Source organism: Phocoena phocoena, chromosome 10 (genome assembly GCF_963924675.1).
Source record: "Phocoena phocoena chromosome 10, mPhoPho1.1, whole genome shotgun sequence".
In the NCBI taxonomy this organism is placed as follows: Eukaryota; Metazoa; Chordata; class Mammalia; order Artiodactyla; family Phocoenidae; genus Phocoena; species Phocoena phocoena.
The window spans coordinates 84119242-84233030 of NC_089228.1; the positions used below are offsets into that span (position 1 = coordinate 84119242).

The following is a 113789-nucleotide window of genomic DNA, read 5'->3' on the forward strand; positions in this document are numbered from 1 at the left end:
AATAATAACCTCTGTTGGATCTTTCCTACCAGCTTTTATTTCTTTCATCTGAAATGTTCTCTTGCTACCCTTTGAGCTACTAACATTATTATTTCCCCAAAGTGACATGTACCATATCTGGATATGCTCCCCTCACCAGCTATCAGATAATTTGTAAGCCTGCTGGTTTTCAGTAGGCCCCATTTCCTGCCACTTAGGCTTTATGATGCATAAGCGTCATTGATCTGGAGTTATGCATGGCAGACAGAAATGCTCTAAGGAGATTCTTGCAAAACTCATGAAGAGTATCACACCTGGGGATTTAGAATAAGGCCAAGTCTTACTCTGATGGCAATTATTATTTATTTGAAAAGTAGCTTCTAGCATCTACTGAGCCATTTTAATTACTGAATGCCTGACAGTGGGACATAAAGCAAATATGCACCCCAAAATATTCACCAGGAACTGGGAGTCCTATGATCTACCAAATTATAAAGATGGATATCACAGTAGCATTTCATTTTAAAATGAAATTCTATAGACAAGACCAGATCTGTGATGGCCTGAGCAAGATGTGTGATGCTTAGACTCCTGTGCTGTTTCTATTGCTTTGCTACCTCTCCTTCAACTCTTTTTTATAACCTCTTGGTAAACACCCTATGACCAGTTAACAAAGGATTAACAATCATGGCCCTGTTTAGAGCGGCTTTGCAGAGCATTTTAGCACTACTAGAATTGGATAGCTGTGCGCTACAAGTTATGCTTCCACTTAGAGATGGGAGGTCTTGAGAGAGAGTAGTGAAAAGAAATCCCCCCTGTCAGCAGAATATTGCGTGGTTCATCTGGTTGTCCACTTCTTATGGTAGGGAATCTGGCCTGATGCAGGAAAAGCGAGTCTATATGTATCTTTACTAATTTATAGACAGTGACTGGTGAGTTATCCAGCTAATCAAGGACATGGAAAACATGACTAGAAAATTATTATCATGAAGGTCTTGTGGAGTGTAATGTACAAGGACACAGTCAGTATATGAGTTACCCCAAAATGACCACCAGAGGGCTTCCACCATGAAGGAGGCTCTTAAGAATGGGGTAGAAATGATGATCTATCCTGTGGATATCAGTCAATCTCTTTCCCCAACCAATCAATGATTGCAAAATTGTCCATGTACAAATTTTTCAACATCTCTCTTTAACATTACTACTCATACCTTAGACCAAAGTGTATAAGACCAGATAGTTAAGAGAAGGCAGTTATGTGTGGGTTCTGTGTTGAGGTAGCTAATATCTTGATTTGTAGCTTTATCTCTTACAAATTGAGAATCTGATTGAATAAATTACATTGTGCTTTCTTGTCTTACTCAGTTTGGGCTGCTACGACAAATATTATAGGATGGGTGGCTTAAACAACAAACATTTATTTCTCATAGCTCTGGAATCTGGGAAGTCCAAGAGCAAGGTGCCAACAGATTCCATGTCTGGTGAAGACCTGCTTCCTGGTTTGCAGGTGCTGCCACCTCTCTGTGTGCGCATGTGATTTCTTCTTTGTGGGCTCCAGGAATGGGTGGAGAGCTCTGATCTCTTCTTCTTCTTACAAGAGTGCTAATCCCACCATGAGGATTCTACCTTCATGACCTCATCTAAAGCCATTTACCTCCCAAGTCCCCACCAACAAATACCATCACATTGCGGGGTTAGGATTTCAATATATGAAAGGGGGGCAGGGGGCTCAAACATTCAGTCCCATAGCATTTCTTTTCTAAATTGTAACTGGAACGATACTCACCTCAAGTGCATTCATGTTACATATGTAGCCCATAAATGCTCTGTACTGAATATCTCTTCCATGTTTTCTTTAAAGCCTCATTCTCTTCTCTTTTGGGGCCTCAACTATTCACTTTGAAGCCTTCACATTATGGTAGATGTGGAATCCAGGACTGGATAAGTGAAGTGATTACTGGATCTGGAGGATGGAGAAAAGGCCAGTGGAAGATTCTCTCTTATTCCTTATTGTTTTATATCACCTTCCATTTGCAATGATTGTGGCATCTAAAACTCTTACAGGAGTATATGAAATTAGTAAAGGTTTTTAGAAAGTAAGTTTTCTCATTTCTCTAAAAAGAAAACACATCCCTTTTAAATTCCCCAATGAAGGTAAAGAAACTATGTATGCTAAAGTCAGTTTTACAAATACCATCACAGACATTACTCAACACTGATATTTATATTCATGTTAATGTATGTCATAGACATGGAAATGCAGTATCCAGATCCCCCACCAAGGAAAAACTTGCTGCCCAACTGCAGAGTGCGCTTAGTAGATAGGCAGCAGCTCTTATCTCCAGGGTTCCCCAGAGTTGCAGATCTCCACCCAACTCAAGGCACGCCCTTCCTCAGGGCAGTCATCAGTCCAGAAGTAAAGCCTGATCCAGAGACATTTTCACCCAATGTGGGGCAACTCTGACAGGCAACACAGGCTCCAATGCTCCCCACATGTTTGTCTGGCCTGTATCACAGTTTGACATTCTCTGTCCAATCCTAGTTCCTTCCTCCCTTCACAGATGTTGGTCCCTAATAAACATCTTGCACCCCAAACTCCATCTCAGCATCTGCTTCCAGAGAACTCAACCTACATCACCATAATTTTTTTCCTGGGTGTCTTGCATTTTATTATCACTTCATTCGACAGGGCTTCTGCAAGCAAAGACTAGGAGTAGCAAATAAATTCTGTATTGAATTATAAACTATGTTCTCAATCTTTCAGTTTTTGAACCACATAATAAAGTCAATATTATTTTTTAATCTAATTTTTATTGGAGTGTAGTTGCTTTACAATGTTGTGTTAGTTTCTACTGTACAGCAAAGTGAATCATCTGTACGTATACGTATATCCCCTCTTTTTTGCATTTCCTTCCCATTTAGGTCACCAGAGCATTGAGTAGAGTTCCCTGAGCTATACTGTAGGTTCTCATTAGTTATCTATTTTATACATAGTATCAATAGTATATATATGTCAATCCCAATCTCCCAATTCATCACCCCCCCACCCAGTCAATACTGTTTTTATGGTGTCTTTTTTAAAAAGTGGGTTGGATTCCACAGCTTTTTCTATCTAGCTAATCTGTATTATCAAATTTATTATCTCAGAGATCAGGGTTGCTATTGCTTTTGATTACTTATACACATTAATTTACACACCCGAAGTCCTATTTTATGGTGTCCTCCCCCCAACCCACCTTTAAGTTCAACACCTAATGGGCCTTCTGGCTGTGCCCAAGAAAAACACATTTTCTGTCCTAAGGCTTTTGCATTTTCAGTTCCCTCTACTTGAAATACTCTTCCTCTAGTATCTGCCTGTCTCGTTATTTTAATTTATGTAGGTCTCTTAGCAAGTAATACTTTTAAGAGGTAATCTCCATTTACCCCCTATCTAAAATGAGTCCCCATAATGCTCTATGGCTTATCTCCTCCCTATGTTTTTCACAGAATGTGTATCATCTTACATATTATATATTCACATGTTTATTTATGGCTCCCTCACCTAGAGTAAATTCCAGGGAGGTAGATTTTCTAGGTTTGAATTGACTGTTGTATCCTGAGTTACTACAAGAGTGCGTTAAATGAACACGAGTCCCAAAGAAATAGGACCAAGGATTTACTAATATGGGATTAAATAAGTTCTGAATATTTTTAATCGACAAACTCTAGTTCCAATTAGAATTAAATCCTAAAGAAAATGTAAACGGCTGCTGAGTGGAATTTTAAGAATTTCATCATCTGATGAAACTATCCTTTAGTTAGGTCACTTAACCAGGATGCTCTTTCAAAGGACTTTTCTAAACAGTACATTCAGAATTGCTAAATTTCCTAAAAGTAATCAGTGCATCCGTATTTTGGCTGCCTAAGGACACTGCTTCTAGATAACATTAGTTTTATTAACTGGACTTTAGGTACTTGCTTATCGGATTCATCTCCCAACTTCTGAACAAGCCTCTCCTGCACATACTAGTCCATGTGAATCTGCAAGTAGTCCTTTCAGTTCAGACCACGTGCCGAATTGCTATTGGAGTTGCGCTCCACCCCCTCAAGAGAACAGAAGCACTTTATAATCTTATCACTCAAAACACAAGATTGTGTGTACCAGCTTTCTCTTTGACAGTGTAGGTGGCTCTGAAAAGAGCCTTTGTTTTTCAGCTTTTCTCACCTTGTTACTTATTATTTGGTCTTATGATGGCTCTCGGTCTTCTTGGGCAGCAGCACGGCCTGGATGTTGGGCAGGACGCCGCCCTGAGCGATGGTGACTTTGCCCAGCAGCTTGTTGAGCTCCTCGTCGTTACGGATGGCCAACTGCAAGTGGCGCGGGATGATACGCGTCTTCTTGTTGTCGCGGGCCGCGTTGCCCGCCAGCTCCAGGATCTCGGCCGTCAGGTACTCCAGCACCGCCGCCAGGTACACCGGCGCGCCGGCCCCGACTCGCTCGGCGTAGTTACCCTTGCGGAGCAGGCGATGCACTCGGCCCACGGGGAACTGAAGCCCGGCCCGCGAAGACCGGGTCTTAGCCTTAGCGCGAGCCTTACCTCCTTGTTTGCCTCGTCCGGACATTACGAGCTCAGCAACGTCACCTCAGATAGCTACTAAAGGGAAAGTGCAAGGACAGCACTTCTTATAACCCTTATTGGGCGCGAAAAAGGAGGTATGTCATTGGTTAGGATGTGGCTGCATTTTAACCAATTGAAAGGTGAAATTGTGATTCTTGCGTTCTGATTGGGCAGAACTAATTTCTGAAGGTTTCTTGAACAGCCACCAATCAGACATAGGACTTCGACTTACCTTATTTGCATAAGAGGTTCTATATAAATGAGGTACTTTGCACATTTACTATTTTTTGTCGCTGTACGTTGCTTGTTTCTGTAGATCATGCCTGAGCTGGCGAAGTCCGCTCTGGCCCCGAAGAAGGGCTCTAAGAAGGCGGTGACCAAAGCGCAGAAGAAGGATGGCAAGAAACGGAAGCGCAGCCGCAAGGAGAGCTACTCCGTGTACGTGTACAAGGTGCTGAAGCAGGTCCACCCGGACACTGGCATCTCGTCTAAGGCCATGGGCATCATGAATTCGTTTGTTAACGACATTTTCGAGCGCATCGCGGGCGAGGCGTCGCGCCTGGCGCACTACAACAAGCGCTCGACCATCACGTCCAGGGAGATTCAGACGGCCGTGCGCCTGCTGCTGCCCGGGGAGCTGGCTAAGCACGCCGTGTCCGAGGGCACCAAGGCTGTCACCAAGTACACCAGCGCCAAGTAAATTTGTCAAGTAACTTTTAGATCTAACCCCAAAGGCTCTTTTAAGAGCCACTAAGTTGTCAGTATTAGAGCTGAAAATACGAACTCTGAATTTAGGTTTAAGTTCTAGCGATAACGTGAGGTATTGAGAATTCCATTGTACTGAATCATACGTACTGTGGTCGTAAATTGCCTCAGAATAGAAGGAAACCAATTATACTGCCAAGTGCTTCAGTAACACGGCCCTTAGATCTGGTAAGTTAACACGTGAACACAAAGCGAATCATTCTTGTTTCGGGGGTCTTCTGTGTGAAGTACAGTGGCTTCCTGTTTAAGCCTTAACAGCCTCTCACGTGTCCTTTTTTTCCACCACCGGTGTTCTAATATGCATTTATGTGTTAGTAAACTTGGCCTCCAATGATCTCCTAAAATGCAGCCTTTAAGTAGTTATCTCATGTCCAGCCCATTTGGGGTCAGGACAATGGTAGAACTCTGCGCCGCCCTCCCTGACCCCCACCCTCACCCTCAGCCAGGAGGAACAAAGTCTGCAAGGAAGTGAAACAGGTCTTCAGAGTAAAGATATGTAATATGAGGGCCCACAAAAAAGATTATGTGGTCAATTTACTAGTTTATAAAAAACATACGGCTAGAGAAACAAGTAACAGATGGGTGGTAAAATGAAGAAAAACAAGGTCATATCCCTCACCCGACATTAAGAAATATAAAGGACTGGAGGGAGATTTTAGAGTTGGGCCTGAGTCCGGGCCTCTGGTCTCATAAAACTCAGGCCTCCAGACAAAACCAATCCGCAGCCGAGAAGCTAGTTGGAGGCCCCACCCGTGCCCGGGGGAATCTTGCCCCGCGATCACTAAATACTGTGCTCAGTCCATTTTCCACACCCTAGAGTTAACTATGTTAACTGCCTTGAGCGATCCATTTTAAATGGTTTAAAACACCAGCGTACAGACGGATTGTTACTTTAGCCCTTTCCTTGAAAACTTGGGGGCCCTAAAAAGGGCCTTTTTAATAAACAGGATCAAACTTTTTCCTTTTAACCGCCGAAGCCGTAGAGGGTGCGTCCTTGGCGCTTGAGCGCGTACACTACGTCCATGGCCGTGACCGTCTTGCGCTTGGCGTGCTCGGTGTAGGTGACGGCGTCCCGGATCACGTTCTCCAAGAACACCTTCAGGACCCCACGGGTCTCCTCGTAGATGAGACCAGAAATGCGCTTGACACCTCCACGCCGGGCCAGGCGGCGGATGGCAGGCTTGGTGATGCCCTGGATATTATCGCGCAGAACTTTGCGGTGGCGCTTGGCGCCCCCTTTCCCCAAACCTTTCCCCCCCTTACCACGTCCGGACATTCTCAGGAAATGAGCAGAAAACTGCATTCAACTGGTCGCAGCTCCTTTTAAAAAGTAATCTCTGCGGACCAGAGTGAAAACCAAAAGAGCTGTGGCGGGAATCCCTCTGGGTTGGGGGAGGGGACCTAAAGACCTAAAGGAACAAGCCGGCCGTACTACTCCCGTTTGTTCTCTTTCAGTTAATTCTTTTGATTCCTCAAGACCTAGGCTATTTTTCTCCCCTTTTCTCATTTAATTTGTTTCGCTCCTCATCCTCGTTAAGCAACAAAACTTTAACATTGTAGATGATACATAAAATAGCACAGAGAATAAAATATTCTGCTTTTATCTCTACCTATATACATGTGTCTTCTTTCTCTACCAGTATTTGCATACGGTTAATACCATTTTGTGAAGTTTTTCTCCTAATATATGGGGGAAATATACTACCTAGAAATAGAGCAAGATGGGCTAATAAAATAGAGAATTTCAAGATCTTCCAGGTATATTGCTAAATGCTCTTCCACCAAATGTGTGTCAATTTCCATTTTTAATATAAATTCCTATTATTATTTTACTTATAATGGGTAGAACATTAAAAAAAATTTAACTCTATAATAATCCAGACTTGGTTTCTTGTATAGAGAATTAACTTTTAAAAAGTTAACCTGCTGGCTCATCAGTATAACATAGTAAATATTTTCTCCACTTATTTGAGGAACTTAATTGATCGTTTATTGAATATTTCACTTAAAATTATTTTTTGAGTTTTTATTCTGCTGATCAGTCTATGTATAGTGCTCTAGCATTTAATTATTTGTAATGTTGAAAAATAAGTATTTGCCAGTGAATTCATACCTCATAATTATTTATTTCAAATTAATTTCTACTATTATAGAAAAATAAATCATTTTATCTAGCTGCAACAAAGTAGTTCTTTTAGTACTCTTAACTGTATTAAATCTATACAATTTATTAGGGTAAATTTGTTATTTTTGAAGTACTGTGTCCTCCTAACCTGCAAAATACTGAATCTGGGTCTTTAAATGTCTCAGTAGATTTTTTTTCTAGGTAACATATAATTAAAAATTTTTTTTAACTTTCATTAATTAGAAGAGCAGTTAATTTGTCATTAGTGAACAAGTAGAAAATTCAAATGCAGAGAAAAGAAAGTCTACCTTTGTCTTTCTAAGAAAGCCTTTATTAAAAGAATGATTATATATTTCAAACATTCTTGGTTGTATATACTTAATTTAAAAAATATATACTATTTTACTATTGTAAATTCTGAGAAATTCTGTGAAATTTTAATCCCTACTTTCAGCATTAACATATAATCCCATTGTTATTCAATGATTTTCTTTCACTTTCCTTTATTTCAATGAGAGTTACTTTTAGCAAGGTTGCAATACAGTATTTTCAAAGTACAACTATAAATTTCATAAAATAAATAAAAACCTTTGCAAAAACAAAACTGATTCAACCAACAGGAACAAAATTCAGTATATATTACAGAGATGGGTATATATCCAGCATAATTCAACAAGTTAATTTAAGGGCAAATACAAGTTGAAAATAAGAGGCTTAATTCTCCCCGAGGGTCCCTTTCCTTTCCTTTTTCTCTTTCAAAATTTCTTTCTCTGTCCTTTCCAAATGTACATAAAATGGCTAAAAAAGCTCTTTGCCAGCCTCTTAACTCAGGAAAGTTTCCTCAAGGAGCTTAGAGTCCTCTCTTTAATCATCAAGGAAAATAGTACTCTATTTCCCAGTTTCCTGACTCCAGATTGCAAAACCTACCTAATGTAATGGGTAGTATCTATTTACCTATATAAAAGAGTGAGATTTTTTTCTTTATCTTTGCAATCTCTTTAAAAGATTGCCCGTGTAGAGAATAATATTTTGGATAAGCATTAAGCTTATTCAGTAATAAACTTTCTCTTCTTTTGTTTTACATTATATTTCCCCAACATAAGTTAATTGGAATATATTTTACAGACCCTTCTCTACTTTTTTAAAAAAATATTTATTTATTTATTTATTTGGCTGAGCCAGGTCTTATGCGGACCTTCGTTGCAGCCTGCGGGGTCTTTAGCTGCGGCATGCAGGGATGGAACCCAGGCCCTTTGCATTGTGAGCGTGGAGTCTTAACCCCTGGACCAAAAGGGGAGGCCCCCTTCTCTACTTTAAAAATGGGTAAAATTCCCACCAACTACTAGCCTCCCTTCCTATCTGATTTCATGAGTTTTTGCATAACAACTAGTGATTATAAGACTAGCAATGGATGGATATCTGAAAAGTTTGTCAGATTCTTTATAATTTCTGAAATTGATAAGCAAAGTTTTATTATTCTATAAACATACAATATATTATTTTATAAAAATACAATGCTCTTCGGGCCCTTTTCTAACATAGTAACTGACTTAATATGTCGAGATGAACAGTTCAAATCAAATATTTTCTTTGTGGCTTTATGTTCTTTCACTGTTGAAGGGCAGCCGAACATGTCACCCCAAAGTATGCCTCTTTGTCATAAGGGTTATTTTGAACTAATTATTTTTGAGAAACAGCATAGACAGATGAATCTCTGAAAACAGAAGTTACCTTTTTGTAAGAGACACATATTTATAGAGGAAAGCTACATTTGTGTCTCCCTCTCTATACTATGAAGAGAAGGATGATTCGAAATCATGAAAAAGATCTTATGGGAGAAGGCACCCACTTTAACCTGCATAACAAACCCTTGTTCATTATGCGTTTTTCTGATAATGTGTCCCCCCTCTCCTACACAACTTTCTTTTGTCTTTAGCTAAAGATGGTGTGTAAGGTGGTGGCTTGGGCCATCTTGAGTTTACTCATTTTTCCTGTGTCTCTCCTGTATACATGAGGTTTACATGTTAATAAAATTTTGGTGGTTTTTCTCTTTTTAATTTGTCTTTTATTCTAGGTAGTCTCAGCCAAGAATTCAAAGGGAAATTTCTTTTTCCTCTCCTACACAGTACAAATCAAATCCAGCAGCAAACTTTATTGGTTACACTTGTGAAATATATCCTATACCTAACCATTGTCTATTACCCCAATTTAAGCCAAACCAGCATTATCTCTCAAAAAGACCACTGCAATAGCTTCCTAATTTATATCATTACTTCTAAACTTTGTATTCACCATACAGTTGCCTTGGTGAACTTTCATAGAAATGTAAATCAGGTTATGCCATTCCTCTGTTCAAAACTCTTAGAATGATTTGCAAAAACTTATAGCATGGCATATAAAACCCTACATGATCATAAAGCCCTACATGATCTGACCTCTGCCTATCTCTGTGAACTCACTTTCTACCCTTGCTTTCTCTGCTCTTGATCTTCCTTAAATATTCTTGATCTTAAACTTGATCTTTAACTTTCTATCTCAAAATGCCCAAATAGATGGGCAAATGCCCAAATAGTTTGGGCAGAATAGATGTCCAAACTGACTGTAATGATATACAAATGTCTACAAATATAAGAAAAAAATGTTCAGTTACATCATTAACCCACAACATTGGATTTAAATTTAAAAAAAAAACCTTAAAAGTATTGTAATGGGAGAGTTTTAATTTGCTTTAAAACTTTTGTTTAGAAATATTCTCTGTGTATCATTTAAAATATAATGCATGAGTTCAGATTTTTTATATTAATACAGACAACAGTATACATCAACAAAATATTAGTATTTGGTGTTGAAGGGGAGCAGAATAGGCCACCCCAAAATACACCATTTAGCATAAGGATTATTTCGCTGAACTGAGGCGTTTGAGATGAAGCAGATCCAAGAAAATCTTCTTGCTTTCCTTCTGTTTCCCTAAAAGCAGGACACAGATTTACAGAGATGTCCCTCCTCCTCTCTTTCCCAGGAAGAACAAAGGTTAATCCTAGTAAACAACTTTAGACCCTTATCAATGGAGAAGGCATCAATTTAAATATGCCTAACAAAGTTTACCCTTGTTTCCCTGGTAACCTCCCCGTACCTGACCTCCCTACATCTCCATCTTTAGCGGAAGATGGTATTTAAGATGGAGTTCTTTTTATTTGTTTTGTTTTGGTTTTTGGCCGCACCTCACAGCTTGCAGGATCTTAATTCCCTGACCAGGGATTGAACTCGAGACCTTGGCAGTGAAAGCCACCAGGGAATTCCCTGGAATTCTAAGGCACCTCTAGAGGTACTCATTTTTCCCTGGGTTTCTCCCATGTACAGATGAGGTATAGTTGTTAAGAAACTTGTTTTTCTCTTTCGAATTTGGCTTTTATTACAGGGCTTGTTACCCGAAAACTGGGTTCGCCTCTTGGTGGGTGTCGCACCAAAAGACAGAACCAAGCCAAAGATCAGGAGAAGGAAGAAAGAATTTATTACTACTTGCAGCAAGTAAGGAGAACACCGGGGATCTTCCCAAAGCAGTGTCTCCCTGAACAGCAAAACTGGGGAAGTTTTAAGCTAAGGGTACATGCATATTCATGAAGGGGCTCGAGCAGAGAATTCAGCACAGAATTGGGGCAAAGGTTGACGGAGTCCAAGCTTTAGTTGATCTGAAGTCAATAAGGGGCAAAATTATCATTCCATTCTCCACCTAGGTGGGGGCCTTAGTTCCTGCAGAACTCAAAGACTGTATCAGATTTTTATCTATATCCCTTGAGGAGGAACTAGGGCTTTTATTGTTGAACTATTGTTTCTTGACTGCTTCTCCTTTGTTCCTGCACTCCCTTACTTTCCTTAAGATCATTGATTACTGAGACACGTTCAAGGGCAAGCATTAGTTCACGCTTAGATCACAAAATGGCTTAGGCCAAAATGGCTTCTCTTATGTAAATAAAGCCATTCCTGGGAATTACCCGGTGGTCCAGTGGTTAGGATTCCACGCTTTCACTGCCAAGAGCCCGGGTTCAATCCCTGGTCAGGTGCGGGGACCCCCTAACCTATCTGCTTACAGGCTCTCAGCCAAAAACTCAGAAGGGTGGAGGAAAAATTATGTTTTTTCCCTACAATTGGAAGACATATTTAAAGACAGAACAATTGAATAATGAATGAAATCATTTGGGTTACGTAACTTCTAAAAAGCCTATGAAAAGTCAAATATTTTACTGTTTTTTGATGGGTCATTTGAGTGCCTAGCATTGTTAGATATTGTTGTTGGCATTTCTTTTTATTTCAAGAAGTCTTATTTATACTAGGATTGGAAGAAGTTCTATTTTAAGTACAAACAACAAAGACAATAAAAGGGTATGAATAATTATATGAGATATTAGAAGACTTAAGTGCTAAAGAAATTCCAGCTATGCAGAGGCAGTTTCAGTGAAAAATCATAATTAAGTTGCAAAAGAATGGGTTAGATTGACCAAAGCTTACAGCAACGGTTTTTCACCTGGGATCCATATATGCCACAATGCCTGTGAGGATAAAAATCAGCAGAATGTGGATGGGGCGGTGGCGGTAGTGATGAGGGGGGAAGTCCATGAGTTTAGATGGAGAAAAATATATATTTTAATTAACCTTTAACTGAACATTGGCATTTCACTTTATTATGAATTTAGGCCTCAAACCTCAGTACCTGTTACTTTGTTACCCAGTGGAAATCACAGATGTTTTATTTTTCATAACAATTGCTGCGTTATCTTAAACCATCTTTTATACTTATCTTATTACTGATGGCAGTTAGGCTCCTCAAAAGATTGTGTTATGTACTGTGTTAATTATATAAGTGCATATGTCACTCTATCAAATTTAGTTTTAAAAATACTTTGATAACTGTAATGTAATAAATTTTTTTGCAACTTTTGCATTTTGTACACTTAAAACATTATTCTGAGAAGTTTCCACTTAGTCACCACACAGCCAAAGGTGTTCACGATATTCAAGAAAAAAAAAAGTTAACGTCTTTTATTTTGAGATGACATCAATTAAAAGAGTTCAGTGAGTGGAGAGTAAGAGGCTAGATTCTGCGACCTAGGCGGTAAAAACCATTGGCAGGGGTATTCCTTATTTGGTTACAGCAACAGAAGTTACTTGTCATGTCACATCAAATAACTCTTTCAAAGGTAACCCTATCAGCTTTGCTGACTTGGTTTCTGTCAGGAGCCCACAACACACTACATTTCTCCACTACTTACCAACTACTTTGTCGAACCATATCATAATCCTCTATATTATTTTCCTTACCCCACACTTACTTTAAGTCTACGAGGCAGAAGTTTAAGTCTGCGTGATTGGCAACACTTTACATTTCAATAGCAATAGTTATGGAAAACATTTCCTCAAATGTCTTGATCAGTTTAAAGTTTGTTAGAAATAACTAACCTGTCAAGTTCTCCTGAGGCAACAGCACTTGAGATTTAGGCCGCAACCCAAATATGAGAAACCTTTCTCGTGCTCCAGAGTGGTGTCACATCTACAGATGTAATCCCAATATTTTAACGTAGCAACATTGCCTCGTGGCACATGTACTGTTAGGGAAAACGTATGTGGCTGACAGTATTTGGGTAAGGGAGACTATCGTGCCACGAAGCTCTCCGTTGATCTGTAGGGAAACTGGATGTCCTTGGGCATGATGGTGACGCGCTTGGCGTGATGACACACAAGTTGGTGTCCTCGAAGAGCCCCACCAGGTAGGCCTCGCACGCCTCCTGCAGCGCCATCACGGCCGAGCTCTGGAAGCGCATGTCGGTCTTGAAGTCCTGAGCGACTTCGCGCACCAGGCGCTGGAACGGCAGCTTGCGGATCAGCAGCTCCGTGGACTTCTGGTAGCAGCGGATCTCGCGCAGGGCCACCGTGCCGGGCCGGTAGCGGTGCGGCTTCTTCACGTCGCCCGTGGCCGGCGCGCTCCCGCAGGCCGCCTGGTCAGGCCCTTGCTGCACCGTCTGCTAAATTCGAGTCAGGGTAGTGCTTCTTTTGTACCAAAATATTTCAGAAACTGATGCTAATGGTTACCCGTAGACGCACACCTATTAAGGACTAGCGATAAAGTCCTAAGTCCGTAGATAATCACTGCAGCGAACTTTCTTTAAAACGTGATTAAATGTTTTTCTTACTTTGCTTTCAACAAAGCAGAGAATGGGAAAGTGACTCAGGCTTTTATTAAATCTCACTACCGCTTTTCATCGTTCAACGTAACAAATGTTAAAACTCTTTTACAGAAAATATGGGTGGCCCTGAGAAGAGCCTTTGGTTTGAATTTATCCGAGTTGCTATAATCTAGGCAATTACTTGCCCTTGGCCTTGTGGTGGCTCTCGGTCTTTTTGGGCAGCAGCACGGCCTGGATATTGGGCAGTACGCCACCCTGAGCGATGGTGACTTTGCCTAACAGCTTGTTAAGTTCCTCATCGTTACGGATGGCCAGCTGCAGATGACGCGGAATGATACGCGTCTTCTTGTTGTCGCGAGCAGCGTTGCCCGCCAGCTCCAGGATCTCCGCGGTCAGGTACTCCAGCACTGCCGCCAGGTACACCGGCGCGCCGGCCCCGACACGCTCGGCGTAGTTGCCCTTGCGGAGCAGGCGATGCACTCGGCCCACGGGAAACTGCAGCCCCGCCCGTGAAGAGCGGGTCTTGGCCTTGGCGCGAGCTTTCCCGCCTTGCTTGCCTCGTCCAGACATCGTGAAACCAACGACAACACCTCAGAAGTCTTTCAGAACGAAAGCGTAGGGGCAGCACTTCTTATAACCCTTATTGGGCGCGATAAAAGAGGTTTGTCATTGGTTAGGATTGTGGCTTCATTGTAACCAATGGAAAGGCGGCAGTAGGATTCTTGCGTTGTGATTGGGCAGAACTAATTTCCTACGGCTTCCTAAACAGCCACCAATCAGACACACGACTTTAACTTATCACCTTATTTGCATAAGAGTTTCTATATAAAAGGGACACATCGTATCTTTTACCGCGCTATTTCTCTTTCTCTTAAATTCTTTTGAGGTGCTTTTCATCATGCCGGAAGCAGCTAAATCTGCTCCTGCTCCGAAAAAGGGCTCCAAGAAGGCGGTAACTAAGGCACAGAAGAAAGATGGTAAGAAGCGCAAACGCAGCCGCAAGGAGAGTTATTCCATCTATGTGTACAAGGTGCTGAAGCAGGTTCACCCGGACACCGGTATCTCGTCTAAGGCCATGGGCATCATGAACTCGTTTGTCAACGACATCTTCGAGCGCATCGCGGGCGAGGCGTCGCGCCTGGCGCATTACAACAAGCGTTCGACCATCACGTCCAGGGAGATCCAGACGGCCGTGCGCTTGCTGCTGCCCGGGGAGCTGGCCAAGCACGCCGTGTCCGAGGGCACCAAGGCTGTCACCAAATATACCAGCGCCAAGTAAACAGTGAGTTGGCTGCAAACAATTTAACGGCTCTTTTAAGAGCCACCATATGCTCAATAGAGAGAGCTGGTGCTGGTTTTGTTTCTGCGCTGGGCCTTCGTAGCTCACTACAGTACTTAGCCTGCGAAGTAGAGCAATTACTGAACTTTAGGACTTTCCTGTCACGGTAAGCTTGAGATACGCTAACTACAAAAATGTTACCTGACCCTGGCAAAGCTCTGGAACTCCTTGTAACCCTGCCCTGGCCTTTTCATTGTCGTTTAGGTACTTCGTATATTTAAAAGGGTTCAGGCACCAATTCTGTTACCATTTAGGGTTAAGTAACGAGGGAGGAGTTAATTTTTAAATTCGTAGTAAATCCAAATACTCATGGCTCTGGGACAAAGAATTGGATTCCTGCGGGGGTGCAGAGATTGCGCGGGCAGTTTAAATTTGCCCGGGCGCCCGCTCTTTCCCTCCACGGCGTGATTGGTTGCCGGCATCCAGGAAGAGACCGGGGCTTTCGGTGCGCGGGAGGAATCCACTTCCTGCTTCTCAGTCTAGCACGCACAAGCTCTTTAATAAACATTTTTTGGTAGTTCCTGCTTTTTTCATTTTTTCTTAGTGCTTTTTCCCTTTCGAGAATGAGATTTATTTAAAAATCAAAATTTTCTTTGGAGAGAAGGGAACTTGGTGGATGTGATTTTCAGCCTGAGAAATACCAGCGCTTTATTTCTAATTAGAATATTGCTTTCGTTTTGCCCTATATCCGTATAATAGGAAACATTGCAAGACTAAACATGACTATTTGGGGTCCGGTGAAGGCGAGAAGCTTGAGGGTGTTTATCTCAAACTTTTTTCTGAAAAAAAATCCGTTTCTATTTTAAAGTTGCTTTGGTTGGTATTTTTAATGCTATTTTAACTTTGCCTGGAATCAGTGAAGAAAAACAAATTCTGCGTCGTTCAGGTTGTCATAAATGAGAACCAGGCACTCAACAAACAATGCTTCTCTATATTACGGTTGTTTAAAATTACGTGTCTCTTTTAGGTCAAAAGCCATTATCTATGAAAGTTGGAAGCTTCCACTATGGCTGATTTTTTATTTAGGTTGTGATTTTCAATGAATTTAATTTACGTAAATAAGTTACTTAATTTATCTAAAATGGATCTAAATTTAGCATAGTAGTAATGTCTAAAAGCAATTAATATTTGTTAAATCCACTGTCAAATGTACTCTTCCCCTTTGTTGACCCAAAGCCTACCCATGTTTCAACGCCCACTTCAGCCTTGCCTGCCCTCTGAAATTTCTTCCCTTTTTTGAGCTTTTTCTAACAGCTTGTCCAGAATTTGGAAACTGCCTCCATAGTGTCTCATATATCTATTTGAGTGGCTACTAACTGGTTTGTTGTGTGTTTCCATATAGAGAATGTACACTCATCATGACATGAAAAATAAAGAAAGGAAGAAAGAAAAAAAGTTCTTTTCTTTCACCATCTCCATCCCACACTAATGGTAACCGAGTACTGTAAATAAACAGAACGTAAATGATTTTTGCTTCTTGTTGTGTCATGTGTCACGTGAGTCTCCCATCTTCTCCATTAATCCAAATAATTAGATGATAATTTCCAAGCTAAATACTTTTTTGATTGTTTCTTTGTCTTTTAGTATATAGCAATCAGAATAAAATCTGTGGAAGAAGGAGAGGGATTGGAATAGAAGGTGAGTCGTCCTTTATCCCCAGATGAAAATTCATAAAGACTAAATTTTTGAAAACTATAAAGTTGAAAAGTCCCAGCCAATTCTCCTATTACGCAGAAAATTAAACTGCCTAAGAGATATATAAGCCAGGTAAATAAATCAAATCTTCATCTTTGGGCCTGTTTGCACCTTGATGGAATTCTCTTAGGAGTAAGGGGAGGATTTACTCCTTTGCTTGAAAAACCAAATGCTATCAGTCTATCTCATCGTTCAAGGCTGAACTAACACAGTATGTCATTTGAAAAAATGTACGTTGTGGTGTATCTTATCACAAAATAAATAGACATTTGTTGCTCACAATACTTAGAACTAACTGCCAGGTCTTCCCCAGAGGTCACAAATCAGGATGATGCCTTGACTATTGCCTTAGATGAACCAGCTGGTTGTAAAGGACTTTTTTTCAAGGTACATTAAATGATTATATTTCCTTTTCTACTGTACACATATTTCTTTCTCAACTAATCTACAACGCTTATTGAAATCAAGGCACCCATTCCCTCAGAAGTTAACAGAGACACACTGACAGAGTCTGTCAAAAGATTAGTGGCTCTATATGTAGATACCATGCAGATATCTGTTCTTCAATTATAACTTTATCTTTGTTATGTTAAAGTTAATTTCATTATAATACAAATTTCTGTTAATTTTATTTTCAATTGATGATATATGGAAAATACTCAATTAGTAATAACTACATTTACAAACTATCCATTGATTTCAATAAATTTTGTCCTGGATGAGGCAGGGATTTGTCTTCAATGAGGTAGACACTTATTCTAGATTTGGATGTGCTTCACTTTCTCTTATGTTGTTGCTAGCAAGACTATCTGTGGACTTAATGAATACTGTATACCTCACATCTCACAGCATTTTTTTTAACTGATCTCAATACATTATAGAGAAAAAGTAAGGCAATGTACAAATGGCAATGAGACTTACTGCAGGCTTTTTTTTTTTTAACATCTTTATTGGAGTATAATTGCTTTACAATGGTGTGTTAGTTTCTGCTTTATAACAAAGTGAATCAGTTATACATATACATATGTCCCCATATCTCTTCCCTCTTGCATCTCCCTCCCTCCCACCCTCCCTATCCCACCCCTCTAGGTGGTCACAAAGCACCATGCTGATCTCCCTGTGCTATACGGCTGCTTCCCACTAGCTATCTATTTTATGTTTGATAGTGTATATATGTCCATGCCACTCTCACTTTGTCCCAACTTCCCCCTCCCTGTATCCTCAAGTCCATTCTCTAGTAGGTCTGCATCTCTATTCCCATCTTGCCCCTAGGTTCTTCATGACCTTTTTTTTTTTAGATTTTATATATATGTGTTAGCATACGGTATTTGTTTTTCTCTTTCTGACTTACTTCACTCTGTATGACAGACTCTAAGTCCATCCACCTCACTACAAATAACTCAGTTTCGTTCTTTTTTATGGCTGAGTAATATTCTACTTTATATATGTTCCACATCACCTTTATCCATTCATCTGTTGATGGACACTTCTGTTGCTTCCATATCCTGGCTATTGTAAATAGAGCAGCAATAAACATTTTGGTACATGACTGTTTTTGAATTATGGTTTTCTCAGGGTATATGCCCAGTAGTGGGATTGCTGGGTCGTATCGTAGTTCTATTTTTAGTTTTTTAAGGAATGTCCATACTGTTTTCCATAGTGGCTGTATCAATTTACATTCTCACCAACAGTGCAAGAGGGTTCCCTTTTCTCCACACCCTCTCTAGCATTTATTGTTTGTAGATTCTTTGATGATGGCCATTCTGACCGTTATGAGATGGTATCTCATTGTACTTTTGATTTGCAAATCTCTAATGATTAATGATGTTGAGCATTCTTTTATGTGTCTGTTGGCAATCTGTATATCTTCTTTGGAGAAATGTCTATTTAGGTCTTCTGCCCATTTTGGGATTGGGTTGGGTTTTTTTGTTTGTTTGTTTGTTTTTTTAATGTTGAGCTGCTTGTAAATTTTGGAGATTAATCCTTTGTCAGTTGCTTCATTTGCAAATATTTTCTCCCATTCTGAAGGTTGTCTTTTCGTCTTGTTTATGGTTTCCTTTGCTGTGCAAAAGCTTTTAAGTTTCATTAGGTCCCATTTCTTTATTTTTGTTTTTAATTACATTTCTCTAGGAGGTGGGTCAAAAAGGATCTTGCTGTGATTTATGTCATAGAGTGTTCTGCCTATGTTTTCCTCTAAGAGTTTAATAGTTTCTGGTCTTACATTTAGGTCTTTAATCCATTTTGAGCTTATTTTTGTGTATGGTGTTAGGGAGTGTTCTAATTTCATTCTATCACATGTAGCTGTCCAGTTTTCCCAGCACCACTTATTGAAGAGGCTGTCTTTTCTCCACTGTATATTCTTGCCTCCTTTATCACAGATAAGGTGACCATATGTGCGTGGGCTTATCTCTGGGCTTTCTATCCTGTTCCATTGATCTATATTTCTGTTTCTGTGCCAGTACCATACTGTCTTGATTCTTCCAATCCAAGAACATGGTATATCTCTCCATCTATTTGTATCATCTTTAATTTCTTTCATCAGTGTCTTATAATTTTCTGCATACAGGTCTTTTGTCTCCTTAGGTAGGTTTATTCCTAGATATTTTATTCTTTTTGTTGCAATGGTAAATGGGAATGTTTTCTTAATTTCACTTTCATATTTTTCATCATTAGTGTATAGGAATGCAAGAGATTTCTGTGCATTAATTTTGTATCCTGCTACTTTACCAAGTTCATTGATTAGCTCTAGTAGTTTTCTGGTAGCATCTTTAGGATTCTCTATGTATAGTATCATGTCATCTGCAAACAGTGACAGCTCTACTTCTTCTTTTCCAATTTGGATTCCTTTTATTTCTTTTTCTTCTCTGATTGCTGTGGCTAAAACTTCCAAAACTATGTTGAATAATAGTGGTGATAGTGGGCAACCTTGTCTTCTTCCTGATCTTAGTGGAAATGGTTTCAGTTTTTCACCATTGAGGACGATGTTGGCTGTGGGTTTGTCATATATGGCCTTTATTATGTTGAGGTAATTTCCCTCTGTGCCTACTTTCTGGAGGGTTTTTATTATAAATAGGTGTTGAATTTTGTCAAAAGCTTTCCCTGCATCTACTGAGATGATCATATGGTTTTTATCCTTCAGTTTGTTAATATGGTGTATCACATTGATTGATTTGTGCATATTGAAGTATCCTTGCATTCCTGGGATAAACCCCACTTGATCATAGTGTATGATCATTTTAATGTGCTGTTGGATTCTGTTTGCTAGTATTTTGTTGAGGATTTTTGCATCTATGTTTATCAGTGATATTGGCCTGTAGTTTTCTTTCTTTGTGACATCTTTGTCTGGTTTTGATATCAGAGTGATGGTGGCCTCATAGAATGAGTTTGGGAGTGTTCCTCCCTCTGCTATATTTTGGAAGAGTTTGAGAAGGATAGGTGTTAGCTGTTCTCTAAATGTTTGATAGAATTCGCCTGTGAAGCCATCTGGTCTGGGGCTTTTGTTTGTTGGAAGATTTTAAATCACAGTTTCAATTTCAGTGCTTGTGATTGGTCTGTTCATACTTCTATTTCTTCCTGGTTCAGTCTCGGAATGTTGTGCTTTTCTAAGAATTGGTCCATTTCTTCCAGGTTGTCCAATACAGTTGCTTGTAGTAATCTCTCATGATCTTTTGTATTTCTGCAGTGTCAGTTGTTACTTCTCCTTTTTTATTTCTAATTCTATTGATTTGAGACTTCTCCCTTTTTTTCTTGATAACTCTGGCTAATGGTTTATCAATTTTGTTTATCTTCTCAAAGAACCAGCTTTTAGTTTTATTGATCTTTGCTATCGTTTCCTTCATTTCTTTTTCATTTATTTCTGATCTGATCTTTATGATTTCTTTCCTTCTGCTAACTTTGGGGTTTTTTTGTTCTTCTTTCTCTAATTGCTCTAGGTGCAAGGTTAGGTTGTTTATTTGAGGTGTTTCTTGTTTCTTGTGGTAGGGTTGTATTGCTATAAGCTTCCCTCTTCAAAATGCTTTTGCTGCATCCCATAGGTTTTGGGTCGTCGTGTTTTCATTGTCATTTGTTTCTAGGTATTTTTTGATTTCCTCTTTGATTTCTTCAGTGATCTCTTGGTTATTAAGTAGTGTGTTGTTTAGCCTCCATGTATTTGTATTTCTTACAGATTTTTTCCTGTAATTGATGTCTAGTCTCATAGCGCTGTGGTCAGAAAAGATACTTGATACGATTTCAATTTTCTTAAATTTACCAAGGCTTGATTTGTGACCCAAAGTATGGTCTATCCTGGAGAAAGTTCCATGAGCACTTGAGAAGAATGTGTATTCTGTTGCTTTTGGATGGAATGTCCTATAAATATCAATTAAGTCCATCTTGTTTAATGTATCATTTAAAGCTTGTGTTTTCTTATTTATTTTTGTTTTGGATGATCTTTCCATTGGTGAAAGTGGGGTGTTAAAGTCCCCTACTATGATTGTGTTACTGTCGATTTCCCATTTTATGGCTGTTAGTATTTGCCTATGTATTGAGGTGATCCTATGTTGGGTCCATAAATATTTACAATTGTTATATCTCCTTCTTGGATCGATCCATTGATCATTATGTAGTGGCCTTCTTTGTCTCTTGTAATAGTCTTTGTTTTAAAGTCTATTTTGTCTGATATGAGAATTGCTACTCCAGCTTTCTTTTGATTTCCATTTGCATGGAATATCTTTTTTCATCTCCTCACTTTCAATCTGTATGTGTCCCTAGGTCTGAAGTCGGTCTCTTGTAGACAGCATATATACAGCTCTTGTTTTTGTATCCATTCAGCCAATCTATGTCTTTTGGTTGGAGCATTTAATCCAGTTACATTTAAGGTAATTATCGATATGTATGTTCCTATTTTACTGCAGTCTTAATGTGTACCACATCCTTCGTTGATAAAGAAGCAGACTTATCAATTATTGGGAGACTCAAAGTGGCACCTAGCAGTTTTGGAGTCCTGTTCAACTGGATACTGTATGTGTGCTGAATAGTGACAAAGAATTGGTGTAATTTCTCCCCTTGTCAAAACACATTTGTTAAAGAACTAAGAGGTAGGGCTTCCCTGGTGGCACAGTTGTTGAGAATCTGCCTGCCAATGCAGGGAACATGGGTTCGAGCCCTGGTCTGGGAAGATCCCACATGCCGCGGAGCAACTAGGCCCGTGAGCCACAACTACTGAGCCTACATGTCTGGAGCCTGTGCTCCACAACAAAAGGCCACGATAGTGAGAGGCCCGCGCACAGCGATGAAGAGTGGCCCCCGCTTGCCACAACTAGAGGAAGCCCTCGCACAGAAATGAAGACACAATACAGCAAAATTAATTAAGTAATTAATTAACTCCTACCCCCAACATCTTCTTTAAAAGAAAAAACAACAAAACAAAACTAAGAGGTAGAAATGGAGTGATACCACTGCTATTACACTTACTTAATTACCAACTTGAAAAAGTTTCACTTTCCATCCTTGCATCTCTGCTGTGTTTATTTTACTTTTTTTTTTTTAAGAAGTTTTAGTATCCAAAGGAGGACTGACAAAATCAGGTAATTTCAGTCAAAATCCTAGTTTTGGAATTTAGAAGTTAATTCTAACATTTATTTGAGGATCAAAAGGGTAACAAATCCAAGAAACTCCTGATGAGGTAGAATATGATTTAGTGATAAAAAAAAAAGAGTCATATAGCTATAATACTGGGTGGTATTGCACAGAGATGGACACACTTACCAGCTGAATTAGATAGAAAGGCAAAGATCATATCTAATTTTTTGTTGAATCTTTAGAAAGGAAAACGGTGAGGTAAGTGAGGAAAAGATAAGCTGTTCAAAAATTTATCAGGACAATTGGTTACCCACAGAGGAAAAAAGACCCTTAAATGTAAAAGGAAAACCATTAAGCCTTTTTAGAAGGTAAGCTAAGAAAATATCTCACAGTACCAAAGGATTTCTTAAACAAGAAACAAAAGTTCTAACCATGAAGATAAGAGTGTTATGTTACACTTCATTAGAGGAGGCATTTCTTTTTAAATTATTTTGCAGCATCAAGACTTCTATGTTCTTTCTTAATTTGGGAAGGACAGAATATTAGTGAATATCAATTTTAAATGAGGAAAAAGTTGAAAAGTCTATTTCTACTAAAATCTGACCTTGACCTCACTCAAGGTCAGATTTTAGTAGGTTCAAACTTTTCTTCTCTTCATTCTACTTTCTAATTCAGAATAATTAAAGTGTTAAGATGTCTTTTCTTATTTTGTCTATAGAGAAAACAAGTCATTTTTTAAAATCATATAAGAAACTAAGTTTTTCAGAATGAAAGAATTTCAATTATAACCTTAAAGATGTTAAGTTAAAAAAAAAATGGTACTGATGAACCTAGTGGCAGGGCAGGAATAAAGACGTAGACATAGAGAATGGACTTGAGGACACAGTGAGGAGGGGGAAGTTGGGGCGAAGTGAGAGTAGCATTGACATATATACACTAAAAAATGTAAAATAGTTAGCTAGTGGAAAGCGACAGCATAGCACAGGGAGATCAGCTCGGTGCTTTGCGATGACCTAGAGGGGTGGGATAGGGAGGGTGGGTGGGAGGCTCAAGAGGGAGGGGATATGGGGATATGTGTATGCATGTGGCTGACTCACTTTGTTGTACAACAGTAACTAACACAGTATTGTGAAGCAATTATACTCCAATAAAAATCTAAAAAATGTTAAGTAAAAAACGCTTTTGACTTAAATTTGAATGGAAAATATCACTATGATCTTTTTTTTTTTTTTTCCTTTTAAGAAAACCCTTATTTCCCCCATCACTTTTCAGAGAAAAGGTCTGCAAGCAATGACCACCCATGGACAATGAGCATTCCCATCACCCAGATTATAGTTTCTCAACTCCTTTTCCAAAGAGCAAACTCAGATTTGGTTAAACGTCATGAATTAAAATAGATTTAAAAGACACAGTAACCAAATACCATTTGTATATCTAATGGAATACCATTCAGACAAAATCATTGTAAAAAAGTATTTGAGGCCATTGAGGATTTTTTTTAGTACTAGATATTGGGTGATGTTAAAAATCATTTAAAATTTTTCTTAGGTGAGAAAATCTTGTATTTTATTTAACTCTGTATCCGTTAGGATGTTTGTGAAAATATTCATGATTGAAGAAACAAAGCAGATGTTGGTAATTGTTGAAGCATGTCTGATGGACACCTGGAGGTACGTTTTCGTGTACTTTGGGGTATACTTCAAGACGTCCATAATCCTTTCCCCGCTTCCCTCCCCCTTACCCACCCCTCAAAAAAAAAAAAGGTTTCAAAAATGCTGGCCCAATTAACGAACATAATTCTCTTTCAGTCAACAAGGGGTGACAATGAGAGGAATCAAGTGCTGGCAAAGAGAAATTCCGGCAACTGAACTAAGGGAAGAAGAAGGCCATTTGCACAAGGGAGGAACTCATAGCAGCAGCGGTCCCCTCCTCCCATCTCCCAGGCTCGACAAACAAGAAACGCTATTGCCATCTTGTGGCCCTTTAAGAAAATGTAGCTAATATTGTTTTGTGGTTTCTACTAGGCAGTCCATTGCTAGGGTTTAATAATTGCATATATAAATAATACAATAAACAATCCTATTTCAAACACAGTCCTCATCTGCCCAGTTCCCCCATCAATAACAAAGAACCACGTTTATTAGTTTCCTGTGTACCCATCTGGAATTTCTTTATACAAACACAAATATGTAAACGTGGATTCTATTCTGTCCCCATTAACATAAATGGCCAATGGCTATATTCCTCTCACGGTTCTGCCCCTTGCTTTTCTCATTATCTAGCTTGGAGCTCTTTCCTATTAGTAAGTAGAGTGGCTGAAACTTCTCAGCAGGTGCACCTGAGCCAGTGACTCTAGGAGGGTAACCTGAGGCCAAACCTTTTCCTACACTGGCTGCATCTTACCTGAAAATAAGCCTGATGCTTATTTGAGAGGAAGCCTGGGACTCTTTGATGAACCTGGTCCAGAAAGCTCTGGGGTGGCTGAATTCCTGTTCCCTTCCTGAGATAGGACTTCTATGCTTTGTAATAAGGGACATTGAGGTCCTATTCGTCTTGTCAGTGAGGCCTTCTTTGACTGTCATCTTTAATAATTAAGCCGCCCCATGCAAATTTCCTATCCGTATTACTATATTTTTCTTCATAATACGTATCAAGATCTGGCATGCTATATACTCTACTTATTCTTTTGCTTATATCTTCACCATACTGCCCTCTTCACCAGAATGTAAGTCCCTTGAGAGATGTGTTTTTCTGCTTTGGTCTACTTTGATCACTACTGTATCCCCAAGCTTCTAGAATGGTGCCTGGCACAAAGTATATCTGGATAAAGTAATATTCCTTGGCTCCACTGCTGTTATGGGAGATCCTCAAAGAATTTTCTTTACTTCCTTGGGTGTAAAGAAAGTAAAGAAAAACCAGTATATATATGTATTATCATACATGTAAGAATGCAGGAACATGTATTGATGACAATAACATATACTTTGAACCAAAAGATGCAGAATGGTGGAATGGTATGTTTTAGGAATCAGTCCAGATGTGAGTTTTTTCCAAGCAACTTCACCAAAACCATATAACAGGGTGCTTTTTTTTTTTTTCTTTTTTTCCTGTACGCAGGCCTCTCACTGTTGTGGCCTCTCCTGTTGTGGAGCACAGGCTCCAGAGGCGCAGGCTCAGCGGCCATGGCTCATGAGCCTAGCCGCTCTGCGGCATGTGGGATCTTCCCGGACCGGGGCACGAACCCGCGTCCCCTGCCTCAGCAGACGGACTCTCAAACACTGCGCCAACAGGAAAGCCCTAGGGTGCATTTTCTTTAAGAGCGTCTCTATAATCATTTTCTAGAAAGTATAGTTATCTGAACTAACGTTTTTATATGAAGAACATATTGTCTTTGTGGTTCTAAAGACAACAGTGAAATAAAATTGTTTCACCTGCTGAAAAAAAAGAAATCCTTCTTTAGGATTCAGCAGGGCAAAGACAAATTGTCTTCACTTCCTGCCATTCTCTGAGGGCTCCTTCTGGTGACTCCCAGTTTTCTCTCCTCTGCAAAAACCTTTGGTTTTGTTAAAACTCAGATTGCTGCTTCTTCCTAAATATTTTTCATTAATGATTATTGGTACGTACATTATTTTATTTTATTTTTATATGCCAAATAAGGCAAGTGACACCTTGTGTCACATCAAGATAGTCTGCCCTCTCCGAATTTCAAACTTAGCGCCATTCTGTCAGGAAAGACACGCAGCCTGGTTGGTTTCAGGGGTAGCGGTTAACAGGAAATGACAAATCTCCCTCCCCTCAAAGTACTGTTTTCTGAATTAACATTTCTCCCAGTAGAGAAACACTGGTGTCTAAGGACTTCTCCACATGGGCCAAGGCTCCCATTTCACCCCTGCAGTTAGAGGGACCCAGCACTAGAGGGCCGTGCTGTCGATGCCATTCGCTGCTCATCCAGCGGTAGGACCCTGTGGACTTCTGAGTGGAGACAGTTGTGTTCGCATTTGACTAGTTTTTTTTCTTCACCTGCTCCGATTTTCTCAAACTCCCTTGCCTTCCGAAATTTCAATCACTGTTTCACTGCCCATAATCTCCTCTCTGGCCATAGTAGATGGAGTATTCTCTCTAGTCCAACCAATGAAGGGACGAATTACTGCCAAACTTACCTCCAGCCTAAACGCCTTTAAATCTGCACTTGGAACCACGTGGCCTGAGATCCTCTTCAAAATACCATCAAAAGGACCTCACAGTAATAATCGCCACTGTCTATTCAGTGCTGTGTACCACAGAAAGATAAAAATCGAATTACTCACATTGTTTTATTTAATCTAATTTAATTTATTCATGAACATATATCATTACCCCCTTTTTAGACGTGAAGCTGAGGCTCAGGGGAAAATTAATTCAAGTCACATGGCTGGTAAGTGGCAAAGCCAGTACTGGAAAGCAAATTTTTTTGACTCTAAAATGTGTGTTCTTTCTTCCATCTCAGCTCATGTTCTCTCCATGTTCCTTCTCCATGTGTCCTTGCATGTTCTCTTAACATATATTTACAGGTTTGAGAATTCCTTCACCAGTTAAAGAGATATCCCCACCTCCGAGGGCTTGCCAGATCTTGTAGATTATTCCTGCACATTCTTTTTCTTTTCACTCATTCCTTCAGCCATTCGTTGTACATAGTACTGTAGAGGAAATGCTGTGTCACATATAGGCCACCTCTTACTTCAGAGGCTAATGGAAGGAACATGGCCCAGCATCTGGGGCCCTTCCGTGTTTGAATAGCTTCTGGTTTCTTCACCTCTAGTCACATCATCTTGTAATCTTTCTGACACAGCTAAAGAAGTGTACTTCAAAACTCAGTTTGAAATGTAACTCCTCTGCTCAAAGTTCTTCAAAAGATCTTCCATCCCCTTAATCTGAATTTCAAACCATTACTCAACATTATGTACAATTTTCGAGCTTACTAAAAATTCATTTCTATCCGGAATGAATGTTTTATACCCAATTAAACAAGTTCTTCTTTCCTCAGAGAGAAGTTCCCATTTCCATGCCTGCGGCCTCTACACTCTTTTCTTGCCTCAGTTTTATTCTTTAATGCCCGTTCTTGATTCCTTTGATCTGATAGATTGTTTTTCTCTAAACTCCCACAGCTTTTTTATTTGTACTTGTTTTGTGTTTTTACTTTCCCACCATATATTTTTTAGGGGGTGCGTGTGGCTTCTTTTCTGAACATCTCCATCTCCCCAAGAGCAGTAACTATCACACTGTAACCTAGCACATTTGCAACACCTAGCTTGTAAACTTAAGTATTTGTTGATTTGTCCTGGAGAGTGGAAAGACCTGTGTTTTTCTGTTGTTGTTGTTTTTGTTGTTGTTTTAGAACAACTTTTTATAGATGTCAAGATAGGAAATGAAAAACAGACAATTTGTACCTTTCCTTTTCCACAATTGACAGCTTCCTGTGTTCAGGCCTTGACAGTGTTTTGTACCAAGGAGCTTTGTCTTGATATGTTTCCTGCTCCAAACAATATGTGACTTAATGACAAATTCTAAAATTCTACTGGCATGCTCTTAAAAGTTGTCCATATGATGCATATCAAATAAATTAATTTTAATACAATACAGGGATTGTTTGTTGTGCATTCTACTGGTAAGCAAAATGTGTTGGCTTCGAATCTGTACAGGATTTTGTTTTTGCATTGTCTAGTACTGTCTGATACTCATTTCTTTCCACAAAACTGTTGCCCTGGATTGTCTCATTTGTTTTATTTAGGGGAGAGAGACAGAGAGAGAGAGAGAGGGAGGGAAAGGGAGGAGAAGAGAGAATGGGAAAGAGAAAGAGTCATCTAAATCAGAAAGGAAGTCCACCCCCGAAACTTTCCAGTTTTTCCCCATAGAACGCTTTTCCTCTAACTGGCGACTTGGAGATGGTTTTTTTGCGAGGCAAGTCTTCCATCTCCCCAGGTTGCTGGCTTCCTAAATAAAGCATCTTTCTTTTTCCACCAATGCTTGTGTCTTGAACATTGACTTTTGAGCGATGAGCAGCCAAATATCAGTTCTGTTCCGGCTCCGGCCAGTAACATTCTGGCTGGTCTAAGGATTAAATGGACTTGAGACAGCTTAACAAGAGAAGATCAAACCAAACTTTAATAACATGTATATGTGGGAGAGACCCAGGAAAACTGAGTAACTTGACAAAATGGTCAAAATCCTCATCTTAAATACCATTCTCAGCTAAAGACAAAAGAGGATGTTGGGGTAGTGGCTTGGCACTTCAGCGGGGAGGGAGGCAGTTAACATGAAGGTGGGAAAACATATGGTTGGTAAACAAATGTTCGCTAGGCCAGGCAGAGACAATGGGAAATAGAGTGAGCTCTGATCTCTATGCCCTGCCAAGTTTCCCACTGCCACAACTAGCCCAGATTTTTTTGTAGATACCTCTGGTGATAGCTCTAGTCTGGAACAGGCCTTTTATCTAAATTCTTTTAGGCAGTTAAGGAGGAGGCAACAAGGAAAACTCCTGGAGTCTTGTTTCTTAAAAATAATCAGCCTAAATGAATCCTCATGCCAAAGGGATGCACTTGGGCTGGCAAATTTGGCTCCCCTACAACATGTTTACCTTGTATATACATGGGAGATATCCAGGAAAACTGAGTACAACTCCCTGAAATGCCCCGAGACACTACATTAAGTGCCATCTAAAGCTAAAGACAAAAGAAAGATGGTGGTGGTTGGGGACGTCAGTTACAGGAGGTTATCAGGAAAAACACAGTGAGCAAGGGTAATGTTCTTATGCACATTTAAGTCAGGTACTTTCTCCATTGATAAAAGTTTCTCTTCCTGGTAGGGATTCACCCTTACAAGTGGAGACTTCCCTTATAAATGTAAAGTTCCCTTTTAAAAGGGTAAAGTCTACTGTTTTTTAGTGCATCTCCTGTGTTTGTTTTCTTCTCAAAAATAATCAGCTCGGGCTTTTTATTTCATTGTTAAGGGAAGGGGAGGGGGACAAGTCATAAGGCTCAGGTTTTACAAAAGCGAGAACAAACAGAGCTTGCACACAGCCCCGGAGGAGGCGGGGGAGGGAGGCAGCAAAGTTTCTAGAGCTGCAGGAACAGAAGTGCCAATGAGAAATGCAGTGTGGTTCAAAGCTGTACTTTTATAGTCACTTCGGATACAGGTAAGGTGAAATAGGTAATTCCAAAAATGACCTTAGTGAATAAATATGTCGGCCCACTGAAGGCAAAAAAAATTAAAAAAATAAAAATAAAAAAAAGAATCAGCTCAAAATAATCCTTATGCCAAAGAGGCATATTTTGGGGTGGCGTATTCTGCGGCCCTTCAATTGGCTAGGGAAGAATCTGCTTCCAAGCCCCCTCAGTTTGTTGGCAGAATTTATTTCCTTGCAGCTTTAGGACTGAGGGCACAGACTTCTTGCCGGTTGTTAGCCGGAAGTATCTTTCAGTTCTCAGGGGCTACCTGCACTTCCTAGAGGTGCCTGAAGCTCCTTGCCAAGTAGGCTTTCCCTCCTTGACCATTTACATCATGAAGCCAGCAAGGATACTCTCTAGAGTGAATCAGCTAGCAAGAATGAGTCTTATACAGCTCAGTATAATCACAGGAATGATCCAATCATCTTTGCCATATTCTGTCAGTTAAAGTAAGTCCCAGATCCAACTCACACTCAAGGGGAGGACATAGACAAAAGCCCAAACACCTAGATGTGGGGCTCATGGGAGGGGTCTGTCCACCACACACATAAAATGGATAAATCTCAGAATAATTAGGCTGAATGAAAGGAGTCAATCAAAGTAAAGTACATACTGAACTATATTTATACAAAACTTTAGAAAAAGCGAGTTAATCTATAGTGACAAAATGCAGATCAGTTGTCCTGTGGGGATTGGGGACAGAGGGGGCAGGTGAAAAGAATTACAGAAGGGGACAATGGCGCAGTGGTTGAGAGTCCGCCTGCCAATGCAGGGGACACGGGTTTGTGCCCTGGTCCGGGAAGATACCACATGCCGCGGAGCGGCTGGGCCCGTGAGCCATGGCTGTTAAGCCTGCACATCCGGAGCCGCAACAGGAGAGGCCGCAACAGTGAGAGGCCCGTGTACCGCAAAAAAAAAAAGGGACAATGAGATTTTAGGGCTGATAGATAAGTTCACTATCTTGATTGGGATCATGGTTTCATGTGTATACATATGTCAAAATTCATTAAAATGTACTCTTTAAATATATGCAGTTCATCATATGCCAATTATACTTTAATAAAGCTGTTTTTTAAAATAAAAGCAAAAACTCAATTCTTTGGTCAACTTAAATAGGAAAAGGAAAATTTGCAATATACTTTCTTAAAATTAGTTATGAAAAGCCTACAAGTAAGGAACAAGAACTCTAGTTCATCAGTGGAAATGCATTAGAACCTGCGAAGTGCTCCCAGGAAAATTTGTCTGGTGTCCACTTGGTGGCTTATGAGAGTCCCACCCTTTGTATAGTCAAGGATGTCACTTCCTAGCAGGCTAAGAGCATTAAATTTGTGTACCTCAGGGAAAGAGGACACCCTTTCTTTCAGTTTGGGGTACTTTAGTGGCAATGTGGTAGAGTGAAGAGCATGTATGTAGCATCTATTATCCAAAAGAACAAATATTAATCTCAGAATGGGGTAAAATATTGCTTTATTGTTTCCTATTGATTCAACCTTCAATTCATTTAAAGTTGGGCTCAGATAGGGTCCTACAAGTCACTCTTCCCAGACTTTCCGACCATCTCCCCTACCAAATCCTGGGACACTGTGTTCCTCTGAATCTCTCTAAACCATGCTTCTCCTTTCCATGTGACCCTTACATGGGACATCTTCATTTTCAAGTCCTCAGGGGTACAGTCTGGGAATGTCCAACCCAATCAATCTTCAGCAACAGGTTCTTGGTTCCATCCTTAAGCTGCATCCTGCCTGTGGACTCTTGGAAAGAGGTTTGTGTGGTTGTCACTTGAAACTAACTTACCTCTGAATTTCTTAATGTTTAAAAAACTCATGTACTCATCTCTTCAGTGCTATACATTTCTTCAATTTTGGTCAGTAGATTTGTTCTTGAGAATCTAAGTAATTGAAATTCTACCTTGGTGTGTTTGTCCTGTTGAATATCTTTTTGATGAATTTATTTTAATGCTAATTGTAGTAATGACTTCTAAAATGAGGGACTAGAGAGATCAGACTCCAGTTTCTACCAGCTTCATCTGTCTTTCACTTTCTTCTCCTCCTCCACCTACATAAAGAAACTTTATCAAATATCAGAAGCCAATCAGCTATCACTGGGAACCATCAATGGGAAAATTCACACATATAACAGTTGGGAATAAGGAAGGAAGGACAGGTTTCTCCTAGGTGGACTCAAAGTTCAGACCTGGACAGATGGGTTTTTTTTCTCCTTAACAAAGAGTCAAGCCGACGAGGGTGGGATTCAAACCCACGCGTGCAAAGCACAATGGATTAGCAATCCATCGCCTTAACCACTCGGCCACCTCGTCCACTTACAGTGACCACTTGGCGTTCCTTATTTCAGAGTTTATACTAGGGAACTCGCTGGCTATCCCGGAGAGAAAGACGCTTAGGAGACGGCTTAGAGACGTCTGGGAGACGTGGAGGTGGCTAGCTTCCACACGAATGGACAAAGAACTGGGATGGAAAAGCTGCGACGGGGGCAAAAAACGGGCTTAGCTTTCCCAGGAGTCGTAAAATTGGTTGAGACGTGGTAGAAACACATCTGCCTGGGCTTTCACTCCCCTTTCTCAGGCTGCCTGGTCCCCGGCAGGAGGCGCCTCAGCGTCAAGTCCTGGCAGGCGGTGGGCGTGACGCGGCCAACCTGGGCTGAGCCAGTTTGCTGTCACCGTCCTTCGTCAGGGGAGCCTGGGCCCGCGGCCCGAGAGCGCGGCCGGCTGTCCGCAGGGGCAGAGGTTCCCAGAGCCGGTTCCACTGGAGTCGCTGTCAGGGGAGCTGACGAATGTGGACTCCTAATTCGTGGTTAATAAGACAGTCTGGAAAACTAGACGACGGATCTGAATAGGGCTCAATTTCTATTCCGTGTTATTGCCGCTTCTACAATACTTTCGGGTGACATTGCATAGAGAAGATTCTTTAACTTCGTGGGGCTCTCCTCCCGGGTCATCCGCATCTGAGGAACCATGAATTCTGTTTTCCTTCCAAATTCCTACGTGTTATTGAGTGGCTTTCTAGGGGAAATGTTTCCCAACTTTCATTCTATATTCCAAAGGATGAGATGCTAAAAATGTTGAGACTCACTTCTAGTGAGAAAATGATTCTGGAAAAGGGTGAAAAAAGCTATTTTAGCTGCTTTTTTTTTGGTTTTTGATTGGTTTGTTTCATGGAATGAATAAAATGCACATGAAGGAACGAGGAGTAGGGACTAATTCTGACTAATCATAATGAATCATAAATGCCTGACAAAAGAAGGTAATATCGAAGGTGAGTCTTGAAGAGCAAATTTTCTAGAGGTGCAAAAAATGAGGTTGTCCCAGACTGAGGAAAGCACGTGATCAAAGGTGAGTAGTATCTAGAAAACTGTTGGAAATCACTGTGGCTGGAGCGTTGAAGCACGTGAGTGGCTGATCAGGAAACATCACTAAATCTGAGAATGGAAGGTGGTCATGAAGATTTTTCTTTTGAAGCCCAAGCAAATCAACCACAACAGGATGAACAACAGGAAACACAGGGGAAATCCTGTAGGAACGGATCCCTGTGGCATTTTCACACTCTAAACGTGGGGACACTACCTTAGGTTGCTCTAACATCTTCTTGAGTGAAGACCACCCTTTGCTTGTCCCAAAGAATTAGTGTCTTTCTTAACCTGGAAAAGTCCTTATATTTTAGTGTTTGTTGCATTGTCCTGCCTGGATCTTCAACCTCAATTTAACCCACTTCCCTCCACCTTGTTTTCCATGCTTAGTCCAATTTATGATTTTGTATCAAGAAGAATCTATTTCCTGTCTCTTCTGACAAGCCTATTTCCTTCACGGTGTGCTCTCGACCTTTTTCATTTTAACCTGGATAAATTTTTTTATCCATAACTGGTTCTCAGTTTAAAGCTTTTTTTTTTTTTTTTTGCGATACGAGGGCCCCTCACTGCCGTGGTCTCCCCCATTGCAGAGCACAGGCTCCGGACGCGCAGGCTCAGCGGCCATGGCTCACGGGCCCAGCTGCTCCGCAGCATGTGGGATCCTCCCGGACCGGGGCACGAACCTGCGTCCCCTGCATCGGCAGGCAGACTCCTAACCACTGCGCCACCAGGGAAGACCCTAAAGCTTATTTTTTTAATTAAAAATTTAAAACCAAAGTTAACCACACATGTTTAAAAATATCAAGTAATTCAGAAATATGTGTATGTAAAAAAGTGTTCCTCTCCCTCTTTGGTAGAGGCAAAGATTTTCAGCCATTTGGCTTTTTGTTTGTGTTGTTTCTGTTTTTACCAACATGTCTCCAAATATCATGCTATGGCAGAGATGGCTAGTTGCCATCAATATTTGTGCTTTCCTTCCAAGAAATGGAAATTTAGTAGAGTTCATAGCCACTCACAGGAAGATTACAATGCACAGCTTTCCTTGATGTATGGTCATGTGGCCAATTTCTAAACTAGGACATTAGAGAGAAAGTGGATGTAAAACTTCCAGGTTATGTCCAGAAGAGGAAGGAAGTACCATTCACTTCTCTCTTCCTACTGCATCTGCTTGCTGGAAAAGGCAACAACATAGGAATGAAGGTGTCCTGAAATATAAAGAGATTGGACCCAGCAACCCATAGAAAGGAGGGATCCATGAGACAGAAGAATGGAACCAACATCCTGGAGCCAAAGTATCACCCTGCTCTTGATTATACCTTCAAACTATTACATGAGAGATCAGTAAACTTCTGCTTCCTTTAAGCTACTGTTCATTGGAGTCTTTGTTACAAAGACAAAATTGTATTCTAATTAATACTGATGCTTTTATTTCTACTTTTTGATTTTTTAAGTTTAGTATTTTCTATTGATTACCCCTTATACAAAAAGAAGATTCACTTCTCTTTTTTCACCCTAAACACCACCATATACAGATACAGATACTCTTCCTATCAAAGTTTCTTCCAAATATAATTATATCATAATGTGTATTGAATTAGTATCACTGTTCATATATTATGATTGGCAAATATCATTCACTGATCTCTCATGATATTTTGTTTCCTGAACATTAGTTTTTTTCTCAAATTACCACAAATAACCATAAATTTTTGACAAAAGAAATTGGGTGTTTTTTATACTTGCTATACGCTTTTCATCCCGAGGTCTTCCTTCACCATCATCTGCATACTTTCTTCCCTCGGAGACCCCATTTCCCAAGTAAGTAGCTTCCTGAGAAAGAGTTTATTGGAGATAAGACTTTCAAATATTTGGGTATTGGAGAATATCTTTCAAGTTTCTCTAACACTTGATTGAATACTTGGTTGGGTATGGAATGCTAGGCTGGGGAATATTTTCTTTCTTCTAGCTTCCAGTATTGCTTTTGAGAATTACAAAGTCATTCTAATTACTATGCTTCATTTGCAATTAGTTTTTCTCTTTCAGGATGATTTCTTTGTCCTCAATGCTCTGAAATGTCTGAAAGTTATGCCTTTGTATGTTTCTATTTTCATTCACTGTTCTGGGACCTCCATTACATCATTAAATTTGGAAAATCATGTATTTCAGTTTGAGAAATTAGCTTGAATTTTTTGTTTCTAATTTTCTCACTTATGTGTTCTCTATTTTCTTGCTTTACCTTTTTTCTGGAGTTTCTTATTCTTGGATTTTAAACCTTCAGGATGTCTCCTCTACTTTTTATTTTTCTAAAAAATTATTATTCTCTCCTAGTTACATTCCGTTCATACTTTTTAAATAGACTCTATTTTTTTAACATCTTTATTGGGGTACAATTGCTTTACAATGGTGTGTTAGTTTCTGCTGTATAACAAAGTGAATCAGTTATATATATACATATGTTCCCATATGTCCTCCCTCTTGCGTCTCCCTCCCTCCCACTCTCCCTATCCCACCCCTCCAGGCTGTCACAAAGCACCGAGCTAATATCCCTGTGCCACGCGGCTGCTTCCCACTAGCTATCTACCTTACTACGTTTGTTAGTGTGTGTATGACTCTATTTTTTTTTGGTAGTTTTAGGTTTACAGAAAAATTAATTCAAAAGTACAGAGTTCAAAAAAAAAAAAGTACAGAGTTCACACATACCTCCTCCCATCCCTCACAGCTTCTCCTATTATTTACATCTTATATTATTTTGGTACATTTGTTACAACTGATGAACCAATATTAATATATTATTATTAACATGATTCATGTTAGGGTTTACTCTTCCCTTTAGACAGTCTATGCATTTTGACAAATGTATAATGACACGTACCCATCATTACTGCATCGTACAGAATAGTTACGCTGCCCTGTGCTCCACGTCTTCATCCCTACAGCCCCCATAACCCTGAGAACTCCTGACATTTTGTTTCTATACTTTTACTTGTTCCAGAATGTCGTATAGTTGGAATCATACAATATGGAGCCTTTCAAATTGGCTTCTTTCACTTAGTAATATGCTTTTAAGTTTCCTTCATGTCCTTTTGTGGCTTGATAGCTAATTTCTTCTTATTACTGAATAATAGTCCATTGTACAATGTACCACGGTTTGTTTATCCATTCATTTACTGAAGGACATTTTGGTTGTTTCCAAGTATTGACAGTTATCAATAAAGCTGCTATAAATATTCATGTGCAGGTTTTTTTGTGGACATAAGTTTTCAACTCATTTGGGTATATACCAAGGAGCATGACTGCTGGAGTTGCCTTTATATTTTTACTCCACATTCTTGAGGATGTCTTTTACATTTTATTCCAATTACTCCATTACGTTTTTCATATCTACTCTCACAACTTCAATTTTAAGAGACATCTGTACTTAAGAGTTACCCAGCATTCTCTTTAAAAAACAAGAATAGTTATAATAACTTTCCTGAGATGTTTTCTCCTCTCTGCATTATATTTTCCTCTATTTTTTTAGTTCACTTTTATCTCTGTCTTTCATATTAGACATTAACTTTAGATGTCTAGTGATCTTTGGTTCCTGATCTATAGATATAATTAGGCCCTACAAATAACTGAAAATGAGATTATGAGTCCAGTTTATTGATTGTGGGCTATATGATTAAGTGATCTGCCTGTGCCATTTACTATCAGACAATACGTTTAACTCATCCTTCTTGGGATAGTAAAATCCCTTGAAGAAGGATCATTCATTCAATCTGCTTAGATGGCATAAAACTGACTTCTTGAATTCTGAGAAAATTCTTAAAGGACAGGAGTTGGAGGAAATCCTTTTTGAATCTCAAGCTTAATGAATGACACCATCTACTCCAAATTATAAAGTTAAATTACAAATAAATTATAAATTTATATTTGTATATACAAAGAGACAGTATATTACACACCACTTCTGAATAAGGACCTGTGTCTTCATACTTAATGGGTTCCCAAAGCTGATCAAGGAAAGGTAAAAAGATCCATACTATTTCAGAACACCAAGATGAGCAGGGCCAGGTAAGCCTCTGTGGTGTCATAAAGCAAGGAAGAAACTGCGGTGGTGTGTGTGTGCGTGTGTGTATGTGTGTGTGTCCACTTTCAGTTTGGGCCACATAACCACACAGTTATTCTGAGGAAATAATTTAGCTAGCATGAGCAAAGTAACTGGATTAATACCTTCCTCTCCATCTATTTTTCATCTTCCAAATTTCCATACTAATCAGTTCACCTGAGCGTTTTCAACAATTCCAAAGTGAGAGCTTTTCTTGGGGCCAAGGATAAGGCTACTGGTAAGTTTCCACGTTTGGGGTGGGGAAGACCTTGAACTTCCAGTATTAGCGATTGCTCCTCGTTGTTTTTCTCTCCGGGGGGAAAAACTCTGGCCGGCAATATTCCCCGGAATCTACAGGTAGGCTTTGGTGCTATGTGCTTCTGTGAGAGTTCTACACTTCTTCACAGGACGCATGATAATTGTAAACATTTAGTTACTTGTGATATTAAATTCCATTGAAACAAAACCTTTTATTATAATTTTTAATTCCTGGTCCTCCATCGCATTCCTGGCATCCAGCCGAGGCTGACACGCAGTATTCACTGAATATCGATTCGTTGAGTGAAAAAGTGAATGAACTTTGACCAGGGAATGCAGGTCCGTGGCGCAACGCAGGAAAAGAAAGAGGCAGATTACAGTGGGATTAAATGTAAACGGTCGATTACAGTGGGAGCCGCGGCAGCAGCAGCTGGGGTGACTTACTTTAGTCAGTGCGGTAGCAGTAAATGCTGCGATTCCGAAAATGATCACTCAAATTGGACGTAGCAGTGGAAATGAATATTCACGTCTCTACGAGACGAAGGAAGGTACAGGTTGACCATAATTCACGCTTCCCCGCCCTACTCAGTCAAGTGCGCACACGCACGTACGTATGCACGTACACACGTACGCACAGACTAGATGCCCAAGGCCTTCCTTCTTGACTTTCGGGAAGGGATCCACTGGAGAACTGGAACTGGGCCGGCGCCAGCAAACTCGCATCAACACTCCTGATACCTCCCAGTCAAGGAGATCTGGAATTAAGCACCCAGCTTCTCCGAAGGCAATCCTGCTGTCAATGTAATGAAAGCCCATGTTTTTGGCAATAGTATTAGAGAAAACACTTTTTCTGATTCCTTATTCCAACTGGTCGAAAAGGAGGTGGGCTCGTCCGGGATTTGAACCCGGGACCTCTCGCACCCGAAGCGAGAATCATACCCCTAGACCAACGAGCCACCTCTGCAAAATACCAAGCACGCCCATACTTAATATAAAGAGAATTAGAATCAGATTTCTTTTTCCACACTTTGAGTCAGAAGGATGAGCCCCAACTTTCCTGACTATTTAATCAATATAACTGTATTTAAATTGCAACTAATATACATTTTGGGGCCTTACGATGACCTCTTAGCTTAGGCTCAAGTTACTAAATTTTTCATCCTTCCTCCGGTCAGTTGTGTAATAACCACTCCTAAGTGAATTCCATCAGTAGACTAATCTGTGATTTAATTGACAAGATTACATAATAAAGGTTACATTAGGGCAGTACTCTATTTTTCATCCTTATTTTTAAATTGAAATATAGTTGAGTACAATATTATGTTAGTTTCAGGCTTGATCCATATTTTTATCTGAAGAAGTACATATTCCCAATTTCATTATGTATTGATACTTCGTGGTGTGACAAATAATTTGAGTGACATTCATGTTAGTTTTCTATACTTTACTTTCATAGCGGAAATTGTCTGACATTTTCTTTGACAAGTCCCCTAAAACTTGCTTTTTCATAAGTAAGCATTTTTGTCAAGATATTATTTCAACATGTGGTCCCCTAAAACAGGATTGTACCCCAAGTACAGGTCATTATTATTGCATCTGTTTTATGACTTTGAAATCTCTGTATTCTGCTAGGACTGAGAACAGAATCCTTCAAAGATTTAACACTTTAGAAAACAGCTTGCAAAGACCTTCTCTTCAGGACAAGCAGTTGTCTTCAAATTCTTTATAGATTGGCATCCCATCTTGCTGAGTTTCTCATAAGACTTCTCTGAAAAATGGCAATGCTGACAAATGAATGCTTAGTTTGGCTCCCTCTTGTATATCTCTTTAGCTTTAGAAGAAGGTTTTGGCTTTTCAGTAAGGATTGAGAGAGGAATCTGAAGTGCCAGCTCCTTTGAAAGATGGTTCTTTTTCCGTGTTTATGTCACATCCTTATGACACCTCATAATCATAGCTAAAACCTCATAGCTAACTCCTGTTCGTTCATCATAAACCAGCCATTATGAATGTTTGTGTCCCTCCAGATTCATATGTTGAAATCCTAACCCCTAATGTGATGGTATTAGGAGGTGGGGCCTTTGGGAGGTAATTAAGTCTAAAGGAAGTCATGAAGGTGGAGCCTTCATGATGGGATTAGTGCCCTTATAAGAAGAGACCATAGGCCCCTCTCTCTCCCACACCCCCAAAGAAGAAATCATGTGATCAACAGCAATATGGTGCCTACAAACTAGGAAGTGGACTTCACCAAACACTGAATCAACTGGACCTTGATCTTGGACTTCCCAGCCTCCAGAACTGTGGTAAATAAATTTCTATTGTTTAAACCATCCAGCCTCCAGTATTTTGTTATAGCAGCCTGAGCAGACTAAGACACCAGCTTAGACTTCGCTTGCCTAATAAGCCCTCACTAAATTCACTGAACTGCGATGCTGTTGCTTCTCGCTTTTCTTCCTCCACTTCTAAGCTACACGGTTAACTTACTCTCCACCTAGTATCTAAATTACCAGGCTCTGTATCTGCAAAATAATATTAAATAAACAGTTAAAAAATCAACAATCAAAATGAGGCATGGGGTTATGGTTGTAAAAGTACATGTTAATGACAGATGAAGTTAGGGGCCAATTAGGAGAGGGACTTGAGGAGATTCTTTTTCTTTATGAATCTAAAAAGTCGATGACCTGGAGAACTCAAGTCAATCTATGTTGGGTGACACATTTATTGGGAACCTCAGTGTCTCCTCAGATAAATAGGTGGGTTTGAACTTCAAGGCTCCCATTAATGTTATCAGCTCCAGTAAGACACACATGCCATCTTTCAAGGGACAGTAAAATCTGACAAATTTACACTTAGCCTTTCACTGCTTCTGATTAAATAGTTGTTACTTGACAGACACACCACTCTAAGACACCCAGAGCAGTTTTTGGAATGAGAATTTTTTCTTCGCTATTCACAAGAGGATGAAAAATGGACTGAGCGGGTGTTACTTTTATATCTACTCTGGCTGCTGGGAGGGGTGAGAGGTTACATAAATTTCTAAAAAACCTTTGCAAGGCATTTACAGTCAGCATTTAAGGATCAACTAAAGGCAATCTGCAAACACGGTATACTCCTCCTGGTGGTTTTTTGGCAGAGCCTTTCTACGTGAGGACCAGCATAACCGTGAAGAGTTATCTGGCCATGAGGCCTAGTGATGTTTAAATCTCTGCCGATGTAGCTTCGCTAGTGAGATTATTTTTCAAGCCTATAATTAAGGAACATGGGTCCAGTATCAAGAAGGAGAATTTCCAGAAGTTTTAAACATTTAATCATGGTACATATAAAGCCCAACTTATCTTCTGATTCTGACCTAAAGTCTTCATTTATCATCATCTATATATCTCTATCTATCTATCTATCTCACTAGTAAGCATTTTTCTGATTTGAGACTTTCAAAATGGGTTAGACTCAGATACTATCCCGAAGTACATAATGGATCAGCTCCCTCATGGACTAAAGAAAACCCAGATGTTTCTGGATGGCAGCTGGGAAACGATCAGCTGTTTTTGCCCTGGGTCCTGGCAGCTTCTTCTTCCATAAGTGACAAAAGAGCTCAGAGTCTTCTCTCTTACAGCCTGCCCCTCACCAGCCCTGCCTCCAATGGCCTCTCTTCCAAAGCCAAAGGCTGTCCCAATCCACGGGTGTCAGGTATACTCACCTTGGTGGCTCTGTGCAGCACTGGGTGGTCTTCTGGCAGAGCAGCGCCAGCCAGGCCCTGTTTATATTTCCCAGAGTCCCAGTACTCATGCCTAACTCTCACTGTTGTCAAGATGTCAACATCATAAGTTTTGCCTTCACAAGGGGTAAAGAGCTTCTGCACAGTGTTGATCCCTGGAGCACATCTCTCTCCTCTCCCTCATGCTCCATAATTTGCTGAGCCCAGAAACATTCCAAAGCCAGTTATAGTCAGCGGACAGTAATGAGTAGGAGGCACTGTGAGGATGAGTAGTTACCACTGCACAGCTCCCTGAGAGATTCAGGTTTCCTAGACGTTACTGCAGCCTCCTGCCATGCCCTCCACTCACCACCAAAGCTCAGGAACAATCTGGAAGAAACATCTGAGAGTCAGAAGTGGTCATTTAAAAAAAAAATTTATAACTATCTTATTTTTTTTTTTGTGGTACACGGGCCTCTCACGGTTGTGGCCTCTCCCGTTGCGAAGCACAGGCTCCGGACGCACAGGCTCAGCGGCCATGTCTCACGGTCCCAGCCGCTCCGCGACATGTGGGATCTTCGCGGAACCGGGACACGAACCCGTGTCCTTTGCATCGGCAGGCAGACTCTCAACCACTGCGCCACCAGGGAAGCCCGTATAACTACCTTCTTCATTGATAATGAAAAATCATTCAGTGTTAGAAGAAGGATACTGGATACCCATGATAGGTAGTATCTAGAAGACAGCAAAAGAGGAAACTTCTGGCATGCTGGGTTCTCGATCTGGGTGCTGGATATATGCATATGAATCAGTTCACACAACTAATTGAGATGTTCACTTATGATTTATGTACTTCCTTGTATGTTTATTTCTATTAAAAGTTTACTGCCATTATATAGAAACCCTCTCTGATCACAGTAATGCTCTTTTATCTTAACTACTTTGCCTTGTATTAATATGGGTTCTCCAACATTCTTATTGTTTGGTATTAGTCAAGATATCTTATTCCATAATTTTATTGTCAACCTAATCTGTCATTAGGTGTTGGATAGGTCTCTTGAAAATGGAAAATAGAAGCACTTAATATCTAGTTTTATATAATATAATATAATATGATATGATATAATATAGTATTCACAGGCAGAAAAGAATAATGGTTTGATCTATGGCCTCTAGAATTACCTTTCCTGAGTTTGATGCCACTAATTGCCAGCTCTGAGACCTTGGGAAAATTACTTTGTGCTTTCTCACCAGTAAATTGATGATAGTGAAATTAAAATTTTAATATATAGGAAGCATTGTATAAATGTTTGATGTTTGAAAGAGTAAAGCTTGTCTGGATTGAAAGAGTAAAAAATCAGCTCATACTGAAAAAGGAAAAAAAAAACCCAAACACTGCCATTCACCCAGCTGGGAGAACATATACAGATAAAGCAGGCTGCAAAATTAATAGGAAGCATTTTTTCATGTGCCTGTTGGCCATCTGTATATCTTCTTTGGAGAAATGTCTATTTAGGTCTTCTGCCCATTTTTTGACTGGGTTGTTTGTTTTTTAGATGTTGAGCTGTATGAGCTGTTTGTATATTTTTGGATATTAACCCCTTGTCAGTCACATTGGTTACAAATATTTTCTCCCATTCCATAGGTTGTCTTTTCATTTTGTTCACGGTTTCCTTTGCTGGGCAAAAGCTTTTAAGTCTGATTAGGTCGCATTTGTTTATTTTTGCCTTTATTTTATTTTGCCTTTGGAGACTGATTTAAGAAAATATCGCTATGATTTATGTCCAAGAATATTTTGCCTATGTTCTCTTCTAGGAGTCCAATGGTGTCATGTCTTATATTTAGGTATACTTGTTGAAGAGAATGATTGTATCTTGTTTTAATGAATAAATAAATTGAAAATAGTGGGGGGTTTTTAGACATCATTTGATAGTTCCCTGGTACTCCCTACAATACAATCAGCCTTTTTGTTATCAAAGAGCTACAAAGTAATCCGGTTCTACCTTAATTTAACTGAAGGATTTCTTAAATTGGAACCATTAAATATAGGTATTTGGTACAATGCATAGTTCTGGCATTAAGATATCTGATGAATCCATTTGGAAAAAATATTTGATGCTTTTAAATTTGTTACACATGTTTATGGTACAAAATCTTAGAATTGATATAAGCAGGCTTTACTCCATTTTTAAGACTCTCTCTACCGTATTCCATTATTGTCCTTGTACGCTAAGGTTTTTTATCCCTGTTCTAAACAATGGTAAGTGCCTACTTTTTGGCTTCATTATAACATGTCCACACAGTTTTTGAATAACTCAACTACATTATTATGTTATAGTAAATTTGTTTATGAGCTTATTTTCCTCACATTACTGTGGCTTGCTTGAAGGCAAGGACTATGTTATTTACCTTAGTTTCATAGCTTTCCTGTGAAAGTTTCACAACCTTTTCCTAATATCTAGCATGGAGAACAAGAAAAAACACTCTCCAACTTGGTCATTGGTAATTGTAGGAAAAGCAAGAGATATAAGAGCCTGGAAGAAATTAAGAGCATCATTTTAAAATTTAATCATGAAGAAAAGATTATTGAGCACTAAGAACAGACAGGAAGTATCTATATAAATAAGGAGATGTTGTGTGATTGCTGGCACAAAATGGTTAATGGTAAATTGAAATTTGAGTTCTCCAAATAAGTGCTATTCTGTGCTTATCTCTTAAAAATTCAAATTGAATTTAGAAATTTAAATTAACTCTAGAATCTTAAAAAGAAAATAATTTAAAATAGAAGAACACATGACTAAATTGTTACATATCTAAAGGAGTGTCAGGTAGGAGGCAGAAACTGATAATAATTTTAGAACACACAGCTATGGCTGGTGGACATGTCAACTGCCTCTTACCTTTCATGTATTTTTAATTTTTCTTACCAGTAGGAAAGAAGTAAGATGATGAGCTCTGCATCAATTTTTTCCTGTGAAATCGCACATGAAATTAAAGGAAATAATGGCTGAAAAATCTCAAATTTGGTGAAAGACATAAAGCTCCAGATATAAAAAATCTCAGAGAACTCAAAACTGTTTATACTCAGGCCAATCATAGTCAAGTTTGTAAAAATTAAAATATAGAAAAAATCTTGTAACTGGCCCAAGAGAAGCAATACTTTTACCTATAAGGGAACAAAAATTCTCAAATGACAGTGAATTTCTTACAAGAAATGATGGACCTGAGACAAAACTCCATTGATCACCTAATCCTATAAAATCCCTTACTCTAACTGGTGGTCCACAATGACACTATGGATCTTCAGGAATTATTGTCAATTCAGAGCCTGTGTCTATTAATCTCTGAAAATACTGATTACATTTCCTTTCCCATTACATAGTGCTCTAGTAAATGACTGCAGGCCCTTCTGGGGAAGGCTGAGAGGTAGATTAACAGTATACAATTTTGGCAGTGTAGCAGGGATGGGTTCCAGTCTTCTTCATCCCAGGCGTTCCAGATCTGTGAATTGGCTCAAGTCTGGGAATTGATTGATGATCTGTTTTAGTAATACATGTCAGATTTCTGTTCACCAGATCTGAGGCTTTTCTCCTTATACAGTTCAAGTAAGACTTCAGTAGACCTCTCATATGCTTCAGCTCTACAGACACCATAATCAACCAGTCATTACCAAAGATTTATGTCAGTCAGCCTATTCTGATTAACATCTGTAATTGTACCCACTTTGTCTTTGATGATTAAATGCTACCACTGGCCCCTGTCACCTTGAGTTCCAGTCATCACCATTATGTTTAGGGATTCCAGTACAGTAGGGAAGACCCACGATAAAGCTCTTCTTTTATGCTGGGGCTATCCTCATGAATTTACTAGTCACAGCCATGGTGAAAGGCATTCCTCTGGAACCCCTTGGTTTGGATGAACAGAACCAACACAAACATTGTCTCCAGCATCCCTAAGACTTTGGGTACTTCCCTCTACAGTATAGTAAGAAGGTCCTGAGATTTCAACTTCATTTAGTGTAGGCCATATGTGGGTCTATTTTTTAATCAACAAACATAGACAACTTTTAGAGTCATTCCTAGGCCCTCAAGTTAAAATTTTGAATTCATAATCTCTGTTCAGTAGTCCCATATCAATACATTTTACCTGATCTAACTTTATATTACTTTCAGCTTGATCCCGTACCCTTAAGATCCATTCCCACGTGCATATCTCTAGCTGGAATCACAAGCAATCTGGGAACTGTTTCTGAATTAGTTTCTGCATTGCAGATGGCTTTGCTCTAAAACCTGTTCCAGAATTTTCATGTTTCCAAAGAGCATCCTGAACTGCCATAGTCATGTTGATCATAACTAGATCACCTATTTCATAAGCCGCTAATGGAAAATCTGCCTCCTTCATGTCTGGGCCTGACCCAAACCAAAACATCACACTGAATCCAATCATGTTTATACATCTAGTTTTGAAGTTACAGGAAATATGGGGGATGACAGCATATGTAATGACACCATGGGAATGAATAATATTCAGATGTCAAAAGTTCTGTTGCACAACAGTCCTGGTTTCAGAAAAAAGTAAATGATATGAAATTTTAAAAGAGGAGTGAAAATTTTACAGACACTTGTTAAAGAGACTTAAGAGACAATTGAAAAGAACACAGTGTTGGATCTTTCTGGAGTCTTGTTTCAAATAAATCATATGACTACTGCTACTAATAACAACAATATAGTCACAAAGATTACTGAAGGTCTGCTTCGTATTAGGTGTTATTAAAGAATTAGTATAATTGTGGGGTGTGATATTGGCATTGTATTATTTTGTAGTATGTATTAGCAATGTATCCTGAAGTATTTACTATGGAATAAAATAATATCCTGAATTTACTTTAAAATATTCTAGCATCGTAGGGAAAAAAGAGACAGGATACTTGAAAAGGACTGCCATTATGTTACTGATGGATGCTGAGGGATGGGCCCATGGTCGTCGTAAGTCATTACATTCTTCTGTATTTGAGTGTATGTTTCACATTTTTTATATTAAATATAAAGGCTCAAGGGCCACATTCTGGAAGGCTGAGGCTTGAGGGGCTCTACAGCTCTCCCAAGCCTGCCGGGACCTGGCAGGGGAGTAGAGTCTCCTGGAGACTGAGGATCTGGAAGACAGAAGCGACAGGAAGCCACAGAGCCACCGCCTCCACCCTCCGGACACATTGGCCATAATCACATTACAACTACAATTGTAAATATTATAATATTATAAATATTATTGTAAATTGTAAATAGAGCCTTTGGGGTCTGCAGCACTATTTAGCCCGGAAGTACCCAGCAAGGTCTTCCGTAGCTGGAACCTGTTTGCTCTCTGCTCCTCCTTACAATTCAGGATCTTGAAACTAGCGAATCAGAGCTTTCCCGCCGCCACCTTCACTTTGCTAAGTGCTGAGCAATGAAGGGTCGCCTTGGCCTTGGCCGAGCCCTCCTTTTTAAAGACTTAAAGCCCCCTTAAGTCCAGATGGGTTTGTATGGTACTGAGACTGAACCCACGTCAGGCAAAGGCTTCCAAGGGAGGGAGTTTGCCTGGAAATTTCTGGTGGGACATGGCGTCTAACGCTCTGAAATTAAGGGATACAACTGGTACTCGGGAGGAATAGTTCAAATGGTAGACGCCAGCGGGCACGAAACAGGAGGATCAATACCCATGTTCCCCAAAGTTTCTCTTCTTGTGGTTTCTCTTCTTTATAGAACTGTAGCTATAGCATAAGATGCTCTATCTTGAGCAGCACGGATTTTTTTAACTTACATATGTTTTCCTTTCTTGCTGACCCTGACATGTCTTAGATAATGACTAGTTAACTAGGTGAGAATTAATCTTGCTTGTTTAAGAATTCCAGGGACTGGCCTTAAAGAGGTGGAAGATGGCCGAACTTGGAATAGAAGATTAATTGCACATAAAATCATCAGAGGATGCTGATCAGACCACCCCACGACCAGTTTCGAGATGATTATCAGAGCTGACTGTGCTCTTTGGCACCTAGTTCCCCCACCTGTGTACCCCTGACACTCCCTTTTAAAATCTTTGTCCTCTAACCTTTGTCCTGAGATGGTCTCAGGACATGAGTCCACAATCTCCCCAGGTTGCTGTCCTCCTGAATAAAGCAACTTTTCCTTTTCCACCAACACTTGCCTCTCCAATATTAGCCTTTCTGGCAGTGAGCAGCAGAACCTGAGTTGGACACTGGCCTCCTCCTGTTACAGAACGTAGTGTATAGGCAGTGTAAAAAGCAGGAACCACGTGCAGCTTGTAGAGAGGGGAATATTTTATAAGCTTCTGGTTTTTCTCAGGTCAATGTAGAACACAGGAAGATGAGGGTTTTAATCAGTTCTTCAAATTAATGTCTATGAGTCGTAAAGGAAGACACTGAGGTAGCAGTAGGTCCATGTTCAGAAAGCCCATATGTGTTGGACATTTTCCTCTCAGGGTTCAAATGACCTTCAGCAAATCTTACTTCCACCCCTTCCTTCCTTGCTCTCCGTACCTTAAAGAAGCCAACTTGTTCTCTCCTTGGATACTTTCCAATATTACCCATCCCTCTGCTCTTCCAATGCCTCTGTAAACCCTCCTAACACTTTGTCTTTCTTTCTTTTTTTTTTCCCTAACACTTCCAATGACTTGTTTTAGGTTTAAATTTAGAGCCCTTGAGATTGGTGAGGGCAGGAGCACTTGGTTCATCCCATCATCACCAGGGCCCAATCCTCCACCTTGAAGAAGTAATTATTGAGTGAATGTGAGAATGAGTTAAAATATATATCATACAGGGTTGCTAAGTAATGTAAGATAAAGTTCTCTTCCAGTTACTCTTTGGGACAAGCATTAAAAATGTTTGTAGAGAGAAATGACAAGGATAAAAAATCATTTGGGGAATGAAGATGAGGGAGGAAAGATTAAAAAAAAATGAGAAGTTTGGAAAGGTGCATTGCAGTCAGCCAGAAACCACCATCTTTAAGTATAAAAACACACTGCCTTATTGCACTGCTATAAACCACAACCTGGATATGATTTTCACCCAAAATGATACTATACACTGGAGTACTTTTATTTAAAAGAAAAAGGTTTGCTTCAAATTGGCTTTCCACAGAGCACTTGCTTCTGTGAAGCCAAGTGTTTCATCAAAGAGTCATTTATTCAGATTTCCTTTCCCATTAATGCAGTTTCTTTTTCTCTTCTTCATAAATTACCAAAGACTCTACGTAGGTTTGCAAGCAAGCCTAATGAAGTTTGTAGGTGGTAACTGCTCTAGGGGATGTGGAAGAGGGGCTGCCAAGTTTCAGTTTCCTGATGAGAGGTTAATTTCCCAAAGAGAGGAATTGGGAAAAGCAGACCAGGAGGAGACTCATAGGCAAGTCCAGGCAATAGAGGGGATAACTGGAGCTCTGAGATGAGTTTGCAGATAATTTTTACATTATGTCTAATTTTCAATATGTTTTAAAATTGCCAAAATAAAATGTTTTTACTTTTTTTTTTCAAAAAGGAAGAGTTTGGAAAAACATTTTTACTAAATAATCTTTAAGATAATAATTTTAAAAGAGAAGATAATGTAATTGGAAAAACTATGTAAGATAATGTAATTGAAATTTGAGGAGGGAAAAAATCCTCCAGTCATTCTCCTAATTGGATAGACCTCAGACATTTATACATACATAACCTATACTCTATTGTTATATAAATATAAAACACGAAAATCATTGTGAAACTAGATTGTCCTTTGTACTGAAGAATCTGGCTTACTCAAGTATAAGTGGAGGTGTTGGAAAAAGAAACAAAAAATTTGGAAACAAAATTGGTCGATTCTTAAAAAATCCATAGAGTTCAAAGCCCTTAACAATTAATTCTCCTAGATACGAGTTGCTTGAAAACAAAAGCTCCTTCAAGAAGTCTGTTAAATATCAAGAGAACAATATGCCATGGTAGAGTTGAAGAATAATCTGCAAAACCTGTTATAAGAAGTCAGCACCTTAAATGCAAGAGCGTGCACACTTACAGAGGGGAGGGAAACATGACAGAGCTCATAGAAGGTGGAGAGGAAGGCAGACCTCATTAGGCCAAACTCAGAATACTGACCAAATACTTAAAGAGAGCATAACTGGAAATGCTAGTAAAGTTTCGAAAACACTCGCACCCCAATTCTTCACACCGAAAGCACACACCCGACGAGGGTGGGATTCGAACCCACGCATGCAAAGCACAATGGATTAGCAATCCATCGCCTTAACCACTCGGCCACCTCGTCCACTTACAATCATTTCTTGGCGTGCTTTATTTCAGAGTTTATTCTAGGGAACTCGCTGGCTATCCCGGAGAGAAAGACGCTTAGGAGAGGGCTTAGAGACGTCTGGGAGACGTGGAGGTGGCTAGCTTCCACACGAATGGACAAAGAACGGATGGAAAAGCTGCGACGGGGGCAAAAAACGGGCTTAGCTTTCCCAGGAGTCGTAAAATTGGTTGAGACGTGGTAGAAACACATCTGCCTGGGCTTTCACTCCCCTTTCTCGGGCTGCCTGGTCCCCGGCAGGAGGCGCCTCAGCGTCAAGTCCTGGCAGGCGGTGGGCGTGACGCAGCCAACCTGCGCTGAGCCAGTTTGCTGTCACCGTCCTTCGTCAGGGGAGCCTGGGCCCGCGGCCCGAGAGCGCGGCCGGCTGTCCGCAGGGGCAGAGGTTCCCAGAGCCGGTTCCACTGGAGTCGCTGTCAGGGGAGCTGACGAATGTGGACTCCTAATTCGTGGTTAATAAGACAGTCTGGAAAACTAGACGACGGATCTGAATAGGGCTCAATTTCTATTCCGTGTTATTGCCGCTTCTACAATACTTTCGGGTGACATTGCATAGAGAAGATTCTTTAACTTCGTGGGGTTCTCCTCCCGGGTCATCCGCATCGGAGGAACCACGAATTCTGATTCCTCCACGGCCCCCGCGCTCCACCAGATACCTGTGTGTTTTCTAGGGAGAGTTTGTCCAACTTTCACTAGGTTTTCCAAGCGTTCTGGTACTGAAAACGTCAAGAAACTCAACACTAGCAAGAAAATAATTCGAAGGAAGAAAGAGGGGAAAAAAGAGTGTTCAGCTCCATCTCCCTGTTTCATAAGAATGAACACAACGAACAGATGAACGAACAAGAATAGGAACTAATTCTGACTAATCAGATTGATAATAAATGCCCAGGAAAAGAAGGTAACATTGAAGGTGAGTCTTGACGAGCAAGTTTTCTAGGGGTGGTGAAGAATGAGGTTGTCCCAGACTGAGGAAAGGACCTGAGCAAAGGCAAGGAGGCATACAAAGCAATCATATGCATCCTGTTGTCAGTTCTGATAGCAAAGGGTAAAGGAATTATATTACTTTCACAAGGAAGGACAGTATAATTAACAGGAAAATTGTCAAAAATAGGCTTTTCACAGGAAGGGACGGTGAATCATTGGGAAAGTAATACACTAACTCTCATGTATTTGAAATTATTAAAAAGGAATTTGAAAATTAAAACACTGAAAACATAAACAGATTTATTAGATGGCAGATTAGATAGAGCAGAAGGGAGAATTAGGAAACTGGAAGTTAGATTTGAGGGAACTATGTAAAATACTATCCACTGATACAGGTAGTTGGAAATTAGGAAAGAGGAATAGGAAAAATGAAGGCTAGGAGAGAAGTTCTACCATATATATAATCACAGTCCCAAAAGAAATTATTGCGAGAATAAGAAAGAGTCAAGTATCTCCAAGTACGCATCACATATGCTTCAACAATTATCAACATTTTGCCAAACTGGTTTTCCATATTATTGTGAGGTCAATCTCAGGCATTATATTATTTTGTGTTTCCTTTCATCTGTTCAATAAGAATCTTTAATAGATAAAGAGGGTGTTCATTCATCTTCAAAATTCTAGAAGTTATCAGTATAATTTGTTGAATAAATAGTTTTCAATCAGCAAATTCTGCCACTATTTTCAGGAACAGCTGTGGAGAGAACCACAGTTTTTCTTTGTTTGTTTATGATGCTATTGTCTATTACTTGTGTTTCCATTTATTTTCTATTGCCATTAAGAGTCTACAAAGTAGGAATGCTTCTAGATTTCACTGTTTAAAAAGAGATGGTCTATGTGTAAAACAAGAAGCAAAATTATTCTCAGTAGATTTCTACAAAAGTGCAAGGCTTGAGTAACATAAGCTTGCAAGTTCAAGACTACTACCTTCCTAATAGTCTGCCCTGCTGCTCTCTTCCACTCCTGCATTTTAAAATCAAGACTAAAGTTGCTCCTCATTGCCTTCATCCATCTCTTCCCTCTTTAGGCATCCAATCCAACTATTCTCGTGGTGACTTAACTCTCAAAACCTCACTGAGTTATCTCACTCTCTGGCCATGCTCTGTGGATGTCAGAGGTCTCATGGTTAAGTAATCAGCATGCCATCTCCAGCCCACTGTCTACCCAGACATCAAGACAGTAAACTGGCAACCTGAGCATACTATAAGCCTGATTAAAACCCTTTGAAAACTATCGGTGACTTACACCCTGGTGATAGACCTCTGCCCTCTCTCACCAGCCTCCCCTGCACTCTTCCACTCACACTCTGGCTGCATCCTGTATTTGGTAGCGATGTATTTGGGGAAAATCAAAATACCTTCTGTGGGGAAAATGTGTGAGAGTAGCTCATATTTTTTCAGAAGCCACATATGGAAAAGCCTGGACTGTGAGGCTGTGCTGGAGCTTTGCTCTTCTTTACACCTGCAGAAGTCTCTAAACTTCTCTATTCAGTGATAGCCCTCCCTTTATTACAAAAGAGGAAGGCAGAGCATTTGGAGAGAGCTAAGTGATGAGTTGGTGGTCCTGCTCAGGGCTTCCTCTCCCTCTGCGGAGAGGTCCAGGAAGTTAAAATAGGGCAAAGCTAGAGCTTTCCTAGAGCGACCTTCCAGGTCTAGCTGTTTTTCACTCTCCTTTGCTCGGTGGTCGGGGATTCCTGCACGAGGCTGCTTACGAGTTGTCTCAACTCCATTCCGTACAGTTTGGCCTTGGTGGGCATAAAATTACCAACGGATCCTAGAGGGCCTGAAAGATATATGGATATAGTGATGACATCGATGACGTCCACTCCCAGGGGAAGGGGAATTAGCTCAAGTGGAAGAGCACTCGCTTTGCATGCGAGGGGTAGTGGGATCAATACCCACATTCTCCAGTTTTTGGGTCAGCGGCTTGAGGCAGATTCAAAGCCAGGAATAATTGGATGTGTTAAAGGGAAGTAGTTAAAACATTCATGTTTTTTCTCTATGAGGTTGTTTACCATTCTACAACACCCAAGACAAGGGCACAGTGGTGGGGAACAAGTCCAGAGCAAGTGATGACACTTAATGAGGAATAAAAGAAGGCTGTGGTGCATATATTTATTTTATTCTCTGTAATTATAGAAGCTTTTAAGGATTAGAATTGAAACCTAAGTGGAGCCTTGACAGAGTCATATAAACTTTAAGATATCTCATTTTCATTATTTTCTGACTATATTATGCTCTGACTACATTTTTCTTTTTTCTCAAAAAAAAAAGCATTTGAAAATATATATTAGTAGAACTACTTTGTTTTCTAGGTGCTACAGTCTGAATATTTGTGCCCCCCTAAAATTTATATTTTGAAAATCTAATGGTCAGGGTGATGGTATTAGGAGGTGAGGCCTTTGGGAGATGATTAGCTAATGAGGGCAGAGCCTTCATGCATGGGATTTGTGCCTTCATTTACAAGGCCCCAGAGTATAACTGATTCATTTCACTGTACAGCAGAAACTAACACCACACTGTAAATCAACTACACCCCAATAAAAAAAAATTTTTAAAGGCCCCAGAGAGCTTGTTTGCCCCTTCCACTATGCAGGAAGTCAGCAAAACCAGAAGGCTCTCACCAGACACCTGATCAGCTGGTGTATTAATCTTGGTCTTTCCAGTCTCCAGCACTGTGAGAAATAAATGTTGGGTTTTTTTACAAGCCACCCAGTCTATGTATTTCTATTATAGCAGCCCAAACCAACTAAGACACCATATTTACTCTTTTCATGAAAGTTTCTAATTTTATAAAGCCCAATTTTATCTTACTAAGTTTACAATGTATGTTTACTGTATGTTTTTATACTATTCTGTAAAAGGAAAGCACAATTTGGCAGGGCTTTGTTAAAGTAATTAAACAAGGAGACCATTAGACTGAGGTGGCTCTAAATGCCTTGGTAGCTTAGGTAAGCAAAGCAAAGCTGGAATCTGAGAAAATGAAATCTAAGAACAGCTTATCACAATGAGCCAGCTAGGCTTTCCCACATAAAGCAGTCTTAAGCTATAGCCAATCAAATAATTGCTTTGCTTTGCTTCTGACATCTCTACTAAAGTCTTGCCTCTAGCTTCTGCCTGCAGAGCCTCCTAACCACTTTTTGTTTGGCACTCCCTAATTTGAATGGCTGCTCGCTCAAATAAACCCTTACAAATTTTAATGTGCTTCAGTTTATGTTTCAATGGGTGCAATGGTTAAGTTTTTAAATCTAAAGAATTAAAATCATATTAAATAAAACAAAATGTCTAGTATGATACAAAATACTGCATATAACCTAAATATATACTTTGACAGCTTCCAAGATACTCTCGTGGCTTAGCAGGAGCTATGAAGTGATAAGGTATCCACTTTATTATCTGGTGCTTTTCTGGATGGGACCTCCCTACCTTTCCCAGGGAGATGACTCTGTGACTGGACAATGTCCTGGTACATGCAGGACATATTTAGGAATCCAGACCTCAAGAGAGAGTTCTCTGGACCCAGCTTTATTACATGCACCTTCTGCGACCTGTCCTGGGTGGGACATACATGCTTTCAAGTATGGGATAATATTTGCAGCTAGGAAAAGTACTCTAAATTACTTAGTTCAATTCACCCTCTTGGGGCGAAGTGGGGAAGCATGTGATAAGATGTATGACCAGGCATACTCCTTGTGTTGTTGTGGAAGGGGGAGCATATTTTTAAGTCAAAATCACTACCTACTTCCTACCTACACCACTCACAACAATACGCTTTTCCCTGTAATGTTGTTCTACAGATTTCTGGTTTCTGGGCCTCATTATCACTAATCCTTTTCCAGGCCCAAACAGTTGGATCATTTGAGGATGCCAGGTTTTGTTTCTCAGTTGATAAAAGCTGCATGGTTGTTAGTTCATCAGGGTGAAATTAAATGTGGGAAAAATACTACAGGTGACTCTCTTTTCAGAAAACAGTATTTTATTTTCCCCTCAAACCAGAGCTTTAATCAAGCAGGAACTCCATGCAAGTTCCCACTTTTGATTCCCTCTAATGGAGTTCAATGCTTATCACCTCCGGGAAGTTACTTAGCGATTTCTAAGTACGCACCAGGGGATCCCTGAGGAATGATGGTCATAAGAGCAAAGTGAGACGGGGTGGTGGAGGGAGTGTCAGGAAATGTTCTTTATTTGAGATCAGCTTGCAAGACAAGGTGGGGATAAAGAATTAGAGAAGCTAACCCACTGCAGCACAAAAGATTCATTCAGTCGGTAATTGCTTGACGCTAATTGGCGCTAAGGAAGCGGTAAGAATAAATGCTATAGGACAAATTCAAAGAAACACATCGAAGATGGTGTAGTAGACAGGAAAGCAAAGAGGAAAGGGTCTCTTCGAGGGATGCTAATCTCCGATTGGAAAATACTGCTCCAGGTGAGGATTGAACTCACAACCTCGGCATCACTCGCACACATACTGCCATATAAGTACCGCGCGCTGTCCAATTGCGCCACTGGAGCTCCTATATTTCTTTTCGATCACCTATTACATCGCCTATGCAGGAATATTCAGTTTTTCTCCGGTCGCAAAGGTACAAGTGCCTCCATCCTTCCCGGAGTCCCGCAACTGCATCTTGCGCACAAAGGCGGACTGTGGTCAGCTGCAGACCCCACCCGGCCACCAATCCTGAAGACGCGGAGGGTGCTCTGCGGAAACGGGGGCGGATACTTTCAAGACGACCGAGAAAAGTGCAGACACTCGGGAGACTCCGACCTCCTCGAGCATTCCAAGGAGGACTTTCAGTGGGCAGAGTGGGCGGGAGAGACTTCTGCTGTTGTGTGGGTCCCGGAGCCCTTCCATTTGTCTCTCTCCGGGATGCTTCTCCTCGGGGCGTCGGAGGGAGGCTTGCTCTCTGAGCCTGGGAAGGGGGTGAATGTGGGAGGACCACGAAGCCGTTGCAGGCTATCTCAGAGTGTGTGAGCATCCAGAATTCCTGTGGGCTTCCAGAGCACATTTGCTTAGTTTGGTGGTAATCTTTCACGTGTTAGAAGACAATCTACCCGCAAGGTATACCTCTTATTGAATGTCTTTGACGTTTTTTAAATGTAATATTTGGATAACTTCAGAAAGCAGTATTTGAACCTAAAGCACATTTGTATCATCGACCTGCTGTGACCCAGTTGACTTGTAAGTATTCCGAATCCAAGCATATAGTTTTAAATATGCGCAACGATAGCTCATTCGGCCTGTGTGCTGCTAGATTTTAAATTTGGGCAAGAATACAAACTACCTGGTGTATACATTTTTATACTGTCCTAGGAGATTCTTTAAAACACTTAGGCTCATTCTAGTCACTTCTTTAAGTTACTTAATTTTCTTAATGAGATAATAGGGATCTCCATGGAGCAATGCTAGTGTCAAATTTTGGTATGATGTTTAAAAATGGAGCAAAGGATTCAAATTTCCAATAATAATTATGATGATGGTTTGAAGTAGAATTTATACAGTGCTTTTTTTAAAAAGTACTTTTACATTTATTTTCTCAGTCTAGTTCTACAGCAATCCTACAGGGGTAGATTTTTTTATTGAAATAATATGCAAACAATATTGCCTGACCACTTACTGTGTTTAATGAAAGATAAGCGTAAATGAACAAAACAGTCAATCTCTTGTGGAGTTTATATCTGAGAGACCCCGAAAAGTCATACAATTTAAAAAATATATCAGTGAGCACAATTGAATATAATAGAGAGCAGGCAGCATTTTCAGTAATGTGAGTAGAGTGTTTACAAAAGAAAAAGAAATTAGCTTCTAGCCTTTTAGGTGACTGAGATGTCAAATTTATATTTCTAAACGTATTATTATGGAAATTTTCAAACACAATGAAGTTGACGTAATTAGATAATGAACTCCCATGAAATCGGTCTTACGATCATCAACATTTTACCGATCTTGTTTCTTCTGTCTTCCCAGTACTATTTTTGTGTTGGGGGTAGGCGGTTGGAGGCGGGAGTGGAAGTAAAATCTAGACATATCATTTCACCCTAACTTGTGCCTTAGAGATAAGAACTCTTTTCCTTTTATTTCACTTTCTTTTCTTTATATGAGTGCAATATTGCTATTACATTCAGCAAATTCAGCAGCAGTCTCTTACTATAAGAAGTGACTTAGCAAAGAGTAAGTGGCAAAACTAGGATTTGAATCGAGGTTCTCTGTCTCTAGCTTCTCCTACCTGATTCCTTTTCCAAGTCATTTTAAACAAAGAACTGTCGTCTTATATTAAGGGAGTGTGTGCCTTCAAGTGAACGTGGAGTAATTAATTAATTAATATTTTAATGTGTAGGCTGAGAGGTTGTCTATACGGGAAAGAGTAAGTGACCCATTGTTTACAGCAAACAATTTGCTTGCTAAATATATTTATAGTTTCTATTTATTCCTTTTTTGACATCAACAGAAATCTATTTGCCTGTATACTTTGTTTTCTGGGGTCATTTCAAAGCTCAGGAGAAAGTATGGTGCTCTTCTCAATGGGGACCCCACCAACCTTGAGACTTAAAGATATTGTTTTGCAATATCTACTCTTTCTAAGTCTCAGGGCTGGGTTTCCATGTGCACATGATTGTCAAAAGCAGTCTTTACCTTGTTGAGTTACCTCTGGTTTCATAAATAGTCCTTCTCTTCCCAGCCAATAGCATCACCATGCTATCCTCTTTTAATAGTTTAACTGATTGACACATAAACCTATAGTGCTAAGCTGGAAATGTATTACTAATGCACACTGTGATATCCTAGCTGATCCTAGGAATATGTTGGTATATAGTGCACATACAACAAAAATAGCCAGTTGAGGGAAACTGACAGATATGCCAACCGTCTGTCCTAAGGATGATCCTTTTGTTCCTGGATTAGTCATCGATTCCACAAATATTTATTTAGCACCTGCCTTGTGCCAGAAGTCATAAGTGAACAGAAGAGACAAACAGAATCCCTGCCTTCCCAGAGCTTACATTTAAGAAAATTTTAAACAGAGGTTCCTAGCAACCCTCTGCTTTTTTGTCTCACTTCCATTTATTCATTTGTTTGTTAATTCCTTCATCAACAAACATGCAGAATGTCCACCATTGCCAAGCAGTGTGTTAGACAGTAAGGTTGCGATCAGAAGGCATTACGTGTCTTAATATCATTCTGGTGAAGGAATTGAAGGGTGTAGTATGAACCACCGCACCCTTAACACAAAACTAATTTCCACTTAAATCTTCCCAGTTATTTCCCTGATTATCCCATTTTCTCTCTCAAGTGTCCCTTAGCCTTTTATGAGAATACATTACTCTTGCCTATTCTGTATTAGAAGTTAGAACTAAGGGCACAAGCCATAACTTTTGAGGCACACGTGTATCAAAGAAAACAAAGGACTTGCTGGGTGGAGGGGGTTGGGAGATGACATATTTTTTAAAAACAGGGCCAGCGGGTTAGGATCTCACATTTTTGTTGGGATGTAGAGTTCACATACTTATGATGTCACTAAATGTTTCTGCCAGTGAGGAGACAGGAAGGCACCACAAGGCTCTACTCTTGAAGAGAAGACTAGGATGGGCCTCTGTGTTAAAAGGTGCTGGAGAAAACAAAGTATAATCAAAAGATGAAAGCTGAAACAGAAATATTAAAAGAAGAAATAAGAGAAAAGGTAAGCTGGGATCATTAACAGTGAGAGAAGGGGGGAAGGGGGCTGTGATTTGAGGGGAGTGATGACGGAGGGGAATGTTGAGGCTGCAGAGCATCAGAAAACTTTTACTTCTCTTGACATCACTAGGGAATGTATTTGGTATATGCTATGTTTTTTTCCTTTCTGTTAACAGATATTCACTGAGATCCTGCTACATGTAAAGCACTACGCTAAATGTGGTGGGAGATTAACAAGTTGCGCTGTTGTTTTCCAGGGACTTCTAGTGTAGGTGAAGAGACAAGATAGCCGGACACCCAGGAAAAGCATAGTAACAATACAAGGCTGTGGACGGTTGTGTACAATTGGCTCAGAGAAGACGTATAGATCAGGGAGAAAGATTTCAGTTCTTGCTAGTGAGGGACACAGGGTCAGTCTGTGACCTGGAGAGGATTTGGTTAGGAGATGAGGAGGGAGAGCTCTGCAAGCTGAGTATGAGAAAAGGCAAGGAGGTTGGACTTATATGGGTGTTTAAGAAGGGGTATAGGGTTTCCCTGGTGGCGCAGTGGTTGAGAGTCCGCCTGCTCATACAGGGGACACGGGTTTGTGCCCAAAGTCTGGGAGGATCCCACGAACCGGGGAGCGGCTGGGCCCGTGAACCATAGCAGCTTATCCTGCGCGTCTGGAGCCTGTACTCTGCAATGGGAGAGGCCTGCGTACTGCAAAAAAAACCCCAAAGACCTATTTTGCCTTCTTCTTGCCTTCAGGATAAATTCCTTATCTTGATAAATAAAGTTATTTATAAATTGGCACCAACCTATCTTTCGAAATGTTTTAATTTTTTTATTGTGATTGATCTCATACATGTCATACATGCAAAAAGTATTAAAATGTATATGTACAGTTGGAAGGATAAGAAATGAGCCACCATGTCTAGAAAAAACCCAATATTGCCAGTATATCTGAACCCCCGTGTGCCCCGTCAAGCTGCCTTTCCAGCCACTTTTCCTGCTCCTCCTCTCCATGCCAATTAAAACTGTAGTTCTACCACATGAAACTGCTTTCCTCAAATATACCAGGCAACTTTTGTGACATTTAGTCATACAAGTACGGAACCCTCTGGCCCTTTATTTCCTCCTTCTTCACAAAGTCAAATTTGTTTCTCCTTCAAGATTAAGTTGAAATGTGATGTCATGAAGAGCTTCCCCTGACTTCCCTTCCAGAGTTAATTGCTGTACTTCCATGCTGCTGGCACAGTTTCTTCCTTATTTCTGGAGTAGCAGTTCTCCTGTTGTATTGTAATTATGAATTTAGATTTGTCTCTCTGACTTGATGTTAGCTTTTTGAGGAATTTGGATTAAGCTTTACCTGTGAATCCTTAGGTTTTCACATTTTGCTCGGTAAATGAATATTCAATATATGCTTTTTGAGTTATCAAGATTAAGCTTTAGAAGAGATTGGGAAGTAGTTGGACATTGCTATCAATGATGGCTACTTTTTATTGACAGCCTAAACAGTTGCCAGGACTTTACCTGCTTTGTGTAATTTAATCTCACCACAAACCTGCAAAGTAAGTATCATGCCATTTTGCAGATAAGGTAGTGGGGTGACTAAAAGAGTAAAGTGATTTGTCCAAATTCACATATTCCAGCAAAAGGCAGAGTCTCTCTCTAAGTCTGCTCTTTTTTTTTCCATATCAAGTTTCTTCTACGTGAACAGTGATAAGAATAGAGAGTAAACATTAAGACAGAAAACGTTAAACTATGCTTATTCTGGAAATGAACAGATTGTGATGAAGAAACAAACTTAAACTGCCAACTGTTATTTAAAAAGCTGCAAAAATAAGCCTGGGACCCGTGAGTGTTATATACTTTACAGACAAGTTTAGGTAGCATAAACTACTGATTTCCAGAGTTAGGAACTTAAGATTCCTGCCCTGTCCTGGAACTATTTAAGGTTGAGCTTCAGATCTTTACACTATTATACATGTATTAGCCTCTGACACTCCAAATTCAGAAACTGTAGTGTCATTTTACTATGCAGTCATGAAGATAGGTGATGTATGGCATTATTAATGGCCAAACTTGACACAGTTCTGATTTATAAGTCAATATGTCATCATGTACAATTAATGTACTTGCTCTGAATACAAATACTGAATATAAGCTGTATATCAAATGCCTTTTATGATGGTTAGATCTGGAAATTTATCTATGTCTAATGTGAGTTAATAATGTAAGGAATGGAGCTCTTAAAAATGCTTTTAAAAAGTATTTCATTTTATTCCAAACATGGGGATGGTGTAGGATATAGCAGCTAATACTGCTTGCCTATTCCACCACCAGTCACCAACACCAGCGCCCGCATTCCTCCTTTCCAACAGAAACATGATTTTATTCACATAACCTTCTCTATACTGCCTTGGCTTTGCAGGAGGTGAGCCCAATTCTCAGCTCCTGAGGCAGAATTATGATTGATCTAATTAATCACAGTGGTCACATTCTTGGCAGTACTTGGATTAGGTGAGAATATGTGATACAAATTTAGCCAATGTGGGGGAAATCCACTGGGGAGCATATCAGAGAAATTGTTCTCAGTAAGAGATACAGTAAAGAAGTCTGTTTTTTTTTCTGGACTTTACCTTGATATTGTGAGAGTTTGAGGTACTGCAAGGAAACCAGCTGGAGTACGAGATCCATATATTGAGAATGACAGAACACAAAGATTCAAAAAAACTTGGTCCTGATGACATCATGGAGCCACCAAGTTAACGAGGCACGTAGCCTCTCTACCTTCCAGACTTGTTAAGTGCGATAATAAATCCACTTTGTTTAAGCCAATTGAATGCTGTTGTTTGAATTGTTGTAGAGCTATTACTGAAAGTTTCCTTGATTGGGGACGGATCTTTGGGCTAGGTGTCTTATAGTTTTATAAGCATTGTGTTGTAAGTCCTCCTGATGACTGGTATCATGAAAAACTCGAAGCCAACCACTAAGTGGTATTAAATATATCAGTGTGGTGCGCACTTGGTTCACTAAGCTGTTTCTTTTATATCAGCAGACTAGACATTCTCTTCACTTAGAAAGCCTACATCTCAGCCACTAGCTCCAGCCCAGCCCTACCGTCTGATTGTCGCTGGCTTTAGACTTAATGGACACATGCCCAGCCTCAGCCCCTGAGCACATAAACAGCCACTGTGAGCCACAAACCTATATTCGGGAAACTAGGATTCTGCTGCTGTATACGGCACTCCACTGCTCTTCCAATTAAACACCCGGGTTGAGATAACATGGAATCACAGACTCGTGATGCCTACGTGTACCATAAATTAACTTGTTTTCCTGTTGCTCACTGGGATTTTTCTCACTCAACTCTTCATTCGCGCATGCAGACTTTTAATGTAAGATTAGTCATTGTAGATACCGAGCGTGCTGCCCTTAAGGAATATAAAATTGAGTGGGGAGGACCGCTGAGCAAACAGCTCACAGTGGTCACATTCTTGGCAGTTGGGCTGCGCTTGATGCACGCTATGCGCGCAACACTGTGATAAATGCCAAAATGAGGGGTGTGCTCTGCACCCCAGGAGTACAGGAAAGAACACCATCTAAACTGGGGAAGAATTAATAACTCGATTAGGTTTGCGAGTATTTCCCCTACTCCGTTTGTTTACTCTGGTCCCTGTTTCCTGGTTTCCTTCCTTCATTAGCAAAGCCCTAAAAACTCCATCATTTGCTACTTCCAGGTCCCTCACCACGAGGTCAAGGACATGAGGCTGGCAGGTTATTGCTATAATGAGGCTTCAAAGTAGACCGCGAATCTTTATATTCTATCATCTGGGAGAGAAGAGGGCAGACAAATCAGAAGGACAGTGCACATCAAGCCACATCCAGAAATTTGATGGTATGAAAATGCAAAAACCTCGTAAAGGCTAATTAATAATGGTTTAAAGAAAACTGGCAAAAGCAGGGCCAGTGGCGCAATGGGTAACGCGTCTGACTACGAATCAGAAGGTTCCAGGTTCGACTCCTGGCTGGCTCGGGGCTCTTGTTCCCCGTTGTCGGGGAAGGTGTGTACTGAGTTATTCACAAGTCATTTCAGGCTGTTTTATTATGAGGAGGTCCTTATAAAACCTGTGGTGTTATTCTTGGATCACCACACAACCGAGAAGAATGGAGGGAAGATGGGGCTGGGGCGGGGCAGGACTAGAAAAGATATACAAAAGAATAGGACAAGAATCTTGCACAAATCGACTTATAATATCTTCTGTACCCACCCGTCTTGCATGAAAAACGCTCCCTTTTCAGAACACTTGCCTCTTGAGAACACAGTGCTCTCTTGAGAGTTAGTGTGAATAGAATCCTCGACGAATCCTGCTAAATTTTCTCCAGTGTTCAGCTGTCCAAGTTCGCACCGAAACAAACTACAGCGATGTCATAAACAACAGAGAGAAACGTTAAGTAAGGAGGGAATCAGCAGTCAGGTGTTAAAGGAACCACGAGTGAGGAGAAGCAGCTCGTAAGCGATGAGACCTTCACACAGTAAACGAGAACAATGTGGATCTTGTGTCTATGAAGTGACTGAGATGGGTTTGGGATCTGCTGGGAAGAGCTAGCAGCGAGTTTACCTGCCCCACAGGTATCTGCAAAACATCAATCCAGCGCCGCGCATAGCGTGCATCAAGCGCAGCCCAAGCTTCGCGGCTCAAAGGTGAGGAGTCCCTGTGGTCTCTGCCCTCGAGAAGAGCCTTCTCGTGAAGGTCAAGGATGCACAGCATCCGGGTCCGCTGACAGAAGAAGGGCAGTAAATGGACGAATTTTTCATTCCTTGTCTACTGAGACACATGTTGAAAGAGCGCGGGAGGCGGCTGATGGAATTCGGGCGACAAACAAAGAAAAGAAAGAAGAAAAAAGAAGGAGAGCAGCTCCTTTCATCCCTGCTGAGTTGTGGCCTTTTAGGATAATCCAGCTCAAACCTTTTCTTTAAAAGCTTGGAACAGGAGATACAATTCTGGAGTCAAAAGGCAGACGCCACCAATACCACTGCCCGGGTTGCTGAGCCAATGACAACCACTATTAATAGCAATTGTGTGTGCCGTGTAGGGGACAAGTCTTTACGAATTTGCATTCTCATTCCCTTCCTACTTTCAAACTCATTGGTACTGACACCGCCCCGCCCACCCCCCCACACACACCTTGTAGTTATGCTTCACTCTGTTTCGGGGATTTCTAACAAGGTAATGGCTATTTAGGTTATCCAGATTACTGACAAGGTAATGGCTGTTAACCGCAGGCTGTAACCAACAGAACCATAAGTAAACGAACACCCTAATCAGATCTCTCAAGTGTTTCCCAGAAAAGTGAATAATAAACCACGTTCCAGTATTTTCCCCCCTTCAAATTCATTAGGAAGATTGGAAGACTTTATCATCTTTTTATTATCAACTTGAAACCTTGGTCACTATGAAACTTTACAGCTGGAAAGTTCAGATGTCATCTGCTCAGTGTGATGAGCAGGGGTTAGGGTAAAAGAGCCTAAATGGTGATAAGGTTTCCACATTTCACTTGAATTATAAAATATTTATTCTAAATACACTGTGAAAATTTAAGTGTTTATATGGAAATCCCTAGAGCAAGTATTTGGACACTTTCTGTAAGCAAAGTTTGCTGGTAAATGAATTTAGGCTGGGTGGTAACTAAATTTGCATTTCAGTACCATTCCAACAGGGTACAGAATTGGAGAAGAAGGAAAATAGAAGAATGAAAAGAGAGGAAACAAACAGAAAACAAATTATAAAGTGGTAGACCTCTATTCAAAAATGTCAATAATTACCTTAAAGGTAAATGTTCTAAATACATCAATTAAAAACCACAGATTGTCAGAATGGATTAAATATAAACAGTGGCCATAAGAAACTCACTTCAAATGTAGTGATAGAGGTAGGTTTAAAATGAGAGAATAGGAAAAGATGCAACATGAAATCACTAATCAAAAGAAAGCTTAAGTGAATGTATTGGTATCAGCCAAAGTAGACTTCAAAGCAAAGAAATTTACCAGCAGTAATGAAGAATGTTACACAATTATAAAGGGTCAATTGACCAAGAAGACACAACAATCCTAAAAGTGTAGTCCCTGGCCACAGAGCTTCAAAACCATTCTCTTTCAATAATTAATAGATCTAGTAGACAAAAAAAATCATAGAAGAGATTGAAGAACTGAACAATGCCATCAACCAATGGATCTAATTGATCAAGATCACAATGCAAGTAGAAACAAGGATCAGTGATTGAGAGAGAGACAAGATCATATTAGAATTAAGGAATCAAGAATGGTTAGAGAATAAAAGAATGGTATCATGAAACTCATATTTTAGAAAGAGTTTCTTAGCTGTAAATACCTGGAGATTCAATTGGAGAATCTGGAAGTTGAGCATCCCACATCCACGTTTTTTTTTTCTGCTATCTCTTGAGGTCAGGGTAGTATGATTCCTTCAGAACCCCAGAATCTACTGCAGTGTCTGACAAAGTGCAACTTCCCAGTGAATTATGTACCAAATGAATGGAAAGGAAGTGCCAGGTTCAAAAGAGCTGCACAAGAATAACATTCAATATTTGGCAAGTCATTGGATATGGGGTTTGGAGGAGGAGAATGAGTCAAAGTTGACTTGGAAGCCTAAGCCCAAAAGGCCAGTACAGAGGAGATTGGGAATTGGATAGCTGGTGTGTGGATGAATGGACTACTGTGGAGAAGAACCGACAGTGATATCGTGAGCTGGAGTAGAGAAAGAGCTCATGTTTTGCAATCTAAAATCTGGTTCTCACTTCAGGCTTTGCCATTTAGCAGCTCTAGAACCTTAAGAACATAACTTCTATGAGCTTCCATTATATCTGGAAAGTGCAAATTATTGAAACTGAGCAGGACCCTGCAGGACCTTCCCGGAGACAGATTTCCCACCACCCCCATCCCCCGTATCCCCTGCCTGCCTCTTGTTTGTAGAAAAGCTTTATCATCCTAGGCCTTCCCCCAGTTCAAAGAGCAAATTTAATCAGAGAAGTGAGAAAATGAAGACACAAAGGAAAGCAGTCAAACAAGACAAATAATAATATTGATAGTTTAGCCATAAAACAAACTCAAGAGCATTTAGTTCCTCCTTAAGGGCTATGGATAATATTCTGAGCCATATCTTTCAGTTATTTTGCAGATACTAAAACTCCCACCAGATGGACAAAGTTGACTGCATGCTGACCAGTAGTGTGTAGATCCCAGACTTGTCGGAGCCAGAAAATTGATAATTGAGTTTCCCGAAATACCACCCTGTTACCTCACCATCAGTTAATCAGGGAATTTCGCATTGGCTGATTATATACCCTGTGAATGTCTCCCTCAGACTGTGTTTAAAAACCCTTCTCTGAAAGCTTTTGGGGCGTTTGGGTCTTTTGAGCCAGTTCTCCTTGCTTGGCACCCTGCAATAAATGCTGTACTTTCCTTCACCACAACCTGATGTCAGCAGACTGGCTGTGCTGCACTGAGGCCATTGGCCCCAAGTTTGGTTTGGTAACATTATGATAAATAGTTTTGTTTCCAAAATTCAATTAGACTACATGAAATAATCTCCATAAATCTCTTAGCGTGATGAATGGCACATATGGCTCAAAAAAAAAAAAAGCAGGGAGACTTTTCATTAAGTTCAGTTTAAGTTTTCGTAGGGAAGAATGTCTCCAGTCATGTAGATGCAAGTGGAGATGTAGACTAAGACGGAGAAGTATGGACTGTAGACAAATTTGAGGGCTATTGATTCATTCAGTCAGTGAACTAATGTTAACTGGGCACCTCCTACTTTTCTTTCAACAAAGGAGATCATGAAAGGTGTAAGATCCACTGAGATCTCTGAAGGCAGGAAATACGACATCATTCCAACACAAGACCAGCAAAAGACAGACACAATGAAGTGTCCCTAGTGCTGAGGTCCAGATGGTCCTATCTTAGGGTGAATATCGGAAAGACATGGACTCCACCTTTCATAGGTGTGGAATCTTACCCGGGTAACATTGGTTTAAACGGAGTGATTTTCAAGTAACATTGAGTACATACACTCTTTAAAAGCTGGAAACAGATAAAGCAGATGTTCTTGGAAAATACTATTTCATATTTTACTTTCAAAACGAAAACCGTAGTGTACCTGTCCTCTTAGCGCAGTGGGCAGCGCGTGAGTCTCATATTCTGAAGGTTCTGAGTTCAAGTCTCAGAGAGGGCAGCGATAAGTGTTTTCACAGCCCGCCGGGCAAAGCATGTGTCATCTGTGCTTAAAGAAATCAACACAAAGGAAAATTAGCAAATGCTGCCAGATGAGCATTTGATAAATGTCTCAATATTCTATATTTGCTCAAGAGGATGAAATCAGCTTTCTGGTTTGTTGCACCTCTCAGTGGTTTGAGTGAAATAGACAAGAAATTTAGATTACACCAGAAGACAAAATCTAAGACAAAATCTATACCATATTTTTGGTCTTCCTCTCCGCCCGATGGAAGAAGCAGGGGAATTTTCTTTCCTAAATTCGTGTTCTAAATGTCATCCAACCACAAATCATTTATTCTTTTAATTATGTAACAAATATTTCTTGTGAATGCACTGTTCTGGGTGCAGTTAGAAATTTGGAGCTCTTCCACACATCGTGTATTTCTCTATAAAAACAGCTGTGGTTGTTATGAGATTTTGGAAATATGGCACATAGAAGGAGGAAGTGGGGTAACTTCTGTAGACCTCACATCTGCAACACATTCTAGAAATTGTACTAAAAGTTTATTAATTTTATGCAAATCATTTGATTTAGCCTTGCAGCTAACCCAAATATCATTATTTCTATTTGAAAGATGAAATTGAATTTCAGAGGAGTTGAATCATTTTTCTCAGGTCTAATAGCCCCAAGGAGCAAAACCAGACATGAAAAGTTGTTTTTTTCTGTATGAAAAGATGTGAGGTTCTCTTTTAATTTAAGGTATAGTCTCATAAGCAGTTTTTCTCCATACCACTTCCTTTCTTCCTTCATACATTCATAGAACAAATATTTTTAAATGAGTGGATTCATTTTTCCATTCATCAGACATTAATTCAAAATCACTTCTGTGTCTGACACCCAGGTTCAAGACTTCTAATTGTCCTTGACTCCTTCTTCTCCCTCAAATCTCTACATCCATTGTCTTGAGACATTGTCAAATACTGTAGATCTTTCCTGCACAACCTCTCCAGAGTCTTTCTCTTTCTTCTCATTCATCTATGCCTTCATCCATTCTATAATGTTTATGGAGAATGTATTCTGTGCCAAACAGTGTACTGGGCTGGAGATGCAGAAAGACTCATGCTATTGCTAATCTCAGGAGCTAAAAAAATAAACCTCACTCAATCCCTTAATATCTTATAACTTCTTTTTCATTCTCTTCAATTCTGGTTTCCCTATTTCCTACCTATTTGGCATTCAAAATTAAAAACCTTTCATAAAATGTTACCTTGATCATGTAAGCCATCTGCGTGGAATTTTTTCAAGGGTTCTTAAGCCTCCACAATGTTTTCTCCAATGTATCTTCATGTGTCCAGGCTTTTCAATCACTGTTTCCCTCCATGTCTATTTTACACACACGCACACGCACGTACACCCCCTCCAACTGAACCGGTATATTTCTGAACACAGGATCCATACCTCCATGCCTGTTCCTTCCATCCTGTGTTCACTCTTCATCTGTACACTTCAATGTCCATATAGTTTTCCTTCGCTCTGATATGTCTCGCCTCTAAATTCCTATGGCTCTTGTATGTAACAGTATGTATTTTTGTTCTTGCATATAGCGTAAATATGTAACTTCTCAAGACCCAACTCAGCAAGAATCTAATAACTATCTCAGAAACAATGCTAGGCGGAGGTTTCCGTGGTGTAGTGGTTATCACGCTCGCTTGACACGCGAGAGGTCCTTGGCTCGAAAGCGAGCGGAAACAAGTGCTGCCTTTTGCTTTCCACCATCGGGAAAATTCAGCCCATCGCCTCCCCTAAAAGGAACCAGTGATCCTCCCACTTATGTTCCTTTGCTGCTTTAGTTTCGTGCTTAAGAGACAGGTAATCACAGGGCGAGAGAGAGTCATGGACATATACACACTAACAAACGTAAGGTAGATAGCTAGTGGGAAGCAGCCGCATGGCACAGGGATATCGGCTCGGTGCTTTGTGACCGCCTAGAGGGGTGGGATAGGGAGGGTGGGAGGAAGGGAGACGCAAGAGGGAAGAGATATGGGAACACATGTATATGTATAACTGATGCACTTTGTTATAAAGCAGAAACTAACACACCATTGTAAAGCAATTATACCCCAATAAAGATGTTTAAAAAAGAAAAAGAGAGAGACAGGTAATCAACCTGAGATAGTCCTCCCGCATTAGCCTGGTGTTCTGCGTGAGTCCTCTCAACTGGGACGTGATCTCTTCCATCCCGGAAAATCTGAAACCGGTACATTTGCGGCCAGACTTTTCCCAAGGCGACTTTCTCCCTTCCTTACCAGAGGAACAGGTACCAACCGCGCGCTTGCCTCAGAGCATCTTTGAGAGGATGTGCCCTTACTCCAGCCTAATGGCCTTCACTTTTCCTGACCTTCTGGCCGGCCCCAAAAGAAGGAATGACGTGGATGGAGATAGTTCCCTGAAAAACGGGAGGAAAGGAAGAAGATTGGAGGTGGGGAATTAGCTCAAGTGGTAGAGCGCTCGCTTAGCATGTGAGAGGTAGTGGGATCGATGCCCACATTCTCCAGCCTTTTATCGGCTCAACTGAGGAGCTCTTGTTGATAACCCCAAATCTTCCAAAGTACAGAAAGAAATGAAAAAACGATACACTTTGGACCCTTCTCTGGGCAAGGACAAAACGGGGCAATGCTGGCTCTACTGCCTTTGGTATGTGCATGTCTCATTAATGATAAATTAAGTAGATTAAAAAAATCAAAAAACACATGGAAAATGTAACACCATGCACCAATGGGTGGAATTGACCTTATAAAGCAAAATCACAATGAGGTTCTACCAAAGAGTTGAAAGAAAAGCAAGATCAAATCAAAACTTAAGAAATCATAGCTCGGTGCTTTGTGACAGCCTGGAGGGGTGGGATGGGGAGAGTGGGAGGGAGGGAGACGCAAGAAGGAAGACATATGGGAACATATGTATATGTATAGCTGATTCACTTTGTTATAAAACAGAAACTAACACACCATTGTAAAGCAATTATACTCCAATAAAGATGTTTAAAAAAAACTTAAGAAATCAAAAATGGCCAGAGTGAAGCAGAGGGACATTATGAAAACAAATATTTTCAAAAGCATTATTTAGCTGCAAATGCCAGCGAGACTGAAAGTAGTGAAACTGGAAGAAGATCATTCCTTATCCATATTTATCCTTCTGGCTCCAGAGAGCTGTGTGGTCAGATTCGTTCTGAATCACCTGAGCCTACTTCCCAGCACAGAGCAGCTCCCCAATGAATATGTACTGACTGAATGGAAAGGAAGGGACAGATTCAAGAGGGCGTCACAAGAATAATGTTCAGTATTTGGCAGGGCAGTGGATGTGGACTTTGAAGGAGGAGGATGAGCCAAAATTGACTTGCAAGTCTAAGCCCAAAAGGCCAGCACAGAGGAGGTTGGGAATTAGATAGAGTGTGGATGAATGAGCTATTGTGGAGAAGAACAGACAGTGAGATCACGAGCTACAGCAGGAAAAAAGATCCCAATTTGGAATCTAAAAGTCTGTTTCTCAATTCATACTTTGCTGCTTAGTAGCTCTGGGACCTTTGAAACATTATTTAACTTTTCTGAGCCTCCATTATATCTGAAAAATGCAAATCATGATACATACTTTTGTTACCAAAATTCAATTTGAATATATGAAATCATCTCCATAAATTTCTTAGTATAATTGTAAGGCTGAAACAAACGAGGAGATTTTTTTGTGGCATGTGGGATCCTCCCGGACCGGGGCACTATTCCGTGTCCCCTGCATCGGCAGGCGGACTCTCAACCACTGCGCCACCAGGGAAGCCCAACAAGGAGGTTTTTTATTAAGTTCAGTTTGTGTTTTTTGTAAGGATAATGTCTCCAGTCATGTATATCCAAGTGGAGATTTAGAGTGAGACAGAGAAATATGGACTGTAGACAAATATGAGGAGTATTCATTCACTCAGTCAGTCAGTGAACTAATATTAACCGGGCACTGTTCAAAAGTTTCTTTTGAACATAAGGTACCAAGGAAAGTATAAGAGTGACTGAGATCTCTGAAGGTGGGAAGAGGCAGATCACTGGAACACAAGAGGGAAAAAGAGCTGCAAAAGACCTGTACAATTCTTGGGTACTGCAAGCCAGAGTGTCCAATTGCTGGGCGTATACTGGAAAGGTGTGGACTCCACAATTCCTGGATGTGGAACACTTCAGGTGCAGCTTTGGTTTAAATGGAACGATTTACAAGTAACATTGATTACATTCTTCAAAAGCTGGAAACTGATGGACATACCTGGAAAATAAAATTTTATATTTTATTTTCAAAGCAAAAAGCAAGTGACATCTGCCCTCTTAGCGCAGTAGGCAGCGCGTCAGTCTCATAATCTGAAGGTCCTGAGTTCGAGCCTCAGAGAGGGCAAGTGTTTTTCATCTTTTACCAAGCAGTAACAATAACAAATATCTCCTGTTAGTCCCTTCCTCGTGGAGCTACACTCCAGTCAGGAGGAGTGGGAAAAACTGAACAAGAAGCAAGTAAGAAAAAATGCATCATAAGCACATGAGGAAATGTGTGCTGGGGTGTAATCATTAGGCAGTAAAGGGGCTCGGGATTGTGGAGGTGGCACGTTCAGCTTTCAGCGGAAGAGTCAGGAAAGATATTGTGTTGAAGATGCCTTTTAGTCTCTCCTTTCACGCTTGCTGAAATCCTTGTGCCCAAAGTTTTTCTAATTCAGCTCAGTTTCAGTCTTCAGGGAATGAATCCTCCGTGTCATTGGTCTATAGACAAGGAAGGAAAACCTGAAAAAAGCTGTGAGGGAGTGAACATGGTCTGTACTGGACAGTGCTGGCCTTTCCATCTCAACATTCATGGTTTTTGGCTAGCGGGAGGGTGGACCTCTCACCTCTGTTTCCGAACAGAGAGATCCTGGTGAAAACAAGGCCTTTCCACTATTTTGTACTTGAATTTTATGGGGCAGTTGGCCTGAGGAAAGAAGGAAGGCTGTTGAGGTGCACCTCAACATATGCACATGGCAGAATTTGTCCTTCTGAAGTCTGAGTAGCCTGGGTCTGCGAGAGAATCAGAAAGACCCAGACGGTCAAACAACAAAAACAGCAACAACAAGAAAAAAAAAATTGTGAAACCAGAGGAATTCTTGGGAAAACTCATGAAAGAAGAATAGGAGTAGGATCTTTGGGTAGCTCTTCCTTAAGAAGGTTTCTTACCCATCTGTCCCAACCCAACCATCCCAGTCCAAATCAACACCTTCAGAAATATCTCCAAAAAAAATGAAACAATCAGGTGGTATTTAATTTCCACATAAACAACCCCAGATAGAATTTTTCCTCTTTGCACAGGCAGCTTAAATATGGTTTAAAATGTGTGTGTGTGGTGGGGGGGGGCAGATCCCAGGAGGTAATGCAGGAAATACACTAATCAGCCTTAGTGATCAGATCCTGATGAGGTCCAAAAAAATTGAGAAAAGACAGCATCATGATTCTGCCATGCTGAGCTGTGAACAGCCCTTGCACTTTGCTTTTCACTGAGAGACTTCCCTTTCCCTCAACTTGAGCTTAAGCTTCTTCAGACACAAAGAATCCTTTGGGTGAAGTTCTTCGAGAACTTCTGTGAATAGGTGGGCCTTCAGCAAACCCAACATTTGCTTAAGTCAGTGGCACACAGTCTTGCAATAAGATAGAAAATGTCTTACATTTTGACTCTGTTGTAGGTATTTGGTAACCAGGCTCTGTCTGGGCTAGTTTCCCAGTTGCCCACAGAGGACCTTTCTTCACCTCTCAGCTCCTGACTAATACATCTTCTCATTTTGAATCAGACTTAGTAATAAGGTACCTACTTCTAGGTACTCAGTCTCTGAATCACATGTCACTTTACTACTGACAGCACACCCCATAGCTAATGACTCTTATTGTGATTTCAATCTATTACCTCAACTTATGCCACCTTCCTCACAAAGTGTCTTATGAAGTTTTAGAAAGTGTCTTATGAAGTTTTTCTTTGTAAATTTCTTGTCTCTCCTCTAGAATATAAGGATCTTTAGGCTCAAATCACTGTGTCCTCAGTGCCTGGAGTTAAGGCATAAATATGGCATCTGTCTTGAAATGGAAGTAATAGGTAAATGGAGTTAATAGGCAGATCAAATACAAGTTAATAATTTAATAAATCATTTTATTAACTTCCAAAATGTTAATCCCTGCATCTTTCAATTCATTTTGCTCTTTATGACTTATTTGATGTTTTGAATTTCATTGATGAATGGCAGTTTATTTGTAATGCATAATTTTAATTTTCCCCAGACAGAATTTTCTACCTTCTAATTAGTGAATAACAAATAAAGGTGTAAGGGACCACAGATGTTTAAGACTCCTGTTATAAAACAGTCACAACTGATAACAGCTTGAAGTTGGGTGAAAACTAGAACCGAATTTAAAGCCTATTTCCTTTTGCATGTATTTCCTCCAAACATTTTCTTCTGCACAGGTTCTTAATTTCCACTTTCTTTCTCTCTTCAACAGTGAAGCCCAAAAATGTTCCCTCGTCTCTTCTTCTAGGTGTCAGGATGAAGAGAGCTTGAGGATTTGGAGGTCTGTGAGAATCCTTATACAGGTAGACCACAAATCTTTGACATTGCGCAGCTTAGAGGCTGCAGGGAAGAAGAGGAGACGGTAGTCACGTTCGGAATGATGACAATGTAGACAGTGTAGCAGACTTTTCAGGGTAATCAAGTGTCTTGAAAACAGTTTATTTTTTGTGGGACCAATGACAAAATGGTGACATATATGATTATAGTTTGTAGGATCCCAACTATTTCTCCGTGATTTTCTCTTAGGGAGTGGGAACTCGGGATACAGGTGAAGAAAGATTAAAAAGGAATGAAATAAATCCTCTTTCAGAACCATGTGCTAGAAATTGTACTAAAATTTTATTAATTTATGAAACTTGTTTGATTTAGCATTGCAGCTAACCCATGCATCTATGCCTTTATCCATTCTATGTTTATGGAGGATGGATTCTGTGCCAGACGCTGTACTGGGCTGGAGATGTAGAAAGACTCATGCTACTGCTAATCCCAGGAGCTAAAAGAATAAACTTCAATCCCTTAATATTTTACAACTTCTTTTTCGTTCTCTTCAATTCTGGTTTCCCCCACCCTTCATGAAATGTTACCTTGATTATGTAAGCCTTGTGCCTGGATTTTTTTCAAAGGTTTTTAAGCCTCCACAGTTTTCCCCCCAGTGTATCTTCATGTGTACAGGCTTTTCAATCACTTTCCCTCCATGTCTATTTTACACACACACACACACACACACACACACACACAAAAGCACTCCAATTGAACAGGTATATTTCTGAACACAGGAATTCCTCCAAGCCTGTTCCTTCCACCCTGTGCACGCTGTTCCCTCCATCTTCACCCCTAAATGTCCGTATTTTTTCCTTCACTATGATATGCTCTCGCGTCTTATTTCCGATGGCTCTTGTCTGTGATATCTTGTATTTTTTATTGTTCTATCCTACAGCATAGATATGTAAATCCTCATGACCTGCCTCAGTAACAACAGAGAAATATCTTAAAACGGCACGAAACGTGAGTTTCCGTAGTGTAGTGGTCATCACACTCGCCTAACACGCGAGAGGTCCTCGGTTCGAAACCGAGCGGAAACAGCTTATGCTTTTTTTGCCTTCCATCATGCGGGGAAAATCAGCCCTCCGCCTCCCCTAAAGGGAACCGGTGGTCATCCCATTCCTGTTGGTTTGTCATTTTCATTTCGTTTTTAAGAAACAGATAAACATCCTGAGATAGACTTGTTGAGTTAGCCGGCCGTTCTGGGTGACTCCTCCCAACTGGGACGTTTTCCCTTCTATCTCGGAAAATCTGAAACGTGAAATTTTGGGACGCCAAGCTTTTCCCATGGCTACTCCCCGCCTCCTTTTCCTTAGAAGAGGAATGGGTACCAACCGTGCTCTTGCCTCAGGGCATCTTTGAGAAGACTTGCCCTTAGCAGAGTCAGGGTTTCAAGTGAATAATGGGGATGGGACTCTGAAAAACTCGGGGAAAAAGACAAGTGAGGCGTGGGGGATTAGCTCAAGTGGTAGAGCGCTCGCTTAGCATGTGAGAGGTAGTGGGATCGACGACCACATTCTCCAGCTTTTGCTCTCAGTCGAGGGGCTCTGGCTGATAACTGCGGATCTTCTAACCTGTAGAAAGAAATGAGAAAATTAGACACTTTGCACCCAGCTCTGGGCAAGGACATGACAGAGCAGCGCTGGCTCACTGGCCTTTGGTATGTACCTTTACTATCAGCCTATAATTTATTCTCTGTTTTTTCAGAATAGCTGGTCATCTCAAGGGATATGCCCAATTCCTTTTTATTCCTGTTTCTTCCTGCTACTTAGCCGCAAGGTTGTACAGTCCTGAGAAGCACAGGGCAGAGCTGGGTCAATAAAGCCCCAGCTTTCTTGTCAGGGACTGAAACCGAGTACCCCAAGTAACCAGAATATATCAGGAAAGACACCGTGGAAAGCAAACACGTGAAGTTATTAGTGAACTTCTGGTTGCACCTGCGAGCTGTGAATAAGTGGCTTTGATCCTAAGCAACCTACCATGGACTTTGAGAACTGAAGTGATAGCGCACTGCCCAAGTCCACACTGGTCACTGGATTGCACACACTCCAGAGATCTCCAAATAGTATCAGAAAGGCTTTGGAAATGGATTGGACTATGAAACCACAACACACAGAAGACTGGTCGGTACTTGGAACTTTAACACAAGGCAGTCAATTGACTGCAAAAACAAAAGTAGCAATATTCTCCATAAAATTTGAACAAGACACCAAGTCTGATGCAAAAATGGCCAGGTTATAATCCAACATTATTCAGCAAATGAAGAACCGGGAAAATTGGTTAACTGACTTGGAAAAGAGAATCAACAGATATCAATACTGAGATGACACAGATGTTGAAATCTTCTAATAAATACTTTGAAGTAGTGATTATTCAGTGCTCTGAGAATTAGGGGTGAGAACTGAAATGAATTGAATGTTAGAAAGTCTTAGCAAAAAAATGGGACATATAAGTCCAAATTGAAACTTCAGAACTGAAAATGTATTAACCAAAATTATAAACAACAATGCCTCAATGGATTGTCCTAATAGCAGATAGTGACTGAGAAAAAGTCAGTGAATGTGAAGATAGTAGATAGATAGTAGACAGATAGTAGATAGAAGATAGTAGATAGTGAAGATAGTAACTATCCAGTCTAAATGACAGAGTGAAAAGTATATTTTAAAAGATGGCTTGTGCTTCAGGGACAAATTGGAAAATAACAAAGATCTTATATTCACATCATTGGAGACACAAAACAAGAGGAGAAAGAGGACCTTGAAAAGGGGGGAAATTTATTTTGAATTTCCAAATTTGAAAACTTTCCAAATTTGGCAAAAGACTTAAACCAGATTCAAAACGTTCAGTAAACTTGAAGCAGGATATACTCCTATAAAGCCACACCCAGACATATTACTATTAAACTGCTGAAAACCAAAGGAAAAAAATAAAAACTTCTTGAAAGCAACCTGAGGAAAACTAAAGGGAAACTTCGATCTGCTCTCATCAGGACCACAGAGGCCATAAAGAAATGACATGACTTTTTGAAATGTTGAAAGAATAGACCAGAATGCTGATATAGCAAAAATATTGTTCAGACAAAGAGGTGAAAAATACATTTTGATTTGAAGGTAAACTGAGATAATCCATTGCCAGCAGAAGTGCTAGAAAAAAGTAGAGTGTGAGACAAGAAAAATGATACCAGAAGGACACTTGGAACAGCATGATTGAACAATAGTAAAGCTAGGAAAGATCTGGGTAAAAATGACAGACTGGTATTCTCTTGAGTTCTTTAAAGTATGTTTGATGATTGAAAGTGAAAATTACAACATTGTCTCATAGAGTTTCATTATATCTACATGTACTATATACATATCATAAAGGGCTTATGGCAAAGGTACATAATGGTGGTATAGGTTTCTATACTCAGTTTGAATGGTAATTTATTGATTCCAAGTACGCTGTGAGATGTTAAGGATGTATAGGGTAATCACTAGACTACCTACTAACAATGTTTAAATAAGTCAAATGAAGGTAGGAAGGAAGAGGAACAAAAAAATATGAAAAAGAAAGGGGCGGTGGCTTCGCTGGTGGCGCAGTGGTTGAGAGTCCGCCTGTCGATGCAGCAAACACGGGTTCGTGCCCCGGTCCGGGAAGATCGCACATGCCGCGGAGCGGCTGGGCCCGTGAGCCATGGCCGCTGAGCCTGCGCGTCTGGAGCCTGTGTTCCGCAACAGAGGCCCGCGTACCGCAAAAAAAAAAAAAAAAAAAAAAAAAAAAAAAAAAAAAGGAACAAGCAATTAATAAATTATTAAATAGTAAATCTGTATGCAAACTTATTAGTAACTATATTACGTGAGTTTCTTATAGACAGTATATTTATTTTTTATTAGTTATCCATTTAATACATATTAGTGTATATATGTCAGTCCCAATCTCCCAATTCATCCCACCACCACCCCCAGTATGTTTATTTTTTAATAATTCTGACAATCTAGACATGTCAGACTGTATTAAAAATAAATATCCTGACGGAATTGCTACTCGGTATTTCCTGCTGTGAAGTTTTTGCATATCTATGTCTATCTCCAGAAACCTCTAAAACAAAAGAGGAAAAACTATCCAGGTTTTGTGTGTAGCACATGAGAATGGCCTCTTTGTTTCCTTCAATGATTTTGAAGGGTTTCTAAAGTTATTGCTCAGGACCGGCGTTACAGTTGAAATACAGAGGCAGGGACGGTAATCATGGCGTCCTAGGCAGATGGGTAAGCATCGCGTTAAGGACAGACTTCCCAACACTCTCTTTCTTCCCCCTCTTCCTGCGTGAATTCATTTTCTATAAATTCCACTGGGCGTCAGAAACTTCCTTTGCCCGACTCTCTGGCTCTTTGCCATCCCCTCCCCAACCGGCATCTACTAGGAGACCTTAGACGCGCAAGTCCTCTCAAAATCTAGCTTCTCTAGGTCCCCGTCATTGGCCATTTAATTAACTTTTCACCATTAAAATTAACTTCTCTCGGCTTCTATAACACGGGGTTGAGGACCCACCCGACATACAGCACCGCGCATTGCTGTGATGGAAAATGACCAGCCCAGCCTCGCACAGACCTTCTTCCTCAAAGAGCACCTTCTTCCTCTTTGAGCACCTTCTTCCTCTTTGAGCACCTTCTTCCTCAAAGAGCACCTCTCTCTGCATCTCTCTGCAGGCAGAGCACCTCTCTGCCTGCTCCGAGATCCCCCATCTCTCTTCCACTGTTTTCCTCCACCGGCTACAAAGTTGGAGTGTCAGTTAAGACATCGCCAGCCCTGTCATGTGTGGAACCATACGAGGAAAAAAATCAGAAAGATCCGATTTACTACACTTCCAATATTTCAATGTCCAATATTTCCCTGTCTTCTACGGACTCATAAAAAAAATTTTTAAGACACCGCCCCCCCCCCACAAAAGTCAATGTTTTCTATATCTGTATTGAGCTGTAGTCATCTGGGAAGTTGCTGTTACCGACCAAGAGGGCAAGGAGATGCACAGCCGAAGACCTCGGGCGTAGACCCTGCAGGCACCAGCCAGCGAAGTTAGTGAAGTGCAATTTCTGCGCTATTGGCTATTTTGAGCACATGGTTATTTCGGCACTAGAAGTTTTATGCCCCGCGTGGTTTTTCAGGGCTAGTCTGGAGTCCCAAGCGTCACCGCCCTCAAGGCAGAGCGTCTCCAGAACCCCTCGGGAAACAGCAGTTGCGCGGAGCGGCGAGCGCATGTCTGCTGGGGACCCGAACGGTTATTGTAGGAAGACTCTGGCTCTGATACAATCTCATACAATCTCACTTCTTGATACTTCACAGCAGAAGAAACTACGTCCCAGAGGTAAATGAGCGCAAAAACAAAACGAACACGCCGAAGAAAAGAAAGCTGCCTTCTCTGAGGCTCGAACTCAGGACCTTCAGATTATGAGACTGACGCGCTGCCCACTGCGCTAAGAAGGCGCTGGGGTACCCTGCTTAGCCACGCTATAAATGAATTATCTAATTTCTTTCCCTCGAAACGAATTACTTTCTGGATTTTCAGTTTTCTTCGTCCAGAGTTACTGGTTATCCAAGATATTTCCAAATATCCAGGGTCCTTTCTAGACCCGCGCTCAAAAGAGCCTCATACCTGGAAACTAGTGTATTCACTGAACAATTGTGTCTGACCTCTGGTTGATGCTATCCTTATTTTCTAATCATCTGGATTGTCATTCCCTCAATTATCAGTCGATTTTTTACCATCCATAGTCTCCTCTGTTGGAATAGTAGACTCTCACCAAATAGTAGTTGGATGAATGCATAGCTCCCAAACATATCTGCAGTCTACACTTACGTGTCTTAATTTAAATCTACACTTCCACCTATGTTGCCTGAGATGTTCCCCTCAGTATATCACAAACTGACTTTGTGAGTCTGCATGTTTTCTTCACTTCTATGTACCAAAAATCCTATTAAAGATTCTATTCATTCAATTTCATTTAGTCCAATTTAGTTTTTTGCCATAAATCTACATATCATTATCCACATTTTACTGATGAGACTGAGGCTCAGTAGAATCAGATTCACAGCTGCTAAATGGCAAAGCCAGATGTTGAAAGCAGATTTTGCTGATTCCAAAAAGTGTGCTTTCTTCACTCTAGATTATGTTCTTCCCCACATCACCACGTTCACTCGTTACACAAATATTTATAGAATTGTGAACTCTTCAGTCCATTCAACAGACATTAATTCACAGCCTGCCATGTGCCTGGCACCTGAGTTCAAAACTCCCAAGAAAGACTTGACCTTTTGTCCCTCAAATCCTGACAAATACTTTAGACTATCAGTTCTCAAAGTGTGGTGTCCAGACCCATGGGTGTTCTGAGACACTTTCAGGGTATCTGTGAGGCCAACAATTTTTTCATAATTATCAAGGCTCTATTTGCTATGAAAAAAAAATCCGATAGTGCAAAAACAGCAGCACATAAATCTTCTGGTGCCTGCTATGGATCAAGGCAGTGACATCAAGATGTGCTAGCAGCCACTGTGTCTATCCGCCACACACTCAGAAAAAAAAAAAGTATTTTACTTAAGAATATCCTTGATGGAGCAGTAAAAAATATTTACTAACTCTCACCCTTAAGTACATGTCTTTTTAATAATTTGTGTGAATAAATGAGAAGTGCAGAAAAAGCCCTTCAGCTGTGCCCCACAGAAGAGTGATTATCTCTAAGAAAAGCACTTGGGTGACTTTTGAGTTGTGAACTGTTCTAGTTATGGGTTTTGTTTTGTTTTGTTTTTCAGGGAACACCACTTTTATTTGAAAGAAGTAACAGACAAAACTATGACACGTTCAGGCATTTTCTCAAGAATAAAAAAATTCAGGCTGTCACTTCAAAGAAAATAACTGACAGAATTTGTTTGCAATGATAAAATATTAGCCTGCAAGTGAAAATTAGCATCTAGGAAACTTCATGAATTTGCAGCTTCCCAATATTTAGAGATGTTTCTGATGAGATTGGTGATGGTATCAATGAATGTTCTTTTCTGTTTGTTTGATATTGTATACTGAAACGTTCCAACATTTGGAAGAACTATATATCTCAGTGGACCAATATAATGAAGTTGTTACCAAATCACACATGGGTAAAAGATCCATTCAAAGTTAGCAATAAGGCGTCAGATTCTACTTTACGACCAACCCTAAAGAAGGTACTGCCTGTCAAGTATTGGTGTAAAATCAAAGAAAGATGTCCACAATTACCTGAAAAAGCTATTGAAATACTCTTTCCTTTTCTAATAGCATATCTGTATGAAGCCAAACTTTCTTCATATGCTTGAAACAAAACATTATATCTCAAGATTTTGAATGTGGAAGCAGATATAAAAATCTGTCTTCTATTAAGCCAGTCATTAAAGAGAGTTTAAAATTATATAGTTATTTTCCATAAAATTATATTACTTATGATGACATCTGATAGGTTGATCATGTTTTTTTAAAAATCAAATAAACATTTTAAATCTTAACATAATAAATACTGACAGATAAAATTCACAAAGGTCTTTGGGTTTCATTATAAAGTTTTTAAGAGTGTGATGAGTCCTGACACAAGAAAGCCTGAGAACTACTACACTAGATTATTTTTTACAGAACCTCTCTTGAATCTCCCTCTTCCTTTTCATTCCATCATTCATTCTACTCATAATTATTGAGGACGTGTTCTGTGCCAGGCTTGGGGAGTCAGAGGCAATTGGGCAACCCCGACCTCAGGAGCTGACAGGATAAACAAAGGCCCCGTTCCCATACTCTCAAACTTCCTCATTCTCTCAGCTAAAAACAGCCTCTTAAATATTTCATTTTGGTAATGTGACCCTTCTGCTCTGTATTAATTTGCTAGAGATGCCATAACAAAATACCACAGACTGGGTGGCTTAAACAACAGAAATTTTTCTCACAGTTCGGGAGGCTACAAGTTCAAAATCAAGGCGTCGGCAGGTCTGGTTTCTTCTCAGGCCCCTTGACTTGCAGATGGTCACCTTCTTACTGTGTCCTCACATGGTCTTTCCTCTGGGCACATGTCTGGTATCTTTCTCTTTGTGTCCTAATTGTCCCTTCTTATAAGGACACCAGTCAGTTTGGATTAGGGCCCACTCTAATGACCTCATTGTAACCTAACCACCTCCTTAAAGGCCCTGTCTCCAAATACAGTCATGTTCTGAGGTACCACGTGCTAGGCTTTCAACATATGAATTTGGAGGGACAAAATTCAGCCCATAACACGCTCAGATTTTTTATATTTTCAACTCCAAATTTTCAGCTTTTGCTGTCACTACTTCCCTTCATGAGTATTTTAAAGCCCCCTCAATTAGAAAGGCCATAAACTTTTTCTCATAGAGGAATTCCCACTTCCATGCCTGGTTCACACATCCGAGATTTCTCTTCATCTTCATTCTCTAAGGCCCATTCTTGATACTTCCATTCTTATATGACCTTGACGTTTTTTTTCCAGAATCCATGACTCCTTTTCAGTAACCATCTTATGGTTTTTGCTGTTAAGTATTCAGTCTGGATGTGCCCCATCTTTCATTAATATCTTCCATCTAGTGGTCACTGTATCCATAAGGAAGTGCAGCCAGTGGAACTACACTCCAAAACCTGACATATGCATAGACTAATTATTGAGTCGGCCAAATATTTCCTTCGGTCTTTAAGTAAAAATAAAAGACACATTTTTCATTTTCACCAAGAACTTTATTGAACAACGTATTCACCGTTTTGTTCCACTACCTTCTGCCATTTTCCAGGCAACTTCATAATTCCATCTTCCCAAAATTTTTTATCTTTTTGAGCAAAGAACTGTTCCAGGTGCCTTTTACAGTCTTCCAGGGAATTGAAACTTTTTCCCTTAAGAAAATTTTGTGAAGGAATAAATGGAAATCCAAAGGTGTAATGTCTGGTGAATATGAGGATGAATCAGAACTTCCCAGCCAAACTGTAACAGTTTTTGCCTGGTCATCAAAGAAACATGCAGTCTTGTGTTATCCTGATGGAAGATTATGCATTTTCTATTGACTAATACTGGATGCTTTTCATCGAATGCCTCTTTCAGTTGGTCTAACTGGGAGCAGTACTTGTTGGAATTAATCATTTGGTTTTCCGGAAGGAGCTCATAATAGAAGACTGCCTTCCAATCCCACCATATACACAACATCACCTCCTTTGGATGAAGACCGGCCTTTGGTGTGGTTGGTGGTTGTTCATTTCGCTTGCCCCACGATCTCTTCCGTTCCACATTATTGTACAGTATCCACTTTTCATCACCTGTGACAATTTGTTTTAAAAACAGAACGTTTTTATTACGTTCAAGTAGAGACTTGCATGTGGAAATATGGTCAAGAAGGTTTTTTCACTTAACTTATGTGAAACCCAAACATCAAAGCGATGGACATAACCAAGCTGGTGCAAATGATTTTCAACACTTGATTTGGATATTTTGAGTATGTCGGCTATCTCCTGCGTGGTGTAACGTTGATTGTTCTCAATTTGACTGCTATCAACTTCAACTGGTGTACCCGACTGTGGAGCATCATCCAGTGAGAAATCTCCAGCACGAAACTTCGCAAACCACTTTTGACATGCTCGATCAGTCACAACACCTTCTCCATACACTGCACAAATCTTTTTCGTGTGTTTCAGTTGCGTTTTTACCTTTCTTGAAATAATAAAGCATAATATGCCAAAATGTTGCTTTTTTCTTCCATCTTCAATATTAAAATGGCTACACAAAAATTCACCAGTTTTGATAAGTTTTTCTTTAAATACAAATACACGCTGACAGCTGTCACAATACAATCTAACAAAATTGTTTCGAATGAAGTTAAAGACAACTAACTACTAGAGACATCTTAGGGAAAACCAAATGAACTTTTTGGCCAACCCAATATTTATATTGCCTAAAGAAATTCCTGACTCTCCTGATCCTGAAGGTAGCCATTTGTTATCTTCTTATTCACTCAGGTTCTTGCCAAGCTTACAGGATCCAATGCAGGTCCCAGGAAAAGAGGGAGGAAAGTAATGCTAACCCTGTTTCTGTTTCTACCTTCCTGGTTCCTTTAGCTGGAAGATCTGTAGCATCCATGTCATGGGATGATTTATGCCATAGTCTCAGGAGTTTTTCTAATGTTAAGAGTATCTTTTCTAATGAACTCTTTCGTTGGTGAACTCCTGTCATTTGTCTTGGTCAATGCCAGTAACGGGTCTGCATGTCAAAATGCCTGTATGTACTTGGGATGTTCCTTTCTTCCTCCATATTTGGGTGAATCATTTTCTCTTAATTAGGGAAGTTCTTTCACTCTTGTTTCAAAGTCTAGTCCAATATGCTTCTTTTTCAAAACCTCTTCCTCCATGCTACATTTCTCTTCAGATCCTTTTCAGATCCTCTTAGATCTTTGGGGTGATGGTTGTGGGGATCCTGGCTATAATTACTCTCTACATTGCTACACATCTCTATTTAAATTTGAATAGGGACATAAAATGAGAAAAAAATACACATCCGTGTCTCAAAATATATAGCACAAATGCAAATAGGGAACAGCTGACAATAGACCAGGAGGTATCTACTTTCTGCTCTAGTTTTAAACAGTTTTTATGCTGTGGTATGTTAAAGACAAATAAGTGGGAGTTATTGGCTAGAACAAGATATTATTCCAAAAGTGCAAGTAATTGGGACACATGAAATTCATGGCTTTTTATTTTATTTGCCATCTCTAAACAGAAATTATATTTACACCAATACTCAGAAATTGAAAATGTCAAGTAGCTTTACATTATAAACACTGTTGTATCTGCCATGTGTTTGGAATCACCCAAATGGAGCACTGCCTCTTAGATATCTGAGATGTCGTTTTTTGGTATGATAGTAATAATAACAAAACTGATTAACGGATAGCCATATAACTTTATCATTGGACCTCTCCAAATTCTGTGACATGAAAATGACCAATCTCTGGGATAGAATAATACAGAAGATATATTTAGGTCTTCCATTATCATTTTATTTTTATTCACTGGATGCATTCTTTTCCTACCTCCATATGAAGTTTTATGACTTATCCTGACTAATACCATCTCAGTCCCAAAATTTAAGTGCTAAGCTCCATGTAACACTCTAAAATGCAAACTTGACATACAGATAAAACTTCTCCCTTCACCCACTGGGGATGTTGAGTCATGGCTACTTGAATAAATGCTAGGGAAAATATTTCATCTCTCTTTGCTTCCCTGAACTCCTACTCTTCCCCTGCCATCTTGTTAACTAAGGCTTTGACCCTTCCAAGTTTGAGTGTAGTGGAGGGATGAATTAAGGCAGAGCGAGGTGAGATTAAGGGGATGGGGGTACAATAAAATTCTTACTTAAACGGTGATGTCATTAGTGTGACCCTCTCTGGTTGTTCAGATTTTAAATATGAATAATTCTTCTTTGAACAACACACAAGATTGTGGGTTCTCTTTTGCATTTCCCCTGATGATGACATATTCTCTTCCACTTCCTTCTTCGTGACTTCCTTTTCAGCAGCTCTGAAACTCAAAGTTTCATCCTGCTTCTTTTTTCCTAAGCTGCTTTCTTTTCTCCACTCAGCCCACTTGAACTGGCTTTAAGTTGATCCCCTGACATTGCTCCCTCTCTCCTGCTTCCCACACATGTTTTGTGGGAAATGCTGATGCCTGGTTGTCCCTGATAAGCTCTGGAGCTACAGGCCAATCCCAAGAAAAGAGCAACTTCAGGCAGTCAAGCTGCCCATCTCTTGCCTTTATATGACCCATGCCCCTCTCCACCGTGTCTCCCATATTTTCACGCCATGGCCTGGCCTTGCTGGCACCTCTCTTGTGCAGATTTAGTAAAAGGTCAGAGACACCGCAATCTGCATCATGTGTAGGGAATGTGCAGAAATAATAGCATACCAACAGCTCACTCCAAAATCCTTTTCATAAATTCTTTTCCACTGCCATCTCTTTGTACTATACGGATGCTCTCCTCACCCTGCTCAGGATCTGACGCCACTGGCTGGGCTCCTGCTTCCACAGACACATCCCTCCTGATGATTAGCTTCAACACCTCATGCTGAGCTACCCTCTTCATCTCACTGGGGCTCCGACACTGTGCTTGCAGCCCCCGTCTTAATTAAGTGGATGCCTTCTGCACTACACTCGGGTTGAACAACCAGCCATAGGCAGTTCTCCTTGATACTTGTCTATGCGTTTTCTCACCATGATTTGCATTGCAAGTCTAATAGAATGTAAATTCTTTGTCATTTTTGTTTACTGATCGGTCCAAAAAGTCCAGAAGAGTGTCTCTGAAAATATTTGCTGAAGAATATATCTGTGAAAATTTCCTTCTTTCTGTAGTATATTCTTGAGATCTCCTTTATTGAGAATCACTTGTGGGATAAACTCTCAAATTTTCTTTTGTCTTCTGGTATCTTTATGTCACTAATGTTCTTCAAAAATAGATTCACTAAATAAAATTTTAGTTGAAGAGTAATTTTATTTCTTCAATTTGAAAATTCTAATAAGCTATTTTGTAGCTAACAGTGTCACCTTTGCAGGCAATCTCTTTTCTATTTTTTGAGGATTGTCATTAGTCTCTAGCGCCATTGTGATCCTTTCTTTTTTCCCCCTCCCCCTCCCCCTCCTTCTCTCCCCCCTCCTCCTTCTCCTTCTTCTTGTTCTCCTCTTTTTCTTTTAGAGTTTCACTATGATGTAACTGGCTATGGATTCCTTTGTATATTTCCAGCTTTTGATGAATTGGACTTCTTGAATCTTTTCTTTCCTATAAATCCTGAAGTAATTGGTAAAAAATTCTCATGTATTATGTGTTCAGTTTTTCATTGTGGATCTCACACCCAACCTCCTCTCCTGTAGATAGAAGTCATCACAATTGTCAATTAACATGCCAGTGTTCAGTCAGATGACCATCCCTGATAATCAGCAGAAAGGAACTGATGGAGGCATAGCCAAGAGTTAGAAATGTTTGAATACTAAAGAGCATTAACTTATTGCTTAAAATGAAATCCATACAGAAGAAAGTAACAAAACCTCCCCAGATTATATTACCATCAGAAGCAGCCTCCTCAAATGAATAGCAAATATAAATTCTAGAGCTTTAAATTAATTATAATGCTGGCAAGGGGTGACATCAGCAAGATGGCAAAATAGAAAGCCTTGTTTCCTGACAGAGACACCAACTTAACATCAATATATGGTCCAAAAAGCTTTTATGAGAGCTCCAGAAACCAGTTGAGAAGTTGCAGTACCCCACGTACTGCAAAGCCAAGAATGGCTACATTGAAACGAATAAATAAAACCATTGCATTCTACCCACTGTAGACTTTCCTCCAAGCTGACAGAGCCCAGCAAGATCAGGAGAAAATGTCCAACTTATTGTTTCCCTCTTGGGAAGGAAAGGAAAGAATGGAACATAGGCCCAACATTTTGGTTTTCGGGGGTTGCAGGGGAGGCTGCCCAAGGGACTAGTTTCTGTCTCACGTGATTACGAGCACTGACACGGAACCATCATACTTCGCAGGCCTGGGGCCACAGGGAACACCGGAGAGTTTGGCAGCTTGTTGCAGCTCCACAGAACCTGCAGCACCACCGATGAACACCAGAGGGAGTAAGAGACTATGAGCTCCAGGAAAAGAATCTGCTGTGGAATGCCTCTAGTGTATTTTTCGGTTCCGTTATTGTATTCTTCAGCTCTATGACTTCTGTTTGGTACTTTCTTATATTTTCTGTGTCTTTGTTGAGGTTTTCATTGTGTTCATCCATTCTTCTCCCAAGTTTGCTGATCATCTTTATGACTATTACTTTAAACTCAGGTAAATTACTTATCTCCTTTTTACTGGGTCTGCCCGCCACCCCCGAGGTTTTATCTTGTTTTCTCCTTTAGAACATATTCCTCTGTTTCCTCATTTTTCTACTCTGTGTTTTTTCTATATATTACATAAAACAGCCCTTTCCTAGTCTTGAAGGAGCGGCCTCATGTAGGAGATGAACCTTATCTTCAACCTTGCCCTAGCTCTTATTTTCACACATAAAGACATTTATTTCTTGGAATTATTCTTGTGGTTATGGACTGGCAGGTTCGAATTCTGTAGGGTTTACTTTTGCTTTTTTTGCTCGTGTTTTAGGTGTCATACCTAGACTCATTCTTTGACCTCTTCAGCTGGTTCAGCCCTGGCATTTGGGGTTCGTAGTTGAGGACCAGGCTCCAGGGAGGACTGCTCATACTCCTGGGTGTAGTTCTCTTAGTGAACCTGGTAAAGTGCTCTCTCGAAAGGACAGAAAGTCTCTGCCAGTGAACTGCATCTGCACAGGTTGTTCAGGGAACCCACTGAACCCAGTTATGCTTCCAAATTTGAGGTAGACTAGGGTGCTACCAGATTTGACATGCTTTATCTATTGTTTCAGTAGATTTGGGGTGGATTCTTGAGAAAGACAGTCTCATGTGCACAGTCTTTCAGCCTCTGCTTGGTCAGATAAGAATGGGCCTTGTGCCTGGAACACATCCTTACCAAGAGATAAAGAGCCCACACAGTCTGTGCCAGGCTTATTGCCTTATGTGGGAATCTATTTCCCTGTTTCATAATGTGTATTCCTTTGTTCTGCTTAAGTACATGCGTCAGTGACCCTCAGGCATGCTCCCAGCTTCCAGTATTTCAGACCCCACGGGAAAGGGGTTGTGGTCCTCCTACTGTGGCATGAGAGGGGTGTGCATAGCTGCTGTGGGGACCTGCTAGACATGGGGGACTGACACTCATATTAAAGCTGACCTTGCTCTGTCTCTTCGCTATGTAAGTAAAGTGTTGCTCCATCCTGTGCTTGACTGTGTTGTGTTTTCCCTGGTGACTCTGATAGCAAGATGCAGTGAGCAGACTTGTCTAGACTTCTATTTCTGGTAGTTGGCAATAATGATGACCTTTGCTATCCGCCAAGTCGTTAGAGTCCTCCCCTGACATGAGCAATCAGTACAGGGGGAACCTGTGAATATATTACCATGATGGCAAAAAGGACTTTGCAGATGTGATCAAGTTTACAACCTTGAGATGGGGAGATCATCCGGGTGAGCCCAATCTAATCACGTGAGTCCTTAAGAGTGGAGACCCTGACTCTGGCTGTAGTCAGAGCTTTGCAATGACAGAAGGCTTGGAGAGATGTGACATAAGAAGAAATTGGTCCTTCACTGCAGGCTTTGGAGATGGAAGAAGAAGGCTATGAGCCCAAAGCTGCAGGAAACCTAGAAGCTGGAAAGAGCGAGGAAGCAGATTCTCCAGAAAGGAATGCAGTACTGCAAACACCTTGATTTTTAACCCAGTGTGCCCTGAATTAGACTTCTGAACTACAGAACTGTAAGATAAGAAATTTGTATTGTTTAATCCACTAAGTACATGGTAATTTGTTACAGGAGCCATAAGGAACTGACTCACACCCCTTTCAGGGAATACAAAGGATTCTAGAGTCATGTCTCTCTTGAGAACTGCCACTTCTTTCATTCAGAGCAATTTTGGGGCATGATGTCCATCACATGCATAGCCCCTCGGTTAGTGTCTGATACATATTAGATGAATGAGTAAATTAAAACTGTTTGCCCCAATTGTGTTCAGGCTGGGTACCTAGATTATCAGCTAGGCTGATGTTGAGTTAATACATAATTGTTCTCTAAAAAGAAGAGCCATGTATTAGCTTACAGAACAATCAGTTGAGCCCTAACTTATTTCTCTACTATGTTTTACCTGATTTTTCTTTTTCTTTTTTCTTCCTTTATCCCCTGAATTCCAAAGGTTCTTCAATAGTTGTTTTGAAGGTTTCTGTTGTCTTAAACACATCAGCAAACATCAATATCAACAACACATCAACAAAAGCACAAAAGTTTTTATCAACCTAAAGATATTGTCCCTCAGCCTGCATAAGGGGAAGGATTCTTCAGTTATGTTCACGTGTTTTGTGAATTAATATCGCAGAATTTCTTTGGAAGAGTTTGAGATGCTCTATAAAAACATTTGGGGCAAGAAAGCAGAGCAGGCAGCTCTAAGTTCCTGTCCCTTGACAAAAACATTTAAAAACAAGCAGAAAATGTGAAAGCTAATTTCATAAGAAGTCTGGAAGGTAGTCCAAAGTTTACAGCAACCAATGAAAGCTGAATCAAGAAAAAGTCAACCAAAAAATGGTAGGAATCTTTGTGGCATGTTTACTTGCTCTTGCCCCACTCCCCCTCTGGCTCAGCAGCAGACTTAAAGACAGAAGTGTGTGTTCCCAGTGTGGGAGCCTCGCGCCTGATTCCAAAGAAAGCAGAACAGTCCTTGTTCTCAAATTATCGTATAGGTCTGTTCTAACCTGTCTGGGGACTACCTGGAGGACTGATGTAAAGTGCTCATCTCGGTTTTGTTTTGTTTTGTTTAACTCAAAACTCATGCCAAAAAAAGGGGGGGGGCAACCATTTCTTGAAAAAATTTTAAGTTAGAAAAACAACCTGAAGACACTTGAGGCAGAAGCTTATACTTGAGACTTACGATAGACGTCCTCAAGTATAGGAGGCGAACTTTTTTTTGAAAATTAGGGCAATCAAAGCATCTGTGTATATAGGCTTGAGTCAGTAATACCCACCTAATAAAGACCTAGCCTGCGACAAAGTAACCACTCTCTCTCTAGCCATCCTGGTTGCAAAGGGTAAGTGATCCTGCTTACCATGGGAAAGCCAAAGATCGTGTTCAAAACAGATGTCCCAGACACTGCTGAATGTCAGTGTCTAAGAACAAGATTTGTACTCAGTAAGGGGAGATAGAAGTCTATTTCAGCAAGAGGGGAGCCATGAGGTTGAGGGCCAAGACAGAAACTCAACTTAGTTCCTTGAGTTCTCCTTGGGAGAGAAACATGTTCTGGTAAGGAAGGAATGGAGCCACTAACAGGATAAAACAAGACACACTCAGAAATTTCCCTCTGCTATTTCTCCCCTCCAGACTTGAGCTAGCCCCCTCCACTTGAGCTATTTTAAAAGGAGACTTCAGATATGGCCAAATCCTTGGTGGCTTTTCATCAGATTTCCCAAACGAAGTTCTGCCCTCTTCACATAATTCACTCCCTCTTTACCTACTGGGCCCTCCATACTACCAACTTCATTTTTTGCTTCTTCAAGCTGATTCTCTCCAGATTTCTTTACCTTTGTTACCCTTCTTATTTAGCGACTATCATCGTCTCATGCTCTGTAGCTGCAAAGGAGTTAATTTTTATTCTGCTGTCCATATGCTTTCCAAAAATGTTGGGTTCTATTCCTATGGAAGAAGATGAACATGCATATTATGGGGGAGGGGTGTTATAGCTACAAGAGTGATGCAGAAAATGAAAAATAGACCACTTGATTTAATCCAGTATTTAACAAAGCAACTTCCCTTCTTCCTTCCCCCATCCCAGATTCCCATGTAATATCCATATTCACCTTCATCCATAGGATTAGTACTTGCTACTCCATGTGACAGTGTGACTGAGGTCTGGCCAATGAGATGCAGGTGGAATGATTGTGTGGCAGCATCTTGGAAACTTCCTTTACTAAAAGCTGGCACATGCCCTTTGCCTTTTCTTCTTTATCTCTTTCTCCATCTTTCTGTCTCAAATGTGAATGTGATGGTTAGAATTCTACCTACCAGATAAAAGCAACATTCCAAGGAACAGGGGACAATGAACTGGAAGAAACCCGGCTCTCTGAAGAGTTGTGGAACAAAGCAATCATAACAGCCGTAGACTGCCTATCTCTTTTCGTAAAGTCTCCTCTGATCCCTCCAGACAGAATAACCCACTTCCTTCAACATTCTTATGGTACTTTGTACAGATCTTTCCTCTAGTTCATATGCTATTGAATTAAACTTTTCTCGTACACAGGGGTAGCAAAGCAAAATCCATCCTGATTGACTGACAGTGGATATTGTATTGAGAAGGTACCTGAGCTTAAGTTTTTGTAAAGTGGAAAAGAAAATTCACAACTGACTGGTGTTAGTGCCATGGATATGGGGGAAGAAGCTAGTAATTTACTACATAGATTTGCCACCTCTGAACTAGGCAAATATCTATTTCATTTTTCAACTATGATTTATTAATGATAGGAACCAATTTTTTTAATTTTCTATTTCCAGTGCCCAACTAGATCACAGGGTAGAATGCAAATTACATGAGTTTTAAAGATAAAATGAGACACCCAAATTAACTTTCCAACTGTGAGAAGCCACTTTGAGGTACTTGTTCATTCTCCTCTATGCTTGGTAATACTTCAGTGGGAAAATCTGAGATACCCTGGGAAATCAGGAGGTGAAGAACAGCAATGCTATCCTACTGGAATTGCTGAAACATGAACATGGTGATTTATTTTCAAAAATATATTACTGATTTTTTTTTTTTAAGAAGATGTTGGGGGTAGGAGTTTATTAATTAATTTATTTATTTTTGCTGTGTTGGGTCTTAGTTTCTGTGCGAGGGCTTTCTCTAGTTGTGGCAAGCGGGGGCCACTCTTCATCACAGTGCGGGGGCCTCTCACTATCGCGGCCTCTCTTGTTGCGGAGCACAGGCTCCAGACGCGCAGGCTCAGTAGTTGTGGCTCACGGGCCTAGTTGCTCCGCGGCATGTGGGATCCTCCCAGACCAGGGCTCGAATCCGTGTCGCCTGCATTAGCAGGCAGATTCTCAACCACTGCACCACCAGGGAAGCCCTATATATTACTGATTTTTATCTTTGGATTCAATCAAACAGAAGATTATTTCTTGTGAGAAAAATTCCTCTGAATCAGGGTTCTGGCGAATGACTAAGAATAGATGGGAGCCTGATGAATAGAGTATCTATGGCCAGTTGAGGTTCCTCCCTCCAAATTCTAAAAGTAAGGGTTTCTGAACAAGACCAAAGCAACACATATATTTTCCTGCTCTGATCTCAGATTCCTTCTCCCATTCAAGGCTAGTTCCTCTTCGTACTGCAGACCTCAGCCTCTCCTGTCTCCTAAGTGGCCTCTCTATATCAAATACCCCCTTCCTGAATCCTCATCCTTTCTATGAACTTGTTTCCTTTAGCAACATATTAAAATCTCCCCCACCCTGAAGCCCTAGGCCCTGCTCACTGTTTAAGACCTGTGTTCCATGCTAGAGATGGTCTTTGTTCTTCATAGCCAAGCTTCTGAAAGAAAAGATGATGCTACCTGCATTCCCTACTTTCCTTTCCACCACACTCCACAGAAGCTGCCCTTACTAAAGAAAAAAAACCTCTTTTTTTTCTAAACTCTGCAGAGCCTCTTTAGAGAGGCAGGATAGGGTAGTGGTAACAAGCACGGACTCAGAAGCCAGACTCCCAGTGTTTAAATCCCCTTTCTGCCTCTTAACAGCTGCACGATTTTGCCCAAATTACTTATCCTCCTTGTACCTCATCTTCCTCATCTATAATATGGGGTTATTGTGAGAATTAAAGCACACAGTGTTGTTGGATGATTAAGTGAGCTAATACTATAAAGTGCCTATAACAGCACTTAGAACATAGTAATTCTCATGTAAACTTTATCCAATGTTCTTTGGTGCTGTCTCATCTGATCTCGTTATTTGACATTGCTCTCAATAACCTTTTAATTGAACCTCTCCTCCCTTGGCTGCCATGACCCATTTTTTTCATTTTCCTAATTTTCTGGCTACTCTACCTTATTCTTTATCCTTGTCTCCAGGCTTCCCATTTTGCTTCTCTCTATATGTAAAACTAAAATAAAATCATCCTTCTAACGGTTTTAAGGTTGGGGATAATTGAGCTACCCCATGAATGGATTCCCGTTTCTTACAAGATAAAGTCCGTTAACTGAAATCACATTAAAACATCTCTGACCTATTTCCCATCTTCCATTCCAGTCCCATCTTCAACTCCTTGCTTCCATTCCTTCAAGCCTCACCTCATGCCCCACGTTCTACAGTCATTTCTGACCCTTTCTCAAACAAGTGCTCCTTCTCTCTGCTCCCACACTACCTTATGTAACTTCTACCTCTATCACACCACTTGCTATCTCCATAGTAGGCTGTGAACCATTAGAGGAATGGGACTGAGTCTTTCCTGCCTTTAAATTCCTAATACTCAGCATCGTGTCAGTTGAACTGGAAGTGCTCAATAAACATGTGTTGAGTGAATGAAACAATGAATAAAATGAGCTCTTTGCTTGGGTCAATGTATCTTTAAAGAAAAAGCTGAAGAGTTCAATTCAACAATTATTGAGACCTTCCTATACACAGTGCAGGAATCAGAACTCAGTACTTTTCCACTATACAGTCACCACTATTGATACAGCCCTATAAGTACAATGATGGCAAGCACAGGCTCTGGTATGAATGTTCATATTTCAGCTTCACTAGTTACTAAATGTGTGATTTTGGGCAAGGTACTCAATCTCCTCCTGCACCAGTTTTCTCCTAAGATAAAAAAAATAATAAACATCTCATAGAATTTTTTTTGAAATTTTATTTATTTTTTATATATCAGGTTCTTATGAGTTATCCATTTTATACATATTAGTGCATATATGTCAATCCCAATCACCCAATTCATCATTCATAGAATTTTGTTACAAGTTAAAGGGATAATACGTGTAAAATGATGAGAACAATGTCTGGAACATATCACATACTCTAAAGTTATTAAAAATTATTTCAAATATTAAGAAGGTTCTGGATAGAATAGTTGGGCCTTACTTGGAAGTTTTCATTAAAAACAAACATGAAACTAAGCTGCAACTCCTCTGGGGAAGAATTCCAGAATTAGGAACATGATTAGTTAATCTTGAATAAACGACTGTTATGACCCTGATGATGCTCTCACCATTCCCTAAACTCAGTATTTTTCTCCCAATCCAAGTTCTTAGCCTCATTACCCAGCCTTTTGTCCTCTATATTCCTAGTACTAATCCTTACCCTTTGATGTCTGAGGGATTTTAGGAAACTTTATTTTCACTGAACAATTGAGCAAGGGGAGATGTAGATATAGGTATATTTACTTCTCTCTGAAGGAAATCTCACTTCTGCTCCAACCCAAACATAGGTGATTACTTAAGTTGATTCCAGCCCATAAGCAATCAGGAAGGACTGGGAAACCTCCTACAATCAGAGCAGTCCTATCTTCCTCTGCAGCTTTCTCTACCCACACAAAGCCAACACTATCCCCCCTTTAAAGCATTTCATTCATCTCTCTGGCCACATCTTGGGTGGCGGAGCGCTTCCACCGTGTTTTGGTATCCTCCATTTCTTCCAGATCCTTCGGGGTGTTTTCCACAGGGTCGGTGGCATCCATCTCTTCTGACGCTACTCCTGCCTCGAGTCCTCTTTTAACAGCCTTCAGGAAAGAGAACATAAGTCGGAAACGGTAAGATAAACAGGGCTGCTTCTTCTTAAACAAGGTGGTAGTGGGGTCCTCTCGTCACCCCCAGACGTCAGTAGCATCGGAAAGGATCCCTAAATAAAGTCCTCGACCGCTCCGCCCCGAAACACCAAGGGCCCCGGAGCGCAGGCGCCCCAGGGCCCCGCCCCCGGTCCAGAGGCTCGGCCCCTATTGGCCCAGGGGCCGGGGGTGGACCGCCCCAGTGGCTGAACAGGGGGTGATCATGTGATTCGCGGGGGCGGGGCTGCGCCGGCCGCTTCCCAGCCAGGCTGAAAGGGCTCGGGTAGCCGGCCTTGTCGGCCCTTAAAGAGCCCCCTGGATGGCCTGGCCTCAACTGCCCTCGCCGAGCCACGCAAAGGGGGCTGCTTCTGGTTCTCGTCGGCCTCCCAGGTTGGCTTTCCTTCTTTGCCCGAAGGTGGGACCTTAGGTTCACCGCCCGGAGCCTGCGGCCGCCGGGAAACCCAAACCCGAGTGTCCGGAGAGTAACCGGAAGTGCCGTCCCAGGCGGAGGGGCGGCGCCGGCTGCTGCAGTGGTAAGCGCGGCCCGCGGGGCCTGGGAGGGGCATGGCCTGCGGGGCCCAGGGATCTGGGGAGGGGTTCTGCGGGACCCGAGACCCCCTCGGCCTCCGCCTGGTAGGAGCAGCCTCTGGTCCTCGCAACAGAGCAGGGTCTGGGACCCCCCCCCGACGGCGACTGAAAGGAGGTCAATGAAAAGTTGAAGGAAGAGAAGCTTAGTACTATCGTTCCTGGAGATAATAGTAAACACTGCCAGGCACTTTTCTAAGTGATCTATCTAAGTGTATCTTTCACTTTGGGGGAAAAAAAAAAAACAAGGACGTTGAATGTTCTCCACCCACCGCCCACCCCTATCTTTAAGGCAGAGATTGGTCATGTTGCATCGAATCTGTATGCAGAAAAATCTGGTTTGTTTAATCATTCCATAACCATTTTTGGAAACCGGCATTATATATAGCTTTGTATCATATGCACTTATCAACTGCATCTTGAGGTTTATAGTGGTAGAAGAATGGGTCATTGATCTCAGAAGTTGAGGTAAAAATTGAAACAAGTAGAACAGGACTCAGGGCTTTATTATGAAGTTAAGGTTAGTCATTACCCAGAAGGATTCTCGATGTTTTGTCTAGAGCTGTTTGGGAAGGAACTGATGGCTACCAGTGGCAGGTGCTTCTTGCAGGAGAAAATAGAATGTAAGGAAAGGTGGGAAGAGGTAAGTTACGGTTGAAAGATACTGACCAGACTGGGGAGTAAATGGAACCATTTAAAATTTCACAAAAATTATAAATTTCTACATTATTGATTTTTTTTCCTCTAGGAGAGGGAAGAATTGAGTGTTGTGAATAGTTATGGACTAGAGACCTTTTGGAGCCAAAAGGAAGATAGTCTTGAGTCTTTGTTGTTATGGTAAGTAACATACCAGGCTGTATGTTTCTATATAAACAGTGGATTTTTGAGGCTGGAGGAGAGGGAAACTGGGGGAGACAAGGCGGAATGGGAGAAGATACATGGAAAGAAGATACATGACCCTTTCTTAGCTCCTGAGATAGCAGAGTGCTAAAACCAGTGCTGTCCTACCAATTTAAGTGTATTTTCTACTCCTTTTCAACAGGCTTATTCACAATAGGCTTTTAGTAATTCCTTTGTGATTGATTTGCAGCCCCCAAAAGGCAGTATGCCCAATGCTTAAGCAGGCCCTGGAGTCAGAAGATGGAGATTCAGATACTGGCTCTGCTACTTACTAGCTGTGAGTTCTTACATAGTTATTTAACTGCCCTGAGCATCAGGTTTTCTATCTGTAAGGCGCAAACGTTGGTATTCATACCTATTTTACAATCTTGGGAAGATTAAATGAGATAATCCATGTAATTAATGAAAAATAAATGAGTTAATCCCTAGCCTGGGACCTGATACAGTAAGCATTATCTAGTTTTTTAGATAACACTTTATCAACTTTATCTGCCTGTCACGTACATCCTTTAACTATAAGGATAGCCTTGAGCTTTGAAGTTCTGTACTCAGCCTGTCTGCCTATTCTGTGCACTCTGACCCTAGCCATGGAAGAGAGAACCAGTCTTTTCCTAGGAAGAGGTAAGAGAAACCTCTTAGCGAAGGGTACCCTGAAGCTAAGACTTGAAGTATATATTTGGGTTTGCCAGATGCACCAGCCAGGGCTACTAGCCTAGCCTGTTATATTGATGCTGAGGCTTAGAGGATGATGGCTCTTTTTTGGTTCTGATATTCATTCATATTTTTCATTCATTCAACAAATGTATTCTAGACGCTAGGAATATTGCAGTGAACAAAAGACTAAGTCCTAAGTTATATAACTAAGTTATATTCTAGTAGGAGAGAGAAACAAGTTAACAAATATAAGATATATACCACAAAGTTGGATGATGATAAGTGCTATGAAGAGAAATATTGTAAAACAGGCTAAGGAGACATAGCTATTTTAGATGAAGTAGTCAGGGTGTGCCTCTTTTTAAGGAAATAATTTTCAGTCAGAGACTTAATCAAATAAAGGAGCAAGCTACTTGGGGGAACGGCATTCTAGGCAGAAGGAGCAAGTGTAAAGATTCTGATGTGTTGTGTGAGGCTGAAGGTAGGGGGAGGTACCGCATTATGTAGCGCAGTGAAAACTTTAGATTTTATTCTTAGAGTGGTAGGAAGCAGTTATAGTATTTTGAACTAGGGAAGTGTCATGGATTACTTTAAATTTTGACAGCCAGACTATATTTTATTTTCTAGGTGCTGACCTCTAAAAGCCTTCCTTATTTTTAATTTTTTCCTTATTTTTAATTTTTTTCCTTGGTGCCCTACAGTTGATTGGCTATTTAGGGCAAATATGATACCCTCGGCTGATAAAATTAGGGAATATTTTAATTCATTTAACCATGCTCAGAATCATTTATTTCCACTCTACTCTCTCTCCTTTTGACCTTAACAGTAATACACATTTTAAAAGACAAAACTCCCATACAGCCACCATCTTAGAGTAGCTATTTGTCTGTATGGATGCATGTCTTTACTTAGTTGTGATTCTAAAGTCTTCCTTTTCCTCCTAGCATTTCTCCATAAACGTTTTTCTGTGTTTTGCTTAATCTTCGTATTAATCATTAACTGATTATTATTTAGTTAACTATTTTAAATGGTTTTGAACAAGGCTTTGCATAAGAGACAGGCACAGAGGATGAGCTCAAGAAATGTTAGTGTTTTTGTGACTGTGAAGATGGAATTAAGAAAATAATAGAACCTACCATTTATTGAGCATCTGTTGAGATCCAGGCATTGAGCCATGTCCTTTATTGACAGTGTCTCAGTTCCCATGGCAACTCCTTAAGACATGTAATGATATCTTACTTATTTTATCGAAATTGAAGTTTGAAGCTGAAGGAAGTAACTTCCCCAAGTTCTCATAGCTACAAAAAGCACAGTGGGAATTTGAGCCAAAATCTGATTCCAGAGTTTGAACATTCAGCTTTAACTATCACAATATACTAACTCTCAGCTCCCATGTTCTTTTTTTTTTTAATATATATATATATATATTTTTTTTTTCAATTTGTTTATTTTTGGCTGCATCGGGTCTTCGTTGCTGCATGCTGGCCTTCTCCAGCTGCAGCGAGCGGGGTCTGCTCTTCATTGTGGTGCTCAGGCTTCTCATTGCGGTGGCTTCTCCTGTTGCGGAGCACAGGCTCTAGGCGTGCAGGCTTCAGTGGTTGTGGCACGCTGGCTCAGTTGTTGTGGCTCGCAGGCTCTAGAGCACAGGCTCAGTAGTGGTGCACGGCCCCATGTCCCCTGCATTGGCAGGCGGACTCTTAACCACTGCACCACCAGGGAAGCCCTCAGCTCCCATGTTTTTAAAAAACAAAATAAGATACATTTAAATTTTGAAGTAACTTCAGATTTACAAAAAAAGTTGTAAAATAATATAAAGAATACCCATACACCCTTCACCTGCAGTCCCTAAATGTTTACATTTTACTATGTTTGTTTTATGAGTCTATACTAATTTCTCTATATATACATGTACCTATATGAACATTTTTTCTGAACCTTTTGAGAGTAAGTTATAGACATAATACCTCATCTCAAACTATGAGAGAATTAAGCCCTAAAGTCCTAAGACATGGTAAGCCCTGAAGTAATAGGTATGCAATGAATTAACTTCTCTCCCATGTGTGTTAAGTGCTACTAGCTACATGCCATCCTTGGGAGAATTTAAAAAATAGTTACTCAAGTCATTTTCTGTAGGGCTTCGTTCTTTGCCAGAACTCTAGTTGAGAAAGCCTGTCCTAAATACTCAATTGTTTATTCCCTGAAGACAAGGCTATTCTCTTATATTATCATTACAGTTATCACAGTCAAAAAATTAACATTCATATAATACTGTTATCTGATCGCCAGACATTATTGGAGTTTAGCCAATTGTTCCACTAACGTCCTTTGTAGGAAGAGAAAAATAAGTTTTTTTTGTTGTCCAGGATCCATTCCACCATCACCCATTTCATTTAATTGTCATGTCTTTATTGTGGAACATATCCTCAGACTTTGTCTTTAGACTTTTTTTTTTTTTTTTAAGTTTAGGCCATTTATTTGGCATAATTTTCTTCAATTTGGGTTTGTCTGATGTTTCCTCATGATTAGATTCAGGTTATACATTTTTGGCAAGATAGCACAGAAGTGATGTTCTGTTCTTTGCATCATATTAGGAGGCAACTATATATCTTGTTACTGGTGGTGTTAACTCTGATCATTTGTTTAAGGTGGTGTCTTCCAGGTTTCTAAATTGTGAAGTTACTTTTTTTGTCTTTCTAATTATTAAATATCTAGCGGGGAGATATATTCAGATTGTGTAAATATCCTGATTCTCATAAAACTTTCATCCACTATATTTTTGTATTTTCGCCTGAAACAGTTGTTACTCTTCATTGGACATGTGATGTTTTTAATTCCATCATTTATTCTACATTTAATTGTTGGCTTTTTTAATATAAGAAAAACCTATCCCTTCTCACTATTTATTCACTTTTTTTTTTGATAAATAAAACCAAATGTTTATTTACACCAAAGAATTCCAACACTGGATCTTTCTCATATGAAGGACAAAGTATTATATATATACAGACAGCAAGGGGTGGCAGGGCTGTAACAGGAGAGTTTAGTTTTCCCATAATTACAGTTCTACCATTTCAGTTTCACTGAAGATAGTGGCTCTGCTCCTACCTCTCAGGTACATTTACAAGACTGAGGGGCAGATCTTCTCAATGGATGGCGTGTGAGGGAAGGGGAAGGTAGGAAAAGAAGGTAGAAAGCTTAAAATAAAATGCAGTGGCCACATCTCTCATTAGCTCTTCAAGAGTTGCTAGCATGAAACCAACATAGACAATGTTTTTTTCTTTTGTAAAACACAGTAATTATACCCAGTAACTAACTGAATTCAAAAGAGCCAAGTCAAAGAAAACTGAAAAAGATTTTGCCTTCCCCCTCCTACCAGCTATAGAGCATGTTGGGAGATGAAAGGGGAGAGGACCGAGGTAAGGAGCCTGGGAGGGATGGTATTAAAGTTTTAAACTGAACTGAAACTAAATTATAAGTGAGCAGCATTTAGGTTAGGTCAGTAAGACATGATTCATACTGAACAGACGTTTTCAGGGCCTGTCTGCACTTTGAGTAGATTTTCAGCATCTCAGTGTAACTAAGACATATTTCCACTAGATTCACCAGTATAACTCCACTGAAGCACTTCTGGAGTAAAGTGATATAAGTGACTAGCAGTACACTGCTCTTATAGGTTGGGTCCTTCCTTCTTCCTTCCTTCCCACCTCCCTTCAAGAAGCTACATTTTTGTAACCTCTGGAGGAGAGCATGAACTACAAACCCCTCAAAGTGTGAGATGGTAGGGGAGCAACGGTGGGCATGGGAAGAAATCTCCACCCAAGCGCAGCAGCCAGAATTGAGGCTGGTTTATCTTTGTTCTTTAGTGATGAGGAACTGAATTTGGAAGGGGAGAAAAAAATTTGTCCGTGAAATGTTCCACCTGCAGATAATTTTTCAGGGAATCCCCTGAGTTATGAAAACTTCGAGTTAAAAAAAAGAAAGAGAAAAAAAGGAATACAAGCTATTATAATTTCTTTTTTTATGACTGAACTACTATAAATCCACAAGCAACGGTTCAGACATGGTGCTTCTGAAGTATTTCACTCCTCCCCACCAGGCGCAAGCTGCATCAAGGGAGTGAGTGGACTCCCCAACCTCTGCTCAGGCATCAGGAGACAGAAGGGGCCATTACTGCTGAGCGCCAGCGGCAGCTGGAACAGGCATCCCGAGGGGGTTGGCAGCAGCAATCACTGGTGAGCCTGCCTGAGGTCTAAGGGGTGAAGGGGTTGGCACTGAAGAAATCCCTGACATCATATTGGTGCTGCTGACAGGCATACTGCCCCCTGGCACGCTAGATGAGCCCATTCGAGTCTGGTCCTTCACAACAGTGTAGAAATAGGGGTGCTCCACGGCCTCTCTTGTGGTGAGCCATGACTGGTGGTCGTACCGCAGCAGCTTGTCCAGGAAATCCAAGGGCTCAGGGCTGACAAGGTGCTGGTTTTCACTGTGGACAAAGCGTTCCCATCGCTTACGGGAATGTCTGCCCAAGATAACGTTAAAACGTGGATCTAATTGAATGTTGTATTTGTCAATATAGTCATATAAATCTCTGTCCCCAGAACCTTGGCTGTCCTCACCAACTGATCATAATTGTCATGTTCATGGAAAAATGGCTCCTTCTGGAAGATGACACTTGACAGCATACAACCCAAGCTCCACATATCCAAACTATAATCATACATCTGATAGTCTACAAGTAGCTCAGGACCTTTAAAATATCGGGAAGCAGCTCGGACGTTATGTTCTTGGCCAGGATGGTAAAACTCAGCCAAACCCCAGGCTATTAGCCGTAGCTTTCTGTGCTCATGATTAATGATGACATTATGGGGCTTTACATCTCTGTGCATAATCCCCATGCTGTGACAATAATCCAGGGCCTTCAGAATCTCATACATGTAAAATCGAATATCATAGTCTGTTAACGTCTGGTACAATTGCTTGAAGTCTGTTGTTTACGTGTTCAAAAACCAAGGCAGGAGTTCGTGACACAGGGTCTTTTACAATGTCTGCCAGTGTGATGATGTTGGGACCGCCTTGCAAATTCTCTAAAATCTTTATTTCACGCTTGATTTTGTTCTTCTTTACTGGCTTGAGAATTTTAACAACAACTTTTTCATTATTTGTGTTGTTGATGGCTTCAAATACTTCACTGTATTTACCCCGGCCTAATTTTCTAACCAGCTGGTAGTCATCTTGATTTCCCCATTCCACCACATGTGACTTGTAATCCCAGTACTCTTGGGCTCTGTGCATATTAACATCTGTGTAAACTCTGGCCCTGTTTGGCACTGGTCCCGACATGTCAGACAGGTTGGCAGACAAAGTTGGACTTGACGTTTGGAGAGATGGCAGTCACTATGTAGAGAGGCAACTGGGGATAAGAGCTTGTTTCAGAACTGTTTTCTTCAAACTGTGGTGGAAGCTGCAGTGGCGGCGGATGCTCTCCCCTCTTCACACAGACAATATGGCGGCAGCGGACTATTTATTCACTTTTTAAATGAGTATGGATTCATGGATTCTTATTGTGTTACTAATGTATCACTATCATTATTTATTTTGATGTTGTTTGTTCCTGATTTGTACAGTGGCAGCCCCTTCAGCCTGGCTCCTGGGTCCTCTTGGCTTATTGTCACCACTTTTTGAGCACTTCCTTATTTTCTGACACAACAAGGTGTTCCAGGTTCATCTTGTACTTTCTAAACCCTGGAATTAGCCATTTCTCCAGTGAGCCTTGATTCCTTTCAGTGGGAAATGGTGTTTAGAAACCATGCTCTAAGTGCTTGGTGTGCTCATTACTACTGGGATTTCATCGTTTGTGACCTCACAGCCAGACATTAGTAAAAAAAAAAAAGTACACACTTTCACACATACACACATTTCTATTTTTTCTGTGTATACTTAAAATCCTTGACCTTGGGCTTTCCTGGTGGCGCAATGGTTGAGAGTCCGCCTGCCGATGCAGGGGATACGGGTCTGTGCCCCGGTCTGGGAAGATCCCACATGCCGCGGAGCGGCTGGGCCCGTGAGCCATGGCCACTGAGCCTGCGCGTCCGGAGCCTGTGCTCCGACAGGAGAGACCACAACAGTGAGAGGCCCGCGTACCGCGGGGGAAAAAAAAAACAAAAAAACCTTGACCTCATACTGATACTTCTAATTCTAGTTAAACACTACACATGCAGAGTTCATTCTAGCCTTTCCCTTTTCTGTGTTTGTAACCCCCTTCGCTGACAGTGAAGCATCTGGGTGCCATTATATTTATTTATTTGTTCATTCCTAGGCTATACATTAAATAGTGAACCTTTTCCACTCTGGAGGAAAACTCCTACTAATTAGAGTTCAGTAATTGTTTATAGTCCTTTTTATCTTTAGTTTGAGTTTATATAATCCTAATACTGTATTATAAAGTTATTTGAGTTATTTTTCCCCCTCCTGGGTGATTTTGTTATTAATTTGAAATACAGACTTGTTTGTTTTTATTTGTATTCCATTTTAATTTTTTTCTCCCCCAGCTTTTCTATTTATTTATGTATTTGTTGAATATGTGAAATGTAACAGTTTAAAAAGTAAAAATGTGTGTTTTACAAAAATGTATATACTAACAGAAGTATGACTCTCTTTCCATCCACCCTTTGGTACCAATTTCCTGTCCTTTTGATCCCATTTACACCTACCTTTTTTTTTTTTTTTTTTTTTTTTTTTGCCCCGGACGCGCGCAGGCTCAGCGGCCACGGCTCACGGGCCCAGCCGCTCCGCGGCACGTGGGATCCTCCCGGACCGGGGCACGAACCCGAGTCCCCTGCATCGCAGGCGGACTCTCAACCACTGCGCCACCAGGGAAGCCCTACACCTACCTTTTGATGATAACCAAACTCATTAGTTTCTTCTTTTCTGAGTTTCTTTATGGCCAAATGAATAGATACATGTGTAGTTTCTTACTTCTACTTAATTCACAGCTGCTTTCTAAAATTTACGGTTTATCCTAGAAATTGCTCCGCATCAATTCATAAAGGTTATCTTCATCCTGTTTTACAGTTACATAGTACCTCATTATATGTGAACATACCTTCTCTGTGCCAGGCACTGTCCCAGGTGCTAGGGAAACAGCAGCAAATGAAATGAACTAAAATCCTTGTCCTTTAGGGGCTTGCATTCTATGGAGAAAAATAAAACAGGAAGGGAGAGAAGGAGTGTTGTACGTGTGGGTCAGCTGGGGTGGAGGTGTGTCGTAATTTAAAATAGGATAGTCAGTCAGGCCTTACTGAGGACTATGACAGTTTACCAAAGATTTGAGTGAGGTGAGAGAGGGAGCTTTGAAGATCTAAAGGAAGAGCACTTTAGCAGGGAGAGACTACAAGCACAAAGACCTTGAAATGGGAATGGACCTCGCTTGTTTGAACAACAGCAAGGAGGCCAAGGTGACTAGCGTGCAGTACACATGAGAAGAGCAGGGAAGTGTGTCAGAGTGGTAACTAGGAATCAGATTTCCTAGGGACTCCTAGGTTCTAATAGGAGCAGTTTTGCTGGAGTGGTGAGGGTATTTGATTGGAGTATGTTCCAGAAACCTTGGAAGATAAGAATTAAAGACAATAAACAGATTGATTTCTTTTGAGGAATTTTGCTGTAAAGAGAAGCAGAAGTGAGACAATAGCTCGAGCGTGAGGTGGTTGAGAGAAGTTTCTTGTTAGTGCTTTGGTTTTAGGAGAGACATAACAGCTAGTTTGCTGACTAGTGTGATCCAGTAGGAAAGAACAAATTGATATTGCAGGAGAGAGAGGATAGAATTGCAGGAGTGATGTCTTTGTGGCAAAAAGGGGTGGAATCCAGTACACCAATGGACAGGTTGTCCTTAGATTGGGCAGGGGAAGTTTGTTATCCGTGGTAACAGAAGGAAAGATGGAGAGTGCATGACCACCTTGGAAGAGGTTGGTTGATGTGGTGAGGGCATGTGGAAGTGTTTTTTTTATGTTTTTGGTTTTTGGCTTCCTTAGATTTTCTCAGTAAAATAGGAAGCAAAGTCATCCTATTTTTTTTTATCAGCAGTAAGTTGGGATTTTTCTTTTTGAGCAAGGTTTGTGCTCATACAACCATATCAAAGCAGACTCTTAGGCCCCTTTACCATAATAATAGTTATTATAATAGCTAACACAGAGTACTTACCATGAGATAGATCGTGATTAATTTATTATTCAACTCAATGATGTGAGATAATTTCCATCATTAATCGATTTTATAGATGAGGAAACTATGTACAGAGTGATTAAGTAACTTGCCTGACATCACACAGCTAGGATGATAGTCATAGAAACTTACTTTCTCTTTCTTTGCACTGGGAATTCTAATGATCATTAACCATTTTCTTCCAAACCTTACTATAGAAAGGACTGCACAGATATTCATAGCCCCTTTTGGATTGTTTTCTTCATGAGCAGGCGTACTAATTATTAGGCATCTTGATTATTCAGTTGAACCAAGGGAAGAGGAGGAATTTTGGTTTTGAGATCACCTGAGTTCATTAAAGAAACAGTTCTTTCTGGTACTTGCCCTGTATGTGTTGCTGATTGGTTTTATACTAGCAAAGAGGAAAAGTAACTGCTTTCAACTCCTGTAAAACCTAGAGCACTTGTGGACTTTGATACAGAAATTCTGCCTTTTCTGCAGCAATTTTAATTTTGAGCATTTTTTCTTAGTTAAAGGAATATAAATAATACTTCTTCTTTGTCTCACAGGGTTTGAAATACCAAGTAAAGAATTAGTATATATGATGCTGGAAACTTGCAGAGAGGAGCTGCCCATGACTGAAAGGCCTAAAACAGATGTATCTTCCAAGTTCTCATCGAGAAAATGACTGTGAAGAACATGATGGGTCAGGAAGACCAGTGGAAAACTCCCTAGGAGAGAGCCATAGAAAATGTACACTTCAGAAGAGAGGTATAATCAGAGAACTCAAAAAAGGAAAATATATCATGTATGCCCTCAGAAGGGTAAAAAGATTTTTATTCATGTGCATGAGATTACTCAAATAGATGATCATATATACCAGTGCCTTGAACGTGAGCAAAACTTCTGTGAAAACTTAGCTCTTATTATGTGTGAGAGAACCCATACAGGGGAGAAACCTTATAGATGTGATATGTGTGAGAAAACCTTCATCCAAAGCTCAGATCTTATTTCACACCAGAGGATCCACAATTATGAGAAACCTTATAAATGTAGCAAATGTGAGAAGAGCTTCTGGCACCACTTAGCCCTTTCAGGACACCAGAGAACACATGCAGGTAAAAAATTCTATACATGTGACATTTGTGGCAAGAATTTTGGTCAGAGCTCTGATCTGCTTGTCCACCAGCGAAGCCATACAGGCGAGAAACCGTATCTATGTAGTGAGTGTGACAAATGCTTCAGCCGAAGTACAAACCTCATAAGACACCGAAGAACTCACACAGGTGAGAAACCATTTAAGTGTCTGGAGTGTGAAAAAGCTTTTAGTGGGAAATCAGATCTTATTAGCCACCAGAGAACTCATACTGGTGAAAGGCCCTACAAATGTAATAAGTGTGAGAAAAGTTACCGACACCGTTCAGCCTTCATTGTTCATAAAAGAGTTCATACTGGGGAGAAGCCCTATAAGTGTGGTGCCTGTGAGAAATGCTTTGGCCAGAAATCAGACCTTATAGTACACCAGAGAGTCCACACAGGTGAGAAGCCGTATAAATGCTTAGAATGTATGCGAAGTTTTACTCGGAGTGCCAACCTAATCAGGCACCAGGCAACTCACACTCACACTTTTAAATGCCTGGAATATGAGAAAAGTTTCAACTGTAGTTCAGACCTTATTGTGCATCAAAGAATTCACATGGAAGAGAAACCTCATCAGTGGTCTGCATGTGAGAGTGGCTTCCTCCTGGGCATGGACTTCGTTGCCCAACAGAAAATGAGAACTCAGACAGAGGAGCTGCATTATAAATACGGTGTCTGTGATAAAAGCTTTCACCAGAGCTCAGCACTTCTTCAACATCAGACAATCCACATCGGTGAAAAACCATATATCTGTGATGTGGGTGAAAAAGGTCTTGAGCTCAGCCCTCCCCATGCATCAGAAGCCTCACAAATGTCTTGACCAGACAAGAAGTTATAATGCCATAAAAAATGTATTTACAATGTAAGAGAACTCCTTAAGATGAAGAACTCTAAGCAAATCTCAGACTTTCCTCAGAGCTCAGATTTCACTGGGGACCAGAGAATCTGCAATTGTAGGAAGTTGAGAAATGGTTTGCCCAGAGAGCTGTCCTTACAGAAGCGTATCAGCCACTCCAATGAGAAATCTTACAAATGCTCTGAGTTTGGGAAAACCTTTAGTCCAAGCTTGTATCTGATCACTCACAAGAGGATTCTTACAGGTGGGAAACCTTACAAATTTGGTGAATGTGAGAAAGCTTTCTAGCAATGGTCACCTCTTCTCATTCCAAGAGAATTCACATTGGTGGACAGCATTTTTAATACCCTGTGTCAACAGTGCTTCAGAGAGTGTGCACGTTTCATTGGACGTCAGAACACCCCACTGGGAAGAGACCCCCACAAGTGTGAAGAAAGCTTCTAACAGAACTATGACTTTCTTACCTATCAGAGAAGCCATACAGGTGAAAATTTCTATATTTGCCTTGAAGGTGGCAAAAGCATTAGGTGGAGAGCCTTCTTGGGTTTGCACCTCCCCAAAAGAAAAAAAAAAAAACAATCTGAGGAAAGACCTTATGAATTCTCTGAATGAGAAAAGCTTCTGTCAGTGATCAGTTTTGTGGTATACTGGGGAACTCACATAAGTGAAAAACCCTATAAATAACCTTGAGTCTAAAAAAAAGCCTTGCAGGAAATCCCTACCTTATTGTGCCCCAAAGAACCTACTCTGCAGATAATTTTGTTCTAGTAAGAGATCTAACTGTGGACTGTGTACATTTAATAGGTATGAGAAGAACTGTTCTAATAGTTAGTTGACTCATACAGTAGAGATGACTTTTAATGAGTCAATATGTAAACTGTTTTTTTTTTAGATACCCAGAAACTTCTTCTGGAAGGAGCTAGGGCAGGTCAGAGTAGGCCTGATGGGAAACTCAGGTAAAGATGCTTTTCTTTTATCTGAACCACTTAATGATTGCTTTACTTTCAGTTTTTAAAATTTGGAACTCCAATAAAGGAAAGGACTGTAACCTTGAGATAGAAGGTGTGGCATGTGTTACTGTTGGGGGAAAGAAGTACATTTACTTTGCCTCTGTTGGTTTTGTAAGTCTTGGCTGGAATGGGGACTAGTGTGTTGATAGCAGCATGGGAACCTTTTGCTGGTTGTGAAAACTAAGCAGCTAGGGAGTAGTTATCATAGATCAAAACTCTTCCCAAGGCTTCCCCTTTGGAGGGCCAACCTCATAACGAGGTAGATACTCAGCTTTTTACTTGTGAGTTGAGGCATACCCTTACAAGTTTCCTTTCCCTAAAATCTTTCAGATTATTACTGGTATTTGCAGTTTCAGCTTTAGAGATTCATTTCTTCTCAACTCAGAGATGCACGTTCCAGGATAATAGTTATGATTTTTGCTAGTACCCATACTTTTGTGACTTCATTTATCATGTTTCTTTCAATGGTAAGATATCCTCATCAGCTCCTTGCAAAATAATTAAGAGAAAGCTGAAAGAAAGATTTAAGCCTGAGTAGGCACAGAGTAAAACACATAATGATGCATTATTAATGGAGAAGCTAGACTTTGATTTTGAGAATCGTGACTCAAAAGCTGGTGTTTTGTGTTTTTTTTCCACTCCATCATCCTGCTGTTTATAGCAAATCAAGCCGCATAATGACATGCCTTTCATTTACTTCGATTCTGCCAAGGAAAGAGAATACTTTTTATTCCCAGGGAAAAGACTACAGTCACCACAATATAAGGTATATATTTCGCTTGTAATGTAGGATTCTAAATGCTAGAAGGGAAAAGTAGTTGGCAGATTCATCAGAGGTTTAAGGATAAACACTTATCTCCAACTTAACAGGATAATTATGATTACCTTTAATATTCTCCAGAAGTACTCTAATTAATCCAGGGACCTGTAAGTGGACACTTCTGAGGTTTTTTTTCTTCCCTCCGATTAAACGACATTTAATATAAATACTTAAAACTTCTACAGTATTTGGGACTGTAGGCTTGGTGAATAAGTTTTGAGTCCTCTGGTTTATCTTAGCAAATCCTGAACTCCAGAGAGCGTTGGTGTTCGGACTCATGGCGGTGGCCAACTATTGCACTGCCACCTTGTGTATGGCTCTAAGCTTTGATCCTGATGACTGGTTGTTGACCTTGATAATCTTAGGGTCAGAGGATATAGCTCATAGTGATAATAAGAAATCTGATTCTACGGTGTTTTTTTCTTTCTTCTTTTAGAAAACATGTCCTGGAAGTTTATTTGATCTGATGTATTTTAGTAATTTTCATAAATAGCTCTTATACCATAAAAAGTTGCTCGGTGTGATAAAACACACAAGATGTATTTGTTTCTCTTTGGTGAAAATCATGTCTATCACTAGTATATGTTTGACAGTTGTAATTCTTAAAATAGTATTGGGTGTATGGCTTGGTGGTGATGAAAATTAGTCCTTATGGCTACTTGTTAGTCATTAGAGAGAACTTGGAGAAGGGAACAGAGTTTGTATCTTTGGCAGGGCAGTGACTTGCCCCCTCTTTCAACTAATCTTCCTGGTAATTGTCTCTAGTCTTTAAGTAAATTAAGAATGGACCATCCCTCAGACAGAGAACTTTGGGGGGTATGAAACAGGTCTGAGGGCTTTTAACCATGGGGGGAAAATGGTGTTGGTATTACTCATATAGAATAACCTGAGGTTGGAAAGGACCACTTGGGAGCCTGTAACCAAAACTAGAAGGTAACTTCTGGGATGGATGGAGGTTCTCTTGAAACAGTGCCAACCTAAATCTACCTCAGGTAAGTAGTCAGAGTGACTTTTTCTAGATTTCAGACCAAACGAGACACTTGTATTCAGTCAATGTATTCCTATGCTTTAATGTTTTTGTTTTCCCTTAATTCTTAAATAAAAGCATTGTTCTGAAAACTCCCATTTTTGCCTCCACTGTACTAAGAAAAAGCATTTCCCCTACACTTGCATTAGAATAAAGCAGATGTTCAGGAATCCTTTCACAGTGTATACGTATATCAAACTGTCATGGTGTACACTTTAAATACCTTACAATTTTATTTGTCAGTTATAGCTCAGTAAAGCTGGGGGGGAAAGGAATAAAGTGGATATTCATGTGACCCTTTGGCCTGGTGGTGATGAAAACCATTGAACCATCTCTAGAATTCCAAGATTTTTCTTTTTTTAAGAATTCCAGGAATTTTTGATGCTAAGGCAAATAATGAATGGAAACCTGGAAGGAATTATTGTCTTTGCTGTAGACATTGGATCCTTTTGGAGCCTCCCCATTGCATTACATACGGAGTACAGGGAGGAGTAATAGCTTAAACTGACCGTATTTGGGACTAAAATTCAGAAACAACAAAACTGTCTGTCTACACCCTCAAAATAAAGGACAATTTTGAATTTTCAATTCCCAGTGGAATTCATGTATGACTCCAGTTCTACCTCTTGTCACCTTATCATTTGTTGGAGTGGGGCAAAGGAGATGGTGTAAAAACGGTGGCACTGATTTACCTCCCATTATGAAGTTTGCCCCAGTTTACATCTATTTGCTCTGCCACAGAGTAGGTCCCAGCGTTTTAAGTGGCTCTCATTGTGGGAAAAGAATAAGAGTTAAGACAATTTGGATGGATGAAAAGGGGAAGGGAAAATGGTACAATTTCAAGTTTTGTTTTTTCTTTTGACATAAAGTGGTGTGGCTAGAATAAGGCCTGTGGCCTTCATGCTTATCCCCCCCGCTTAAAGTGATGCTACATCCCAACGTTTAGCTAGGCTGTGGCGAGAAATACCTCTGGGAAAAACACTAGTCATATCCCTTACAAGTAATTAGAAGAGAAATGGTGCCACACTCGGGTAGAAGAAGGGAAAGGTGCCTCCCAGTACACGTATATGCCACAAGAGTTTCTTGAAAGAGTTCTTCACATTGCTTCCTGACAGGCTGGGGAGGACTTGTATGCAACTGAAGCTTTCTTGTTTCCTGCCCAAAATATTAGCTTGTGTCATTACCCAAGTAGAGATTTGGACTTTAAAGTGAGGGGGGCTGAAGGCAGTTAACCCTTGCAGAGAGAATCCTTTTTCCATCTGGCACAGGACACTAAAAATAGGGGCATAGGAATCCAACTCTCAGTAGTAACTGATAACATCAGATAATTGGTAATTAGTGAAGAAAAGAGAAGACTTGGAGTAACTCCTGTTATCTTTTATATCCACTTTCAAATTCTCTGCAACCCTCTTGTATCCAGGAATCTTGGTCTTAATTGCCTGGCTCAGAAATTTGCATTAATGTATCTGAAAATGAGAAGTCTTTTATATGGAATTCTAAGTGGACCTCCTCACTATTGAATCCAGCATCTCGTCTAGATGAGGAGCCTCAGTCTTGCAGGTAGAGGAAGTTGGAACTGCTTTGGGAGACATGGGGGCAATTGGTTCGGGGGCAGTAGGGCCATATCATGATTTACCAACAGGCAATTTAAACCACATCAGTTGTTTCTGACTGAGCAGGGGACTGATAAGGGAGTTGTTTGGAACAGTCACTGCTGCAGCGACGTGTCTTCTCTCCTCTGTCAATGTCATAAGCCCACACTCTCAGCCCTCATTCTCCAACCCTATTCAGCCACCACCACCCCACCACCCCTGCATAGGATCATCTACTCCAACAAGAAAAATCTCTTAGTAGAGGCCTCCTGACCACTTAAAAACAAATCTCTTTATCCTGCCTTTCTTCTCCCAAAGGAATAAACATCCTGACTCCTTAACATGCCAAGCACATTCTCTTCAACAACCTCTGAAACCTTCCTCATTTATCTCCAGATTTTTTCATTTATTTCCTTCATTGAGATTTTCCCTCATGTCTTCAAATATGTATAGATGCCCTTTCATTCCCTTTTTTTTTTAAACTTTAGGTTGCCCTTAATAGGCTAGTGTTTCTCTTAATTTCCCCCCTTCCAGAATTCACCAGCTTAAAATCTATACTGCCTCCGTTTCTAAGTGTTCATTTCCTATCATGCTATAATCTGGCTTTACACAATTTCCTACCTAGGTATTCTCTCAAAGATCATTAGCGACCTTTGAACCAAAGTGGATGATGTGCTCTCCAACACCGTACATCAGTTGCCTGCCTCTTTTTTTTGTCCTTAGCAATACAGTATAGTACTGATACTCAACCTGTCATTCTGACATTTCTTTCTGTTGACGCCTATGTTGGCTACTTTTTTCCTAATCTTATAAAGCATAGGGGCTGATTACCTGCTTATTCTTAGAAAATGTATTCATCTGTATTGTATGTCTTTTACTCAGATGTAAATAACCTCCAAATTCTCATTCCCGTAAGAGCTAATTTTAATTTTCCAGCATCCTGAGTCATTTCTCTTAAAGGCTCAAACCATGTAAAATCCAACTCATTTCCATTTCCAACCACTGACCCATGTCCCAATTTTTCCATTAAGATTGATGGCACCACCTTTGCTGGGCCAGGGTATCATCTTTGACTCTTTCTTTTCTCTCCACTGTCACCAGATCCTGTTATACTTTCTTCATGTCTCTCACCCTTATTGCTTCATTTGCATTCTTATTATAACCACTCTAGTCCAGAAACTTATTAGTTTCGATTTTTACAATAATCTCTATTATCTATCCTGTTTCTCTCCATCCTACTCAGTTCAGTAGGTTTACCTGCCTTTTACACTGTCTTATGCAACCTTAAATAGATTACTTTCCATTATGTATAGCATCAACTGTACGTTTTCTAACCTAGCTTTTAAGGAGCCTAAAATTTGATCCCTTTTTAGATATATTAATCTAGAGCTGACATTTCACCCTCATCCGTTGTGCGGCAGGAGTGTGGTTTGATGAATTGAGGGCAACTTCAAGCATGAAATACCATTTCCTTTGGTTTGTGAGCCCAGGTTTAAGCTAATTTAGCACCTTGCATTATCCTAATTAGCATTATGGGTCTAAGGTGGCCACGTAAACTATGTTGGCCCAATTAGACTAAAGGAAAAATCTTATATAAACTCCTCCCCACTCATTCCACAGGCATGGTTGATCCGGCTCTGGGGAAGGCAGAGCTGAGAGAATTGCCAAGAGATGGGTCAAGAACCATGGCTGAAATGAGCTACTGCCTTCCAATTATATGAGAAAAAAGAAGTCCTTTTTGATTATGTCTTATTGAGTTGGGTTTATATTACTTATAACTGAAAACATTTTCATATATTCCATAAACTCTTATCTAGTTAGGCAGTTTTCCTTGCTATCCACTGAACATACTTGTTTTTTGTTTACTGTGCTTTCTGTACTTGGACTGTGTTTCATATTGCTTTCTAGATACTCAAATCTAAATATCTGAATATAAATATCTGTACAAAATATGAATTTATATGGAACTCATACATCCTTGGAAGGCGCTCTGGTATCTGTTCTCTGATGACCGGAAGTGACTATGGAAGATATCCATGGATGAAGGACTCTGCTGGGCTTGCACAATTTTATGGATTGTGAGTCAGACGATACTCAATATCTAAAAGGAAGTTCAGGTCACATGGCCATCCTTTGTATCCCATTGTGCAGCATTAAGTCTCTACAAAGCCCAGTAAAGAGTGAGGAGCTTTTTCTCAGGTATTCTTTTCCTGTGAATTGACAGAGGCTCCATAGAGCATCTCTATTTAACACAGACCCTTGATGCACCATTGGATCTGGTATCATAAAGCCCAGTTACACAGCAACTTGCTCAGTACTCTAAATCAGCTACAAAGTAGCTTAGTGGATTTGGGGACTGAGATGAAATAAGGTAGGTAGAGTTTTGGTAAGGCTCCATCTATCCCTCATTTGGCACTTATAGGGAGGAGCTCTCCAACTATTCCTACTCATAGTGTTACTGGGGCTTCTGAGTGTTTACTGGACTTCTCCTCCCATGGGTCCTTCTCATGGAAATGATAGGACTCCACATTTCCCGGTGATCAGAAGAACTAACACATATCCCCAAACTGTCCAACTGTGATAAGTATCAGGCATTTGAATCTGAGCTTTTAAAGATTTCTAATTAGGGTCAGGCAGGAAATTTTAGTGGGAGCCATACAAAGAGAGAACTAAGAATGTAATGACTGTTGAGTGAAGGCCCAATATTTGAATCACTCCTGTCATAAGGAAAAAGAGGCCAATAGTGACTGGTGATGTCTATTTTAAGACAATGTGTGGCCATTATTGAACATTTGAAATATTCCCCCCAAAATAATAAAAAAAAAAGTGGTACAGAAGGGAATATCCCTCATCAACTCAGCAATCATCTCAGACTCTGAGTTAGCAAATAATTCTCTTTTTCTTAACCATAGTAAAG

At 40.3% G+C, this 113789-nt stretch overlaps 6 protein-coding genes, 11 non-coding genes and 2 pseudogenes across 17 annotated transcripts; 9 read left to right on the plus strand and 10 right to left on the minus strand.

Annotated features, from left to right (window-relative positions):
- Window positions 1-4194: 4194 nt before the first annotated feature.
- On the minus strand, window positions 4195-4581 carry LOC136129071 (histone H2A type 1-J). Its single transcript, XM_065885155.1, has one exon. It carries the CDS (start codon window positions 4579-4581, stop codon window positions 4195-4197), a length of 387 nt encoding a protein of 128 aa, XP_065741227.1.
- Window positions 4582-4896: 315 nt separating this feature from the next.
- Window positions 4897-5277, plus strand: LOC136129075 (histone H2B type 1-K-like). The gene has a single exon (XM_065885158.1). It carries the CDS (start codon window positions 4897-4899, stop codon window positions 5275-5277), a length of 381 nt encoding a protein of 126 aa, XP_065741230.1.
- A 1029-nt stretch (window positions 5278-6306) lies between these two features.
- On the minus strand, window positions 6307-6618 carry H4C9 (H4 clustered histone 9). Its single transcript, XM_065885165.1, has one exon. It carries the CDS (start codon window positions 6616-6618, stop codon window positions 6307-6309), a length of 312 nt encoding a protein of 103 aa, XP_065741237.1.
- Window positions 6619-13113: 6495 nt separating this feature from the next.
- Window positions 13114-13722, minus strand: LOC136129678 (histone H3.1-like; annotated as a pseudogene).
- A 101-nt stretch (window positions 13723-13823) lies between these two features.
- Window positions 13824-14216, minus strand: LOC136129068 (histone H2A type 1). Its single transcript, XM_065885152.1, has one exon. The coding sequence runs from the start codon at window positions 14214-14216 to the stop codon at window positions 13824-13826; it is 393 nt and encodes a 130-aa protein (XP_065741224.1).
- Window positions 14217-14544: 328 nt separating this feature from the next.
- LOC136129076 (histone H2B type 1-J-like) lies at window positions 14545-14925 on the plus strand. The gene has a single exon (XM_065885159.1). It carries the CDS (start codon window positions 14545-14547, stop codon window positions 14923-14925), a length of 381 nt encoding a protein of 126 aa, XP_065741231.1.
- A 16751-nt stretch (window positions 14926-31676) lies between these two features.
- TRNAS-GCU (transfer RNA serine (anticodon GCU)) lies at window positions 31677-31758 on the minus strand. Its single transcript has one exon. It is a non-coding gene; the product is annotated as a tRNA-Ser (tRNA).
- A 6278-nt stretch (window positions 31759-38036) lies between these two features.
- Window positions 38037-38108, minus strand: TRNAP-CGG (transfer RNA proline (anticodon CGG)). Its single transcript has one exon. It is a non-coding gene; the product is annotated as a tRNA-Pro (tRNA).
- A 10937-nt stretch (window positions 38109-49045) lies between these two features.
- TRNAS-GCU (transfer RNA serine (anticodon GCU)) lies at window positions 49046-49127 on the minus strand. Its single transcript has one exon. It is a non-coding gene; the product is annotated as a tRNA-Ser (tRNA).
- Window positions 49128-54567: 5440 nt separating this feature from the next.
- TRNAI-UAU (transfer RNA isoleucine (anticodon UAU)) lies at window positions 54568-54661 on the minus strand. Its single transcript has 2 exons — window positions 54624-54661; window positions 54568-54603 (listed from the first exon to the last, which is right to left on the minus strand). It is a non-coding gene; the product is annotated as a tRNA-Ile (tRNA).
- Window positions 54662-61766: 7105 nt separating this feature from the next.
- Window positions 61767-61839, plus strand: TRNAR-ACG (transfer RNA arginine (anticodon ACG)). Its single transcript has one exon. It is a non-coding gene; the product is annotated as a tRNA-Arg (tRNA).
- A 4140-nt stretch (window positions 61840-65979) lies between these two features.
- On the plus strand, window positions 65980-66052 carry TRNAM-CAU (transfer RNA methionine (anticodon CAU)). Its single transcript has one exon. It is a non-coding gene; the product is annotated as a tRNA-Met (tRNA).
- A 1660-nt stretch (window positions 66053-67712) lies between these two features.
- Window positions 67713-67785, plus strand: TRNAV-GAC (transfer RNA valine (anticodon GAC)). Its single transcript has one exon. It is a non-coding gene; the product is annotated as a tRNA-Val (tRNA).
- Window positions 67786-68515: 730 nt separating this feature from the next.
- TRNAA-AGC (transfer RNA alanine (anticodon AGC)) lies at window positions 68516-68588 on the plus strand. The gene has a single exon. It is a non-coding gene; the product is annotated as a tRNA-Ala (tRNA).
- Window positions 68589-70383: 1795 nt separating this feature from the next.
- TRNAM-CAU (transfer RNA methionine (anticodon CAU)) lies at window positions 70384-70456 on the plus strand. Its single transcript has one exon. It is a non-coding gene; the product is annotated as a tRNA-Met (tRNA).
- A 3188-nt stretch (window positions 70457-73644) lies between these two features.
- On the plus strand, window positions 73645-73717 carry TRNAV-AAC (transfer RNA valine (anticodon AAC)). The gene has a single exon. It is a non-coding gene; the product is annotated as a tRNA-Val (tRNA).
- Window positions 73718-78064: 4347 nt separating this feature from the next.
- TRNAM-CAU (transfer RNA methionine (anticodon CAU)) lies at window positions 78065-78137 on the minus strand. Its single transcript has one exon. It is a non-coding gene; the product is annotated as a tRNA-Met (tRNA).
- A 16222-nt stretch (window positions 78138-94359) lies between these two features.
- ZNF322 (zinc finger protein 322) lies at window positions 94360-107479 on the plus strand. The gene is made up of 3 exons (XM_065885134.1): window positions 94360-94482; window positions 95426-95514; window positions 104997-107479. Exon 3 carries the CDS (start codon window positions 105179-105181, stop codon window positions 106385-106387), a length of 1209 nt encoding a protein of 402 aa, XP_065741206.1. The 5' UTR covers window positions 94360-94482; window positions 95426-95514; window positions 104997-105178; the 3' UTR covers window positions 106388-107479.
- On the minus strand, window positions 100399-101571 carry LOC136129052 (casein kinase II subunit alpha pseudogene; annotated as a pseudogene).
- Window positions 107480-113789: the final 6310 nt, after the last annotated feature.

Bases quoted from the DNA above. Each gene is read 5' to 3' on its own strand.
- LOC136129071 (XM_065885155.1), bottom strand. From the start codon at position 4,581: ATGTCCGGACGAGGCAAACAAGGAGGTAAGGCTCGCGCTAAGGCTAAG.
- LOC136129075 (XM_065885158.1), top strand. From the start codon at position 4,897: ATGCCTGAGCTGGCGAAGTCCGCTCTGGCCCCGAAGAAGGGCTCTAAG.
- H4C9 (XM_065885165.1), bottom strand. From the start codon at position 6,618: ATGTCCGGACGTGGTAAGGGGGGGAAAGGTTTGGGGAAAGGGGGCGCC.
- LOC136129068 (XM_065885152.1), bottom strand. From the start codon at position 14,216: ATGTCTGGACGAGGCAAGCAAGGCGGGAAAGCTCGCGCCAAGGCCAAG.
- LOC136129076 (XM_065885159.1), top strand. From the start codon at position 14,545: ATGCCGGAAGCAGCTAAATCTGCTCCTGCTCCGAAAAAGGGCTCCAAG.
- ZNF322 (XM_065885134.1), top strand. From the start codon at position 105,179: ATGTACACTTCAGAAGAGAGGTATAATCAGAGAACTCAAAAAAGGAAA.